At 40.3% G+C, this 109237-nt stretch overlaps 2 protein-coding genes and 1 long non-coding RNA gene across 7 annotated transcripts; 2 read left to right on the forward strand and 1 right to left on the reverse strand.

The window, feature by feature from the left end:
* The first annotated feature begins 956 nt into the window (after positions 1-956).
* TPR (translocated promoter region, nuclear basket protein) lies at positions 957-61371 on the forward strand. 5 transcript variants are annotated; one of them, XM_072998112.2, is made up of 51 exons: positions 957-1143; positions 4460-4564; positions 5961-6034; positions 8094-8190; positions 9786-9889; positions 10452-10616; positions 11862-11954; positions 12223-12303; positions 12872-12959; positions 14067-14207; positions 15187-15278; positions 17754-17951; positions 19404-19511; positions 21853-22079; positions 23306-23469; positions 25331-25473; positions 25581-25729; positions 26427-26589; positions 27524-27658; positions 27884-28024; positions 30274-30442; positions 31295-31461; positions 33017-33169; positions 35998-36114; positions 37018-37221; positions 37315-37499; positions 38123-38270; positions 39211-39348; positions 39634-39765; positions 40465-40595; positions 41840-42050; positions 42690-42833; positions 43277-43475; positions 44064-44269; positions 44636-44697; positions 45259-45467; positions 46696-46968; positions 47231-47379; positions 48447-48530; positions 49040-49240; positions 49791-49925; positions 50265-50355; positions 51367-51545; positions 52255-52323; positions 52848-52942; positions 53645-53748; positions 56546-56641; positions 57979-58135; positions 59545-59663; positions 60256-60354; positions 61153-61371. In XM_072998112.2, exons 1-51 carry the CDS (start codon positions 993-995, stop codon positions 61206-61208), a joined length of 7101 nt encoding a protein of 2366 aa, XP_072854213.2. In that variant the 5' UTR covers positions 957-992; the 3' UTR covers positions 61209-61371. The 5 variants fall into 5 exon arrangements, with proteins under 5 accessions (XP_072854213.2, XP_072854214.2, XP_072854215.2 ...); XM_072998113.2 differs by having other exon boundaries at positions 52851-52942; XM_072998114.2 differs by having other exon boundaries at positions 47237-47379.
* On the reverse strand, positions 60775-102298 carry PRG4 (proteoglycan 4). The gene is made up of 12 exons (XM_072998116.2): positions 102233-102298; positions 98398-98539; positions 95440-95559; positions 83667-83924; positions 81302-81499; positions 75314-80527; positions 72343-72429; positions 70937-71076; positions 65900-66056; positions 64999-65208; positions 64579-64704; positions 60775-61512 (listed from the first exon to the last, which is right to left on the reverse strand). Exons 1-12 carry the CDS (start codon positions 102296-102298, stop codon positions 61409-61411), a joined length of 6822 nt encoding a protein of 2273 aa, XP_072854217.2. The 3' UTR covers positions 60775-61408.
* Positions 102299-103158: 860 nt separating this feature from the next.
* Positions 103159-108853, forward strand: LOC110079772 (uncharacterized). The gene is made up of 3 exons (XR_002300671.3): positions 103159-103229; positions 103996-104096; positions 107311-108853. It is a non-coding gene; the product is annotated as an uncharacterized LOC110079772 (long non-coding RNA).
* Positions 108854-109237: the final 384 nt, after the last annotated feature.

Here is a 109237-nt window from a genome sequence, read left to right on the forward strand (position 1 = left end):
GTTTTTTAGGTTTCTTCTAGAGCATGTTTTTAGGTTTCTTCTAAAGATGCAAAGAGCAAGCAAGGCAAAATACTGTATGTATGTATGAAATCCAGCTGTAAATGCAGAACTGCCTCCCTCCTGGACGAACTTTTTCTTATCAATGGAAAGAGAAGTCATTTTTGATTCTAGGAGGTAAATGAAGTATATACGGGCCATAGTTTTTCCAACTGATTGAATGAATATTGAAAGAAAAATCCCGGCTTCAGATGATGTACAGCGCTCTTCCTGCAGTTTGGGATTGTGAGGCGGAGTGCCATGCTTACTATTCTTGAGCAAGTGAAACTTAACTGTACTCAGAAGCAGCGATTTGGCTTAGTTGTGAGTAAGTATTTTAAAGTCCATCCGAAAGCTGGTGTTTTAAACCAAGGCTTTACTTTGGATGGGAAAAAAAAAGATTTTTAAATACCCTCTACCCTGTTAACACTGCTGGATATGCTCAAATGTGGCATTGTGCTGTGTAACTGAAAGAAGGTGACTTATGAGAGACCGACAAGTCCGATTCATTACGTATCTGTTGCTAAAGGACCTCCATCTTTTCGTAGGCCAGAGATGTTAAAGAGCATTTTACACGAGCAATGTACAGTACTGTAGTTTCGCAAACAATAGATATCGGTCACAAGCTCCTGTTGGTTAAATCCCTGTCTTGCGAAAACTAGGTTTCCACGCTTTTCAGGGACAGACGTTCTCCATACAAGACCGGTCACTTTCCGTGTCTCATAAAGCCATCACATCACTCGGGTAACTGTGTTCGGTGTCTTCAGACAGGCAAGAGCACTCTACTTTTTTTTAAAAGCCTTCTAGCTCTGCGTTTCAACAAGGCCGCCGTCATTGGCCCGCGCGTCCGAGCAGCCCTATCGCTCCCGCTTTCCTGCGGCCCTTCGCAGGCGGGCTTTGGGCGAAGCGGGCGGGACGCGGCTCCTCCCCCCTCCCCCTCCGGCGGCCTGTCCAAAATGGCGGCGGTGCTGCAGCAGGTCTTGGAGCGGGCCGAATTAGCCAAGTTGCCCAAAGCCGTGCAGGGGAAGCTGGAGCGCTTTCTGGCCGATCAGCAGAGCGAGATTGACGGCCTTCGCACCAGGCACGAGCGCTATAAAGTGGACAGCGGTGAGTGAAGGCCAAAAGGGTGGGCGGGGAACGGGACTGACCCTGGCTGGCTGGATCCAGCGACGCAGCAATGCCCGTGCCTGTGTAGACAGTCCCGGCCGGGGCCGGTCAGGGAAGGAGGACGAGGAGGGCGCGTAAGATTTAGTCCGCCAAGAGATCCCTTCATCCAGAAAAAAAAACCCTTTTTCGCTGACGAGGTGTATGGACCTTCCCTTCCAGCCGTTTGCCTAACAAAGCAAAAAAGGGGCGAAGGGGAACTTTGGGCGCCCGATTATAACACCGTGAAAAGTTTATGCCCTAGTATCTCTCGCTTTTCCAATCTGTGGTTTTGTTTTGTTTTGCTTGTGAGCTTGAAGTGGCGCCCCAAGATTCACCACCCAGAAGCCGAGGCAAAAGGTTGTGTAACCCTTAGAATTAAGGATGAGGGCGCCGCTCAATACATTCTCAGCCTGGAAACTATTTTCTGTACTGTAGCTGTACAGACCTCACAGAGGACCTCACGCTTTCTCATTTGATCAGGGTTATTTAAGTAGAGAAGATCGTGTTATTGCTATAATAAAGTAATTTCAAGTTTCATGATCTGCTGCCAATCACCCAGATCTGTTCCATCCTGATCTGCCTTCTGCCCACTCTTAATCAAATAGTATAGATAAGTATACACATGCATATACATATACAGACGTACATATACAGTATAGATAAGTATATGGTAGGTGACAGTACAGTCCACTAGTATATTATATGAACAATTGTGGCAGTTATGTAAGTGGAAATAGACTGATCAGTAATTCTGGGATGACAAAGCATGGCCATACACATTTTACAGCTGTAATCGTTGTTTTTCCTTTGCAATGTTTATATACAGCCTAATGGTTAAGGTTGTACTTAATATTAAAATGTTAAACTATAAAAATGCTGAAATACGAACATGAATGCACAATGTTTAAAAAATAACAGAAGATACAGTAACCCCAGATTTTTAAAAGCATTGCAAGAGTTTAATTTTGAAAGTGTAATAAGTTCCTTACCAGATGTTTGTCTGGTAGACACCAGGGAACACCTCTCTGTTGGTATCCCTACTATTTAGTACGCAAGAAGAATATCATAATTGAGGTCCAGATATACAACCGTTACATTCTTTCTAAGTTAGGGTGGGTGACTAATTTTTGCCCCTCCAACGCCTGGAGCTATGGCAGTCCTGAAAATGATTTTTAAAAACTATGAAAAAATTTAAAAAAATCAATGTTTCTGGAAGTATTTTTGTTTTTGTGTGGCTGGAGAAACTATCCCATTTTTTGCAAGTCTAGCATTCCTGGATGCTTCAAGCAGCAGAAAATAACTCCTTTCAGCAGAATATTTTTTTTGAATCCAGGAACGTTACTCTGCCGTGGGGCTTTTATTGCCTCTACTTTAAGCCAGTTGTAACAAAAATTCAATAATAATGCTTTTAGAGCTTATACAGATTGGTTATTCAGTGACTGATCAAATAGCATTTTAGCTTTTGTATGATTGTCCTATCACACTCAGTTCATAGATAGATATGCATTCTGCCCGTACACACAGTTTTCACCTTAAGGGGTTTGTGGACTGTCCTTGAAACTGACGTCTGTCTTCTCAACCCTATACTTTCCCTTGAAGTGTAGTTTTGACTTTTGTCTGGAGACTTTTTTCCCACTTCTTGTTTGCAGTCCAGGCTTCGGTGTCAGGATTGCAATGTGGAATGAGAAACTGGAGGAATTATGTAGTACGTCCCTGTGGCATCCACATATTGCCAGCAACTGCATTTTACAAAAAGCCTTCTAGAGTAGCATTTTCCTAAGAGTAATGTTTCACAGGTGGAGTGTTCAGAGAACACAGTATTTGTGCACAAGAATATTGAAGAAGAAAATCCCTGGATCAAGTGTAGTAAATAAGAAACAAGTGGATGCCTTTCCACTGTTATATAGTCAGTTGTTGTCGTATTTAGAACTTGAAATACACAAAAGTAATAAATCTATACACAGATACATTGGTAAGTAAACTTTCAGTGCTTATAGAAAGATCAGTCATGATGATTGTGTAATGTTTCCTCAATGTGTCATAGCTATAGGCAGTAAGACACCCGTATCTGCAGGATCAGTCTGCATTTTCACTTATCTGCTGCCTGAAAGTATTAAATAAGAAGCCAAGAAATAGGTATTTATTTACGTTTCCAAGATATATTACCAAAACTGGCCACTAGAGGAAACCAGGGACAATGCACTCTGTGAAAGGTGAGGGGAAATGATTTTTTAAAAATATGTGCTAATTTATCACTGATGCAATGAATCACTTTGTTTAAATTTCAAAAATTCTTTTCTTTGCCTCTCTGTGTATTGCCGACTGATAAACTGCTGGTGGTCATGGTTTTAATTGGCAATACACAGCCAGGCAAATAATTATTTTAATAAATTTAAATGAAGTCATTCATTGCATAAGCAATTATCTAGCAGACGTTTCAAACAAAATCATTTCACTTTCCTTGAACCTCCACAGAAAATCAGGGAAAGGCTTAACTTTCTGATAGCATTAAGTGGCTCATAAGCCAGAATACCAGAATTTGACATGGGAAGGAGCTACAAGGCTCTAGTTTAGTCTGTTCCAAGTAACCACACTTACTGGGAGCAGACTAAACATCAGCCCTCCAACTCCCACCAAAATAGTAGAACCCCCGACAGCGGTCAAAAAAGTGCAGGTTGGGGCAAATTGGTCCACTCCTGTGACGTCCACATGTGGACACTAGAAAAAAAGATCGGACCAACCTGACCCATGAGCACATCAGACAGCAAGACAAATGTACGTAGATAGCCTCTAAGGAAATTAATAAGCCAGAGTGTATCTTAGTAAAATAAAATCAGCTGTGCCTTTTCCTTCACTGCTGTTGCAATGGTGTGCTCTTGTCCTTTCCCCCAATGGTGCATTCTCTGTTTGTTACTTCTGAGTATATGACATTCAGTATTTGTCAGTCTTTTGTCTTATTTAATGTAATTTCTTTAAGGGGAGAAGGAGAATGGGTGAGCTGCTTTTAGTTAGAGAGGGGTAAATGACGTCAAAAATAACTCCTTCTGAAACCTTTGATGAACTCTTATTATGCTTTTCCAGTATGCTCACTCTTCCCCAATTTCTGAGAAATCTTGGAAGCCTCCAGCTGTTAATTCAAGAAACAAAATAGTTGGGTTCATACTGGTGCTGTCCTTTTCAAAAGATGTACACATCCTTTGAAAGATGCTTGTGGGTGATAAGTCTGATTTGTGCAGCATGTTGAAAGAACAGATTTTGAATAGTGTTTTTTTCCCAGAGCAACAATACTTTGAAGTAGAGAAACGACTGGCTCAGAGTCAAGAGAGGCTTGTGACCGAGACACAAGAATGTCAAAATCTCCAACAGGAGCTGAACAAACTTAGTAAGTATATTATTTAAGACTGTAATCGGAGTTGCTGGATATTATTGATTGTGCACATTTTGGGATCATTGAGGCAGTCTGCTGGCAGATCTCAGTCTGAACTAGCCAAGACTGACAGGTGACCCTTGACAAATCTGCCACTGCTGCCAATGTCTATTTATATGCATTTCCAAGATATACAGTGGTGCCCCGCATGACGACGACCCCATTAAATGACTAAAACGCAGGACGATGACTTTTTGCGATTGCTATAGCGAATCGCAAAACAGGCATTTCAATGGCATTCTGCTTCACGACGATTTGGTCCATGCTTCGCGGACCGTTTATTTGCACGACAATGATCTTTATAGCTGATTGTCGGCTTTGCAAAATGGCTTCCCCCTGTTTTCCGGACCCATGCTTTGGAAGATAGCGATTAAAAACAGCTGATCGGAGCTCGCAAAATGGCTGCCTTATGGAGGATCTTTGCTGGACGACAAGGTATTTTCCCTATAGGAACACATTAACCGGTTTTCAATGCATTCCAGTGGGGAAACTGTTTTCGCATGATGATGATTTCGCTGTACAGCGATTTCAGGGGAATGAATTATCGTCGTCATGCAGGGCACCACTGTATTACCAAAACTGACCACTTTAGGAAACCAGAGACAATGCACCCTGTGAAGGGTGAGGGGAAATGATTTTTTAAAATGTCTGCTAAATTATCACTGATGCAGTTAATCACTTCATTGCGACATTGGGATTTATTTAGAAAGATTGTTGCCCTGTTTAATTGTATGCTGACATTGTGGCTGAGCCAGAGAAGTTTGGCTGTGGCATTAATTGGCTTCTCCTTTGCCCTGCTCAAACTCTACCTTTTTCTTAGCTTTTCTATTGGCAGAGCAGTTCTGCTGGCAGAGTGCTCTGTGACACTATTCTGAGATCAGCTAGCAGAAGGGATTTCTGCCTGCAGAAAACACTTGAGGCAAATCCTAGTTCCCAACAGCTGGTGCATCTGGATCTCACTATTATTGTAACTGTGTTAAATTGTCATGATTTGTTTCATTGTGCCTGCTTCCAAACCTCAAAATCCAGAACTGAAAATCCAAATACAGAAAATTGAAAGTCAGCCTATGACTTGAATGTAACTCCCAGATGGTGCTAGCTAAGATTTGCACGTAAAGAAACATACAAGGGGACACAGCAGATGGAAACTTTTTGATAGTTCTACTTGTCCGTACAGTCTGCACTTGAGACTCATTTGGAGTAGGCAGGCAGCTGTTAGATCCTGGCATTATTTCTGGATTAAGCTTTTAAATCTGGATGGAGAAGGTGGATTCTTTGCTAAATTTCCTTGATACTCTTGAATTTCTTTTCATAAAAAGTTGAAAAAGGACCTTTATTTTGACCTTTCTAGATGAGCAGTTGAAGTCACTGACTGAGAGAAACAAAGAACTAGAAGCTGCTCAGGAACAGAATGCAGCCATACAGGTATAGCCACTTAATTGTATCAGGGAAGGGAGTACTTTGAAATTCAGCAACATGGAATGACAATAGTGTTTGTAGTGAAAATGAGGTGGATTTGCTTCCTTACAGTTAAATATTGAGAATATTGCTTGGGAGAGACTTCTATGGCAATTAAATAGCTTTTCATTGTATATAGAATAATACAGTGTGTTTATGCTGTAAAAAGCAAAATCTTTTTTGTTGTTTTTTGTTTTTGGCTCTTGCTAGATTCCCTTGGGATGCTTGCATCCTGCTTGTTGACATTTACTGCATGCAGTTTTTGAGGTGACCTACAGGAGTAGTACCTTATTAGATAAATTCACTCTAGTCTAGGAGAAACGTATGAGCAACTTGAGCCATCTTAAGGTTGACATTTTTAGTCCATCGTGTCTGACTCTAGGGGGCAGTGCTCATCCCGTTTTCAAGCTGTAGAGCTAGCGCTTGTCCGAAGACAATCTTCCGTGGTCACATGGCCAGTGTGACTTAGACACAGAACGCTGTTACCTTCCCACCGAGGTGGTTCCTATTTATCTACTCGCATTTACATGCTTTAGAACTGCTAGGTTGGCGAGGAGCTGGGACAAAGCAATGGGAGCTCACTCTGTCACGTGGATTCGATCTTACGACTGCTGGTCTTCTGACCCTGCAGCACAAGCTTCTGCGTTTTAGCCCAGAGCGCCACCACATCCCTTTGAGCCATCTTAATCAATATATTTTTAATACAGTGGTGCCTCGCTTAATGAGCGCGCCATTTAACGACGAATCCGCATAGCGACGTCACAATTGTAATTGCAAAAGTGATCGCATTGCGATGTTTAGATAGGGAAAATCGCTTTGCGATGATCGTTAAGCGTTTCGCTTACCGATTTTCGCATAACGATTTTTTTAAACAGCTGATCGGCGGTTCCAAAATGCCTGCCGGATGCCCAAAATGGCCACGCGCAGCGTTTTCGCGCCCTGCCCTCGCTTACCGAGGGCACGAAAATGGCGGTGCTATGGGGAAACTTCGCACAACGGTGAGTTTAGGAGCCATAGGAACACATTAAACTAAGTTTAATGTGTTTCTATGGCGTTTTTGGTTCCGTATAGCGATGTTTCCCCATAGCGACGGTTAATCCAGAACGGATTAACCTCGCTATGCAGGGCACCACTGTACTTATTTTTAAAGAAGGGAACTAGGCATACCTCTCTGAGAGGAACATTTTGCAAGGCCAAGCTATGGCAAAGGCCCTGTTGCTTGTGCCTGCCAAGTTGATGGACCTGAGAACAGACTTTTTGAACAAGGCTTCAGCGATCAGTCCTAGGGCCTGGTCAGGGCACTTTGTACAATAAGTGCAGTACATTGAATTGGCAACAGTACTTAATCAAGTATTCAAGTTGTCTGGATTTTTCTAACACTGAGCAATTGTATATCTGAAATAGAAAATAGCTCCAGATTATGAAAGCCTTGACCAAGTTTGGGTGTGTGTGTTAGTTAACTGTGCTCATAGGACTTCATTTACTGAATTTGCTTGTTCTTATTTTGTTAAAATAGTTCTGATTGATGAGTTATGGTATAACAACTGAAATCCTGATACATACCTTAGAGCTGTGAAAGACCAATGTAAACACCTGCAGGAGGGTGATGATGTCATCAGTGAGGCCAGTTTTCAATAATTTAAAACTTTCTACTTCTGCCCCATGGCTTTTCTCACTCCTGTGCAATCCATTTCATCATGTGGAAGCCATAGGAGCCTGGGGATGGAAGAAGAAAGCTCTTACCAAAAATCTGCTAGTAACCTAACACAGCATGATTTGGTAATTAAAGACTACTTCATTTGTCCTGTGGCTACTATGCAATGAGTAAGAAAAGCAATGGAACAGAAATAGGAAGTTCTTAAGTACTAAAAACTGCCCACTCTTGGTGACATCATCACTCTTTTGCAGGCGTTAAAGTTGCGTAACAATTTCAGCCACTATTTTCACTGCATTATAACACATTGTATGGCATAATTTATGAGAGCTTTAGCAGTCTGGGGCATTCATTTTTGATTTTTCTTTTAAGAATCAGCTTACGAGAGCAAAAGAAGAATTGGAAGCAGAGAAGAAGGATCTCTTCCGAACAAACGAAAGAAGAGCTCAAGAGCTGGAATACTTAAATGGTAATATTATGTGAATGGAAGGGCCTTGTACATAGACTTCCTTAATACTTTAGTGGTTCTTGTTAAGAAACATGTGGTACTAGCAATGGGAACTCTTTAAGATATGCACCTTCAGGCTGAACATCTGAAAAGGAATTCAGTTTCTGTATAGGTTGACCCTTTAATGTCTTGAGAATTCTAAGTAGGGTAGTGAAAACCAGAAAGGTTGCACGCAGAACCTGAAAGATCTGATTGTGGCCAGTTTGTTTTAATGTCTGTGTAGTTGATATTAATTTCACTCATTTCACACGCTAGCAAGGTTGTGATCAAAATCCTCCAAGGTAGGCTTCAGCAATATGTGGACCGAGAACTCCCAGAAACACAAGCTGGATTTTGAAGGGGCAGAGGAACTAGAGACCAAATTGCTAGCATGCTCTGGATTACGGAGAAAGCCAGAGAGTTTCAGAAAAACATCTAATTCTGCTTCATTGACTATGCAAACGCCTTTGACTGTGTGGACCACAGCAAACTATGGCAAGTCCTTAAAGAAATGGGAGTCCCTGACCACCTTATCTATCTCCTGAGAAATCTATACCTGGGACAGGAAGCAACAGAACTGGATATGGAACAACTGATTGGTTCAAAATTGGGAAAGGAGTACGACAAGGCTTTATATTGTCTCCCTGCTAATTTAACATATGCAGAATACATCATGCGAAGGCTGTATAGGAGGAATCCCAAGCCAGAATTAAGATTGCCGGAAGAAATAACAACAACCTCCTATATGCAGATGATACCACTCTGATGGCAGAAAGTGAGGAGGAATTAAGGAACCTCTTAATGAGGGTGAAAGAGGAGAGTGCTAAAAATGGTCTGAAGCTCAACATGAAAAAAATTAAGATCATCTTCATTAGTCCCTTTACCCCCTGGCAAATAGAAGGGGAAGATATGGAGGCAGTGACAGATTTGACTTTCTTGGGCTCCATGATCACTGCAGATGGAGACAGCAGCCCCGAAATTAAAAGATGCCTGCTTCTTGGGAGGAAAGTGATGACAAACCTAGACAGCATCTTGAAAAGCAGAGACATCACCTTGCTGACAATGGTCCGCATAGTCAAAGCTATGTTTTTTCCTGTCGTGATGTATGGAAGTGAGAGCTGGACCATAAAGAAGGCTGACCGCTGAAGAATTGATGCTTTTGAATTGTGGTGCTGGAGGAGACTCTTGAGAGTCCCCTGGACTGCAGAGAGAACAAACCTATCCATTCCGAAGGAAATCAACCCTGAGTGCTCACTGGAAGGACGGATCCTAAAAATGAGGCTGCAGTACTTTGGCCATCTCATGAGAAGAGAAGATTCCCTGGAAAAGTCCCTGAAGTTGGGAAAGTGTGAAGGCAAGAGGAGAAAGGGACAACAGAGTACGAGATGGCTGGACAGTGTCACTGAAGCTACCAACATGAATTTGACCCAACTCCGGAAGGCAGTGAAAGACAGGAGGGCCTGGTGTGCTCTGGTCCATGGGGTCACAAAGAGTCAGACACGACTTAACGACTAAACAACAACAATTTATTATTAAACATTTTACAAGTGTCTCAACTTTTTGTGTTTGTTTTGTAGAGGAAGTTAAACGTTTGAATGAGAAACTCACAGCGGCAAATACTGCAAAAGTAGAGCTACAGTTACAACTTGATGAACTTCAGACATCAGCCTTTTCTGTAAAGGTGAGTGTTAGAAAGCTTTCCAGCAACAAGAACTTAGAAAGGAGTTACGGATTACGATCATTTATGTTTCTGCCTTAATTTAATACGTTTTCAAAGGTCATTTATAGAACAGTCATATTTTTTCTCACATTGCATGGTATAATTTATGAGCATTCAAGCAGTCTAGGTTATTTCACAGCATACTGGTAATGGTTAGATGGCTAAATAATTGGTTTACCAAAATGGTGGAGAGCCATGAATGGATTTCTTTGAGGAGGTTTATTCTGCTTAAACAGCAGTCCTGTTTGTCAGAGTAAGCCTCACTCAGTTCAGTAGAATTTACTTTTGAATAAAATACATAACTTGCCATTCTGACTGAACCCCACATTGAGTCTTAGGTCTCAATCTGAAGGGGATTTGAGAGCCTGCATGGCTGGGAAAATTGCCTAAGCACTTATCTCAACAAGCGTTGCGAGTAGTAGTGTGTTAGTGTGTTTCTTCCCTTCAACTCCTCTCTCTTTCTCTCTCTGTGTGTGTCTGAGTGAGTGAAATCTGAATTTACATAATGAAATCTTACTTCTAGCATCGTGAGCAAAGATGGGAACAAGAAAAGGAATTGTTACAGAACCAGAACACTTGGCTGAATGCAGAACTAAAGGCAAAAACAGATGAACTCCTGGCTGTTGCTCGAGAAAAAGGAAGTGAAATCTTAGAGCTTAAGTGTAACCTGGAGAACAAGAAAGAGGAGGTAAAACAAATCAATTTCTTATTTTAATTAAAAAAATTAGAAGGCTCCAGTGAAGGTAGTAGTAGATGCCTGTACATATTATCTGTCTGATTAGGAATCTGTTCCCAAATTGAAGTGTTTTTTATAAATTCAGTTTCTGCTTTTGCCTTCTGGGTTACAAATAATTGAACAGACAGAATAAGGAGGTGAATAGTTTGACTCATTGTGTGATACTAAAGTGATAATTCTGATAGCATCCAATCCTAAAATACATTTCACCACTGAAAAATTATACACATGGTTTCTCCCTGCCTCCACCCTTCAATTTAAATTTCAACCTCTGAGTCTCTGAAGAGGCAAACAAAATAAAAAATATTTTGGGAAAATACCAGATTTGTTTTTAAGACATTGTTATATTGCTATTACGTGGCTATGTATCTATGTCTGTAAATACCAGGAGGGCTTTCTGCAATTGTGGGTAGCTAGTGAGAAGGAAAAAGTGGATGGAGAGGCTGCCAAGAATAAAGGATGAGGTGCTTTTTTAGTTCAAACGGAAAAGAACAATACAGAGTGATAAAATAGAGGCTGCTAAAATTCTCTATGGCTTGTAGAGATCGACTAGAATAGGCTTTCCCTTTTTTTTTTTTTTTTTTAAGTGCCTGGACAGGAATGACATTGAAATTGTAGTAGTAAACCTACTGAATCAGCCCAAATGCCTGTATAGTCCAGTATTCTATTTATACATTGGCAAAACATATACCTGTGTAAATCTCATAAGCTGGACATGAAAATACTCTCCCACTCGTGTTCCTCAACTACTGGTGTACAGAGGAATACTCTTTTTAATGCTGGAGGTAATATAGAACCATCATATCTAGTAGACATCAAAAACTTTATTCCCCATGCTTTTGACTAATTTCCTTTCTTTTGGTGGCAGTTTCCATAGTTTAACTATGTGATGTGTGAAGTCCTTCCTCTTGGAAGCATTTCCTTTAACCAGAAGTAGATTTCAGAAAGGTGCTATGTAATCATTAAATCTGATATGGTAATGAACGAATAAAGATAAGAATAATAAATCTGTTAGTTTTAAAAGTTTGCATCACTATTTTTTTTCAGTGCAACAGCCTTAACGTAATGTACAGCTTTAAAAATTACAGACACAGTATTTCATTTTTTCAGAAGAGTAATCCGTACCAAGTCTTAATACTTCAAAAATTGGTGCTGTTAAGTGTGATGAAGCATATATGTGTTGCATCATTCACATAGGTTTCCAGGCTGGAAGAGCAAGTCAGCGGATTGAAACAATCAAATGAAAATCTGCAGAAACATGTGGAAGATCTTTTAGTGAAACTGAAGGAGGTAAACATGCTTTGCTTTGCTTTTCACTTTACAGCATTGTAGCAATGCTTGATGTAGTTTCTGTCTTATTTATTTCACGTATAAGGCTGTACTTATTGCAATTTTGCAAATAGTTTCAATGTAATACTAATAAGGAATGGATTTAAATTATATTGGGCTTCATTATATATGGTTTTTTATTGATACTGAATTATTAGTGCCAGTTTCTCAGTTAATGGAAGTGTAATTGTTTGTAGATTAACTGCACAAAATATATTTATTTTACCAGGCAAAAGAACAGCAAGCCAGCATGGAAGAGAGGTTCCACAATGAACTAAATGCCCACATCAAGTTATCTAATTTATACAAGGTAGAATTTGAAAAGTTATAATTAAATGTGCTACTTTGAGAACTTAAATTTAAAGGCCAATGCATTTAGCAGTGTGATCCCATACATGCTATCCAGAAGCTCTCTTGGTTTCAGTTAGTCCAACTACCATATAAATTAGTTTAAGATTGCAACCAAGCCTAGAATGTTCTGTTGATTTAAATGTTGTTTACTGGCAAAAGTTGTTCCTCAACTCTTAACCATGATTTAAAAACTAGGAAACATGTAGAGGGTACGGACTGGGCCTGCCTCTTTTGGGTTTTTTAAACCATTATCCGTGGCTACAGTTGGCTGAATAATAGATTTGTCATGATTAGCAACATTTCCAAATATGAGACACAACTAGGCATGGCTTTTTCTCCACATCCTGAGACCTCAGAAAGCACTGAAATGTTTTTATTTCTCAGAGCTATTTTTCTTAGATATAATTATTTATTAGAGATACATAAACTATTTCAGATTTCCTATCCATTTGGGCTTCTTGTCTGTCATGTGTTCTTGCTAATCTGTTTGAATAAATAGAGCTTTAATTAAAATACATTTTACTTAGAGTGCTGCTGATGATTTGGAGGCAAAAAGCAATGAGTTGACTCAAGCTGTAGAGGAGCTCCACAAACTTCTGAAGGAAGCAGGTGAAGGTAAGGAACAGACTGTTTTACAAAATTTAAAATATTTGTTTCTGTTATTAGTAATTTGTTCACCTATCTTCTGTAACTATTGTACCGAGGGAGAAACAACAATGGCTGAGTATCTTTGAAATTTATATCCTATAGAAATATAGCTTCATAGAGTTTCAGAAATTGGTGATTCTATGCAAAATAGCAATAAAAAGTATTTAAAAGAATACATAAAAGCAAAAAACAACAAATGATATAAAAAGATGTCTGACCCATCAACACTACTGCCCATTTCATCAATCACCTTACATTTCATACAGCACCAGTTTCAAAAAAAAAAAAAAAAAAGCTTGCTATGCATGGGCAGGGGAGGAATTAACACTTTGGATCTAGCTGATTAGATCCAAGCATATATCTTCACATCATTCCATATATCAGTAATAACATGGTCAGAAGTGTGATAGCTACATCCACCATTTTGAAGACAAATGGCCTCATGTTAAGAAATCACCATAGACAATGGCCAAAATCTTGTTGCTTAGCTTGCTTAGCATACTAAGTTGGACTAGAGTAGGCCTACTGAATCAATGAGGATTTTGTGAATCACCTGCACAAATTCCATTGATTCAGATGGAACTGCAACTTACCAAATACCTATTGATTCAATCACTATAACAAGCAGCAGGATTTTGGCTATTATCTGTTGTGTCCTGATTCACACAGCTCTGCACAACATCATATATACAGTAAGCTTTTAATTTGAGGCAATTAACCTCACTGTTTATGTTATGCCAGTATAAAATTCCAATAGGACTTTGGCTTTGGTTATTGTAGCGGAACCCCCACGTCATGCCTGTCCATCATTGGAAGTTCAACGGGAAGAGCCAATGATAATACAAGAGGGGCGGAAACAAGAGGAGCGTTGAATAGACAGTTAGAGAGATAGTTGGGGATGTGGAATAGCAGTTAGGGTTTAGGAGAGAGAAGAGGGAGTGTGGCTGCTATCTCCTGGATTTAGCTGAAATAATAGCTAGGTTGTCTTGCAGTGGTGTGCAGTAGTGGTAGAATGTGTTGACTGATTCTGAGCTTCCAAATTTGTCAGCAGTGTTTCTTTCCTCTCATTCTCAGCAAACAAAGCAGCACAGGAACGTTTGGCAGAGATGGAACAAACAAAGGTAGCAATTGAGAAAGAACTAAAGGAAAAGATCAGCAAGCTGGAGAAAGAGTTGGAAAATGCAAACGATTTACTTTCAGCCACCAAGCGTAAAGGTATGATAGCACCTAGGAAATAAGCTTATAAAAATGTGAAGCTTTCCCATTGCAAGTGCTCCTACTACTCTGTAGTTTATACTGTTCTTACATTTGGAGAGCCTTGGATACTACTTACCTTTGTATCTTTCCGGGCATGAAACATAGAATAGGGTAATTTTTATCATCTGACCTATTTGCCACGCATGATTGTAACTTTCTTTCACAATATGCTTTTCTGCCTTGTTTGGGGTCTTTTTTTTTTTGTTTTTTTTTTGTTTTTGTTTTTTTTTGTTTGAAGGCTAAGAGCACTAATAAAGTCAGCATGAAGATTACCTGAAGTCTTAAGAAACCTTAAAAACTCTGAGAAAACTCGGAAGCAAGTGCAGAAATTGGATGTTGGATAGGATCAGTTTTCTCAGTGACTGCACTAAATTCTGATAAGTGGGGTACAAAGAAGCCTAGCTTGATTCTGGGCTTGTGTGCTTCCCACCCTGGCATGACTGGCAGCAGCAGTTCAGAAATGCTTGCCTCTGCTTTTGAATTAACCACAGTTCGTAGTGTCATCTGGGTTCCCAACCTTGGGTCCCCAGATGTTCTTGGACTGCAACTCCCAGAAGCCCTTGTCAGCACAGCGAGTCTGGAGACCTAAGGATGGGAACCTCTGATCAAGTCCAACCAACAGTGACTAATTTGAGACAAAAGTGGTTTCTGAAGTTGGCTTATTATGGTTAACATTAACCATAGTTCCAGGTTTGGGTAACTCATCAAGCTATGGTTCAAGCTTCTGAACCTCTCTGTGTGGTAATACGGAAGGAAGCTGAGCACATGCAGGCCTGACCTGAAGAAGCTAGTCTAGGTTAGGTTCTCTTTATAATGCAGCCTGTGTGTTAATTAAAATAAATGCATGTAGTTTGGAAATCTCAGTATTTTATTTCCTCACTGTACCAGTGATCAAGACTGATCTAAAAACATGAATTCTCGTATTTATATTTTTCAGGAGCCATCCTTTCAGAGGACGAGCTTGCAGCTATGTCTCCTACAGCTGCTGCAGTAGCAAAAGTAGTGAAGCCTGGCATGAAATTAACTGAGGTAGGAATTGATTGAATGTACTGCTTGCAGGTTCATGTTTCTCTTGGTCTTTGCTTGTAGCCACATTCACCTGGACAAGTTTTAAACTTCAAGGAGAAGTCTGGAGTATTATATGATTTTAGTAAGCATGATCCAGTTTCAGAAAGGAAGGGGAATACATTGTGGAGCATTCATATATTTGTTTTTAAGTCAACATAAAATTTGATTGTGGTCATTGTTTGCAAGGATTTAAGGCTTGTTTTATGGCCGCAGTTAGGAAGATGACTTGTGAAGAAAGAAGGTTGTGTTAGTTTCCCTATGTATACAATGTAGTGACTTCAGCAATTTTTTCTCATATGCATGAATTCATGTGCTGTGGAAGGAAGATGTTTAAGATTATTGGATTAACTGCCCTGTTAATCACAAAAAGTATACAGCGGGGTCTCGACTTACGAACGGCTCGACATACGAACGTTTCGACTTACGAACCGCTCTCATAGGAATATATGGACTCGACTTACGAACTTAGATTCGAGTTACGAACTCTTTTCCCCCTTTTTGTAAAGCTACGTCATCTTAGGTTAAAAGGAAAAAAGAAAAAATATCCCCCTCTATTGGCAGAAGGCGGAATAGCAGCTTCCCATTAGTTTCTATGGACGAAAAGAGCAGATACGGATTAAATGGTTTTCAATGCATTCCTATGGGAAATGCAGATTCGACTTAAGAACTTTTCGACCTGAGAACTGCCTTCCAATACGGATTAAGTTCGTAAGTCGAGACCCCACTGTATTTTGCTTTGCTAGATAATCTGCAAGTGATCTTCCAGGTTCGAATATTTTTCTGACCTTTGCTCTGTTTCTGCTCTCTATATGTCCAAATCATTGGTTCTTATTTTTAGCTTCCCCATGCAGCTGGGAAACCATATATAAAACAGCCCATCAGAAAGAGAGACTTAAGATTTGGGACATTGAAAAATGGTTATTATTTTTTTAAAAATGCTTGTCATGATTATTGTGTGGCTTTCTTTTAAGATCCAGCAAAAAAAGAATAAAAGGGGGACAAAAAAAGTGGCTGCAAAGGTGACACTTTTAGTTGAATAGGACCAAGATGCAGTCCTGAGAAGCTCCTTTTGTGGTTTTCAGTAAATTGGACAATTGGCCCTTGAATGCCAAATTGTATAATTAAAGTAGAATTAATCTAAAGGCCCATATTCAGCATATTTAATTTTCTCCATAGGCAGTACCTTAGGATGGTATCACAAACAGCTTTGAGATCAGCAAATGCAACATGTCTCTGCCCAGATAATCCCTTCAAGTATTTTTAATAAGACGTTCTAACACAAAATGATCCAATGTTGAGTCCCTTGTCCTAAATCTAATTTTTTCAGGAGCAAGTAAATTGTTTTCAGTCACCCATACCACCAACTTAAGGAGGAGGTGTCTCACATAGAGGTTTACTATGAGAGTAAGCAACCATATTGATCTATACATAAATGGCTGTTCTTCTTTCTCATAAATTAGAGCAGCAGTTGAAGAAGTCTGTTCCTGGGAAAACTTTCTAATTCAATCTGTGTGAACAAATAAAATGGCTATGGCTACAGGTGCCTACCAGTCCCGGAAAGCTGTATCAGAGGGAATAAAATTTTCCCATGCACCTTTAGGGTTCTTGCTAATACTAACAATTTTATTTCTGTAGCAGTGACAGGAGACTGCATGGGTGCAAGGTTAGATGGTACTTCCATAGGAAGCTCAGTCTTACCATCCACCAGAGTTAAGTCAGTGAAAAATCTTTAAAAATGTTTTTACTAATATCCCATGGATATACAGGAACCAACATCATAGGTCTCATTTTTTGAGGCCATAAGCAGGTGCCAGAACTTCACCATATGTTTCTGAGATAGACCCAAAACAAGTTTGTGTAATGATTCCCTGATTGAGGCAAGGTTCCTCTCACTCAGGAGATGTTTGTACTTATTGTAGAGTCTGAACAAGAACTTAGGTATGCCAGCGGATTGAACCACATAATAAAATGTCAGTCCCTTCTACAAAGTCTTATTTGCCTTTATTATCACTTTCAGAAATAACCCTGGCATCCTCATAGGAGATTTCCTCAGCCTACCTGACCAAATCTCTCTAAGGGAAGAGCAAACCAACATCTTCCCTAGCTAAGCCCCTTCTGGCAGTTAAAACTGTCAGAGACTCTATGTTCGGTCTCTGTCTTGCACCTGATTGACTGTGGCTTCTCCCTGCTGTTAATGGCTGAGAAACTATCAGACAGATGAACAGTTTGCCTGTCTAACATAGCTGGTTATAGGGATCTTTTCCATGAGGGCGGCCTCCTAAAAATGCACCGATAAGATAGTAATGCATATACTGGGAGTAGGATGCAACATGATTCCTAGTCTGGAGAATGTGTGCTAGCAGAATTTGGTGCCTTTTTAAAAGATAATGTGTTGGATATCTTTGTTCTTTATTTGGTTTTTGTCTTTTAATATAGCTGTACAATGCATATGTAGAAGCTCAAGATCAGTTGCTGCTGGAAAAATTAGAGAATAAAAGGATTAATAAGTACTTGGATGAAATAGTGCAGGAAGTAGAAGCCAAAGCACCTATTTTGAAGCGTCAACGTGAAGAATATGAACGCTCCCAAAAAGCTGTAGCAAGTCTTTCTGCCAAACTTGAGCAAGCTATGAAGGTTAGTATAAAATGTAACTGATTCGTATTGTCCTTATTCTTTATAAATATGAGATCTGTTTAGAGGAACAAAGGGTAACTCTCTATGAACACTGCTAGTTAAATAAATTTTCCAAATTATTCCATACAAGCATTTAACCCAAGGGATAATGATATCAAAAATATATTTAGACAAAGAGTACTAGATGTTGAGAGTACTAGATGTTGGAGCTCAAACTGATCTGTTTATTAGATTCCTGAAAATGTCAAATGGTTAGCGGGTACAAAACATCTGCATCAATTTGAAAAATATCTGTCATATCCTATGAAAATGGAACTCTGGAAAGCCTTTACCAGATTACGTTTTGAAGAAATGGAATCAATTATAAAACTGGAGAGATTCCATGGTATACCAGTTCAAGACAGATAATATGTGGGGCACCAGCTGTGGAAGATCTAACTAATATTCTTGACTGTCAATTAGAGAATGCTATCTTGATCCCTTGATAAAGAGAAGGAAGCTCTGTGATGTGAAAGATAAACTGGACTTCCTGCCTCAAGGGACAAACTAAGACACGACCCAAAACGTTGCCCTGTTCGTGATAAAGGCAGTTAGATGCAGGTACTCTGGGCTAAAACCAGTACTGCGCTCCAAAAATATAACAGCATGAACTTAATCTGATAAACTCACTAATCTTAGTGTATCTTAATAAAGTCACAGTAGAAAACCACCTGTAACTGAATGATCTATCTCATTAGTAAAGTATTGATTCAAAGGTATCTAAGGTACTGACATAAAGATACCTAACATGCACATATGTATCTCAACCTAATTTTAGCTGTTTTATTGTTATTTTATATCAGTCTGACTAACTGTTTTATATTGCCATGGTCTTTGACTGGTGCAATAAATATTTGTATTATTAATTTTGAATTGTTGCATTGTTTTTTATTCAGTTAAGTTCCTTTCATCATATTAATAATCTCATGTACTGCTTATTTCAAACCTAACTTTGGTGGACAATTTGTAGCTACATAATTCCAGCCTTCAGGTAATATTCAATTAGCCTGTTGTTTCTTTCTGATAAAACAATAGCAACCAGAATGTGTGTATTTTTGGCAGAGCTACAAAATTTGGGAGTATCATTGGGAACCTCTACTCAGTTGTTCCACTTCAGACTACAAGGGGGGATAATTATTCAAACATTTCTCATATATAAACATGATATACATAGCATGTCAGCATTCTGATGAGCTACTTTTTGTTCTCTTTTCAGACTTAAATGAAGTAGCATTGTTCCGTGAAACACTATTGAAATTGTTCTGTGAAACACTGGTGATGGATGAAAATAAATTATGATTGGTTCTAGAGGATATTGCTGAGACGGCAACATTGCCATAGCTGATTTTGATAAATTGGTTCAAAATGCCAAACTCCTTTCAGTTTTAAGAACTGTATGAATTTTGTTTTCAGGAAATTCAGCGCTTGCAAGATGATGCCGATAAAGCAAACAAGCGTGCTTCTGTGCTTGAAAGGGAGAACCAGAGGCTTGAGACCCAAGTCAAAGATCTTTCACAGCAGGTTAGTTTTTAGATGCCTGGTTCTTTTAGGCCTTTTCTTCCACCTGCAGTAATTTATCTAGGAAGATTCTCTGAAGACAAATGGCTTGAAATGGGGGGTGTGTGTGTAGAGTATAAGCAGCAGTAAAGAAAGGTGTTAATACAACCTTACACTCCCTGTAAAATTAGACCTGAGATCTGATTTGATGCCAGATCATTCTGATTTTCCAGGCAGTTAATTTCAAGGACAAATTCTTAAGAGTTCCAGCCTTTGTGCAACATTTATGTAGTCTTTACAGCTGTAGCCTTGTATTTTTCTTGATCCTATTTTAGAAATGTGTGATATGTAACCCCATGATTGTAGTTGTAAGGAATTCTGTTATAAGATTGAAATAATTTAAAATATAGCCAACAGGTGTAAATGGGATTGTTTGAACTCTTTAAAACAATTGTGTAGAAGAAGAATTTGTGTATGTGGAATGGAGGGAGGGGGGTTGTACTCTTTTCCCAGATGAATACTTCCAGTGTGTACTCCTCCAGGATGAGGATAACACCTTTCTTAAGGTCTTTCCAAGCAAGAAACGTATTTGTGGTGAAGTAATGTTTAGCAGATAGTGGCCAAAATCCTGTTGCTAGAGTAGTCCCAATGAATCAGTGGGGCTTTAGTAAGTCAGCTCATCTGTAAGTTCCTTTGATTCGGTGGGCTTACTCTAATGCGCTCTATGTGGGGCTACCTTTGAAGTTGATGTGGAAACTCTAAGTGGTGCAGAATGCGGCAGCCAGACTCCTTAATGGAGCGAGAAAATACCACCATGTTTCTCCTATTCTGGCCGCGTTGCATTGGCTGCCCATTCGGTTCTGCATTGACTTCAAAGTCTTGATATAAAGGCAAAGGTTCCCCTTGACAATTTTTGTCCAGTCGTGTTCGACTCTAGGGGGCGGTGCTCATCCCCGTTTCCAAGCCATAGAGCCAGCTTTTTTGTCCGAAGACAATCTTCCGTGGTCACGTGGCCAGTGCGACTTAGACACGGAACGCTGTTACCTTCCTACCGAGGTGGTTCCTATTTATCTACTCGCATTTGCATGCTTTCGAACCGCTAGGTTGGCGGGAGCTGGGACAAGCAACGGGCGCTCACTTTGTCGCGTGGATTCGATCTTACGACTGCTTGGTCTTCTGACCCTGCAGCACAGGCTTCTGCGGTTTAGCCCGCAGCACCACCACGTCCCTTCAAAGTCTTGATGCTTACGTATAAAGTCCTAAACGGTTTAGGGCCTCGATACTTTGCGGAACGCCTATTCCCACCAAGCTCTACCTGTGTCACTCGAGCGAGTAAGGAGGTGAGGTTGAGGAGCCTGACGCTGAGGGAGGCCTGGAAGGAAAAAACAAGAAACTGGGCCTTCTCGGCGGTGGCTCCTCGCCCCTGGAACAATCTGCCTCCGGAGATTCGCACGGCCCCTTTGCTGAGTATTTTTAAAAACCAATTAAAAACATGGATATTTAGGCAGGCCTTCCCTCCAGTTAATCTCTGATTCTTTCCCTTTCTCTTTTTCTTTTGTGGTTTATTTTTTCATATTATTATTATTTATTTATTGCCATCTTGAAGAATTGGCTATTTAGTGTAATAATTCTTTTTTATATTTATTGTTATATTATGTGTTTGTAAGCTGCCAAGAGTGGTCGCAGTGACCAGATAGGCGGGATGTAAATAGAATACATTATTATTATTATTATTATTATTATTATTATTATTATTATTATTATTATTATTATTATTATTATTATTATTATTATTATTATTGATGATGATTATGATGGTGGTGATGGTGATGATGATGATGATGTGATTTACTGCACTAAGCAATAGGATTTGGGTCATTCCCTGTTTATTTATAAAACCAAGGGAAAGTAAGTAAAAATGTAGTATTGAATATTAATCTGTTGGGAGAGTTGTTATAATACATAAGGAAATAAAAAATAGTCAGACAACACTGATTCTAATTTTTATATTTGTATAATTGGGGAATGGAACCAAACGTAATGAAGGTGTTGGTTAGGAACACATTGTGGTTGTGGTTCTCCTGAGAGAAGAAATCAATATCTTTGATTTTCTTTCTGTAGCCTACACATAGATATATCAGCTGTTTGAGAATAGAGCTCATGAGTTCCTTAAACATCTTCAGAAGTGTGATTCATTTGTTCTAAACTGGAATATAATCAGGAAATTATCTGTGTAGTAGCCAGTCATATATTGCAGGCATTGAAGAAGATGCATTTTTGTGTGTGTTGCATTTAAGAGTTTGGGATTTAGAAGTGCAGCATTTGAGGCTTCTGTGTTATTTACAATTTATTTTCACCTTTATAGATAAGAGTGCTTTTGATGGAACTTGAAGAAGCCAGAGGCAACCACGTCATTCGTGATGAAGAAGTGAGCTCGGCTGATATCAGCAGCTCTTCGGAGGTAATAAGCCAACATCTGGTCTCATACAGAAACATTGAGGAGCTTCAGCAACAGAATCAGCGCCTGTTAGTAGCTCTTCGAGAGCTGGGCGAAGCTAAAGAGAAAGAGGAGCAAGAAAACACATCATCAAAGTATGTTCCACTTCATCACTGTCTTTAGATGTTCAAACCACCTTGATGACTTTCTTCTATTATCAAAATAATAGTAATTACCATTTTCTAATGAGAGAACAGTGTTAGAAGTAATTCTTTCCCTCCCATTCAGTTAACTGTCCTTTATTCTCCAGGCTAACCTAGTGTTCTTTCTCCTCCATAGAGCTAAGTGTTCTCCGTATCCACCCTGGTGTTCTTTCACTCTCATTTTCCAATCAGATATTGTTTCTCTTTCTCTCTGCTGCTGCTTCTCTCTTTATCCTCCTTTCATTCTTCTCTTCCTTCCTTTCCACCCAAATGTTTGCCCAGTTTTGAAACTGATAAGGCAAGGCCCATTTGCAGTTTTCTTTTCTGCTTTTTGAAGAAGTCTGCCATCTATGAGTGAAGATGAAACTGCAAACAGATTTAAATTAACTAAGCTGAATTGTGGTTAAAAATAAAATAACCTTTATTTATTAGATTTTATTTATTTATTAGATTTTTATCCCACCCTTCTAGACATATGTCTACTCAGGGCGGATTGAGGTCAACCCTTCCCCTGGCCTTATCCCCTAAAGGTTAGGGGCCCCATGTTTCAGGTGTTTCCATGTCACAGTATGGGAACCATGGAGAAAACAGGCTTGGGCACATAATCATTTCTTAGTATAAATGCTTGAAATGCTGGTAGCAAAATGTGAAACCATGTCAAACATAATGTTATTTCTGCCATGTATTCTTTTGGATATTTCAAACAATATTGGTACTAAATGCTGTCTTGAGAGGTTGATTCATCTTTTAATCTGTGTGCTGGCTCCTTGCCTCTCCTTGTAGCAACCTTAAACATCAAGCCCTTATTTTAGAAGCTATCGTATCCTAACACTGCCAGCTTTCCTCACACATAGAACTGGCATAGCATTTCACTTCAAGTAAAATTTGAAATACTCTGGAGGGTGTTGTTTGAGAAGATAGTACAGAAAGAGTTCAAGAGAAACTAGAAGAGTATTTGGTGAAGTTTTTCAAGACATGGTGCCCTCTTCATAAGACTGTTCTGTACATGGTGAAAGAAAGGGACCTATCTCATCCCTGCCCTTAGAATGCTGGACTGAAATTCCTAGTTCAGTGTTCTATAAATTGTACCTTATGAGAACTTTTAGAAACAGTTTTTCTCCCTTTGTTACCCAGCCTAAATATTCTAGGGTTATTAAAATTATTTCTCACCATGACAGGATTTCTGAGCTACAAAGTCAACTTAATGAAGCTATCCAGGAACTAGAAAAATTGAGTGAGTCCCGCCAGCACCAGATGCAGCTTGTTGACTCCATTGTTCGTCAGCGTGACATGTATCGCATCTTGCTGGCACAAACCACTGGAGTTGCCATTCCATTGCAAGGTAAGGTCCTATTGGAAATCCAGGCTTTTCTCTATGAGTTACAGCTCAAATAGGCATTAGATGGTTGGTGTTCTGGGCACATTCAGTGAGTAACCTTATAAATGGGAATGCACCAGCAGCCCTCAAAGTTCCCTTAACAGTTTCACAAGCTAATGTTTTTTTATTGTATTGCATAATACAGTGGTGCGTCGCATAGCGATGTTAATTGGTTCCAAAAAAAACATTGCTATGTGAAACCATCGCTATGCGAAACACCATTTCCCATAGGAATGCATTGGAAACCGGTTAATCCGTTCCAATTGGAACGGATTGCCGTTGTTAAGTGAAAAAACCCATAGGAAACATCGCTAAGCGAAACAATGTTTCCTCCATTGGAATGTATTGAAGCTGACTCAATACATTTCAATGGCTTTGCGAAGTCAATTTTTGCAAAATTAAGTGTGTCATAAAAGGGTCAAAAATTGTTTTAAATGCTTGGATTAGCTTCTGCACCCTCTAAAACGGATGCAAAAGTTAATTTGGCTTTGATCTGACTTTTCGTTAATTTTTTCTGAATTTTTTCCCCCCAACTTTTGACAGCTGTCAAAATCTGACAGCTCCATTATTTCCTATGGGGGAAGAAAAAATTCACAAAAAATTAACGAAGACTCAGCAACTGTTCTAAATGCTTGGGTTCGTTAGAGGACCCCCTAAGTCGTGTGCAAACCTGATTTGGCTTTGATCTGAACTTTCGTTAATTTATGGTGAATTGTTTTCTCCCCCATAGGAAAGCATGGAGCTGTCAGATTTTGACAGGTCCATTGGTTCCTATGGGCCAAAAAAAAAATTCACAAAAAATTAACGAAAAGTCAGATCAAAGCCAAATCAGGTTTGCACATGACTTAAGGGGTCCTCTAACGAATCCAAGCATTTAGAACCGTTTTTGACCCTTCTAAGACACTTTTTAAATTGAAAAAAGAAACATTGTTAAGTGAAGCAGGGGACCTATAATCGCATTCGTTATGTGAAGCATGGTCCCAAACTTCGCTAAGCGAAAATCGCCCATAGGAAACATCGTTATACGATGCATATTATTTTCTAAAAAACACATTGTTATGCGAATTCATCGCTAAACGAGGCAATCGTTAAGCGAGGCACCACTGTATTCTGAATACAGATCTTAGGGGTTCTTTTTTTTTAGCTACCACTCATTACAAAAACAATTTTAAATGAATGTGATCAGCAATTTCCAAGACCCTCTAAGCCTAGCAAAGTTCATACTGTTGTTGAATCAATGGCAGAGAGCAGCATTTTAACTTGAAACCATGGGCTGTTAAATGTAAAGTGCATGCTCCCCCTGTGTTGGTCTGAGAGGACTTCTGAGCAGCTTCAGAACACAATGGGAAACTGCATACAACCAGCAGGTGATGTGTTGACCATTTGCAACCTAGGGCTAGTTGTTTTCATTCAGTCAAACTGATCCCAAGAATTGTTATGCAATAAAAGAGGGTGAAGTGGGGAGGAAATGTACTCTCCAAACTCATACGAGAAAGGATCGTGTATAGATATAATAAATATATACAGTGGTGCCTCTCTAGACAGTTACCCCACATGACAGTGTTTTCGCTAGACACCGACTTTTTGCGATCGCTATAGCGATTCGCAAAACAGTGATTCTTATGGGGGAATTTCGCTGGACAATGTTTGGTCCCTGCTTTGCAAACTGATTTTCACTAGATGACGATTTGCTTTTCGCTAGACAATGATTTCGCTAGACAGCGATTTCAGTGGAACGGATTATCATTGTCTAGCGAGGCACCACTGTACTGGGTGTTTTGCTTTCCTCTTTGACACGGAGATGTTGGTTTTGTATTTTATGTAGCTCCAAGCAGCTCACCAGAAGAAATGTCTCTGACATCAACCCCTAAGCGCCTGTCAGGTACGCCACAGGCTATGTCGACCCCAGCTGCCATACCAGCGACGGAGTCCACAGAAGCAGTGGAAGCAAAGGCTGCCCTTAAGCAGGTACCAACTGATCTTTGTCCAGTACACCTTTTCCATGTACACAAGATTAACTCTGGTTTGCACGCAACCCAATATTTACCTTGGTGTATGTTCCACACTTTTCACAGTTGCAGGAGTTTTTTGAGAGCTATAAGAAAGAAAAGGCAGAGAATGACAAATTGCTCAATGAGCAAAATGAGAAGCTCCAGGAACAGGTTACGGACCTGAGGTCTCAGAATACCAAGATTTCTACCCAGCTTGAATTTGCCTCCAAGCGGTAAGACAATGTTTATGAACGCAAATAAAAAGCTCCTGCACCGTGCTTTAAATACATGTTACTCTTTGTACGTTCTAACCCAAATTTTGACGTAACCTCTTGTAGGTGGGCAGGATACCTCAGAGGGTTATGCAGCACTAAGAGACAAACATATATAAAAAATTCAGAGTAAACTCTTTTACTATCTGAATAGTCCTGGCTTAAACTGAAATCTGGCATTTTTAAATGTCCCAAGATAAAGAAATAAGGGTTGTTCATAGAAATTAATAAAGAAGTTCAGAATTTTAATATAAGTGGCATTAGGCATGTGTTCACTTTCTGACAATGAAGCCCAACTGAAGGAGAAATGCTTAAAAAAATACCTCAATGAAGAGAGAAAATAGTTGGTGAGCATAAAATCCTGCCTAATACTTTGTGGGGAAGGGGAGACCACAGGAAATCCTGCAGACTGAAGCATTGAGCAGCAATTCTGCAATGCTTGGTTGCAAAATGTTGTTTGTTTTATCTAATCAAGATTTAGCAGAGGTATTTGGCAATTTCTGCAGCCCAAATTTTTGTCATGTAGCTTAATCACAGCAAAGCCCAGTGAATGCTCCCTTTGGATTCTTTTGGTCTCCGTGCACATATTTTTCCTTCTTTGATTTTGTTCTGCTGATTTAGTTGAAGCAAAAACTTACTTTTGCTATTCTTTGTTAAGCTATGCAATGCTGCAGGATAATGTTGAGGGATACCGGCGGGAGATAACATCATTGCATGAGAGAATCCAGAAGCTTACCGCAACTACTCAAAAACAAGAACAGATAATCAACACTATGACTCAAGAATTGAGAGGAGCCAATGAAAAACTAGCTGTGGCAGAGGTAATGTAGTAGCATTTGCTAGTTTATTCTAGTTTGTTTAATTGTTGCACAGAACTTTTCAGCAGTGTTTTTTAAACATCAGTTAGAACCAGTGTGGATAGAATGTTTACTTGGGAGACCAATGACCAAATCCCTTGTCAGTCCAGGAAGAATGCAGGGTGGAACTAGCACTGAACATCTTGGAGGAACGTGGGTTTGGAGGTTTGTGTTGGTTCATACATGTGGCACTTGCAGGACATTCCCTTACTCCATCTCCCCAGCTGGATCCACTTACCAGCCGGTGCACACTCCTCCTCCTTTTGGGCTGTTTGACCAGTCTCTGGCAGGAGCATGGGCTTCCCTGCCCCACCTCCGTGGCTGATCACCCACTCAGACAAGGAGGCAGGACAGGTAAACCCATGCTCCTGCCAGGGACTGGTCAAACAGCTGAAGAGAAGGAGGAGAGGAGCGCACGCTGACTGGTGAGTGAGTTATTGGGCAGAGAATCAGGGAAAGGGAATGCCCATCTTTAATAGGGTTCGTGCCTGTCTCTAGTAGAGTTAGAAATTCAGGAACATAGTGGTTGAAAGCCTGGTGCTTAACTTAATACGTTGCAGTCAGAGTAGGCCATTAAATCAGAGGGGATTTGATCTGTCAGCTTCTCTGTATTTTCCATTAATTCAAATAGGCCTGCTTGAATTGCAACTTACTTTAGTATTTGGCATTCTAGAATTTTAAACTCTTTTCTTTCACAAAATTGGTTCACAGATTACTGTTCCTAGAGAAAACATGGACACAGCTGATCATGCAGCATTTAATCTGCTTCACTCTCACATAATTAAGTAAATGAACACTGAGTTAAAAGAAGTAAACTGGGTTTTCTTAAATGGCAGCACTTTTCATTTAGTGTGATTGTTTTAAATTAATAAAGAATCAAGTGTAATCTCTTTCTAAGGTAAGAGCCGAGAATTTGAAAAAAGAAAAGGATATATTGAAAATGGCAGAGGTCCGTCTGACTCAGCAGAAAGAATCATTAATGGCAGAACAAAGGGGACAAAATCTGCTGCTTACGAATCTGCAGTCTATACAGGTATATGCAACTGTACTACCTCTTCCCCACCTTTGCTGTCTGGATGTCTGCTTTTAATTGTGGAGGACAGTCTGAAATGGGAGCAGCTGTTCTACAGATTCTCCATTGGTCAGTGTGCACTGGACACATAAAGAGGTTTGGGGGCTTGGCAGAAACTAGCAAATCAGGTCTTTTGATCATCATTTGACAGAGATGGTCCATGTTTGTTTATCTTGTTTTTTACAGGTGATATTGGAAAGGGCTGAGACAGAAGCTCAACAAAGGCTCAATAACCAAATTGAGAAGCTGGAGCGCGAAATAGCCCAGCTGAAGAAAAAACTGGAAAATGAGGCAGAGCAAAGGCATGTGCTTACGAAAAATCAGGATGTAAGTATAAGAATCATAAGGAAAAAATGATTCCGCATAACTATTTCATCCTGTCCTATTGACTTCTGAATAAAAGGACAGATGGCTCTGGGTTTATTCTAGTTCCAAGAAATCCAAAGAGTTCGGTGAGGTTATATTGTGTTTCTATAAATCCTAAATTTAGCTGCAAGTGTTTTCTGTACATGGTACTCATGCCTGTGCCTAGAGCGTACCTTGAGTGAAGCTAAATCCAGAGATAAATTTCTGTTTGCGCACCAAGAGAATGGCTATAGAACCATACCTTTTGTGGTACTTTCTGGACTCTTGTGCAAGGGTAACAGAAGAGGGTCCACAGTATCCTTAGACCCAACTCATAAAGTGAAAAATTATTTTTAAAGAGCTGTTTTCGTCATGGCAGGGACTTTAAATCCACCTTCCTACTATTTTGCCATATATGGTGGCTAAAAGCAGATCAGTCATTCTGTTGTGGGACTAATATCAGGCACTGCATCAGAGGACTATAACACAGTTGTAGAAAGGAATTGCTTCCAGGTTAGGTGTGACTGGGAAGAGGTGTAAGCAGCAAAGCGAGAGAGAGTTGGTGCACTTGGTTTCACATCCAAGGCAGAAAAAAAATGCATTCCTCTGGAGGTGTAGAGACAAGCTGGTGTACCTTAGATACTAAGCTGAATGTTGCCAACATTCCTAGACCACAGCAAGATTCTGTCCATGTGGTGTAAAGGCAGGCTGGATTGTTTTCTCTGCCTCTCCTTTGGTGCTGCCTGCTCTCTGGCTTTATAAAGTTTAAGCAAATCGAAATAGCATGTTGGACTACACCTGTACAGTGGTGCCTCGCTTAACAGGCGCCCCGTTTAACGACAAAACCGCATAGAGACGTGTTTTTTGTGATCGCTTTTGAGATTGCATTGCGATGTTCCCTATGGGGAAAAATCGCTTTGCAACGATCGGTACCCTGTTTCGCTTACCAATCATCGCAAAGCGATGATTTTTTAACAGCTGATCGGTGGTTCCAAAATGGCCGCCGGGTAAACAAAATGGCCACCTGCTGTGTTTTCACGCCGATTCCTCGCTTACCGGGCAGCGAAAATGGCGGCCATATGGAGGATTTTCGCATTAAGGTGAGTTTTAAGCCCATAGGAACGCATTGAAGGGGTTTTAATGCATTCCTCTATGGGCGTTTTAAACTCACATAGCGACGAAATCGCTTTGCAGCAATTTTTGCTGCACGGATTATTGTCGCTATGCGGGGCACCACTGTATATTGTTGCATTTAAAGTGGCACTTTGTAATACTGTGGGATTGTAGACAGTTTAGCACAAAGACTGATCAGTGTAAGGCTATGTCTCTGGGACTTTCAGGTATTTCATATAGTGTCATGGTCACTAGCTTTTTCTAGCTCTCCAGTCTATTGCATTCTAGTTGCATCCCCTTAAAAGGTCCTATATAGTTCTCTATGTCCCACAAAATGTTTAGCCTCCAAGATTACAGTAATAGGAGGCAAAACACTTCTGGGTAGTAACCTCGTACACTAGGACTCCCATATCTACTGGAAATTGTTTCCAAGTATGCCCTGTGGATACTGAAAACCACAGATAATAGCAAGCGCTATATATAGATATAGATATATAGATATAGATATAGATATAGATATAGATAGATATCGATATATAGATATAGATAGATATAGATATAGATATAGATATAGATATAGATAGATATAGATAGATATAGATAGATAGAAGGGGGGAAAAGAATATATATATATATTTTCACATGTATTACCAGAACTAGTTACTTGAGGGCACCAGAGACCATGCTATGTATTATTCACTAACAAGTATTCAGAGCATGGTATCTGGCTCCCTTTAGTGGCTGGTTCTTGTAATACATGTGAAAATAGTTTTGTTTTGTTTTTTGTTTGTTTGTTTTTTGGATTTTCTTTTCTTTTCATATTTTTAATGTTTTCAGACCGTGAATTAGTGGATACTGATCTCATGGATAAGGGGGAGCAGCTAACTCAGGCAAATGAAGCTTTCAATTGTTTTTTTCTATTTTTTTATTTTTGGCAATAAAAACAAAACTGACTTTCAGAAATATTTAATAACTATTAACTGGAGCTGATTTTTGAGATAGGAATGGTGTTGGGGCTTGTTTAAGGTTAAAGTTCATGTGGGAATTCTGCCCCAAATAGATTCTAGGTGTTAAATTTGTCTCTGGCTTTGAATTAAGGGTTGCATTCTCCCTTTCAGATTCATTTATTGGACACTAAAAGGCAGCTTGAGACAGAAATGAACCTTCATGTTCACACAAAAGAACTGCTGAAGAACGCCCAAAAGGAGATTGGGACATTAAAGCAGCAACTCCACAATATGGAAGCTCAGTTAGCCTCCCAGTCAGTGCAGCCGTCTGCTGGTCAAGGTGAGAAATAAGGGAATGTTTGTCCATCTAAAGCTGTGCCCAACACATACAGACATGAGAGAGTAACTCTATATTGTGGAAGCCAGGGCAGTAAAATTCATTGGTAAAACCAATGTAATATCCCTAGTGTCATCCGGTACGAATTAAAAGATCAGTTTTCTAAATATAGGGCTTGTGTATTCCCATTAGATACCATTTATTTAATATTGTGTGACTTTATCTTGGACTGCTTGCTCTTTCATGGTAGTCAGGATTGTTTGTTTTTTTAAGGCAAAGATTATAGACCATCGGAAACTCCATGGATTGGCTCTACGCTAAATCACACTAATTCCCACTATTTAACTCAACAGAACTAAAATTAGTCATAATTAGCTGTATGTTTTCATTAAATGGACCAGAGGCAGATGACCTGGACTTTACTGTATTTAGCTTATTAACAGTGATGAGAATACTCATGGCATGCAGAATCAAACACTTTATATATTTTGTTTTGTTCCTTATTTTAAAAATTCTATATTGAAAAGAGGAGATTTCCCTGAAACAATTAAATTTCAGATTGATTTATTCTTCAAGACAACAAACAGGTTTCTAGCATAAATTCATTTGACTGAGACTCAAGGGATGAGTTTAGAAGCGCACTTTTCTGTATAGACCCTTCCTGTCCTCTAGTCAGACATTTCATCTCTGTCTTTAGAGATTGAACTTTAACGCTTTAGTGTGGGTGGTGAGGGCAGAGAAGGAAATCGTTATGCTTCTTTTGTGAGTGTATATTCAAAGATATGTATTTCAAGAAATCGCATTAGAATTTTTGTACTGGAAGTTTAATTAATGCAGTGATTTTAATTTTTTTAGGTCACCCAGGTACAAATGAGGATGTGGATGATCTTGTAAGTCGATTAAGGCAGTCTGAAGAGCAAGTTAACGATTTGAAGGAAAGGCTTAAGACTGCTACAAGCAATGTGGAGCAGTACCGAGCTATGATGGCAAATCTTGAGGAATCGCTTAACAAAGAAAAGCAGGTACAGTGCCACTAATACTACCTGTTCTGCATATTTTAGTCATGGAACAATGCATTGGATCTAGATTTAGCTCTGCTTGCCGTAGAACAGTGATGGCGAACCAATGGCACACGCACCACAGCTGGCATGTGGAGCCCTTTCTTCTGTCACGCGAGCCATAGGTCACTACTTCCCCCACTGCCACCGCCCCCCCCCCCCGCACAACCAAACCTCATGAGGCGGCTGCAGCCGGGATTCTCCCTTCCACCGCCACTTCCGGGTCCGTCGCCTTAAACTGCCACTTCCGGTTCTGGGTCCATTGCCACCTGCTGTTTTCCACGCCCCCATTTTGGGCACGCGAGCCCAGAAAGGTTCGCCACCACTGCCCTAGACTAATGGATATCAGTGGGACAACCAAAGCCCTATTTATTTCCCCATGTAAACTCCAAGTGTGACCTAAGTCTGGATCTGTCCCAGTGTTTCCCTGATCTGTTCTTCCAGGTGGAATGAGGTATCATGCTTAGTGCATCCCATTTTGACATATGGAAGGAGCGAAAAAGAACTTGTCTTTGCCAAGGAGAAATAGTGGCTAGGAGTGCATTTCAGCTGCCATGTCAGGTTCTTGGAGAAAATATCATTGTCACATCCTCTTAGATCCCTGTAGACCAGTAGTTCCCAACCTTGGGTAACCCTCATGTTCTTGGACTGCAGCTCCCAGAAACCCTGGCCAGCACAGCTGGTGCTGAAGGCTTCTGGGAATTGCAGTCCAAGAACTCAAGGTTGGGAACCATTGTTGTAGACCACTGGTTCTTAACCTTTGTTACCCAGATGTTTTTGGACTGCAACTCCCAGAAGCCTTCACCATCAGCTCTGCTGGCTGAGGTTTCTGGGAGTTGCAGTTCAAAAACACCTGAGTAACAAATTTTAAGAACCACTGTTGTAGACTGTTGTGAGTTCTGTAGTATGAGGTTCTCTTTGAAAAGTATCAAGAACATAGCAGCCAGATGGGAAGAAGTCCTTCTCATCATGCCACTTGACCTTTTACGGTTTCACTGAATTCCAGACTCAGTTCAGAATTTTGCTCTAGATTTCCTTTGAGACAGTCCGAGGCACCTGCTTCCTTCTACCAGTGAGCCCCTCTTAATTGTTACCTTCACGTTCCACCCTGGTCTGGAACACATTGATTGAAAGTATCAGATAAGGACATGTTGACTACGTTGGCTAGATGGGAACATTCTCTGAAAGAAAGTTTTCTGAAGATACTGGTGTTGCTGTTTTTTAAATTAAACTAATTGTTCTGGCTGGTGTAATTTGCCCTGTATGCTTGCATTCCTTTGTCTCGTATAATCTGCAGTAGGCATTTAGAGGGCATATCATGGCGCGTGAACTGCTGCTATAGTGTGGCTAAATCCTAAAATTTGGTTATTGGAGCAATGCAATCAACTATATTGGAAATGCCCTTGCTGTCAAGGTCACAAATGAAAGCAGTGTGCATGGTCGTGGAGGGTGACAATGGCATATGTTCTGCATCACTACGTATCTTTCATTTCAAAGTGAGGCTAATCTTACTGTGCAGGTGACTGAGGAAGTTCGGGCAGCCATTGAAGCTCGCTTGAAGGAGTCCTCCGAATATCAATCCCAACTGGAAAAGAAATTGATGGAGGCAGAGAAGGAGAAACAGGAACTTCAGGATGAGAAACGGAAAGCAATAGAAAGCATGGAAGAGCAGGTATAATTGGCGAAACTTAGTGCACCATTCATGTTCATTTCTCTCTTGGTAGTTAGAAAATGTCTTCAGACATTTCTTCAAGCAACTTGGGGATAACGGAGGAAATGGATACTCCAGAAAATATTTCTAGATGTCATGCCCTTTGTTTTTTAATATAGACTGATGGCAAGGCATTCTGGGGCTTGCAGTTTGAGTTGAACTGATTTAGGTGTTTTCACAGGCTCTCCTCTCCATGCAGGCAGAAGGCTGGCTTGGATCTCTGTGGATAAAGGTCATAGGTTTGACTATGTGGTTCTTAGTTATTTATATTTTTACTTGGTAAACTGCAGGCTCCCTTGCAATATTACAGTTTACTTTTGTAAACCGTCTTCGTTTTAGACATTGTTTACCATGTGGCATGGAGAACAGACATGTTACTTTAGCTCACGAATGTCACGTTTTGTCCTTACGGCTCACTTTTTAGTTCCCTCTGCATATTGTACCTAAATCCTTATGGAGAACCCACTGCCCCATTGGGAATTAAGATGTGCACTGCGTCTGATTGATTGTTTTAATCTAATTAAGGTCAATGAATTTATGGGATGCTTTATGCATTTGGTATTGTGGATTATATCCAGTGCATCTCTTGCCATTCATTGATTTTGTATAGGTGCAAATAGTTGGAGACTTGCGGTGGAACTGCTGGAGGTTGTTTTTCTCCTTGTTCTGCTGATGGAAGCCCCTGTTGGGGCCAAAGAGTCTCTTGTTAGAGAAGAAACATCTGCAACAAGATTCCAGGCCTGGCAATAAAAAATTGAAAACATTGGACTTGTAGAATCTGATGTGCTTGCTGCATAGTATACAGTGGTGCCTCACTTAACGATTACCTCCTTAAATGACGAATCCGCTTTATGATGGGTTTTTTGCGATCACTATTGTGATCACAAAACGATGTTCCTATCGGGAAAATTCGCCTCACAACGATCGGTTCCCTGCTTCGGGAACCAATTCTTCATATTACGACAATCTAAAAACAGCTGATCGTTGGGTTCCAAAATGGCTCCCCACTGTGTTAAGGATGGATTCCTCGCTATACAGGCACCAGAAAATGGCCGCCCTATGGAGGATCTTCGCTGCACGATGAGGTATTTCGCCCATTGGAACGCATTGAACTGTTTTCAGTGCATTTCAATGGTTTTTTAAATTTCGCTTGGCGACGATTTCACTTAACAACGATTTTAATGGAACACATTATTGTTGTCAAGCGAGGCACCACTGTATTTACTTTTTAAAAAGCATCCTCATTCAGAGGCCAGTAATTATGGCTGGGCTGTGCTGTCAAGGCAGGACTGAAGGGGGAGAGACATTGCCCAAGAGGCTATCTGTTAAAAATGTTTTATGGGTTTGTTGTAAAAATTATTATGCATAATAATGTTTTTTAGCTGGCTGGATAGCTCAGTATGATAGGTATGTATTTGGCTGCAGAGCCGGAGGTTAGGAGTTCAGTCCCCCACTGTGCATCTCAGACAAGCCAGCCTGTGTGGCCTTGGGCCAGCTGCCCTTTTCCAGGCTATTCCCAGAAGAAGGGAATGGTAAACTACTTCTGAGTACTCTGTACCTAGGAAACCCTGAAAGCATTGCTGTAAGTCAGAAGTGACTCAGCAGCAGTTGTTACTCTATAAAAATTTTTACAGTGAGTTTTCATTCACTGAATTTGGGTATAACCAGTGTGGAAGCTCCCTCTCTTGTTGCTAAGTGTCATCAACTGTTCCTCATATATAGCAACCTTACAATTTAATGACTTGATCCTGCAATTAGCAGACCTGCTCAGGTGTTACAAACAAAAAGGTGTGCCTTTATTAATCCATCTCACTTTTTTTTCTTTTCCTAAGTTACTGTCTTTCTCAGTTATTCTCATCTTCAGTACAATCATCTCAACTGAGTAATTTTAATCTCTGTTTAGAGTTCAGGCTTCATTTTCTCTTGCTCTTGTTTGTATTTCTGGCTGCCCATAGTTTATGAAAAGAATGAAAGAATTGCAATGCTATGGATCTCACGGCCCTGATTTTGTCCAATCCTATATAGTAGCACCCACATATCCGCGGGGGGGGGGGGAGGATCAGTTCCAAGCCTTCTTTTCTACAGATGCTGAAAAATGTGGGTTATGGCAAATGCTATGGCTCTCTCTAATGGCCGATTCTGGTAAAGTCACCTTTAGAAATCTATATTTCTAGGACTTGTCTCTTCATATGTTTAATATTTTCAGACCATGAATAAGTGAATCATTAGATACTGATTTAGTGGATACAGGGGGTCCTACACAACCACTTATTTGAAACTTGGTACAGTGGTGCCTCGCTTAACGAGCACCCCGTTGAGCGATTAAATCGCTTAACGAGGGGCTCTGGGCCATCGCTGGAGCGTTCCCTCAGCGATGGCCCCTATGGCGTTTTTTCACTTTGCAATATTCGCAAAGCGATTCGCTTAGCGAATATCGCATAACGAAGCGGGGGAGAACAGCTCATCGGCGGTTCCAAAATGGCCGCCGGAAGGTCCGCGCCGCATTTTCGCGCCCTGCCCTCGCTTACCGAGGGCACGAAAATGGCGGCGCTATGGAGGAAGATTGCTTAACGGTGAGTTCTAAAGCCATAGGAACGCATTGAACAAAGTTCAATGCGTTTCTATGGCTTTTTTATTTCCGTTCAGCGATGTTTCGCTATAGCGAAGGTTAATCTGGAACGGATTAACCTCACTATGCGAGGCACCACTGTAGTTTCTTGCTGTTGTCAGTTGTAACTATATTTGTAATAAAAGGTTTCAATGACTGATACTTGATGTTTCACACGCAGCTTTCAGAGCTGAAGAAAAACCTTGCCAGTATGAAAACTGAAGTCCAGGAAGCTCTTCAGAGAGCAAGTGCAGCTCTTAATAATGAGCAACAAGCTAAACGGGACTGCCAGGAACAAGTAAGTTCCTGTCCATAATCAAAGGTGTCAGAATTTTACGTTTGCTTCGTTCTGTGTTGAGTGATTTCTAAATGTAAATATCTAGAATGATGTGCTCTAATATTCATTTTGTGTTACCGTGTAAGAGTAATTGGTTGATGGTTTTATTGGATCTTAATGATATAAAAACACCTAAAATACAACTCATTAGTACTCTATTCCGTTATGTTAGAAATTCATTGTAACATCATCTCATACATTATCTGAGAAGGCAAATTCTTCCCTTTTCCCTCTGTTACATTAATGCTGCATCATGGGTTTAAGTTGACTTTTTGGAGCAGCAAAAGGTTTTAGAATTTCATAAAGAATACAAAACACATTTCATGAGTACAGTATTATAATATGGACAACCCATGAAGTTGTCTTCTGTCCATTCCTGGAGCCTTGATTAAACATACTACTGTATATTAGTGGCAAAAGGCCATTGGTTATATGTTCCTCCATTTTCCTATTCTTAAACTGTTCACCTCCAGCAGACAAGGTGGTCACTCTTTCAGAGAGATAACATCATGGCCGTCGCCCTGCCCCAAGGTCTCACTTCCAATGTCATAAGAATTTCATTTGGGACAAACAAGTTTCTGGTGTTTACGTTTAGATATTTATCTTTTCCAACATAGTTCATTTCTGAGAATTTTAATCTCTAGACTGTTCTGCAACAAAAAACTTGTTATATCTCAGTTTTAGCAGAACCAGTAAGCCTACTGGGAACACAAAAGCTTTTGTTTTTTTTTTCCCCAACCATAACTGATACATATGGCTTTAGTCACCAAATGTGAACCTCTGATGTGATAAATGCATAGAATGAAATAAAGTTCTCAACTTTCTTAAAGGTACAGAGATTGAGGTATCTTTGGTTTCCTACAGGCCAAAATAGCTGCAGAAGCACAAAATAAATATGAACGGGAGCTCATGCTACATGCTTCTGATGTTGAAGCTTTACAAGCTGCCAAAGAACAAGTGGCTAAGAATTCTGCAATAAAGCAGCAGCTGGAAGATGCTGCCCAGAAAGCAGAGTCTGCATTGCGAGAGAACAGAGCCTCCTGGGAGGAGCGAGAGAGAACATTGAAGGTATTCTTTTCTGATAACCCTGACCCATGCTGTCTTTGCCCTCAAGTGTCTTTTTCAGTTTCTGAGATGAGCAGCTTTCATTTTTTCTGGTAGGATGAAGTTTCTAAGCTTGCATCTCGCTGTGAAGACTTGGAAAAACAAAACCAGCTCTTGCATGAGCAGCTGGAAACACTAAGCAACAAGATGGTGGCCTCAGTGAAGGAAGGCTCACCAGGTTCATTGAATGTATCTCTCAGCGAAGAAGGAAAATCACAAGAGCAGATAGTCGAAATTCTCAGGTATGCAGAATAGGACACGGTATACTCTTCTGATGTGTTTTTACATTTAGTTCTTATTTCCGTAGTCCAAGCATGCTTCCTGCTTCAGAGATATTGCAACCAAGAGCTGTTGTTATTTTACTTCCATTTCTAAGGGATATGAGATGCTCAGTATTGTAGAAGGGAGTTTTTTAAAAATTGCACCAGTCGTAGATCTGTGGAGTGAATAGCAGATTTGTAGATTCCTTCCTATCTTGTTCCTGAATTCCCATCCTGTTTCGCCTTTCCTGTGCTTTGACTACCATCCTTTATAGCTGTCACTGAAGATGACTTAAGTTGCAATTCAGAAGCCTAGTTTCAGTCTTAATAAAAGTTAGAACTGCCTCCTCCCCTTACAGGCATACAAGCATGTGCCATAAGATGGATAACTACCCCACTCTCATTCCTAAACTGTGGTTCTTGATTATAACTTTAATTTGACCTTTGACTACTGTAAGGCCATGGGCAAATGGCAACACCTTTCAGCCACATGAATGGTTTTCTAACTTTCCTTTAGGTTTCAGAAGATTATATTGATGTGTGAACTCAGAAAATGTTGGGGGGGGGAGGCTCTAAATCTCAAGCAGAACGTCTGTCTATTGCAGGTTTATCCGAAGAGAGAAAGAGATAGCAGAAACGAGATTTGAAGTAGCTCAAGTGGAGAGCTTACGTTACCGCCAGAGGGTTGAGCATTTGGAAAGAGAGCTTCAAGAGTTGCAGCAGAGCCTGAATGCAGAGAGAGAAAAGGTGCAGGTAGGTACATGTACACTTACCATCACCCATGTTAGAAGCTAACTGAAGTATTTTACTTCTATGGTAGCTCCAAGAAGCATCCCGTAAACATTGTGATACATTGAAAGTCATGCATTTTATTGAAAGGCAACTAATATTGATAGTAGCTGGGCAGCACCCCAGGCCTACCTTCTGAAACATGGTAGTACTGTAAAATATTAAAAGGTTCCCCTTGACAATTTGTCCAGTCATGTCCGACTCTAGGGGGCGGTGCTCATCTCCGTTTCCAACCCATAGAGCTAGCGTTTTGTCCACAGACAATCTTCCGTGGTCATGTGGCCAGCGTGACTAGACATGGAACGCCATTTACCTTCCCACCAAGGTGGTACCTATTTATCTACTCGCATTTTTGCATTTTGCATGCTTTCGAACTGCTAGGTTGGTAGGAGCTGGGACAAGCGATGGGGGCTCACTCGGTCGCGTGGATTCGATCTTACACCTGCAGGTCTTCTTACCTTGCAGCACAGAGGCTTCAGCGGTTTAACCCGCAGCACCACCATGTCCCTCTAAGGACTGCAAAGGTATAAATAATTTGAGAAGTGTTCCTGTGATCCAGCCTCCCAAGAAGACTGTTTGGCCACTGGTGCACAGCCACAAAAGCAGTGTTGCATCCATGCCACACTGTGCCCTCTGCTCACATGAGAGCATGATGAGGCCCTCTAGGCCTGGCTGGTGTTTCTTGTGAGCTCCCTATTCTCTCGATTGCACTGTGTGGCAGTGGGCCAAAGTCTTCAAGAAACGTCAGTGTGGAAAGAGTTGGAAGCAAAACATTTTTAAAATGCAAGGTTTTACTAATGGATACGCTAAAATCTCATAAAGAAATATGATAGCACTCCAGGCTGCATCTTTCCAGAGAGATTTGCACAAACATTTTGGACTGCAGTATTACTTTGAATTTTAGGTAACAGCAAAAACCATTGCCCAGCATGAAGAGCTTATGAAGAAGACTGAGACCATGAATGTTTTGATAGAAACCAACAAGATGCTGAGGGAAGAGAAGGAGAGATTGGAACAGGAGCTGCAGCAAATGCAAGCTAAAGTCAGTATGGGCTTTAACTATCATGTTCAGAATTCCCAAACAAACGTAGTCATGTCACTTGCTGTAGATATTCTGAAATAAAGCTGTAGCTTTCATTAAAAGTCCAAATTCCGGAACAGTAGTGCTCTAACAGTATTTCATAAAATTATTGGCTAATATTTTCCTTTGAGGAATTCATGGGATCTGTTCTTTTATTGAGAAAAAAATATATAAAAATGTGCAAAGAGAGGTTTTCATTTTACTGGATAGTAAAAGTGCCACATTAACATATAATTCTGCATGCAGGTGCGTAAGCTGGAAGCGGATATCATGCCTTTACAAGAGTCAAATGCCGAGCTGAGTGAGAAGAGTGGTATGCTCCAGGCAGAGAAGAAGCTCTTGGAGGAAGATGTCAAACGCTGGAAATCCCGGACCCAGGTGAGCTCCTGTCCATTTCTAACATAATCTCCTTTGCAAGACCTCGGTGCTTTTCTTCCAACTCAGATAAGCAGCTTTCTGTCTCAGAATGGCTGAAAATATAACTGAAATGACAGAAGGAGAGGGCTTAAAGAGAGGCAGAAGAAATCTGAGCTAGTTAGCAAATGCTTTTACACCCTTGGGTATTAAAGAGTTACCTGTAGGAAGGCACTGAAGATGTTGGAGTAAAGATCTGATGATAAGACAAGAGATGCTTTTGAATACTATCAGTGGAACTTGGCGAGGCTAAAGAAAAGTGTTTGAGAATATTGGAAGTCCAGGATGCTCATAGGAAGAGGAGCTGAATGTATATCTCTTCCCCCTTTTTTAGCAATATGCAGGGGGAACCGTTCAAATGAAAAACAGGGAAAGCTTTCATAAGGGAAATATTAATCTGTGATTGCCTAAGTTATCTTAGGATCCTTGTCCATGAACTCTGAAACATCACATGCTTGCTTTCTGGTGCTGATTTGCAGTATCTAAAAGGAAACTTTTAGTATTGAGATGTCATGGTTGAAACCAGTCTGGTTTGGCTAATAGGTGTTTGGAATTCCATGTTACAGTCTACTACAATCTGAAGCAAATTTTAAGCTTAAAAATGAAATCTGTTTTCCTGCCTTGTAAGAATCAAAACTAAAATGGCTGAACGCTCCCTTCTAGCACTTACTGAGCCAACAAAAAGATACAGATGTTGAAGAGTATCGGAAGTTGCTCTCTGAGAAAGAAGTGAACACCAAACGCATACAACAGATGAGTGAAGAAATAGGCAGACTTAAAGCAGAAATTGCAAGGTAAAAAAATTATGGAATGCCTCATAGGCTGGGAGAATGAATTTGATCATTTCCTTGCAGAGAGAAACAAGGGAGAGGAGTTTCACTTTGTTTTGCTTTGTCCTCTGTTTACTGTCCTGTTCAGTCACTTGTATATAGGATACAGTAGTGCAGGGATTTTACTGCTCATAAATTTGCAGTCTTTACCCATGCAATTTTGGCCCCATATTTAAACATTAAACGTGGCATTTTTTAGATCCTCTGATTATATGCTCTCAGGGAGCAGGGCAGGAAAGATCCCTACTGAAGATCCTAGAGAGTTTCAGACAGTTAAATAGTATCCAGTGGTTTCATATATATAAGCTTGAATCTATCTAGAAATGCACTTTTTTAGTAAGATGATCCATATGTTCCTTATTTCCTTGCCCTGCAAAACCTTCTGTGCCTTACCATGTTCTGAGCAAGTTCCCTCAACTCTTAGGAGTGACTTTGTCAGTGAAGTGAAACATAGCTTTGTATGGGAGGAACCAAGAGACCTCTGCCAAGCAAGCTACATTCAGCAGCTTCTCCATCTGGCTGTAACCTACAAACTTTCTCCAGTGTGGCTATAAAGCAGTGCTTCCCAACCTTGGGTCCCCAGATGTTCTTCGACTACAGTTCCCTGAAATCCTGGCCAGCATAGCTGGTGGTGAAGGCTTCTGGGCAACATAGCCTCTAATTTTCACTCTGCCTCTCGTGTGACTTTGCCCCTACATGTGTCGCGACTAGAACCAAAGGGGCGAAGACAGTTGTTGCATGGAGGAGGAGGAAAGCTGCACAGAGAGAGGTGACATTGTGTGCGCGCACATGTGCACAGCCACGCGCCTTAGAGGGAACATTGCTTCTGGGAGTTTTAGTCCCAAGAACATCTGGGGGGGGGGTCAAGGTTGGGAATCATTGCTGCAAGGCCTATCTGCAAGAAGAGGGCCATCATGTCTATTCTGGAGTCTTGTCTGTAACCACAGCTAAAGACCAGCTTGAGACCACTGGTGTAATAAATAAAAAATACCTTTAAAATAGGTGTATATTCATTTCTAGCCATACTGTAGCAAATGTATTATTTTGACTATTCTTACAGTTTTCTTTATAACCATTCAGTTCACATTTTCCTTAAACAAAAATATAGTAGTCCATAGAATCATACAACAGTTGAGTTGGAAGCAGCCTATGAAGGTGTCGAGTACACATGCTTGTGTAGTGTTAAGACTCTTTCGATGTATGTTCAGGTCAAATGCATCACTGACAACAAATCAGAACTTGGTCCAGTCCCTCCGTGAAGATTTAGCAAAAACAAAAACTGAAAAGGAAACCCTTCAGAGGGAGTTAGAAATGAAAGTGGCTGACATCCAAGAGAAAGTTAAGACCATAACTCAGGTCAAGAAAATTGGACGGAGATACAAGACACAGTATGAAGAGCTGAAAGCACAACATGACAAGGTAGGTTTCGGTGGCTGTAAATATTGAAGAGCGCTCTTCAGTCAGATTTTTAATATAGCTGCTTGTTTTCAGATTACTCTATTAAGAGTCGACAAATAGAATAAGTGAAACAGCTGTCATTTGGGTTTGATCATCATGACTACATGTAAAAAAGCTCATACTTCAGTCTATAGTTTTGAAGTACTTAACCCTACTCCAGTGATCTCTACAAAATGTATCATTATTCAACAAATAGTAATGTCTTTTCCAGTTCTGCAGGATGTTTTTGCATTGTAATTAATACTCAAAGACAGTATGCTTTTCTCTACGTGTGTTACTATTCTTTTTGAGGCCACAGTTCACAAGGAGCTTGATAGTGCTGACCACCTTAGGCCAAGGGGCAGACCAGCAAACTAATTAGCCACTCCATGTAGCTGATTCCTCCATCCACTGTATTTCGCCTGCATGCAGGACCTGTATAGGAGGAGCTGAGGTTCTTAAGGTTACTGTGCTTTTTGCCGGTGGCACTCCAGGGCACCTCTGCAGCCATAATCTGAGTGTGTGAATCTACAGAGCCCACGTTGGTTGAAGTTAGTGATATGCGTAATACTGATACTGGTCCCCAGCAGACATGTTTACATTATTCATCTGAAACTTCAGGTGATTGAAGCATCCACTCAGTCTTCTGCAGAACAGCAAGAGCAACAGGCTTCAGATAAGGAAGTTCAGGAGATGAAAGAAGCTCTGACCCAGGCTGAGGCCAAAATTAAAGCCCTGGAGGGACAGACTGAAAATTTACAGAAGGTAAGAGAGACTTATGTGATGTGCACATATGTGCATTCCTGGTATACAACTAGAGTAAAGGTTACTGGCAAGACAGAAGCAGGGTGCTGTGGCTTGTGTGTGTGTTTACTCACTTGCTCGTTCATTCATTTACCAGACTGAAAAGGTAGTTCTAAGGTAGTCCGTGCATGTACTACCCAAAGTTTCTTGTGGCAAATGCAGGGTGTGAATTTAGGGAATAGGGATAAGTTTTTATAAATCAAAATTCCATAATTGCCTTACCACAGGCAGAAATGCCTAGACTTACCGGTAAACGCCCTGATCAGTGACAGACATTTTGTATGTTTTTATAACCCTTGGATTCTATAGGATCTTCATCTTCAATGTTTGATTTAACCCACTGGCTGCTGGAAGTAATTACCCAGTCCTAAAAGCTCCATGAATTTTTCATTCTTTCTACACAGACTCTAGGAGAGAAAGACAATGAAGTAAAAAATCTGCAGGAACAGGTAGCCCAGCTGCAGTCGGATGTTTCCCGTCTTCATCAAGAATTACAAGAAAAAACAACCCAGGAAGAACAGCTCAGGCAACAGGTGGCTGAGAAGGAAGAAAAGACGAAGAAGACTCTTCTGGCTGCTAAGCAGAGGATTGCACAGTTAGCAGGTGGGTGGGTTGGGAACACTTCCTACTTTGCAGAGGCCTGTTGCGGCAGTAAGACAGAGGTGTGTGGAATCTTAAAAACTAAATCCTTTATCAAGGCACAGAGCAAAAGCCCACTTGATCAGATTCTGGGAACTGGCTGAGAAAGTAGTAAATATGGTCAGCATACGTATACATTTGCTCCCCCCCCCCCAATACAGTAATAGTCCACCCTTAGCTGTTCATATGGTAAACACATTCAGATTTTTGGGAACTAGAGATCAGATATGGTCAAGAGATCAGGAATCAATATTCATACATTCTGTGTCCCGTTCTTTCCAAATAAAACCAGAACTTGAAAACCCATCCTAGCGCCAGAGCTGGTGGACATGGTCTCTGAGGGGTCTCCTGAGACAAAGCTTCCCTTATCTCTCTGGCTTGAGTGGTGAAAAAAACAGGCAGAAAATCCTGTGTTAAAAATATCTTTGGATTGCTGTGGTACCTGTATCAAAATGAGTCTTCCAGGGAAAAATCTGTTCCCATACTTCCTTTGACGTGATTTGGTAAACAGAGTTCTGGAGAACAGACTGACTCTTCTGTTCCTCAATCAAGGGGCAAAAGAACAGCTGACAAAGGAAAATGAAGAATGGAAGCAAAAGAACAACACCCTGGAAGAGCAGAAGGCTGAGATGGAAGTCCGGATGAGTGCCCTGAAATCCCAGTACGAGGGCCGGGTTTGTCGCTTGGAGCGCGAGCTGCGAGAGCAGCAGGAGAGGCATCATGAGCAGCGGGATGAGCCTCCAGAGTCCACCAACAAGGTAGGTAGATGGTTTAGCTTTTCCCATCTGCTCCGCAAAGGTCCTGCTAGATTGGCAGTGGCCATTGAAATCCTATTGTAGTTCTTCATTCTCTTGCTGTAGGGTACCTCTGATAGGAGAGAGGGAAAGAGCTGCTGTTCTCAGTCAGCAGAAATGGTTAAGATGGCAAACTCACCTGGATGGTTTTCAGTGACAACATTTTGCTATATGTTGTTGTGATGTATGCACTTATGAATGTATAATAAGCACCTGAAAGTAAACAACCCCCCTGGTAATTCGGTAAAACACAAGACGAGAGTGATTTCTTAAGTACGTTTTTGTTGAACTTGTGGTTTCTGTGGTTTACCCATTCATTTTATTCATCAGGTTCCAGAACAGCAGAGACAGATTACTCTGAAGTCAACTCCTGCGGCAGGTGACAGAGGAATGTGAGTTCTGGCTTTCTTTTATCTGTACTTCTGTCAACTGTCTCCACCCCTACTTTGCTTGTTGTATCTATGCTGAGTGCAAGACTGCTAGATTTTATTTGGAAGAGTTTGATAACAGATGTAGTTCAAGCATTTTGAAAGATCAAGTATGCCATGACCACAGGTTTACCTTTACCTGTTTGCTTGTATACCTCTGAACACCATTCGTTGAGTAACACAAACACTGAGCTGTTGCACTCCTAACCTGTGTGTGACCTTCCCGTGGGCATTTGGTTGGCCATTGTAAGGATGCCAGTTTAAATTGACTGGTGGTCTGATGCGTTGCACCAGAGTCCTTTTTTAGATACTTCCACATGCATAAGATTCCAATGTATTTGTTCGTAGGAAAAAAGTGAAGGTTTAAGAGCTGTTCTAGATCATGCTTGGGAAAGTGGAGTGATCAAAATTAAGAGGTTTTGTATGGGTTGATGCCCTTTTAAAAACAAGTTGCATTGTAGTCTTGTTTATATGTTTAACTTAACATCAAACCAACATACATTTTCTTCTTTTTTTTTCCTCTAGTGCTAGTACTTCAGATCCACCAACAGCCAATATCAAACCAACTCCTGTTGTGTCTACCCCAAGCAAAGTGACAGCTGCTGCCATAGCTGGGAACAAATCAACTCCGAGGGCCAGTATCCGTCCTATGGTGACTCCAGCAACTGTGACAAATCCTACCACAACACCAACAGCCACTGTAATGCCAACCACACAAGTGGAGACTCAGGAAGGTAATTTCTGATTAGAAGATGCATCAGCTGAACATGTTAATACCTTATAATAAACAAATAGTTTAAAATAATTTAAAAGAGGTATAATGAGGGGAGAGCTATGTGAAACTGGGTTTAAATCAAAAATTCTAATGTACTATATAGCTTATGAAATATTAGTAAAAAGGAAAGCTTGACATTTTTAGCTGAGATTTTATATTTGAAACATATATATACTGCTGCCTTAGGATTTCTCTATGTTAAGGATTTTGTATAACATGAGTGTTCTCATGATAGCTGAAAATCTTCCTGTCATCATCTAGAGAAGCTGAAAACATCTAGCATAGTTTGCAAAAATTCATTTGAAAGCAATTCCTTAAAAATCAAAGGAGGAGAATTGTAAATGAAAGAGGAGTAAACTGAAATGGCTTGACCCATGGAAAATGTTTTTCTCCACCTGAGCATAGTTTTCAGTTTTCAAAATAATGGCTTGAAGAGAACAATGTTGTATTAGAAGGTAATATGTTGTTCAACTAAAGTTTAACAAGTTCATTCATCATTAAAATAATACTCATAATAATTTTGTGGTTAAAAAAAATCCCATGTGACTTTGAGTGCTGCATAGGTTTCTCCATTGTAAAGTCTAAATAAACGAGACACATATGAGGCCTCCTACCAGTTGTCCAGCATGTTGTATTAAACTTGATTAGTCACATCCAAATATGGCCTCTGTTTGAAGGAAAGGTACTGAAATAGATGGACCGTTAATCCCCATTTGCCACTTGATCGTGTCATGTTCGACTTCCTTTTTCACATACAGTGGTGCCTCGCAAGAAGAACGCCTCGCGGGATGAAAAACCCGCAAGACAAATCGTTTTTGCGATTGCTGTGATGCCTCGCAAGACAGCTTCTTCTATGTCTGTGCTTCGCAAGACTTTTTTTCCCCAAGACCAATGCCTCGCAAGACGAAAAAAAATTCATTCGTCTTGCAAGGTTCCCATAGGAATACATTACAATGCATTCCTATGGGAAACTGCTTTTCGCAAGATGAAAATTTTGCAAGACAGCGCTACTCACGGAACGAATTACATTCGTCTTGTGAGGCACCACTGTACTTTTTAAAAAGACGTGATACAGGATATATACATTAGAAGTTAGTATCTTGCACTCTGGGCCAAAGACATGGCTTTCAGTCAGAAATATTACAACCCATATTCTGTGACTCATTATCATAATACCTTCTTTTCAGCTATGCAGTCAGAAGGTCCCGTTGAACATGTTCCAGTCTTTGGAAGCACCAGTGGTTCTGTGCGCTCCACAAGCCCCAATGTGCAGACATCTCTGTCTCAGCCTATCTTGACAGTTCAGCAGCAGACTCAAGCTACAGCTTTTGTACAGCCCACTCAGCAGAGTCATCCCCCAATTGAGCCAGCCACTCAGGAACCCTCTCCAACGATTTTGGAGGTGGTACAAAGCTCCCAGATAGAACGGCCTTCTACATCAACAGCAGTGTTCGGCACAGGTTGGTTTAATTTCCTAGACAGGAATGTGAAGGGCATTGTCCTCTCAACTATGTTCCTGTATGCTTATTTTTAAAAAAACAAATTATTTAAATTCTAAAAAGCAATATTTTAAAATGAATAGCTTCTTTTCTAAATTGCTTCATATTCTGAATTATGTATTGCCAAGCGTTCCTCAAAATTAAAAATCCACAGTCACTGATTATGTTTAATTCCATCTGGCTAATGGAACGTTTGGAGCAAAAATAATATGTTTTCCTTAAGTTTCAGCGACACCAAGTTCTTCTTTACCCAAGCGGGCACGGGAAGAAGAAGAGGACAGCACCGTTGAGAATTCCGAACAGCTTTCTGAGGATATGGTTGATATGCCTCTTGCCAAAAAAATGAGAAGTGTCCAAAGAGTTGGGCCTGAGGTTTGTGCTAATAATTTGCTAGTCTTTCATATGGGTATCGCAGTTTGACTAATTGATAAATTAGAAAGCTGCCCCAGAAAGCTGGCTTTAAAATGTTCTTAAACAGTGAGAAGGGCATCAATCTGTTCCAGATTTGGTGGCCAATCAGTTGTGTCTGGATATACAGTGATGCCATTTCATAACTTTGGATCTCCCTGTATTGCTTAAAGTGTGTTACGTTTGGATTTGACAGCAGTCTCCTGCTTGTTCAGCATGCAGAGCCTGAGTAATTGGGTTGTTGCATACAAAAGCCATCTGCGTGTTGGAGCAGTCCGTAGTTAAGTCAGAAATAAGTCATATCCCTGTGACAAAGCAGTGCATTGGAAAAACAGTGGGAATTCCTCTGCTAAATGGCACTGGTTCTCTCTACCCCCCCCCCCCCTTTGGTTAGATCACATTTAAGGGACTGGCATTAAGCCAATCTCAGGGTAAGAGTAGAGTAAAAATGAACAGGTCAATGTTAACATAGCTCTTTAAAATTACATTTGTAAGGTTATAGATAAGGTTATATGTCATTTTCCTTTTTATGTTTAATAAACCCAGATACATAGGCATCCTTCAGTCTCGAGAGACTATGGTAACATGCTCTGAATCGAGGAGTGTCCTCTCCAGAGCATGAAGCCAGGGTAAGGTAATATGGAGGATAGGCTGTTACCCAAGCAGCAGATCCCCCCTCTCCACATTGCTGAAATGGTCCAATGGAAAGGCAAGAGCCAATACAATTGGTTCCAGCAATGTCGCAGGAGTTGGCAGAACGACACATGCTGCCTTCGGGACTCCAGCTCCGGATTTTGCCTCGAGGTTAACTCCTGAAGCCTTTTCCATGAGTGGATATAGCCACAAGGCAGTGGAGGTTTGAAATTGGAGTTTTCCTTCTCCTAGATGGGCTGCCTTCCATGGCTGACGAGCCCCACCTACCCGGCTAAACCCAGATACAACATTGTGTTCACGGTGAGATTGTAGGTGGCTTCCGTGTTTCCCGTAATCTCATACAGAAGTTAACATAAAGAATTACTATGGTATTTCAGGAAGAAGTCACTGCAGAAGAGAGTACAGATGGAGAAATAGAAGCTCAGGCCTTCAATCAGGATTCACAGGATTCTATTGGAGAGGTCAGCAGCCCTTCTCTTGATCAGTCCTGCGTTTCATCCGTACAGTGTGATGGAATCCAGAGAAGGCATTTTAATGTGATATGAATATATGGCAAAGGGAAGTAAGTCCAGTTCCTAGTATTTCTTAGGCTCCTGTCCCATGATCAGAGCTGTAGCAAACCCCCAGGCATAGCAGACACAGGCTGTGCTCTTTTTCAACTTGAGATCTCTCTCAGCTATTACTGGCAAGGACTTCAGGCCGTTAATGTCTTACTTGTCCTGGACAGGTGTGGCAACAAAAGCAGCACAGCCAGGGCCCCTTGTCTCTTGATACATTCTCTGTCAAGTGTGCTGGAGATGCAGACTCACCGATCTGCTCGAGGCACAAGGAACTTTCCTGTGTTATACCCACAATGTGTTCTTTAGAGAAATCTCTGGTGGGCGGAAGGATGATAATTGCTCTTAGTGGTGGTGTTAGCAGCATGTTGGCTTACTACGCTGATTTTGCCTATCTTTGCCTTGATTTGCAGGGTGTCACACAAGGAGAGTATACTCCCATGGAGGATAGTGAGGAAACTTCCCAGTCTCTCCCAATAGATCTTGGACCCCTTCAGTCAGATCAGCAGAATACAAGTTCATCCCAGGATGGCCAGGGCAAGAGAGATGATGTAATTGTCATTGACAGTGATGATGAAGAAGATGACGATGACGAAAATGATGGGGAAGCAGAGGTATATGGATTTTATTTTATATTTATTTTTATTTGTTTGTGCAAAAAAAGAGTTCTATATTGACTTTTTATGTTAAGTTTTTAAATATAGGTTAAACAAGTAACCACTTATTTAATATGCACAAATTATCAGGACTGTTATTTGTCAAAACTGATTTCTTATATTTAGGCAAATACAGAATATTATAAAAAAAATTTGTATGACTTCTTGACACTTCATCCCTAAATTAGGAAGTTGCCCCTCAGTTGTATCTGGAGGGCTGCATTTACCCAAGTGGGGAGAATGTGCAGCAACATCAGTGAGCATCATGTTCACTTTATTCTATGAACTAAGATGCAGAAAGAGGCTTCTGTGTTTCACTACTCCCTTTAAGGGACTATCTTCCTCTAACTGTGAAAGCAAAGCTATATGATTTCCAAGGATCTTGTTCATGAAAAATGCAAATGTTTCAGCTTGATTTTTTCCCATGTTGATCACTTGTATGAGCAAGTATTTCAGAGCTCAAACATGATTAGTTTCATCACAGTATTCTAAAATAATGCTGATGTAGGAATATGAGGATGAAGAAGAGGATGACGATGATGAGGATGATGAAGACACAGGAATGGGAGATGAAGGTGAAGACAGCAATGAGGGCACTGGGAGTGCTGATGGGACTGAGGGATATGAAGCAGATGGTGCTGAGGTAAGACTGGCTAAACAATTTCTGTGAATTGTGCTTAACTTGGTATTTTTCGTGCCCTGAGGGCTGCTTGGTGGGGATTTTATTGAAAATTCATGAAATTTGAAACAGTTGTCAAATTTTGTTTGATTAGTAAGAGATAATGAATCGGCTTTGATCTAGATAATAAAATATTCATCAAAGAGAGCACAAAATGAAGCATCTTAATATGAAGAGTGTAAATTAACAGCTGCTTAGTTGGCTTAAAGTACAAGAGAGATCATGAATTAAAAACATATCTTTAAAAACCTAGGAGAAATGTCCACTTTCAACCCCTCACAAGTTGTATTTTGACTTTTAAAGGGACCTGATGGAGTTGATCCCAGTACAGAAACAGAAGAGAGCATTGCTGGAGGTGAAAGTAGCCAGAGGGCAGCTGACTCTCAAAACTGTGGTATGGTGTAATTTGGTGTTTTTATGAAAATTTTGTATTTATGTAAGGAAAACAGACTGGGGGGGGGAGATCTAAGATGTGCGGCTGTGTGTGCACATTCAGCTCTGCCTCCCTCCATGCAGCTTTCCTCCTCCGCACAGCCCTTTTGGTTCTGGTAGTGAGGGAACCCTGTGCACACATACACACACACACAGAAAGAGAGAGAGAGAGAGATGGGGGGGAGAATGCACACACACACACACACACGAGAGAGAGGCCGAGTCCCACCCAGCAGGGCTGAAAATTAGAGGGTATGTTGATCATAAAGAACATGGCCTTTATTTTGATTTTAGGGAAAACAAAATAAATATTTTTAAAAACATGTCAAAACAGGGCTGTATGCCTTCCTTGGATATAGGGGCAATTTTTGTCCTTCACTGACCTGAAGGCCCCGGAGTCCCTCCAAAAATCCAAATCCTTCGCAAACTTTTCAAAGACCAGAACCGATGGGAGCATGATTTCCAGTTTGGTAGAAGCTCAAAAGATGTACATGTATAAGAGTGTGCATGCTCGCAAACACATTAGTTAGACTGTGTGCCATCTTAGAGAGAAGAAACGCTGCTCCTGAAACTTTTAATAAAAGCATTTTTAATACAAAATATGTTAAAGATCTTGGAGGCGGGCATAAAAATGGCTTTGGGGTAACACGCAGCCTGTGGGATGCTTTATTTTCACACCTGTATAAAAGTATCATTTCATTCAGTTCTGGGGGTGTTGTTGTTTAGGATCTGTAGCGTATGGCAGTTTTTGTCTTCCAGATCCTAGAAGGTATGCCCATCCTTCTCTTAATATTCATGGCGAAATGGAGATTCTTTACATGTCATAGTGGACACTTTGGTTGTTTCATTTTTTTGTCCTGTTCTTATTCTCATTAGGCAAAATATTCTCATTTTTCATCATATTTGGAAGTGGTTGATTACAGGTTTTTGTTCACATATATCCAGTTGTAAATACATATTTCTGTATTGTTAGGTGAAGGGAACTCAGGAGCGGCAGAGTCCACTTTTTCTCAGGAAAGTCCAAGAGAACAGCAGCCAACATCTGCTTCTGAGAGACAGGTGCCACGTCCTCCTCGGCCTCACCCCTTGCCCCCACGACTGACCATTCATGCTATTCCTGCTCCACCGCAGGAGCTGGGACCGCCAGTACAGGTACAGAACCAAGAGGAGATGGCTCCTCTGACAGGTTCTTATTCCTGTGCATTTGCCAGGCTATTTTTTGGGGTCATTCCTCCTTTAGAAAAAGAAAAAAAAATGGGAGTCTCAGAGTAAGTAGGAATGATTATACCTAGCTGGGTTTTACATTCTTCTCAAATTTGGCTTCAAGGAATTGCCATTATTATTTGTTCTAGAATTACTACAGGGTCTGGTACAGTGGTAAGGTGGTCCATATCACCTCTAGTGTGGGTGATTCCCACTACTCCCACCGTCTCCAAATTGACGGGTTGAGTAATGACATGCACTAAAGTGTTCATGCCAGAGCATCGCTTGATTACAACTTTTCTCCCTGTTTTTTGCATCACTATCTCCAAGGGAAAAATACTCTTTAGGGATGAAAAATAAAATCAGAACTTCATTGTTCGGCTCAAAACAATACACATTACAAACAGAACTGCAAAATTTGGGTTCCGTACAGTATGTGGAAATAAATGTATAGTGTATAATGTGTGTTAGAAGATCTTGTTTTGCAGGAAAAATAGATTCAGAAATTTGAATTAAAATGTGTCAGTTTCATTTAAAAATTGCAGATGAGGAAGTAGATAGAAAAATGACAGTGGAAATCGATCCATTCATCTTGTGCTGGGGGGCTCAAGTTAGATTTGGCCATGCATACTAAAGCATTTTACACTTTAATACATAGCGGATACCGATGACTCGGAGGCAGTCAGTGGGACGTGGACTTCAGTTAACCCCCGGCATCGGAGGCATGGTAAGTAGCATAATTTCCTTAAATACAGAACTTTTCCTCTATTAAAGTTGTGTTATCTCAGGCCTCTGATCCATTTAGAGACTGCTGTCTCCCATTGTTTCTAAAATGAATTGAGTAGTTGTAATTTTCCATCTTGACAGAACAGCTGTGCCCCTTGTGACTTCAATGATCATATTTTCCTCCTGTTGCAATAGATGCAGAATTTTTTAACCAGTTCCAAAGCACAAGATCAGGGTGATGTTTTGGGCTCTGGTGTAGAAAGTTAGGTATAAAGACTAACAAAATGGAGAAACCAACAAAAAAAATCATTGTATCTTTCTACTGAGGTTGGGTTCTTTGAATTGCTCTTCTGCTCTTTTGTCCATCACGGACATGCCTTCAAGTACAGAATGAGTAAAACTGACTATAAATAGGACTGCTCTTTATCTCTTTGAAAGAGCAAATGGTTATAAATTGCGGTTGATTAAAAAGGAACATTGACAGAAAAATCTTTGTGTTTCTTGTCCTAATGATGTTTTCTTCAGCAGCAGCACTTTTTTGATGATGAGGACAGGACCGTTCCAAGCACTCCAACCTTGGTTGTTCCACATCGTACAGATGGATTTGCAGAAGCCATTCAGTAAGTGGATTTTCAGCTGAGACACCAAAATGTTGCCTCTCCCATGACATTGGAATGTTAGGATCATGAAATGACATTTAAAAGAATAGCAAGTGAACTATTTTCCTGTCAGTTCATCCTTTTAAAGCCATTGTAGCACTTCAGGTCAAATGGCAGGAAGCCACAGAGAAAACAGAAAACCATCAAGCTATTATATTACCTTTCAGGTATTTTAGGCTACAGTTCCTCCATCACAGACTATTTGCTGTCCTGGCTGGTACCTAGTAGTCTAAAATGTCTCAGCAGAACAAAAGCCCGTGCTATAAAGAAAGATATTTCATGTGAAATGATTTCTGAGAACTTCCACATGCAATTGTTCTATTCCCAACCCGCTTCTGCAACAACATATTGTGCTTTCCTGAAATTGGTGGTTCTTGGACACTTTTTGTATCACCCTTTAGTATTCTTCAAATAATGTAAAATTGCCAGAATAGTTCCTGTCTTGTAGAATACAGACTTTGTTTTTTCGGCCACTGTACTTTTTTTTACCATGTGCAGTGGGAGAATTCCTCTACCAAACACATTGCTGGAATAAATTCCCTATCACAGAAAGTTATTGCTATGCTCTTACCTTGTTTAATCATTATTTTCTTCTTCTCTGTCCATCATAAAGACAAAGAGTTAGCCACCAACACATAAAACTGAACTCATTCTCTCTTCCAGCTCCCCTCAGGTTGCTGGAGTTCCCAGGTTTAGGTTTGGCCCTCCTGAAGATATGCCACAGACTTCTGGTCAGTCAGATCTTGGGCAACTCGCATCACAAGGAGGTAAAGCTGTCCTATGTTGCCCTTTTGTTTTCTGTTCAGTGAGATTTGCAAAGATAATGTTGTTTAGTCGTTTAGTTATGTCCGACTCTTCGTGACCCCATGGACCAGAGCACGCCAGGCCCTCCTGTCTTCCACTGCCTCCTGGAGTTGGGTCAAATTCATGTTGGTAGCTTTGATAACACTGTCCAACCATCTCATCCTCTGCCGTCCCCTTCTCCTCTTGCCCTCACACTTTCCCAACATTAGGGAAAGATAATAGAAATTGCAAAACAGCTCAGATAAGATAATCTCATCCTGTTCTAGGCAAAACTAACTGGTCAGTCTTAAAAAAAACATACATGGTAAAGAGTCTCTGAAATGATTTGTGCAACATCATTAAGTGCCTTTTTAAAAGCTTGCAAAGGTGTGTTACCCTCCAGGTGCTAAATGTGTCCACTGTTAGAGGACTTGGTATTTGGACATAGAATGTAACAGTTTCTGTATCTTACCTTTCATTTGTGCAGACAAAAGCAGTGAAGATGTTCATCTTCATCGCTTTTGAGAGAAATATGAGCATCCACGGAGACCATAGGAAAACTGGCTTATATGACAAACAGCTTGCATTTCCAACGTCTTTTCTCCCTTGAATTTTTTTTTTTTTGCTTGAATTTCCTTGCTCTGTAATCCACTATTTCTGCTGTTTCTCTGTTACGTTGTTCCCTTATGCCTTCCCAGTCTCTTTGACAGATGTCTGTATTGCTTCAAATCCAGGAGGTGGTTTTCCAGTGGTGCTGTTCCACCAGTAGAAGAGACCTCTGGGAAATCAACCCCACCCCACCCCCACCCTTGCCCAACGCAGCCTCCTGTTTGCCCTTCAGGTCTTCTTCTTTAGAATTAGGAAAGCCTATGGAGTAAATGTGAGGTGTATTTGGAATTGGAGTACTATAGGGATGAGTAGAGGATGGGAAAATTCAGTTGTGCAAATGGACATCCATTTGGATATAGTCCACAATCTTGCAAACAAAGTAAAATATGCTTAGATTTATCAAAATTCACCTGTGAAGGGTTTTCTTGTATAAAGATGTATATATGATGGATAGCTTTACCATCAGCCCACAAAAAAATCATTGTGACCTGGTGTTTGCTCGGTAGTTCAACACTTACTGAAGTACATATGTGGAACATAACTTTTTCATTGTAACATACTAAAGAGTTTGGCCAGTATAGCTTTCCAGAGAACGTGCAGAGTTTCCCCCAATTAACAAAGCTCATTCTGGTGCAAGTGCTCTTTCATACAATATGGCTACTTTTGCATGCAGCCTTCTCCAAAGTGAGGCATTTCCTGTATACCATCTTGCTACAGTATGTGGCCCATAGCCCTCTTAGTATGCTTCTTATGATGGAGCAGAGCCTGATCTTGGAGCAAGAGCAGTTTCTTCTGATAAGTTAGTGCATAGGAGATGAATTCCTGAGTAGAAAGGGAAAACTCAGAACTCTTCCACACAACTACATGAAGTGAAACTGCTGCTCAAAAAACCATTTAACAACATCTTATGATCTTTTAACATTCTGTGATGGAAAGATACCACTATTTACATATCTCTCTAAATTCCCACAAACTGTACACCATTTCCATAAGCCATATGTTCTAGAAACATAGATTTATTTATTTATTTATTTATTTGTCTGTTTGTTTGTCTGCTTGTTTGTTTTTATTTTTGGCCTGGGAAGTATGTTTTTTTGATTGGAAAGTGAGGTAAAATACTCTTCCACCAGAGGGTCGTTTATTTTAAATCACTTGTGAAACCAATTGGTTTCAATTGTTTTGGCACCTCTTTTGGTGCATATTGTGTCTTTGCCAGCAAGAGGTGTGGACAGGGCTGGAGAGGCAATTGATGAGCACTGGCAAAGGCAGAAGGAGGAGAATGTGGAGACCGGAAGCTGTCAGAGAGGTGGGAACAACAACAACAGCCACATCTGCCCCGTGGCACCAGGAGCCAGCCCATTGCTGAGCTTCCCTGCCTGGTTCAGCTGTCACATGCCACCCAACTGATGGGTTGGTGAAGCCGGACTGCTGCATCTTGGGATGTGATGCTGCTCCTCTCTGCTGGCTTCTAGCGTCATACCACAGCTTCTGGGCAGTGAAGCTGACCATTGCGTCCTAGATCCCAGTAAAGCTGTGTGGCTGCAGTAACCCAGCTTCACCGCCCATCAGCCAGGCAGCTGAAACAAAAGGAAACAGCAATTTATAATCATGCGACAGTCACATGGTTATAAATCACATTAAATAACACTAAAGCATATTGTTTGTTATATCCAGGCCCTTGGTTTACTGTTTGCATCCATTTCTCCAACTGTAGTGTGTTTTTCCGTGAAGATTTTCCATCATCCGAGTGACGTTATCTGGAAGTTGAGTCATGGCAACCAGACTTCTTTCTTACTAGGTTGAAATGTTTCACTACTCATGTTTCAGCCTAATAAGAAAGAAGTCCAGTTGCCATGACTCAACTTCCAGATGTAATATGTTTGGTTCATTATTTTTCCTGAATTTTGATTTCTATATGGAGAATCCACATTCTCAGCTATGTACTTGTTTTTTGTCTAGTCAGTTAAAGGGAAGGCAGCACTACCTGACTAGCATCTGACCAAGAACCGCACAGCAGAGTTTAGTATGCTCAGTTAGTCTCTTCACTTTCTGAACCATTTCCTACTACCATAAACAGCTCCATTTCATAAACAGCTACAATTTTCCTAATTTTAGAGCAAAAAGAACCTGTTTGTTTCCCTATAACCAAAAATGCTTCCAAATTGCTTGTAGGGTTAGGAATGTATGAAACCCCTCTCTTCCTTGCCCATGAAGAAGAATCAGGAGGTCGTAGTGTCCCAACAACTCCACTTCAGGTTGCAGCACCAGGTGAGTACTGGATGTCTCCCTAGAACCATTTTGGTTCTGTGGATAGTGAGTCCATCACGGTTCCACTTGTGCTAGCCTCCTGTGGCATCTGAATGATTTGCAAGAATTTACAGATGATCTGACACCCCATTCCCAAGGCACCTCTTCATATAAAATGAAGATAGTTTATTGAAAATGCATGTACAAGTGTAATAAAAATGTGTGTTCATGGAAAAAAACCAAAAATGCACTTCCAACAAACTATGTTAACTTAGATGTCAAAAAGTATATGGTTTCCATCGTTGAATGACTGTCAGTCACTAAGCATAGGGGTCTCCTGTCCTTTCTGAAACTAGTTTGTCTGTACGTCACCTAATATTATTTCTATTTTTGTCTCTCCCATGTGAGAAATAGGAAGGTGTGATTGGGTGCATTTAATTCAGAGATAAACTTGGATAAATGGATGGCACATCTGTTTCTCATACATTGATTAGAACAGCTGAAAAATTGTGCTGGTGTAACTCCATTAGTATAAATTTCTCTTCAAATTGCCATACATTAAGAAATTAATGTATTTGCTGTTGCACACCAAGTCACACAATTAGTGTGCAGCAACAAATGCCTGCACTAGCTGCTTAATGTGCACCAATTCACAGCTGTGATTTACCCCAACAGATTTACCATCAATGGTGTTAGTAGGATTCTGGCCACTGCCCTGCAAATTCCAAAGCGCTTTTGCTTGCATTCTGATCCACAAATATTTTCAAAACCATGCCTACACAACTCGTGGCTTCCAAAGCACAGCACTGCCGACTGAGTATTTAACAAATGCTGTACAGCACCGCCTCCCCAGCTTTATTGTATTGGGTAGACAGATGGATAACTGTGAAGACATGCAAATAATTCAGATTTTGTATTATGAAATACTGTATGTGTTCCACTTTGTAATCAATTCAGTTGAAATTATCTCTTTTTATTTAAGGGTGGACAAGTGGACTAAATATCCCCCGGCCCATTTTTTTGCAAGTCCTCTTCACTGAATTTTGAAAAAGATTGTTATTATTTCTGAAAACAGTGTACAAAGGTGCACATGTTTTCTATAGGCTTCTTTTAAGCAAGAAGTGTAATTTAGAAACATGCTACCAAATTCCAGAGCTATATGGAACTGGAAGGCAGTCATCTTTCCTGGGTAGGAAAGGGAGAGATTGATCCATTGACCCACCAAAAATTGTCCACCACTTACGTATTTCAGTGTTCAGTATCTTCGATTTCCTGATTGCGAGATGCAGTGGGAGCAGATGGTATAAAGTTCATGAGCAGCTGTAACATAGTTTCTTTCCTTTTGCCATTCTTTCTAGTTTCTGTGTTTACTGAAAGTAGCACTGCTGATGCTTCAGAACATGCCTCCCAGTCTGTCCCGATGGTTACAACATCTACTGGTAACTTATCAACCACTTCAGAATCTGGGACAGGTGACGATGGTGATGAAGTTTTTGTGGAGGCAGAATCAGAAGGGTAAGCTCAGCCATGCAGTTGGTTGTCACTACATTCTCCCTTGGTAGAGGACTGGTGTGTATGTGATTTTACTGGACTCACAGAATAACTGAGTTGGAAGGGAATTGGCAATTGAGTCCAACCCCCTGGTCATTGCAGGAACCCAAATCAAAGCAGATTTGACAGATGATTGTCCAGTTTTCTCTTGAATCCCTCCAGCGCTAGACCACTCACCTGCCATTGTTTGTATTAACTAATGAGCTGTCAAAAACTCAAATCAAGTTTCTTTTGTCCAAGAATATACCCGTGTTACTGATTTGATGTCTAGCAGAAGGTGCAAAGGTCACAACCATTCAGATGCCCCCAACTTCCCATTTCACTCTTGATGCCAGTACTGTTGCAGCAGTGCCATTATCCCTATCAGAGTAGCACTTTGCAGTATGTGTACTTCAGTAAAGCCCTGCCTTGTATTGTTAGCATGTGCTGCATCCACAGGACCAGCATAGTCCCTAGCAGTAACTAAACTCAAAACAATTGCTGCTATTGGTTGTAACGGGAACAGTGCTCAAGGGATTTACAAATGACCCCATAAAATCCAGCATGAGGAATGCTGCCTTTGTTTCCATTTCAAAAATATGATCCTATTTATCCTGCTGTGAAGATAGACATGAAGAGCATTCCACAACTCCAGTGGAACACCATGCTCCACAATACACTAGGGCTGCGGATAAGACCATTTGTTTTAATAGGAAGCAGTACTGCAGTTGAGAAATTGAGCTGTGAATCACAACATTTTTAGAAAAGCAAGCATCTGGTATCAGTTGGAGTGTCAGACTGGGACTAAAGAGATTCAAGGAATTGCCATTATTATATGTTCTTATGAACTGATGTTCTTGTTTCCTCTAGAAAGAGGAAAGAGTGTCTGTTCCAAGTGTTATATGTTTTAACTAACTTGAGGCTGCAATCTTGAAACAGAATTTTCAAATGGCTGCAGGGTGTGATTTATGTGCACTGAAAAATGGCATTCAAATTAGACAAGTAATATATTCCATTATCCTCTGAAGCTGGCTGTAGTAAAACTCTGAGGCTCCTCAAACTGGACTGTCAGACTGCTCGGCAGCAATTGCCAACAGCAGGGAAAGAGGTTTTAATCAAGACTTGCATTCCTCTAGGCATGCCTAGCAGTTGCAACACTATGTTGTATTTCATTGATAATGTATGGTCTGCAGAGATTAGGTATAATGCATACACTCAGTAATTTTATTGCCGTGTGTTTTATGCTCAGAGATCAACCCAGGTATCCTGCCAGGCAGTGTGTGTTTGTACAGAATTCAGACGTGCTGCTGTGTCAGCTGTCCACACATTAGAGGGGAAGCTTTCTTGCAATATATACATGTATTTCACCACACTGCTATGTGTATCCCCTTCAGAATTACTTCAGAGGTTGGTCTAGAAATTGATAGCCAGCAAGAAGAAGAATCATCTCAAGCTCCTGATGAGTCAGACCTCCCTTCTACCAGTCAGGATCCTCCTTCTAGTTCCTCTGCAGGTACAGTTCACTCCCATTCAGTCTTAATGATCTGTATAGCCAGTTTGAGGCACTACTCTTTTGCATTGATAAAGGGTTGCCAAATTAGTATAATTAGGTACTAAGATCTCCATCCAACTGGAGCATTGAATCACTGAATCAGTGGAGGTTATGGGGTTTGTACCACCTCATCTTGGTACTTCTGGAGCGGGCCAGGTTAGATGCTTACAGCTTCCAGAGTCTCTCATCCAGCCTACACACTGATTGTCATGTTTTAATCAAAAATCTTGCTCAAAGTATTAAAAATAACTTTTGCTTTCCATTACTAATGACTACATTTCTAAGTATTGGAATTTGTGTGTTACTCCCATTTACTATTGAAGCAGAGTGAGAAAATGCTTGTGATAACTGAATAGCAGCATGCAGAAGAGATGAGAGACAGTTATTTTTTCCATAGAGATTTTATTTGTTGCACCTCCACCTCCACAAGTCGGAAGTACAAAAATTAAGAGCACAGCTTGTATATTGAAAATTGGCAATTTGCTATACTTCTTAGCAACACAAATCACAATACAGTCACAGCATTTTCTATCTCATGCCATTTCCTTTTCAGACACAAGCAGTAATCATCCCAAGCCTTTCCGACGGGTTAGGCTCCAACCACCCACATTAAGAACAGGAGTTCGTGGTCGTCAGTTTAACAGACAGAGGGGTAGGTACCCTTCAGTGTTACCACTAACATGCCAGATGTCTAATGGTTTCCCTATATGTTGTTTAGACAAACAGTATATGGATTGGATAGTACTGTGGCCACCAACATCATGCATTGGGTTTAAAGACATCAGATAATCTAAAGATTAGTCTAAAAATTCTACAGTTTACGCCGGGTTGTTCTTTTGAAATAAGAGGAAAATAACAAATTTAAGGATGATCTGGAACAGTGTATAGCTGTTATAAAGGGATTTGATGTGCAGTAATAGCAAAAAAACCCAAACAAAACAAAACACACATACAACCTTACCACTAGAATTTTAAAAAGAATTAGGAATTCCCATTTTTTAAATGTCTGAAGCAATGGTATCTTCAATTACCTACAGAAGAGGTTGCTCTTTAAAGATGCAAATCATTTTCATTTTCTTTTAAATTACAATTGAATAATTTTTAACTTTAGTGTATCAAGTGTTCTCCAAAGTGAATTCTTTTGTAGCCTCTAGGGAGTCAATCTAACTATCAATAACATGTTTGAATGAGTTGAAATGTATTTCTCAGTCTATCCTGTTGTTTTTAACTTGCTTATAAATGGGTGAAGTTAACAATTAGGTGCCTGTTACAGTTCTGAGTCTGTCCTCTTTAAAGTAGCAGAACTGGTTGGTGTCCCAAAAGGGGTAGCTTTGGCATTGGCCGTGCGGAGTTGTGGCTCAATAAATCCTCTAACATTGACATTTAAGGTAGCAAAAGACAAAAAGTTAATTAGAACAAAAATATATGTGTATTTTGCTTTATCTTGCAGGTGTAACCCATGCGATGGGCGGCAGAGGAGGCCTGAACAGAGGCAATATTAATTAAGTTCTGTACAAATTTTGGAAATGGTGTATACTGTCTAATCTGTCTTTTATTCTGTATTAGTGTAATGGCTGCTAAGTTTAAATCAGTTTTTTTATTTTGAATTTGGATCAATGTATGAACATTTCATTGTCTTTTATTAATAAAAACTTAGAGAAATTGTCAATGCAACAGCTTTTCTTTCAACCACTTGAATTTTCTCATCACTCTGAAGGACACTTGTACCAGGCGCCGGAAACAGTCTGCCCAGTCTGCAGAGTGACTGGTCTTGCGATTCTGCTGCCCACGTCCACACTGTAATATTGATCTGAAAGAGATAGGAAAAATACTGGTTTCTAGATGCAATCTTATGAAAGACCCCAAAGACTCCAAAGCAGAAAAACAAGTACTGTATGAATCCTTCTTTCCACTGACTTGGAACAGAAGGCATTTCTATCCAGATGAACTTGTTCACATTGAGAGGGAGCAGCACAGTTCAGGTTCAGCTTTCACGGCCAGCCCCTCCCAGATAAATATTTCTATGTTTATGGAAAGTTTAAAGCACGGGAGGCCAGAGTCTAGAGAGGCTGCACACAGCTGTCCATAGACTTTGCTGGTGGTATGACCTCACCCCCCCCCCCAATTGTATCAAAAATGGGAATGGGAGTACTAAAAAACTTGCACCCTTTAGTGGCCAAAATAACAGCAACCCGGAGGTGGGGGGGAAGGGTGATGGCACAATTGCCTCCCCATATCAAGGGGAAGGAAAAAGGGACTTTTTGATTCCAAATAGCTTTTCTAAAATATTGAGGATGTGGGAATGACAGGGAGCCATATTTTGCGCTTCCAAAAGGCTGCATGCAGCCAGCAGGTCACATGTTGCCCACCAGTGGCCTAAGGAAGCGGAATATTTGTCAATCTATTTGTAAGTTTAGTCCTGAGATTTAGACTCACTGGATGGCATAGTGAGCTTGGAATACTTAGCTGCAGAGCCAGGATTTGGAAGTTTGATTTGGAACTGTTATTATCATGGAATGTTCCAGCACATAGGGAAACCTAGAGGTGTTCATACCTTTCCGTATAATGCCTGGATAATAAGGGTTGAAGGTAGGGCTGCTTTCTTGCATGCACACATGCACGCACGCACACACAAAGGTTGCTGAATCTTGTGCGATGCAGTGTAATGTTAATGTATTTATTAACAATTTGTAGACTGGTTGTAGGTTTTTCAGGCTGTTTGGCCATGATCCAAAGGTTTTTCTTCCTAACATTTTGCAGTCTCTGTGGCCAGCATCTTCAGAGGACAGGAGTTAGAACTCTGTGTTCTGGTGTACTGTGTGGAATAGTTGAGTATTTATAGTTGTTGGATCAGCTTTTTGTCCTTTTCAGTGCACACAAAAGACTAGCTAACAACACCCTTCAATCACAGTGACAGACCATCTCCCCCTTATCACAACAACACACTCATAACAAAAAACACCCTGATCACCATAATCACCCAATCTCCTGAAAAGGACAAAAGCTGACCCCACAGCTACAAATAATTAACTGTCCCACACACTACACCAGAACACAGACAGAGTTCTAAATCCTGTCCTCTGAAGAGACTGGCAAAACATTAGGAAGAAAAACCTTTCGAATACGGCCAAACAGCTCCAAAAGCCTACAACAACCATTGGATACTGGCCGTGAAAGCCTTCTAAAATACAATTTGAAGACTGTTATCTACATTAGACTACAAGAAACATTCTCACACAACCCAAAGCCTGCCAAAATCCTCTTTCATAAAGTTATGCCCATGCAAGCTGATGATACTATCTGCTGCAGGCTTTTGTTGCTTATTAAAAGTTTCCTATTCCAAACCACCACCACCACAAGTTCTGAGGCTCCCTTGAGATCTCTTTTGACCTGAGGGAGACTTTGGAAACCTCTGGCGTTTTTTAAGGAGGCCTTTAATGCCTGAAAAATTGTTGATGATGGATGATCCTGCCACTGGGGGATGGGGAATGGAATAAAAACTTCTAATGAGCAGAAATAGCTGCTAAAATTTGGCACAAATTATTTCCCTGGAAGCAGTGAGGAAAAGCCCCTTCAAAAGAGGTGTTTGGTCGGTGTAAAGAATTTGTAATGGCAGCTAAGTGGAGTAATACTATAAAAAACTAAAATACTTGCTTCAAATAGAACTTTTCAAGTTTGCCACTATGGTGATATATTTTGGCAGTGAATTCCAACAGTGGAACAATGTCAGCTGAGTTATAGCCCATGGAGTTGACCCCTTCAATGCCGTTGGATGCCAAAATTGGCCAGCGTGTGGTGTGCTATCATAAATGCTACCCTGTTTCCCCAAAAATAAGACCTAACCTGAAAATAAGCCCTAGTATGATTTTTCGGGATGCTCATAATATAAGCCCTATCCCAAAAATAAGCCCAAGTTAAATGAAACCCCATCCTCCACCACTGTGCCGCAACCAGAATAAGATGACATGACTGTATTTGAATAAACGTAGATTGTTGTATATGAAAAAAAATAAAACATCCCCTGAAAATAAGCCCTAATGCGTTTCTTGGAGCAAAAATTAATATAATATGGGCCCAATTTGGACATTGACACTTAGGGGTGTACTCACTTTTGTTGCCAGCTGTTTAGTCATTAATGGCTGTGTGCTGCGTTATTTTGAGGGGACTGCACATTTACACTGTTATACAAGCTGTATATTCACTGCTTTACATTTTAGCCAAGTGCCATTTCTTCAGTGTTGTCACATGAAAAGATATACTAAAATACTTATGAAATGTGAGGGGGTGTACTCACTTCTGTGATACACTGTATATATAGCTCAATGTATTGATACATAAAGCACCTAACTTTTATAGTACACCCATATCCATGGGGGAAATGGGGTTGGAACTGAACCCAATCCCCCATGGATGCTGAAAACTCTGGATAATAGTGAATACTATTCCTAATGTGGTAAAAGAAAGTCTCAAAAAATATTTTCATGATGTATTACCAGAACTGGCCATTGCAGGGAGCCGGAAACCATGCTATGTATTCTTAAGAATACATAGCACAGTATCTGGCTCCCTGTAGCAGCTGATTCTGGTAAATACATTGTGAAAATACATATTTCTAATTTTTAATACAGTATTTTTAATATTTTTCAGAACGCAGATATGTGAAACAGCAGATACTGATCTGTCGGTTATGGGGATTCTACTGTGTATGCTGAATAGATGCAGTTTCAATTACTTGAGTTTTAGTACCTTTGGATCATGTCCTCTTTAGTGTGTTCATATCATTTAAAAGGATAAGACAAGTGTGGTGTATATTTAATTCTAACCATCATTTGCCATCACTGGAAGGGGTGGTTGTGATTTGGTAGCAAGAACATACCCTTAGAAAAAGCATAGTAATCATAGCCGTCTGATTTCTCATTATTAGGAATAGAGATAACAGAATTAACTTCCTTTGGAAATCCTCTCCAGTATGATGAGACTTTGACCTCCGGCTGCAGTACACCTGGAAAGGCAAAATAATCCCTCTTGAAATAAGTGAGGATATGATATAAAAGTGTTTTAAAGCTACAGTCTGTTGGCCCACGATCCATGAAACAAATATTTAAGTAAATATTATTCAATATTTAATATTTAAGTAAGTAATTTAATTATAAAGTAAATATTTCCTTTAAAAATTGTTGACAGAACTGAATTTATAGGCCCTTGGTTAATCTGCTCACTTTAAAATTCAGTGAGATGTCAGCAGCCCAGATTTATAGGATAGTAATTTACAGACAGTAAGACTTGGTGATTCTACCTATTGGCTGATGTCTGATCTGAATTACTGGGTAACGTTGGACTCTGACACTGCGGAAAACCTGATGAGGTCTTACGGCACGTTCAAAACGCCTCCTTTTCCTCCTGATGATAGCTTTTGGTTTATAAGCTGGATATTTCACAGTTACAACCTTCTTCCTACATTTCTTTGGTCCTTCTTGTTTGTAAGTATATTGCTGGAGATTACCACCTGGAGCAGAAGAATCATAATAGCAAAAAGCAGGAATAAACGCTTCACTGTTAATTTCAACCTCACAAACATAAGAGCTATTTTGATGCTAGTGTTTTACTAATGATAATTGCCATTATCATCTGTGCAAATGATATCTTAATCTACCATTTGCACTGCCATAATAATTGGGATGTCTTTATTTCATAAGTTTTAAAATTCTTATGAAGTGAAAACAATAAGAAATTCAGCTGGGGCTTTATCTTATTCAGATGCTTTGGATTCATGGGGCAAAATATTATTTTGACAAAAGATTAATGTTTAAATAAGCAAACACTACAGATGGTATACTTTACCTTAGAAACAGTATTATTACACATGATGGAATGTACAGTTATGATATGTGTCATAAATCATGATTGTGTGTCCTCTGAAAATAGTATGGCTTGTGTTCCATCAAAGCTCCAATTTCCACTGATTCAAAGGTATTTAATTTATTTATATGCTTGACAATGGATAAAGATTGTCGCAATTCCTCTGACAGTACTAAATACCATGTGATATCAAAAAGTGACACAAGGCCTACCAAATAGAACACATCATTTATTTTTGTCTGAGTCTTCTCAACATCATTTTCTAATAGCCAACCCAAATATCCAAGCCCCCAGTGTTTCTAACATGCATAACAGCTGCCCCAAACCATGAACCCTACCTTTTTTGAAGAAGTACACAGATTCTGGCCTGTTCCTGTGCCTAGCCACAGAGAGAGCTCCCGTGATTTTCCCATTTAATCCCCCAAATCCTTTTACAATTAGTTTGGGATAGCCAGGATCCATTATATCATCGGTAAAGCGCCAGTACTGAGAATCCTGAGAATTAAAATGGATCATGACAGAAAGACAAACATATGTTGGATTAGATAGATTAATGCAAATCAATCCATTCCATTCACATTAAACAGAAAATTAGGCTCTGTAGAGAACTACAGTGGTGCCCCACTAGACGATGACCTCACAAAACGGCAAATCCGCATGATGATGATTTTTTGTGATCGCTATAGCACTTCGTAAAACAGTGTTTCCTTTGGGAGATTTTCGCTGGACGATGTTTTGGTCCGTGCTTCGCAAGACAGTTTTTTTCCCCAGGACCGATGCCTCGCAAGACAGCGGTTTTAACAGCTGATCGGCATTTCGCAAAATGGCTTCCCTATGGGCGATTTTCACAAGACAACAACTATTTTTCCCATTGGAACGCATTTTACGGATTTCAATGGATTCCAATGGGAAAACACTTTTTGCAAGACGATGTTTTCACAAGACAGCGATTTCAATGGAGCGGATTAACATCGCCTTGTGGGGCACCACTGTACACAACACAAAATTACACGATTAAAGCAGATCCATTAGATGAGGGACATCTTACAAACTACTAGAAGATTCCTCCAGAAAGTGGAAATTCTGGGAGTTGCAGAATTATCTCTTCCAAGCCCTATTATGACCAAGCAGTGTCAAAATATATTCTTGAAGGCTTTCACGGCCGGGATCAAAATACCCTGTTTCCCCGAAAATAAGCCCCAACCTGAAAATTAGCTCTAATATGATTTTTCGGGATACTTGTAATATAAGCCCTACTCCAAAAATAAGCCCCGGTTAAGTGAAACCCTGCCCTTCACCATTGTGCAGCACCCAGAAGAAGATTACATGACTGTATTTGAATGAGTGTAGGTTGTTGTACATGAAAAAAATAAAACATCCCCTGAAAATAAGCCCTAATGTCTTTTTTGGAGCAAAAATTAATATAAGACCCTGTCTTATTTTCAGGGAAATACAGTATGTTATGTGCCATCAAGTCGGAACTGACTTACAGCAACTCTGATAGGTTTTTCAAAGAAACATAGATATTTAAAGAGTGGCTTTAAATATTAAAGAGTTCTACATCCCCGGTGAGTTTCCTCAGCTGAGCAGGGATTTAAAGCCAGGCCTTCTGAGCACTAGTCTGTCACTCTATCCACGACACCACATTGGGTATCTCTGATAATATATACTACTTAATTAATCCTGTTTCGTTCAGCCATGTGAAAGAAAGACAGTGGAGTTGTGTGTGATATTCAAACCATGGTTTCTGGCATGTTGATCCAAAACAAGCAGGATTCATAAGCTAACAACAAATCTAGGTGTGAAGAGAAGATTGCCAGCAATTTTGTGTTAGTGTTACATATGAGTGCAGTCATTTGTGTTTGTCCTGGCATCTGCAGTATTGAGAGAGAAGACAAACAAGTGCCTTGAGTGCAGAGCTAATTTAAACAGTTTGTCTCCCCAACATGCCCTCCAGCTTCACTAGTTTGGACATGGCTTGAGTTGGTGGAAATTGAGCTCTAGTATAAAACCTTAAGCTTTTATTTGATTAATTGATTGATATACTGCCCCATTACTACTCTGGGTAGTTTACAAGTTAAAACTTAAAATTCCCACAGACTCCACATAACAATGCTCCACATAACAGTGCTATGTTTTCAATATGGTGATTGTAAACCTAATTTAAAAGTTTTTTTAAAGAACAAGAAAATAAATAATATTAACATTGACAGCATCCAGGAGACTCCATTGATGAAGGCAGCTTTGAATAGTTTTTCAACAATTTCCTAAAGATAAAGAGGGAAGGAGCTTGTTGTATCTCCTTCGGTAACCTATTCTAGAGACTGGGGACCATAATTTTAAAAAGCCTGATTCTTTGACTTCGCTTTTCTGACTTCCCTTGGTGTGGCCACTTTTAGCAACATGGATTGAGAGGAGCAGATGAAATGGGAAACTAGATGATTTCTGTGTAGTTGATTCTGCAAGCCATGTTAACATTTATTGTTATTCCTGTGCCTCCTTTTCTTCCCATGAACTCAAAGGACAACTACATAGTCATCCCACCCATCCCTTTTATCTTCACCTCAAATCTCTCTGAGAAATTGTGAGTGACCCAAAATCACTTCCATCACTAAGGGGGTGGGTAGGGTTGAATCTCTCTAATTCTGGTCTTATAGCACAGGACATGTAGCCCTCAGATTTTGCTGGACTGTGACTCCCATCATCCCATCATCCCTCATCTCTTGTACTTCCCTTCTGTAACACATAAACCATGTTAGCCCTCACGTTTAGCTTGAGGAAAAGCCTCTCACTTGCTTACCATATTTTTCTGTGTATAAGACTATACTTTTGTCTAAAATCTTTAGACTAAAAATTGAGGGTTGTCTTATACATGGAAGTAAGCTGAGGAGAGAACAAAAATAAGTGGGGGAAAAGCAGGGATCAAAGTGATCCTGCAGGGCTTTGATCCCTGCTTTCCCCTCCACTTGCTAAGCCCGACTTAGATTTCTTAATTTTGGGTTAGAAAAGTGGGGGATGTCTTATACACGGAAATATATGGCACATTATACAAATAAAAGTTAACTGCAGATGACTTTAACATTTGACCCTGTTGTTCCTCCCGACACAGAATCGGGTCCTTTGTATAAGACATCACCAAAAGCCACCTGGCAGAGAAGGTCTGAAACATGCTCCCAGCATCCTTTTGCCCGCTGCAAAATATCCTAAGTGCCTTTTGCATTGTCTGCTGCAGCAAAACAAACTGGGCTAGTTCTGTTTGTGCTTAAGCACTTCTTTGTTCTGTTGTTTGTTGTTTAGTCGTTAAGTCGTGTCCGACTCTTCCGTGACCCCATGGACCAGAGCACGCCAGGTCCTCCTGTCTTTCACTGCCTCCCAGAGTGCTATGTAAAATGAACAGAGGTTGCCACCCGGCACTTCAAGAGTCACTTTTGCTTTTAATAGTGTTTAAAATTCCAGCTGAGGAATAGGAAATATTTAATATAAGGTGTGGTGCAGAGTTCTGGTGGTTTCTGGAAACTACTCAATTTCTTCAAACTGTTTCCATATTAATTTTCAAGGCAGATGTTTTTACCAGGTGCCTAAACTTTGTAGGGGTTTAGAAAATTAACAGTGTGTATGGAAAAGACTTTTTCATTCCAGCTAAGAGCTGTGTTTGTAAGTGAAGCTTGCAAGATCAAAGTTGCAATATATAGTCAGCGCATGGGGGTTAAATAATATCCTTTTGATTATAACTAGAAAAAGCTTTATTCATACATGAATATCAATATATAAATAAAGGTAATTGCAAATTATTATGTGAAAATATGGATGTCTTTAACTGGTTACCATTCTGTTTCTACTCCTTAACTTTCCCATGTTGTACTTGAAATGTGAAGGCAGAAAATATTCAAACCCTTTATTGTATTCTAATATAATGCTGCAGTCTATATCAAAATTACAACAGAATTATGCCCATTTATTCTGTGCCTGTTTCATTATTGTGCCTATCTATTAACACTGTCTGCTTATGAAGAAGGAAGACTTGCTACATTTGCTAGGAGTTACTTTCAGGTAAGTGTGCTTAAGAGTATAACAAGTTCTCTACTTAACAATCAGGGACCTGAACTAGTACTCCATGCACTTTGGAAAAACTAGGAACAAAAAGTAAGTATAGGACTGTTGACAAGCCTACAATCCAGCATAAAGTGGACTACGTTCTAAAGGTGACAACCCTGGTCAAGTTACTGTAGTAGGATCACGGGCAAGAGAGCTGTCATGCTTCTACCTGCTCTGCATGGTCTCTACGTTATCATTTTCTCCCTTTACTTGGGATGGAGAACTTTCAAAAGCCTGAGGCAGCAAGAGGGCGAGGAAGAGAGGAAGAGGCTGAGTGGGCGGCGGCAGGAGGAGGAAGAGGAGGAAGAGGAAAAGGGAAACGGGTGGGTGGCGGGCGAGCGAGCGCGTGGCTGGCTCAGCGGTTCGGGGCAGCGGGCAGCCCTGCAGTGGCTCAGGCATGGCAGCAAGAGGGCGAGGAAGAGCAGAAGAGGCTGAGTGGGCGGCGGCAGGAGGAGGAGGAAGAGGAAAAGGGAAATGGGCGGGTGGTGGGCGAGTGAGCGAGTGCACGGCTGATTCAGCGGCGCGGGGCGGCGGGCAGCCCGGCGGCAGGCTTTGGCCGCTCAGGCATGGCAGGCTGTGCTTCCCTCCATCCATCCAGACTGACTGACTGCCTGCCTGCCCGCCTGCCTTCCTCCCTGGCCAGCGCAGCCCCACGTCATTCAGTGCACCTAGCATACAAGACGACCCCCCCCCACTTGAGGCATGTTTTTTGGGCCCAAAAAGTCATCTTGTACGCCGGCAAATGTGGCAAATAAACAAACAAACAAACAAACAAACAAACAAACCTTTCCAAATACATTTACCCAAAAGGGCAACCAGGGCTTACAGCAAATCAGTCATTATAAAGTATGCAAATAAAACAAAACATGTTTGTCTAATTTGTTGTTGTTGTTTAGTCGTTTAGTCGTGTCCAACTCTTCATGACCCCATGGACCAGAGCATGCCAGGCCCTCCTATCGTCCACTGCCTCCCGGAGTTGGGTTAAAATTTGCATATGGATAAACAGTGCACAAAAATGATTTTTTTAGCCACGGTATGTGGCAGATATGTGGCTTGCTTAGTGCAGTCTCCCAGATTCCCCAACCACATCTTTCTCCAGCATGGTACCTGCTAAATGTTTTCAACAGCAAAACATAACCATTGGCTGTGCTGGCTTGATATGACAGAGATTGTAGTCTCAGATATTTCGGAAGGCTGGCTGCCATACTACAGTCAGCATCTGGAAATACTTACCTGTGTATTTGCTAATATCCACATAATATGGAAGACAAATTACCCACCTTGAAAAAAAAGGTTTTACCATCACAGTTGCAGCGAGAAAAGACGGTGTCAATAGGGGAGGGGATACCCCACACCTCGACAATCTTACGAGGGCAAGGTGAGGGTGAGTGTGTTCCATTCAGGAGCCAGTAGTAATGACCTGCAAAACACAATCAGAGACTAAAGATGTGAAGAAAGTAGAATGCATTGGCCTGGTGGAGTCAGTCTCTCTTCTCAACAGAAACATGCTTGCTAAAGAGGGCTGCAATCCATTCAGATGTGTTGGCATATTGATCTGTAAAATCCTGCACATTTGATTTCAGCAGCAAATAAGTTCTTCAAAATACAGTGGTGCCTCGCTTAACGAGCGCACCGTATAACGATTAAATCGCATAGCGATCCGTTTTTTCGGATCGCTAATGCGATCGCACAACGTTTTTCCCATAGGGAAAAATTCGCTTTGCGAAGACCGGTAAGCGTTTCGCTTACCGATCTTCGCAAAACGCCCCCCGCCGATCAGCTGTTCGGCGGCCAAAATGGCCGCCGGAAGCCGGGAAATGGCCTAAAATGGCAGCCCGCAGCGTTTTCGCGCCCTCGTTAAGCAAGGCGAGGGCGCGAAAATGGCTGCCGGCCATTACGAAGCTTCGTTAAACGGTGAGTATTTGGCCCATTTGGAACGCATTAAACCATGTTTAATGCGTTCTAATGGGCTTTTCTGTACCGTTTAACGATGCTTCAGCATAGCGAAGGTTAATCCGGAACGGATTAACCTCGCTATGCGAGGCACCACTGTACCTTGCTTTGCTTCTTGGTAAGGCAAAGGGAAAGATGGCGTCTCCCTCCTTCGCATGCATAATCGGACCTAAATGCCCACTGGATCTTTATTTAATGTTGACAATGGGGTAGCCTTCCTCACCTGACATAAGGGGAGCTGAAGAGAAGTTTAGGAGATGAGGACAGAGCGCATGGCTAACTCAGCTCTTCCCTCCAAAAAGGGGAAATAGCCAGGAGGGCAATCAAGAAAATGAACCTGCTGTCTCTCAGCATCTCCCAGCAGAGGACTCTCTATATCTCAGTTGAACTGGCGCTAGTTTTTCAAAGCAATGGCTGAAATCCTGTTGCTTGGCATAGTAAGTCACACAAGAGCAGAACCACAGAATCAGTGTGGATTTGTTGAGTCACCTCCTCTCTACATTCCATTGATACTCTAATTGCAACTTACTATGCTGAAGTAAGTTACAACTAGGGTAGGCCCATTTGAATGAATAGAACTCATGGAGAAGTTGACTCACCAAATCCTTATTGATCCAATGGGTCTATGCTAATGCAACAATGAATAATAAGATTTCAGCCAATATGGTGGTGTTGTCGTTGCTACCGCTAAATATTCTGACCAAAACTCTTTGCCTTTAGCCTACTAACTCACCTCTGAATACAGCCAGAGAGCCATTTCGTAAAGGGACAATCCCATCTGCAGGCTTCCGATTACATAAATTCATCTCATCAGGTGTATCTGATATAAAATAATCAGCCATTTTATTTTATTTTTATTAAATATAAATCATATATCAAGAAAGTTTCCATTTAGCAACATTTTAAATAAGATGAATATTGCAAATACCTTCTGATAATAAAAATTCATTATCAATTGTAAAACTTGGTCCCCCCAACATAATTTTCTCAGGGAAACGCACAGTGGCCTAGCAAGTTGGTATCATATACTCTTATCTCAAATAGTACCACTACCCATTTCCATATGGTTTTTGATGACCCACTTGCTCTACATTCAGTTCACATTCCTTGTATATGATCTTTAAAATTTTACTCCTAACATTTGTATGATCTGTAAGGACACCATTTGGTACACCATTTCTCATAAAATTATGTAGTGCCTTTGGTTGAAAGGCAGGTATAACTTAACAAATGAGTAAATAAATCTTACTCTACTGATATTGCTTAATATTTATTACCTTTTTAATGTTAAGAATGAGTAATTTTGAAGTGGATTTAATATGCTTACCAGTTTCTAGCTGCAGTCAAATGTATTTCTCTGGATTTGAAAAATTTGCGAAGAACCTACCTCAGAAAAGGTTTGAGCCAAAAGAGAATTATGGCACCAGGGTACTTCTTTATCAGAGTGAGGATTTCACATCCAAGTCCACAACCACAATGCTAATTGTTCATACAATCTAAGTCATTAGGCTGTTTATAAAAGACATATGGTTGTCAAATATGCTGCTCAAAATCAATACTGCCTGGGGTGGACTGGACCTCTCATCTTCAGAATAGCCAATGTGGTATGTCATTGATAAAAGTCCTACATTTGAATCAGTTTCTCTCTGATTCCCTAGTAAGTTATAAAGATCACTGAATGACTTGGGCTTTTCGCTTCCACCCCCCTTTAATTTCTGTCACATAATTATTGTAATAATAAAAACATAGGGACAGCACTTTGATCCCTTTCCCCTCCACCCTTGTTAATCCCCACTTAGATTTCTTAATTTTGGATTAGAAAAGTGGGGGGGTGTCTTATAAATGGGGGCATCTTATACACAGAAAAATATGGTACTTTTTCAGAAAACCCAGAAACTCCATTTTTTCTGAGAAGGACATTTATATATTCATAGGTGTTCTGTTTTTATATTGATCATGGGCAGAGGGCACAATATATAGGAGAAATATTCATCATCCATTGTTACTACCAACCTACTAGAAAGACATACATGGGCAATCCATAGCCGAAATGGTTAGTAAGAGATAGTATATCTCAGTTGCAGGAAGACATAAGATGTGAGGGAACAGGAAATTATTAGAAATTGTTTTGATAATGTTGAATCCCACCCAAATTACTTCGTCCCAATTGCTATGAAGAAAATTAAGAAGTTGCTTCCTATTGATTTGTTTTTAGAAAAAAAGCATATGGGTTCTTTCAAAATGAAAACTCCACTCCACAAAATAAAAACTAGCCTTCTTTCCATATTTATTCTTTAAGACTAGAACTTCCAAATTAGTATTTTAAGCACAGCACTTATCAGAGGCAGCTAACAGTCCAAGCAGGGGGAGAACTCGACTCCCTCTTTGTGAGGTGCTCCTGCTGCTCAAATCAGTTTAGCTATGGGGTTTATGAACCAGAGGCTTTCCAGCTGGTGATTCCATGCCCCATCTAAGATCAAGCCAAAGTACGGTGATATTTCACGGGTCAGAATTGGAATGAGAAGAGCAAGATTCAACTTTTCACCCATCCATGAAACTCACTAGGTAATCTTTGATCAGCCACTATCTTTCAGCTTCACCTCTCTCGTGGTGTTTTGTGGAAAACAGAAGTATGGGTGTGAGAGAAAATAAAAAGTAAGCTTCTTAGAGAAAAGACAGGATACAAAGCAATAAATAAATTAAAATTAACCCTACAAGCCTTGCATTCAACAAATTCTATCAGAGGGAATGTCCTACAAGCCTTGCATTCAACAAATTCTGTCTATCAGGGGAAATGTCTATTCAGTCTGCAGCAGGAGCATCATTTCAGGTTTCAATTGGAGGCAGAGGTGAGGTACACAGACTTACTGTTAAGTATATTCAAGGCTGAAAGAAGAGGAAGTGGTTGTTTTAAAATAATTAGTTGCACTTCAGATTTAGAAGTGCTCCTGAGGAATTATAATTTCTATTCTCAAATGCAGTAGGGTACATCTCTTCTCCCATACTCACTAAATAGCAGTATCAACTGGGTTGAGACCACACACCAGAATGTGGGGAACATTTAGTCCTCCAGATTTTTAACAACTCTCAGAACCCCTTACAGTTTGCCCTGCTGGATGAAGCTGGTGAGAATCATAGGCCCACATAGCTGGAGAACCAAAGATTCCTCACTCTTGTTATACACCCTCCCCATCCATCCACACACATTCAACCCTCACTCCCTCTAGGTACATAACTACACTGACAATCACCCATATTGCAAATAAACTGTTGGTATTGGGTTTCTAAAGGTAAAGGCTCCCCCTTGACAATTTTTGTTCAGTCGTGTTTGACTCTAGGGGGCAGTGCTCATTCCCGTTTCCAAGCCATAGAGCCAGCGTTTTGTCCGAAGACAATCTTCCGTGGTCACATGGCCAGTGCATCTTAGACACGGAACGCTGTTACCTTCCCACCGACGTGGTCCCTATTTATCTACTCACATTTGCATGCTTTCGAACCGCTAGGTTGGCGGGAGTTGGGACAAGAGATGGGCGCTCACTCCATCACATGGATTCGATCTTACAGCTCTACAGACCTTACAGCACACAGGCTTCTGCAGTTTAACCCGCAGCACCACCACGTCCCATTGGGTTTCTATGTGATCGTAAACCACTCTGAAATTAGTTGATCTAAGGTAGTATACATAGTAGGAAAGAGTACAATACCTTTATACAATAGAGATGTAACAATGTTTTCTGGTCGAACATACTCTGTGGTTTTGTTGGTAATCTTCTCTGGAAGTCTAGTTGTGGAAATTGTAGAATATTTTGTAGTGGGGTAATAGGTCACCACTTGTCTTCTTTTTGTTGGTACACGTGTAATTGATGAAGTAGTTGTATGCTGTGTAGTCTTGTCTCCTATAGAAGGTGGGTTGCTGGGAGATGTTGATGATATTGAAGAAGTTGTAGTCACCTGTGTTACTGTAGTATTTGTATTCTTGTTAGTTGGACTTTCCTTGGTGGGTTCTCTATCTGAAACAAGACCAATTTTTGTATTAGTTGTAACATCACGTGTGGTGGTTTCTGGATATTCAGTTGTATTGGATTGGGTGGTGGTTGTAGTAGTTGTAGTAGTTATTATCCGTGTAATTTTAGTGATGACTTCTGACTTGGGATTTTTATTACTGTCACTTGGGTTAGGATTTGATTCTGTTGTGGTAGTTTGAGTTGTTTTTGTGACTGTAGTGACACTACCACTTTCATCAGGATTAGGAGAATCACTTAGTGGTTTAGATTCTGTTGTGATGGTCGTGGTTGTCTGGGTGACTTTGTCACTTTGGTCAGGACTTGGTGTATAATCGTTTGGTGAGCTAGGCTGTGTGATTATCGTTGTTGTCTCTATGACTTTTGTAGTTTCATTTGGCTTGTCACCATTGCCATCATCGCTGGGATTTGGCTCATCACTTGCTGGCTCAGGCTGAGGTGTTGTTTTTGCTGGGATCTCTGGGTTATTTTCTGAAGGAACGTTCTTGTCAGGACCAACAGAACCAACCTCTGTTATAACTGTCTCTGTGACCGTGGTCACTTCTGGCATCCCATTTTTGTCATCAACCCCAGGGCTGTGTTCATCACCTTTTGGATTAGTCTCTGTTGTTACTGTCTCTGTGACTGTTGTCATCACCTCTGGCCTAGGAGTGCCACTAGCTGGATCAGTCTGTGATGTGGTTGTCTCTATGATTGTAGTAGTCTTTTCTGGTTCACTATTTTTATCATCATCAGGAGCAGGGGAATCAGGTCTGTCATCAACACTGGGGCTGGGTGTTGTACTTTGGGGGTAAGTCTCTGTTATTATTGTCTCTGTAATTGTTGTGATAACTTCTGACCTCTCGTTGCTACCCTCACCAAAAGGACTGGGTGTCATACCATTTGGATCAGTCTGTGTTGTTGTTGTTTCTGTAACTTTAACAGTCTCTTCTGATTTATTATTTTTATCATTATCAGGAGTAGGTGAATCACGCATGGGTTCAGTCTCTGTTATTATGGTTTCTGTGACTGTAGTTGTCTGTTCTGTCTTATCATTTGTATCATCATCACGAGGACTGGGTGTGACTCCTCTTGGATCAATTTGTATTGGTGTTGTCTCTGTGGTTGTAATAGTTTGGTCTGGTTTGTCACCTTTATCAATGCCATTGGAACTAGTTACATCATCCACAACAGGCTCTGTTACTGTAATCTCAGTGACAGTAATTGTCTCTTTTGGTTTGTCACTTTCATCAGGATTGGTTGTATCACCTGGATCTGTCATTGTTGCTGTAGTCTCAGTGACAGTAGTTGTCTCTTTTGGTTTGTCATTTTCATCAGGATTAGTCGTATCACCTAGATCTGTCACCGTTGTTGTAGTCTCAGTGACAGTAGTTGTGTCTTTTGGTTTGTCAGTTTCATCAGGATTGGTCATATCACCTGGATCAGTCACCATTGTTGCAGTCTCAGTGACAGTAGTTGTTTCTTTTGGTTTGTCAGTTTCATCAAGATTGCTCGTATCACCTGGATCAGTCACCGTTGTTGTAGTCTCAGTGACAGTAGTTATGTGTTTTGGTTTGTCAGTTTCATCAGGATTGGTCGTATCACCTGGATCAGTCACCGTTGTTGTAGTCTCAGTGACAGTAGTTGTGTCTTTTGGTTTGTCAGTTTCATCAGGATTGGTCGTATCACCTGGATCAGTCACCGTTGTTGTAGTCTCAGTGACAGTAGTTGTGTCTTTTGGTTTGTCAGTTTCATCAGGATTGGTCGTATCACCTGGATCAGTCACCGTTGTTGTAGTCTCAATGACAGTAGTTGTGTCTTTTGGTTTGTCAGTTTCATCAGGATTGGTCATATCACCTGAATCAGTCACCGTTGTTGTAGTCTCAGTGACAGTAGTTGTGTCTTTTGGTTTGTCAGTTTCATCAGGATTGGTCATATCACCTGGATCAGTCACCATTGTTGTAGTCTCAGTGACAGTAGTTGTTTCTTTTGGTTTGTCAGTTTCATCAAGATTGCTCGTATCACCTGGATCAGTCACCGTTGTTGTAGTCTCAGTGACAGTAGTTATGTGTTTTGGTTTGTCAGTTTCATCAGGATTGGTCGTATCACCTGGATCAGTCACCGTTGTTGTAGTCTCAGTGACAGTAGTTGTGTCTTTTGGTTTGTCAGTTTCATCAGGATTGGTCGTATCACCTGGATCAGTCACCGTTGTTGTAGTCTCAGTGACAGTAGTCGTTTCTTTTAGTTTGTCAGTTTCATCAGGATTGGTCGTATCACCTGGATCAGTCACCGTTGTTGTAGTCTCAGTGACAGTAGTTGTCTCTTTTGGTTTGTCTCTTTCATCAATACCATTAGGACTGGTTGTATCACCTGGACCAGTCTGTGTTGTTGATGTCTCAGTGACTGTAGTAGTTCCTTCTATTTCATCACTTTTGTCAATGGCAGCAGGATTGTTTGCGTCAGTAATTGGCACAGTCCTGTCTGGTTTGCTGCTCATATCAACACCACCAGAAGTGGTTGTAACTTGTGGATCAGTCTGTGTTGTTGTCTCAGTTACTGGAATAGTTCTATCTGGGTTGTCTTGTTTATCAGTGCCACTGAGACTAGTTGTGTCACCTGGATTGATCTGAGGTTTTGTTGTGTCAATAATTTCACTTGTCCCTATTGGTGTATTGGGATTGGTGGTTGTTTTCTCAGTAATTGGAATAGTCTCCTTTGGGTTTTTACTTCCATTGACACCATTGGGACTGGTCGAATCACCTGGGTTGGTTTGTGCAATTGTTGTTCCAGTTACTGTAGTAGTCTGTTCTGGTTTGTCATTTTTATCAACACCGCCAAGACTGGAGGTATCACCTGAGTCAACCTGTGTTGTCTGTGTAACTGGAGTAGTCCTGTCTGGGTTGTTGCTTTCATCAAAACTATCAAGAGTGGTTGCATCTCCTGGACCAGTTTGTGGTGTTATTCCCTCAGTGCCTGGAGTTGTCTTCTCCAGGTTGTCCTGTTTATCAACCCCACTGGGACTGGCTTGATCACCTGGACTGGTCTGCATTATTGGTGTGCCAGCACTTGTAACAGCCCTGTCTGGTTTGTCATAGGTATCAACATGACTGGAATTGGGAGTGCCACTTGTATCAGTTTGTGTTACTGATGTCTCAGCAACTTCAGTAATCACATCTGGTCTGCCATTTTTACCAACTCCATCTGGGTTGGTTGTAGTCCCTAATTCAGTCTCTACCATTGTTGTCTCTGTAGATGTAGCATCCTTTTCTAGTTTCCTTTCATCAGAACTCAGACTTGTTGTGTCACTTGAGAGATCAGGTTGTGTCATTTGTGTATCTGCCACTGGAGTGATCTCTGCTGGTTTCTCAGTTTTACCAGAACTAGATGTTTCACTGGTCGAATCCCTCTGTAGTGGTGTGGTGGAACTTGTTCCTTCTGGTCTGGCAACTGTATCATCAACTCCACTGGTGGGGGGATAATTTGCAGGGTTCTTCTGTGTTACAGTTGTGTCTGTGAGTGTTGTAGCTCTTTCTGGTTTGTTATTTTTATCATCACGGTCAGAACTGCCAATGTCACTTGGCGGTTCAGTCTGTGTTTTTATTGTTTCGGTAACTGTAGTACTCCTTTCTGTTCTGACATGTTTATAATCTGCTTCAGGGTGAAGTGTGTCTGTGAACAGAGTTACAGGGGTTGTTTGTTGGTTTTGAGGGCTGTCTAGTTTGGGAGACTGAACATTTGGGATAGGTCCTTTATTTTCTATGGTTTCGCTGTCCACAGTTTTTATAGTTTTTTCTGTCGTTACAGTCTCTCCAATTGCAGAAGAAGTGTCTGTTTTGTCTGCCGTTGTGTCTTTAGTTTCTGCAATACCAGTGATAGTGTTGCTTTCTTCGGATTTATTGGTTGTTGGACTCTTTGCAGATGTACTGTCCGCAGTCGCAGTAGTTTCTGCGTCTGCATTTATTGTTGTTTCTTTAATATCTATTACTATAGATTGTTTTTCAGCTACAGTTGTATCTCTTTGGTAAGTTTCATTTGTTGTTTCACTCTTTTCTTCTGTTACAATCCAGCTATGTGCATTTGTTGTGTCACTATTGGCCCTTGGTGTTTCTACCATAGTCATCTCTCTTTTGGATATGATTGTTGTGTCTTTAGCTGGAGCGACTGTGGTTTTCAGTGCAGCAGTGCTCATTTCCTTATTTGTACTAATACTAGTCTCAGTGGACAATGGCAGTCCCTTATTGGTATTAAAAGTAGTGCTAGTTGGCAACCTTAATGGTTTTGTGGTAGTAATTCTGAAGAATGTGGTGACTTTCTCGGGTTGGGGAGAAGGGGTTTGGCTAACATGATTTTCAGGAGTTGCTGCAATACCTTTGTCTCCTTGGGTTGTATGCTCTGTGTCAGGCTGTTTTGTTGTCGTAGATGGTAGCTTGGTTGTGGTTGCAGTTGTAGTAGTCTCCAGCAACTTGGTTGTGCTTATGGCTGTAGTAGTCACTGGTACCTTGGTTGTGGTGGTGGTTGTAGGAGTCACTGGTACCTTGGTTGTGGTGGTGGTTGTAGGAGTTTCTGGCACCTTGGTTGTGGTGGTGGTTGTAGGAGTCACTGGTACCTTGGTTGTGGTGGTGGTTATAGGAGTTTCTGGCACCTTGGTTGTGGTGGTGGTTGTAGGAGTTTCTGGCACCTTGGTTGTGGTGGTGGTTGTAGGAGTCACCGGTACCTTAGTTGTGGTGGCGGCGGCTGTAGTACTCACTGGTACCTTGGTTGTGGTGGTGGTGGGAGACTGCCTTGATGTGGTCGTAAGTGTAGTAGTTGTAGTACCTAAAGTTGTTACTGCATTCTCTACCCCACTGCCATCCTCTTCTGAAACCACTCTCACTGCTTTGGATTTTGAAGATTTTAATTTTGACCTTGATTCACGAGCTAAAACAAAAAACAGCATGGTAAATATCTGATTGACTACTACTTTTGAGAACAACAAGCACTATGGTTAATATGTCATTCCATATATATTTTTTGAAATGTTTCTGAACATCTGCCTCTGATTCTGGGGGGTTTAAACGTTGCTTAACAGAAGCTCTCAGAACTATTATAGACTCAGCCACATACCTACTTCTGGGAGGTGATCTACTGTAATGTTGCACAGCATGTTGTAATGCTGTCCAAAGTAATATTAATTGACATACAACCAACCTGCTGCTTGTGTTGTGCAACAAAGCTGTCTCTGTAGTTCAGGAGGGAAAAAAAAGATATGAATTTAACAGGTTTACAGCAACATAATCTTACTCATTGTGTGGTGGCATGGCTCGACTTTCTCCCCAGGACACATCAAAATACCACAGGGCATTTGTTTCCCCACAGCTCTTTGCATTCCCTTCAGAGCAATGATCCCTGTGCTGCACCTTGAAATATCAACATTCAGGTTCTCCCCTGCCACAAAATGCAATTTTTGAACTATAACAGAGCACTTTTTATTAGAAGCTGCTTTGAGTCTCATTCTCACCCCCCTCAAAACTCAGCAGTGCCCACCTTGATGAAGAGTCCTGTGGGACTCAAAAGAGCACCTTTTTTTGAGATTTTAGAGCCCTAATGAAAGCATTACCACCTATTTTAGGATTGTGTCCATGTGCCACACTTTTTTGTATAATGTGATTTGTTTCACTTCTTTCTCCATTTAAAAAGGAATACAATGCATACCTCTCCTTTTCTCCTCTTCCTCTTCCTCCTCTTCCTCTTCCTCCTCCTCCTCTTCCTCCTCCTCCTTCTCTTCTTCCAGTTCTTTAGGTTTTTTACCATTTTTCTTCTTGCGCTTTTCCCCAGCCTTTCTTATGGAAGCCATAGTTCTCCGAATTTTGGTGGTGGAGGCGGAGGATGAGGATGACTGCTCAGAGTGTTCTGCGGTGGAGCACATACAGTTAGCATAAAAAAAGAGATGGTACAGCTTCTCACTCTCAGACAACTTCTTTTCAGATGTTGTCCCCAATAGAGCTGACTATCCACTTAGGCAACACTTTGACATTTTATTAATGCAAAGTTATTCTAATTCTGAACAGAAAGAACCTGAAACATAGTTTTGACCATTTAGGTGCACCTCTTAGCCTTAAAAAATGTTCTGCTCCCAACTTAGAAAACTCTTGTTTATTGATACAGATATGGACCATATGTGGCCTTAGTCACTAAAATCACTGTTGGAACATTTAGTTTTGTACCACCAAGTCACAACTGACTTGTAGCAACCATTATATATGCTTGTGACAGGCAGCCTCAAGGAGAAGCTGATTGCCCGGGGCTGAACCAATCACGACTCATCAAGGAAAGGGAAAGAGAGTCTGAGAGAAAGAGTTTTCAGGAGAGAGAGTGAGAGAGTGAGTTAGTCAGTCAGAGAGGGCTGGTGGGAGGTTGATATAGTACATAGTTTACCAGCATAGTAGTGTGAGTTTCCAAAAGAATATTGTCTATCTAAGTTACACGGTTAATAAAGAACTTGTTATAGTGACAGTAGAAAGTTGGTTCTTTAAGACACAAGAAACTGCATGACTAAGAATTGTGCCATGTAACCACTACACTTCATAAAATAAAATACATTATTGCTTCTTTTATAATTTAATCAGCTTGACTCATATGTTTTGGTCCTAAGAATAACCCAGGAAAAGGGATTAAAGAGTTGAAAAAGTGATTAGCCGGGTGGGCTGGTCACATTGCTCTTCAGTGGAAATTAATAACACTTCAGATCAAAAAGCAATACAATTAAAGTAAAGAAGCAAAACAAAACACTTCCCCATCTGCACATAACGGTGAACTATCTTTTTTTTAAACCAAAGGACTTCCAGAAACAAATGGTGGTGTGATTTGGAGAACAGATGTTCAAAGTGTGGTTGTGGCTTGTGGAGAAGAGTTTTGTTACAACCTGGATGTGACTAATGAAGAGTTAAGATTTGCAGATGGAGACATGTGCCTCTCAAAGGCAACTTGGTGGGAAAAGCCCCTGGTGGTTTGTTGTTATCATTAAGATGGTTGGTTGACATTAGAGGCATATTTTTTTAGTTGTGTTCCATACTGAAAGAAACAATTTAATTGACTTCCTAAGAGGCTGAGTATGTTAACCATGGAAGCCACAGAACACCAGTGAATCTCTGTTATGACAGGGGAAAGCCCATTGATAAGCTCATTTTCTTGTATACACCTAAAGGAAAATTTTGGATTCTTACTATATGACAACAAGTGCACAAAAATCAATCAGGATGTGTTCTACATTAATTTAATGAATGATTCCTTCTATAGAAAATAAATATCTGATTCCACTCCTACCATTTAGTTTTAATTTGCAAGAACAAGCATTCGCATTTCAAAACCAGCCTGCCTTTTCAAGACCAGGAGTAATGTATTATTTTATAGTAAGACAATCTTTTACTGTCGTGATAAAGGAACCACCTTTGTATTCTGAACTGCAAGGAATTGCTCAAGGCTTCCAAAACTGGAGGGGGGCTGGTTGATTCCAAGGAGGAATGAAGAAATGCAAGGATGGCTGCTAGACAGTTGGATTTTCACAAAGGAAACAATTCTTTTGTCAATTTAAACAAATTTGTGAGATACTTCCCATTCCTAAATTTTAGATTCCTCAAGAAAAACTATAAATGCTTGTGATTAATTTAAAATATTTAAATGAAGTTGTTATGTCTCTTTTTAATTTTAAATTGGGAGTTGATTTCAGGAGCCGGATAATGTTAAATAAGGAGTGGAGAGGTTTGACAATAAAAGTTTTTTTTTAAATGGAGAAATGATACCAGAAAATATGGGATTCACTGCTATAGGGAAAGGCATCACTTTAGCAAAGGTTCAACATGATATTCTATTTAAAATTATTGTAAATTGGGTCTTCTGGAAGTCAATAAAAGGAGTAATCAACATAACTGGGGGGAGAAAAGTATTATCAGATCTGCTCCACCACAGAACTGCCACCAGTCTCAAAGTCACATAGTTAAGTGTGAAAACAGCCAAATGCATTTTAAACAATACTAGTCACATATTCCACAATTCCACAATCATGCAATTTCCCCCCTACCTTCCATGATTTCATGAGACACTTTCTTTTGTTTCTTTTTCTTTATACTCTTGGGTTTGGGTTTGACCTTGGGTTTGGCCTTAGGCTTGGGTTTGGCCTTGGGTTTTGGTTTCAGTTTAGGTGAACGTTTCGTTGTTGATTTGGGTTTGGGTGTTGAGGTTGGTGGTTTGATTCTGCTGGTGGTCGTAATAAGAGTAGTAGTTGTGGTTTTCTGTGGAGCCTTAGTCGTGGTGGTGGTTGTCGGTGGCTTAGTTGTAGCTGTAACCAGACATAAAACTCATAACTCTGTTCTTCATACAGTGCAAACAATATTAGACTTAACAGTATTGTGTACAATTTGAATCAAAACATTTTCTTTTTAACAAAAACAATAGAAAACTTCAAAGTTAAAGGAAAAATACTTCTTAAAAAGTGTTAGTTTTGCTGAAACTGGTTTCCATGTTTGCGTAATGCACTGTGTTGGATTTCCCAGGCCCCACCGAACTCTATTCTATTTTGTGAAATTTTGCAATAGCTCTGCTCCTGTGTTTCACTCAAACGCTCAATAATTTAGAAATTAAAAGGTGACAGCTGAGGGTTGTTATTGTTGTTATTAATTAAATGTTGATCTGCCTTTATAATGCTCGGCTATGTTTATTTATTTTATTTATTTATTCTATTTCTACCCCGCCTATCTGGTCATTGCAACCACTCTAGGCGGCTTATGTTACTTGTGCCAGTATCATATCATTCCAGGTAACAGCAGGATTAGAACAATCAAGGCAGCAGGAGGTGAGCATGAGGATGTCCACATTCTACTGATGAGTACTGAACATGCACACCAGAATCTAGGGAATCTTTCTTAGATATCTCTAGAGACTGGGATCTGGAATATGTGACAAAGACATCCAAAGCAAAAGGAAATGTAAGACATAAATACTACAGGGATACCTATATGATCAAAATAGACAGAGTGCTGAGCAGAGAGTTGGAGAAAGTGAAGTCATTTTAAGAGTATTGATCTAACGGTGGAAATAACAGATTAGACAAGACAAAGGTGTCTGTACTGCTGTTCACATTGGACTCAGGCATAATACTCATATTTTGACACATGATATATCTACCCTGCCCAATTGAATGCCTGGTTCTCAGCCAGTCAACCAACACTGAAAATAGTATTTGACCCAAGAATATTTGCCCATCCTTCTGCTACAGACTGCTGTTCGGTTCTGTGTCATTATCAGACAGGCTCAACAGGCTGGGCCGGTATCCGACAAGAACTGGGAATGCTCCCTGCAAATCTATGTGATGTACACAGATGCCACATAGTAACATTTGATCTCTGATTGTGTCAAATAAAACAATAAAGAATATCAGTAATTACAAAATCAATAGAAAACAATGGAAATATGTACTTAATTTAACATAATATATGATAGGTCAAAAGGTTGGATATGATGTTGACATTGTTTTTATTCACTGGTAGAAACATTTAATCTCATTAATGCTAGCAATAGCTAGAATGGCTATACAATAGCATAAAACTGAAAACACCAAAGAAGATTAGCTACAGAGCTAATGAATTGGTTGGGCTAAACCCGAAAGGACGCTCAGCTGTGGACGTGCCTGGAAGTGAAAGGAAAGTCCAATGCTGCAAAGAAAAATACTGCATAGGAACCTGGAATGTAAGATCTATGAACCTTGGGAAGCTGGAGGTGGTCAAACAGGAGATGACAAGAATAAACATCGACATCCTGGGCATCAGTGAACTAAAATGGACAGGAATGGGCGAATTCAGCTCAGATGATTATCATATCTACTATTGTGGGCAAGAATCCCATAGAAGGAATGGAGTAGCCTTCATAGTCAACAAAAGAGTGGGGAAAGCTGTAATGGGATACAATCTCAAAAATGATAGAATGATGTCAATACGAATCCAAGGCAGACCTTTCAACATCACAATAATCCAAGTTTATGCACCAACCACCATTGCTGAGGAGACTGAAATTGAACAATTTTATGAAGATTTACAACAACTTCTAGAACTGACACCAAAGAAAGATGTTCTTCTCATTCTAGAGGACTGGAATGCTAAAGTAGGGAGCCAAGAGATACAGTAAAAGGAACAACAGGGAAGTTTGGCCTTGGAGTTCAGAACGAAGCAGGACAAAGGCTAATAGAGTTTTGTGAAGAGAATGAGCTGGTCATCACAAACACTCTTTTCCAACAACACAAGAGGCGACTCTATACATAGAAATCACCAGATGGGCAATATCGAAATCAGATTGATTATATTCTCTGCAGCCAAAGATGGAGAAGCTCTATACAGTCAGCAAAAAAAAAGACCAGGAGCTGACTGCAGCTCTGATCATCAGCTTCTCATAGCAAAATTCAAGCTTAAACTGAAGAGAGTAGGAAAAACCACTGGGCTACTCAGGTATAATCTAAACTAAATCCCTTATAAATACACAGTGGAAGTAAAGAACAGATTTAAGGAACTCGATTTGGCGGACAGAGTGCCTGAAGAACTTTGGATAGAGGCTCGTAACATTATACAGGAGGCAGCAACAAAAACCATCCCAAAGAAAAGGAAATGCAAGAAAGGAAAGTGGCTGTCCAACAAGGCCTTAGAAACACCAGAGAGGAGAAGGGAAACAAAATGCAAAGGTGATAGGGAAGGCTAAAGAAAATTGAATGCAGACTTCCAAAGAATAGCAAGGAGAGACAAGAGGGCCTTCTTAAATGACCAATGCAAAGAAATAGAGGAAAATAACAGAAAAGGAAAAACTAGAGATCTGTTCAGGAAAATTGGAGATATTAGAGGAATATTTTGTGCAAAGATGAACATGATAAAGGACAAAAATGGGAGGGACCTAACAGAAGCAGAAGACATCAAGAAGAGGTGGCAAAAATACACAGAGGAATTATATCAGAAAGATTTGGATATCCTGGACAACCCAGACAATGTAGTTGCCGACCTAGAGCCAGACATCCTGGAGAGTGAAGTCAAGTGGGCCTTAGAAAACCTGGCTAACAACAAGGCCAGTGGAGGTGATGACATTCCAGTTGAACTATTTAAAATCTTAAAAGATGATGCAATTAAAGTGCTACATTCAATATGCCAGCAAGTTGGAAGTGCCAAGGAATGCTCCAACTACCGTACAATTGCACTCATTTCACACGCTAGCAAGGTTATGCTCAAAATCCTACAAGGTAGGCTTCAGCAGTATGTGGACTGAGAACTCACAGAAGTACAAACTGGATTCCGAAGGGGCAGAGGAACTCGAGACCAAATTGCCAACATGCGCTGGATTATAGAGAAAGCCAGAGAGTTCCAGAAAAATATCTACTTCTGCTTCATTGATTATGCAAAAGCCTTTGATTGTGTGGACCACAGCAAACTATGGCAAGTCCTTAAAGAAATGGGAGTGCCTGACCACCTTGTCTATCTCCTGAGAAACCTATATGTGGGACAGGAAGCAACAGTTAGAACTGGATATGGAACAACTGATTGGTTCAAAATTGGGAAAGGAGTATGACAAGGCTGTATATTGTCCCCCGGCTTATTTAACTTATATGCAGAATACATCATGCGGAAGGCTGGACTGGAGGAATCCCCAGCTGGAATCAAGATTGCCGGAAGAAATATCAACAACCTCCGATATGCAGATGATACCACTCTGATGGCAGAAAGTGAGGAGGAATTAAAGAACCCTGTAATGAGGGTGAAAGAGGAGAGTGCAAAAAACGGTCTGAAACTCAACATCAAAAAAAACTAAGATCATGGCCACTGGTCCCATCACCTCCTGGCAAATTGAAGGGGAAGATATGGAGGCAGTGACAGATTTTACTTTCTTGGGCTCCATGATCACTGCAGATGGAGACAGCAGCCACGAAATTAAAAGACGCCTGCTTCTTGGGAGGAAAGCGATTACAAACCTTGACAGCATCTTAAAAAGCAGAGACACCACCTTGCCAATGAATGTCCGCATAGTCAAAGCTATGGTTTTTCCTGTCGTGATGTATGGAAGTGAGAGCTGGACCATAAAGAAATCAGACCACCGAAAAATTGATGCCTTTGAATTGTGGTGTTGGAGGAGGCTCTTGAGAGTCCCCTGGACTGCAAGGAGAACAAACCTATCAATTCTAAAGGAAATCAACCCTGAGTGCTCACTGGAAGGACAGATCCTGAAGCTGAGGCTCCAGTACTTTGTCCATCTCATGAGAAGAGAAGACTCCTTGGAAAAGACCTTGATGTTAGGAAAGTTTGATGGCAAGAGGAGAAGGGGACGACAGAGGATGAGATGGCTGGACAGTGCGAAACAACCAACATGAAATTGACACAACTACAGGAAGCAGTGGAAGATAGGAGGGCCTGGCATGCTCTGGTCCATGGGGTCACGAAGAGTTGGACACGACTAAACGACGACGATGATTTGTATTTCTATTTAACATTATTTTGAATGTTATATTTACAAGTACAGAAAAAGAAAACAGTGTACCCATGTATGTAGACCAAGCTGTGAACAGATTTTCACACTGGGTTTTGAATAATGACACTTCAACCCCCACTGAATTGCGGTCAAATAAATGAACTTCCAGTTAGCTTTCTGCTTTAATTCTTCCACAGCTTCTGACAAGAATTTTTTTTTTCATAGCAGTTATGGAACAGAGAGAGTGACAGAGAGGAAACTTAAAACAGCAGGGAAGTGGAGATTTTTCTGAGTTTAGTGAATTTAAGGAAATGTACCAATGACTGGCAGCTTTAGATCTTAAAAATTGCTTCCTGTTTACTTCGTTTTGATGTTTCAGAAGCCTATGAAAATGTTTTCACAGTCAGTCCAAATGCTACAAACAGCCTAGTTTCTGTGCAGGTGAGCCCTATTTTAAGGATGAAATCCTGTTGCTTAGCATAGAGTATGCCCATTTGAATGAATGAAACTTATCAAGGAGTTGACTCATGAAATTCTCACAGATACAATGGTCTCCTCTTATGTGACATATTATGCTAAGTAACAGGATTTCAGCCTTAAAATAGGTTGGAATTTTTGCACCTTGCTTGCTGCTTCTAGTAGATGTGGTGAGGGAACCATTCTGGGCTGGGGTGACCATCAATCTATTCAGCAATATCCAATAGTTTCCTCCTGCCTCCAAATTTAAAGAGCGCCTCACATCTCTGTTCAGGCTTCTTTCCCTCTCTGTAGTCTGTTGCAAGCAGCCATGTTTGTAGGTTTGCTTTCTGATCAGTTTACAATTCTGAGTAAAGAAAATTGCTTTTGTTCTTTCTACTATATAACAGAATGATATGTAACTACTATTTCTACTATATAACTCAGAGTGAGTTATTGAGACTGTAAGTGCCAATTGATGAGAAAAGAGGGTGGACTAATCTGGGGAACTTGAAGCAATTCTGCTTTGGGTATCCCTTGTGCTGTGCAGCTAGAGGAATGGAACCAACACTCAAAAATCTACAACAAAATACATAGATATATTAATGCATTTTAAAGATGAAACATTGACACCAGTATCCTACTGCAAATCCAGCTGTTGATTCAAGTGTTGACTTGCCATTCAGCAATTGATTCAAGGAATTTAGTCTGTAATTGAATCGGCTAAGGGCAGGCCTCTATGACAGTGCACCCCACAAGTCCCTGGAGTACCATCAGTGGCCAGATAATGCTGATGGCAGAACTACAGTATATCCCCACTCAAAACACACACACAGCAGTTGCCTAGCTTGCTGAAGTCTATAGCAAATGCAGTTTTATTCACATAACAACTTTACTTAGGGTGAGTCCTGCTCAAATGAAAATAAGTTTCAGACATCCTTGCAGGCAGATTTTCTTCCATTTACTCTAATAATTCAAAGCCTGTTCTTGTAGACACTGGTTCACAGGCCATTTCTAAGCAACTAGATGCACATTGTGTTATTCTTAGAGCACAACCCTGGTGACGACACCAAGAAGAGCAGAACAGAAAGAAGGGCCATGGGTTCGGGATGGCCCACCCCTGCTAACCCCCCTCTCTTTTGTGGCTCAGAAAGCCAAAGAAAACCACAAGGCAAAAGAGCTGATGCAACTGCTGTCTTAATTCTCCTATAAATGTTGCTAGGCTGGAGTCTGCTCCTCGCCACCCATCCCTGCTATTTCCATTGCTCCCCAGATAAGCTCACAAGAGGAGAACTCAGGCAGAGCTGTAGGACTTAGAAGGGAAGTTTGGGCCCCTTCAAATCTGGCACTAGTTGGCATATGAAAAGGAAGAAAATGGGTTGTCGAAGGCTTTCTCAGCCAGGATCTGATGGTTGTTGTGGGTTTTCCAGGCTGTTTGGCCATGTTCTTAAGCATTTTCTTACTAACATTTTGCCAGTCTCTGTGGCCAGCACCTGGCTTTGGCTCCCTTTGCACCCACAGTCTGGTTCCAATACATGGATGACACCTTCGCAATTTGGAACCACAGTGAAGAAAAACTGGAAGAATTTCTAATCCATCTTAACAGCATCCACCCAAATATACAATTCACCATGGAAAAACAAATAGAGGGCCAACTCCCTTTCTTAGATGTCATGGTCATACACAAAACTGACCTCCTATTGGGACAGAAGGTCTACAGAAAACCCACCCACACAGACCAGTACCTACACAAAAACTCCAACCACCACCCATGACAAAAAAGAGGCATAATCAAAACGCTGGTAGACCGTGCAAATCGGAACTGTGAAGCTCAGTTTCTCAGCACCAAACGCAAACATCTGAATTGGGCCCTACAGACAAAGGGCTATTCCAAGAATGAAATCACAAGAGCCATCAAACCAAGAAAACAACACTAAACTGAAGAGGAAAAAACAGCCACCCACAAATAAAGTATTTCTGCCATGCATCAAGTGGGTCATGGACCACATGGGGAAACTTTGAAAAAACACAACCCACAAACAGTATTCAAGCCCACCACAAAAATACAACAAGACCAGCTAACAAAACCCATCAATCACAGTGACAGATCATCTCTCCCTCTTATCACAACAATACACCCACAACAAAAACATACTGATCACCATAATCCCGATCTCCTGAAAAGGACAAAAGCTGACCCTACACCTATAAATACTCAACTATCCAACAAACTGCAACAGAGCATGGGCAGAGTTCTGACTCCTGTTTTCTGAAGACGCCAGCCACAGAGACTGGTGAAACGCCAGGAAGAAAAACCTTAAGAACATGGCCAAACAGCCCGAACAAAATGGGGATCCTATATTTTGTACAGATCTGTATTCCTTACTGTTGTCGGTGCCAAAATTTCCTTTTTAATGCAGCCCTTAGAGGTGCAGGTATATCGTCTGACGTAACAGCAACTGCATATTCTAGTTTGCATTGAACCTGATATAGGAGCCCCAAGCCAGCATCAGACATCAGCACTTAACACCACAGGCAAAACTTTGATTTGGTTGCATTTGGGTCATTCCACATTTTTAGTAGCAGGTGCCGATCTATCAAAACTCTACTGAACAGCTGCAAAAAAAACATCAGGTGTTTCTTCGACCTTGTCCAGTATTGTCTCTGCCAGCTGACTCCAGCCTTCCGGGGTTTCAGACAGGAGCCTTACACAGCCCTACTTGCAGGTCCTTTTGGGAGATGGAGCATTAACACATGGTGATTTGAACCGGGGGGGGGGGGGTGAGGACAAGAGTCAGACAATCCAAGTATATTTTCCCCTGTTGCCTTTTTAAGATCAGTATTTAGAGTATTTCTCTTGGCTTGATTTCCTCCACACTCATTTCAGATTACTTTCTGCTTCTTCCTCCTCCTAGCTAGAGAGATTCAGACTCACATGACCTCTTCATAACGGCTGAACAAATACATGTACATAGCTTTGTAACTAAGATTAGTGCTTTTTGTCTTTCAATTTTCCTCTATGGATTCCCTGAAACAATAAACATAAGACTTCCAGTTGTATCGAATTTCTGGAGTAGGTACTCCTCTTTAATAGCCATAAACTCAGCACTAGCCCCTGCAGCCATTTAGCATTCTTGCACTTCCTGGGATTGAACCTGGGACATTTTGCATGTAAAACACACCACCCCTTTCTCTGAAAGCAATGTGAGGAAAATGATTTTATCTCTGACAAGTGGTGTTTGATAGGGAGGATCCTAAAACAATTTTCCCCCATGGCGTTATCCAGGACTTTGGGCAGGGAAAGGGCAGAAGGCAGAATGCATAAGAAACCAGCAAGTGAGAGAAGCATACTGGCCAGCCTGCCAGTTCTCAGGTCCAAGCTACCCTTGTTTGCCCCAAGCCCGGTTACTTCGCACCTTCCCAGCAGAATGATATGGGTTCCTAAAATAGAATCTGCCTGCAAGACTAGGTTTCAGGCTTTCTAGACTTTATTTTAGAAAAAGGAGGCTGTGATTTGTTAAATGGAAACTCCCAGAGCATTTGTTCCCTCCGTGCTATCTTGGGGGTGAACAAGGCATATTTTCCGTAGCATTCTGCCATGGCACCTCTACTACCCCTTTATTACTACCAGATCTGAACCTGGCCCATGTCCACTGAAGTCAAATGAAGTTATGTCTGCTGAAATCCAGACTCGACTTAACACCATAACGAAGCAGGAGGCAGTAAATGTGGGTGTGGATGGCATATATAACAGAGAAAAATAATTTTTAAATGAATAAATTGTTCCCTACAAATTTGGACTTGCTTCTGATTTTTATTTTTACATTCCCCCCCCAATAATAAAACAAGTTAAATATGCCTACCAATATAATATGTGTGTAAGGGGGAACTGTGTATTATAATGACTAAAATCCTGTTTGCACAAGTTTAAGCAGCCAAAACTGATGATGTCATCTGCTTACACTGCTAAAATGTATTTTAAATTCATAAAATGCTTCCTATTCCCCCCCTTTATTTTTTAGTTTTAAGTTCCAAGGCTCCCTGGGGCTGCCCTGGGGAAGCATTTGGGAGCCTCAGGATGGTAGGGAGGGTAGATACATTAAACCAGTGCCACTTGTTAATTAAAATCTCCCAAAAGCTTCCCCAGTACCAAAAGGGAACCCTGGGGAGGTTCAGAATCTAAAATTTGGGAATAAGAAGCTTTTAATTAATTCAAAATCAATTTTAATGGTGCAAGTTGATTACGTCATCAGTTTCCATCACTTAAAATTACATGAACAGGATTTGGGCCAAAACCTCCTGTATGGAGTAGTGTGTCTCTGTAAATTTGACTTACAATACAGGTAAGTCAAGTTTATCCTGCTCTGTGTTAGTAGTGGTGAATGCATTTTGTCTTCATTGCAACAATATTTGTAAGAGCAGCCATTTATGTTTCCTCATGGGCAGTGGCAGCTATTCACTGAAGGGAAAGGTTGAGGAGCAGTAGAACACATTTTTCATGCCAAAGATGCCTAGATAAATTCTTAGCACTTCTTGACAGGGCCTGAAAGTGTCTGCTACCGGTCAGCATCAACAGTGCCAAGGTGTTGAAACACCAATCTGTGTAAGACTAATCAGTGAGCCGAACTGTATGATACAAACAGCCAGTCATTAAAAGAGGAAGTGCTGGAGACAGGGCGTCATTTCAGCAAGACTGGTCGGATTTCAGGAGGGCTCCTGAAACTGACTGAGACCACTCGGTTTCAAACCCCCCCAACTTTGGCGGGGAAAGGACTTTTACTAGGAGAAGTGAAAGTCTGAGGTAACAGAATCTGGCTGAGAAGGGAGGAGGACCAGCGGATGCCTATATTTGCCTCTCTTTGAAATCATATCTGGAAGCAGAAATCGAGTCAGAGCCATCTTGGCACAAAGCTGTGAATGCCGCATGGCAGCGAGTGGAAAAATACAGAAGGATTTTGGAAATAATCTTGACCAGAATTTGAAGTAAGTGGCTTGTTTTACACATGGAACTCTTAAAGACCTAAACAATGAAGAGAGTGAGGCTTGACTGGGAGAAAGACAATGAAAGAAGAAAGGGAGTGGAGGGGGGAGGAAAGAAAACAACTTTGCTTGTATTGTGGCAATAGAACTCACTTCTGCAGGACAATATAACTATAAACTACTGATGGATTTAAATCTGTGAAACAGCCAGAAAACAGTCTTGGGAAAAGATTTGAAAAGGAGGGAAAGCCCATTGCTGACTATGAAGCCTGGAGAGAGAGATTGATTTGTAAATGTTTTCTGCCCCGCCCCAAGACATGTGACCATTGTGAACAACTACTGTGTTTCCTACCTGCTGGAAAGAAATCCAGATAATACCTCCAATCATGGAACAAGACTTTTTCAAGACTATTCAAAACATTATACAGTATTTAATGGACTACACCAGATAAAAACAGGGATCAGCTATTTGAACAAATTAAAGACATAGGGACACAAACAGAAATTTGGCAGAATAAGAAAAAGACAAAATGATCTATAGATGATCAAAAGATGGAAATGTTAAATTTAAGAGGTTATTTTGTGGTGAAGGAATATATGATAAAATAGGCACAAACTAATGGTTATAACATTGATTTAGAGCAATATATATAAACTTGGGAGAATAATATCAAACCTATAAAATTAGTGAGTCTAAAGATAAAACGAAAGAGAAGGTCCAAGAAAAAGGAAGATTAGTAATTATAAATATCTTGGAAAATTGCTGTAATGTTTTTTTTTCTTTGCATAATTTCCCTTTTTAATATAATTGTATAAGTGGATGTAAGAATACTTTTTGTTCTCTGGAATTTTACCCTTTCCCACCCTCAGCCTCCCTCCTTTACCTGGTTCCCCTATTTGTACCATAACCCCTATACCTATGAAAATTAATAAAAACCATTGAAAAAGAGGAAGTGCTGAGAACATCTGATTGCCTCACAGCAGGACCTTTTCACACCTTATTCAGCTTGTAAATTAGATTGCTTTGTTTTCTGATTGGCCAATGAGAATAAGTTCAGGCTTCATTTGCATGTCGGTTTTTAAAGTGAGCCTGAATCACATCATCAGCACAGCTGAGAATTTTGGCTTCTAATGACATGTTACCAGTATCATAGAGTTTGGTTCTACATATGGGTGAAAGGAATAAGCTTCATTCGTTTGCACAGTGAGGATTAATCAGTTCCAGAGTTCAAGTGACGCATATGACTAGGTCTTACTCAGGGTTTGGAAGCTTTATTGTTTTGGGATACAACTTGCACATATTGTAAGGCATTGTAGACCCCTCCCCCCCAAAAGAGGAGCTTTTTAATTGTTCCAGCTGAATTCCATGTACTTCATCACCTAATAGGAGCTACAGGCATCTCCTTAAGATGCATAGCCCAATTGTGTGTTCTGTTATTTTCTTGGCACGCCATTGGTCAGGATCCAGGCAGCTGGCAGCAAACTATTAATGCTAGGAGTAGCACTCTTCCCAGATGACTCTCTTTGTCAATTAAAGAATTCAGCCCCTTCTCAACTTCAGTTCCGCAGCTTGCATAGGCCTTTATCATGTTTCTAATGTGACACTACTAACACTTGTTATTGGGTTTAATGACATCGTAGATTAAAAGGTAGGTATAATCCATACTGAAGTAGCCACCTGCACTTGGGCTATGGTCCATCCAGCGAGGGCAACTCCATAAAAAATAATTTCTACATCATAAGAAACTATCCTAATAAGGAGAACAGATGTACGTCAGGTTTTTTTATGCTGACAAGTTAGCATTGCTGCAGAAAGGAGACTGGATTTCAATCTTGCCATTAGAAAGAAGTCCTGAGTTTCATGGGATTCTCTCGAGTTACATCGTAGCTGTGTGGAAACAGAAGGGCAATGAAGTGGCACTCACCTACTGGACATGCCTCTCGAAAGTCTTGACAGCACTTGCCAAACTTATCACAATCTGGATCACAGTCACAAGGTCTCCCTCTTACAAACTTGTCAGTGCAACGCCCTTTACACGACAATTCTACATAAGATGATGGATGGAAGAAAGTTAGCACTCTTTTCTTGGCATTCAAAAATGGGATCTCTTCTAATTAAGATACTACACAACTCCTATAGTGATGATGTGTATGGGTCAATGAATGAATGGATGGATGGATGGATGAATAAATGAATGAATGATCTAATGTGGAGGGACTACTGGAGGCATGCATCAAAGCCCATGACATTTAATCTCTCGGATTTAATTCTGCAAACTGAAACACATGTGGCTTTCTGGATATAATTTAGAAACCATATCATAGTTTTTATTCAATCACCCCTATGTCACTATATTAATGAAAACCTATCATTTAACATTACTTGGCTATCAACAATGTATTCTACTAGTACAGTGCTGTGTATGCATACATGAGGGAAACAACTATGTTCATAGCCTCCACTTTTTGATACATCAAGTATAATTTCAGAAATTAACTATTTTATTTGCTAAACTTTGTTTGTATTCTTTGGTTTTCATGCCATGCATTTGCAGATTAATCACCAAGTAAAACAGGACATATTCTGTACATCTTTGTAGCCTTGAATGCGGAACATTTGGCGAACATATGGGTAGTGGCTCTAAATCAGGCTGTTAACAAAGCCCTCTGTCACTAAATATACGAACATAGGCATCCACATGAATATTTCCAAGGGGTGTTCAATGTCACTTAATGGTATGTTAGCTTAATTCGCATATGCAGCATTAACAATGCTGTGTCTCTGACTATGTACATAAAAATAATAATAAAATTTAGGATTTGGGGTGGGTCGAGTGCCTTCTCCAACCCACAGACACCTGTGAGTAGAACATTCACTAATTAAGATTGTTTTGCTTGCAATATGGTGAACAAGGAAGTTGAGAAATCAGAGGGCTTGCTTGTATTGACTTCCTTCAGAAAACTCGGCCAAATGTGTCTCTTGGCATTGGAATCTAGACAATATTGGATAACAATACAAGACATTTGAAAAATTATGCCTAAATCTTCCTGCACGAAAGAGTCCATATTTGCACAATGTGATTTTCAGAATCTGGAAAATTCTTACTGGGTTTCCATCCTGAACCATATTTCATCAATAGCATATTTCGTTGTGTTTGTTCCCTAGTGAAACTGTGAACTGCATTCGTGATATCTGAGGACCGGTACATGCATGTTAACATATTGTACGCAGAAGCCATTCACTTCACTTGGTTTGACACTACATGACATATTTTCACCACTGCTCACAGAAATTACTCATCAATGTCTGGAAGTCCTTGCAAGAGAAATGGCATTGAGTTTGCACAGATCAATTCAACACAAATATGCAAAAATAAGAATCACACACAGGACACAAAAGGAAAACGATGAACAAACACTGAGACACAAATAACGAGTGCCAAAGGGAAGGATCCTAAGGAAGGCAGTATGGATTTTCCTCAAACTTCCTACCATCACAAAATCCTTCCAACAGCTTCCAAATCAGCTGGATTGTGTTGTGAGGAGCCACAGAATGTCTATTACGGAATCCATGTACACCACAGATATTTGCAAAGTAGATGGCTAGTGTCCCTGGGGCACCAGGCACCACCCTGTTGAGCCTACCCGGTTAAGCCAAACAAAACCTGAATGCAGCCTGTAGCAGAAGGATGGGCAACTTCTTATGGGTCAAGGACCATTTTCAACATTGCCTGAGTGGCCGAAAGCCAACTGGGCTACATCCAAAGACAGCAGATCCAGACCAGTAGCATCAGTAGCAACAACAACAGCAATACACATTTCATTTTGATTTTCTTGTCCCTCTTAGATGTAATGCTAAATTGATATGCTACAATATATTCCTCCTGATGTTACAGTACCACCCGTCCCACCATCCTCCCCTGAATATTCTTGCTAGTTTCTGTCAGTCAGAAGCAACACTTATAACAGGTTGCCTAAGAAGGCCTAACTGTACATTACAAATGACTGATCATTAGAGCTGAAATCATGTTCGCATTCCATACATGTGTTTTGGGTAAGCCTTCAGAGCTTGTACTTGGCTGTCAAACATCATCCCAATTTGCAGGATATGACAGATGCAAAGAACCCTCTTGCTGTGACAGCTATACATTCTCTAGGTCAGGAGATCTCTATTCCAACCATGGCTTCTCTGTGATGTATAGTTCAGCCCACAGTGGCAGAGCATCTCTGGCATTTGCAGGGAGAATGCATGAATCATACTGCACAGACCACCATGTCTGCCATCTCTCCTCCAAAAGAAAAAAAAAAGGAGAGGAGGGAGGGATAAGTGGTAGGAAAGAAAAATGATTGCTCTTGGGGGTTGGGGAGAGAGGCAGAGCATCAGGGCTGCCGTAGTGGTGGCAGCAAAGCAATGTTGCTTTTGTTGGGGAGAGTAGAAAAGGAGTGAAGAAAGACCTGAGGCCATAAGCTGGAGGAAGAGGGCACCTGCTGTGGGTTTTTGTTTTTTTTTGATAGATAAAGGGAGGTAGAAATTTTCCTGCCACCTCAGCAGTAAGTGGAAAGCAACACACACATTGCTGTCTCCCACTGTAGTGCATCCAACCCGCCCATGCACCTGAGCACAGCAGAACAAAACAAATACAGTAATGTCAAATCTGCTGACTGTCAGGGAAATACAGCCACTGTTCTTGATGATCCCGTTAAGGTGTCACTGCTAAGCTTCCCAGGAATCCAAAGGTTCCTGATATACAGTCTGGCAACCACTTTTTAAATGTGAAACAGAGCAGAGCTTATTTATCTTCTAAAGACCAGAAAACAAAAGCAACCACCATCATCCAAACAAACAAAAAACTCAAAAAACAAAATGGCCGCTAAGGTCTTACCTGCAGTGCAGACTTGGTTGTAATCTGGGCAGCACTCCGCGTAGGCAAGGCAGTTTTTATCACACTGGCAGGCCTGCTTCCTATCATACCCTTCCCCACATCTCCCTGCACAGCTTGATAAATCTAAAATCATACAATACTGCTGTAAATATTGCCAAAACAGAACAAGAAGTCAAGAACGAATGGATGGTAAAGCCAGGGAAGGGCGGTACTTGTTCCCCCAGGCCCTAAAAATAACAATGTACGTACTGTACATTTGCTTTACTGGAGCCTCAGCCTAGCTCTTATCACAATCTCCAAGCCTTTTTGAGGAGCAGGGGTGGTCTATGAAGGCAAACACGAGTAGGCATTTATCCTGTGCAACCCTCAGGATAGGATGGGTCTACTTAGGAGCACTGGTCATTTTCTACAGCTTGTTAAGAGGTGAGGAGGTTCTATGGGACCATCTAGACCAGTGGTTCTTAACCTTTGTTACTCGGATGTTTTTGAACTGCAACTCCCAGAAACCCCAGCCAGCACAGTTGGTGGTGAAGGCTTCTGGGAGTTGCAGTCCAAAAACACCTGAGTAACCCAAGGTTAAGAACCAGTGACTAGACAATCGACATTGATTATGCTATTGTTTTCTTTTCCTTCTCTGTTGTTCCACAGTTTGGGATAACTTGTTATAAATAATGACTGTTAATGTAAACATAATACTCTGCCAGTAATGCTTAATTTAAATTAATTGACTGCTTCTTGCACTACCCTTTCCCCTTTCAGCTTCTGAGGTTCCCTAGAATTCCCTTTTGCCTCTGGGGACGCCTCTGGGTGCCTTGGGATGGGGAAGGGGGGGCTTTAGTATTCAAGAACTGGTGGCAGATCACCAGAGGCAATCCCAGTCCTGGCAGCCCCCCCAGCAACAGATAATGGTACGAATATGTTATATCACAATTGTAATTTAACAAGGGGTATATTGCAATTGTAATTTTTATACAGGAGTGTGACACCTCAGGCTGCTGCTGTGTGCTCTCTTGTGGCTGCTGAGGTAAAAGGAAGGCAGGCAAGCGGAAAGTGTTTTTTGCACCCCTGGTTGGCAGCCTGTAGCATTCAGATTTTTGAAAAAGTAATGAAATGTAACTATTTGAGTTACTTTTGAGAAATTAAAAGTAAAGATTTACTTCCATAACTGCTACTTATTAACAGTATTTAACTGTTTGGTCTTGGAACTATAAATGCAAACAGGCCCTGACCAGAATTCTGTTAGTGACCACATGAGGTTTATGTAACTTGTGGTGGTTAATGGAAGCTCACTGACAAAATATCAGGGTACGCTTATACTGCACAAATGGGCAAGTGACCCTGGCACTTTGTCACTTAGCTGCGGCCAAGTTAAAACAAACTTTAAGCAAACACCAGAAGGATTCTGTCCGCCTTTTAATTGTTGAAGATCTGGCTTCTTTTGGTCTTCTCTTCTCTCCCAGCCCCCCCCTTTTTTTCTTGAAGCATTTCACGCCTTGTAATAAATGCATTTGGGAGAACTAAAATGGGGCATGCTTTTAATATCTATATTAATGATATAATTGATAATCAGTACAACTAACAGTTAACTAGTCATAAACATTATGGTCTAAGAAGGCTTTGGACTTTTGGGGAGGCATCTCAGTCTCTGTTGTGGCCCGTAGTGCTCCCTAGAAATCTTCTGCTAAAAGATGGGAGACTGAAGCAGCATTAAAAAGCAGGGTATGGAGTAGGGTGAGGAGAAGCTTGGGAGGGGGAAAAAAACTCCTCAGCAGCCTGGAGACTTACGGGGGGAATAGAGCACTTTAATCTCGCCTTTTTATTCCACATATATAGTGTTTATATTTAATGAGGAGTATATATATTTAAAAGTGCTTGAACATAAACTGGAAGTGTGAACGAATCCACCATAGCTAAATACTGGTGTAGGGAGAGAGACTGTTTTCATTTTGAACTGTGCTGCTAAAGCAACCTTCCAAGTTGACCTCAGAAGATAGGAGATTGCACAGAGTCTTTAGAAATAATGTTATTCAAATAACAGTGTATATTTCCTGGCAGTGGGAAGTGCTCATTTTGTACCTTGCCTGAGGACTGGGAAAGGTTCCATAAACAAAAATGAGATAAGAAGTTGTTTCCATCCCATGCTCTCTATCACAAACAACAATACAAGCTTTTGACTCATGTAATTCCCCACCCCAGTGATGGACACTAGATGTATGCCACACTTATCTCATAGAAAAGCCTCATCATCACCACAAGAACATTTCAGCTAACCCTGGAGCTTGGAAAACACAAAAAAACTTTGCTGGGCTGGTTCCTGGGGTAAACTGGCTATATTTGCAATCTCTGGACATGTTTATATATGTTTGCCTCCACATACTTCAGGTTAAAGCATGGAGTAGTGTGTGAGGGTATAGATTCTAACCCCATCATCCCCATGTAAGCAGCTGTTGCTTAGATTTCATATGTTGAGTGCAAAAGCCAAAAGGGCCCCCATAAATACAGTGGACCCTTGACTTACAGACGGCTTGACTTACAGACTTTTTGAGTTACAGACTTCTCTGGCCGCAAAATTTAGGTTTGACTTGCAGACTGAGATTTGACTTACAGACCAGAAAAAAACCAAAATGGAACAAAAACGGCCTGTTACGGGATTAATCGGTTTTCAATGCACTGTAGGTCAATGGAGACTTGACCTACAGACTTTTTGACTTGAGAACTGCCTTCCAATACGGATTAAGTTCTCAAGACAAGACCCCACTGTAGGTTTGGTGGATCATGCTTACAACACTCCCCAGATTGGAGAATCTGCCTTAACCTTCCCATTTTATTATCTCCCTTTGTGAGGCATTGAACAATGAAATGTTTCAACTGAGACATGCAGAAATAAATCCTGAAAGGGTCACAATAATAGCCTTATTGTGAGTACAAAGAAGACATAAAACTACAGCAGTTGGAGGGTTTAGAAGTTTAGCCAACTAAATTGAAGGGGACAAAATTATTGATCTCAATACATCAAGGCATCCTTCCCTTTGAACAAGGAAAACCAAACATTGAAAGGACAAGCCAAAGGAAATATTGCAACACAACAAGAAAAAACAGATATAACATACACACAACATGGGAGTCAAAAATATTTTAAACATAGTGGACACACATATAACCATCACATTATACAAAATATAAATGGAAACACAGAGTTATCTTGCAAAATACCGTTGTTTCTTTGTATAAGCATTGAGCAGACATTTATTTTCTGCAGAGAAGCCATGAAAATTTTGTGACATCTTGTAGGTCACTCAAAAATCATAAACAATATGACATGCAAGATGCAATTCATAATTTCCATCTGCATGGCATGTACCATTCCCCATTTGTCACATCTTTTTCACTAGAGACAAAAAGAGAGCCTTTTTCATTTGAATGCAGGCACAGTAAAATGATATTCTCTAAGTATAGGGAGGCTCCCAAAGTGAAGCATTTCCACTATCAAAATGCTTCTTTCCTTCCTAAATCATTTTTCTATTCATTTTCCTTTAATATTAGGGGCCTGAAACCCTGCTCATGCTAATTAATTTTTAAAGATTAATTATGTTGTTGTTTTAATTATGTTACCTGCTCTTTATTATTTATGTTACTTGTTTGTTTAATTGTTCATTATGTTACCTATTATTTATTACTTTTATCAATAATGGTTTTAATGTACTTGATTTTTATTACAGACTGCCTTGGGATTTTTTAAAATAAAAAGTTGTGCATGAATGTTCTGAAAGAAAAAAACAGAATACCCTATGGCTGGAGGAGATCAGGTTTTTAAAGAAATTAATAAACTACATACACAAATCATTAGAAACTGCTGAATACTTTCAGAACCTTTGATTTCAGTGAATGCAGTTAAGGCCATTCTCGACTCACTCCTTAAACTCAACAGTACTTCAAAGTAATTAACATCAACTTCATCATGCTCTCATTTTTTGTATTACATATGTGTGTGAGTCTACTATAACGAATATTAGACAAACTAGGAATTAGGTGAGTAATTTTAAAATCACAGCAAAAAGTTAATATGTGCCTAATTTAACAATTTATAATTTAGCAATTATTTTGGGATGTTTATCACACTGGATCCATATAAGCTACTGTACTGCTCATTTTTACTCTAGACTGTCATCATCATCAAGAGTGTTTGATGTTGTAGAAGTCCCATCTCCTCTCCTTCCCAGGGAGAACAGGCAACGGCCATGGCAGATGTAATTAAGCAAATCTGGCAGATCAGGCAAAGGCTCCCTACTGCTAGAGGGGTTTCAGGGATTGTCTCAGATTTAATGAACTTTAGGTGAAATGGAAAATATTGAGGGTTATGTGGTCTGTTATTTTGTTTTGCTTTCACCTACATATCTATGTTGAAAAAGTGTGGGAATGCTTGACACTAACAAAATGCATCTAGAATTATTACCATTCTTACATATATGTGAACATCGAACAAATTTTAGAACTTCACATAGATATTCCATAATTAGATGAGAAATAACTTTGAAGCCTGGTTTTGGATCAGTGTGACACCAGGAGCTTTTCCTGCCTCCCAGTCTGTGCACCAGCTTGCTTTGTGTTGTGGTCTATCTTCAATACTAAAAGGTGGAATTCTTCTGAAGTATGAGTTCTCTGACACAAAAGCAGCCTCAGCAACATTTCTCCAACACTAATGTGCTTCAGCTCTAGTGATTACAATGACTGTTTCTCTCCCAGGGTATCATGCAGGATGCACAGAGTAATGGTTTCTGCTGGGAGGAAAAACTCCTCAAATTCAAAGCAAGAAGGACAGGCATCTGCCAGAGGTAGGGGAACCATAAAATATTATTTACATTTCTGTTTCCAGAAGGCTCTTCTGGACCAAAAGTCTGTTTGCTTTGAAAGCAAGGACATATTTATCATTTAACATACATTACTGGGGAGGTATTTTTATTTAAATCTTATTTCTCTTACCTCTGTTACCACAGCATACAGCTCATATAGGTTATGGAGGTCATTCATGCCTAGTGTTTAAGACAAGAGTGAAGAAAGATGTACCTCTAGATGCTGGAGTGCAACTCCCAGCAGCCCCAAGCAGATAGCTAATTGAGAAGAATGCTGGGAGGTGTAGTATAATGTAGTTTAAAGTAATGGAGTGGTTTACAGGGCATGAAAACCATCCTAGGGAAAAGACCAAGTAGTATAAGTAGGGTATCAGATCCCTGATATTGAAGCACCTAGAAATAGCCTTCTAGTGGCAACTGATCTTCATGCCATCACATTTGGAAGTACATGAAGCAGGGGAAGGACCATTATGTTATTGTTTTCCATGCAGTCCTCCCCTCTCTCCCGAATGATTCAGAATGTGATGGCCTCAATGTAACGCGTAGTTATACTCAGAAGGCAGAAGAACCGCAAGAAGCATTGTCTTCTTGAATAAATCACCGTGCAAACCAAAAATGCAAGCTAGAGCTGGCTAGGTGTAGTTTTATTTAACTTAAATCAAAAGACTTCACTTGAACTATGCTATGAACTTAACTGCCGTTGTATGGATCCAGATAATATATTTTTATGGTTTTGTTTTTTCAACAGTTTGTTCATTTTGAAAATTTACAGTACCTTGTGAAGAAACTTGCTGCGCCAGAAAAACTGAAAGCAAAAGTAGGGAGGTCCAATATATATTCCATGCCATGGTGAGTTGTTGGGATTGTGTCTTTCCTTAAACAAAATAAAAATATTTTTTTTCATTACAGGGTTCATTATATTTTGGGATCATTATTTTGGAATCCAAACATATTTCAGCAAAATATTCATGTGTATATTATGTAGAATTTAATTTTGTACCGTTAAAGTATCGTTCACAGACAGACAGACAGACAGATCATATTCAACTACAAAGAATATGTAGGACAAGTGCACAGAAAATCATAAATAATAATTTGCACACATATAATTAAAGACTTTCAATTCTATAAAATGAAAAATATCTAAAATTCATAGCATTTGTTCACCCACTTCTAACAATTTTTAAAGATATTAATGGATACATACAGACATAACCCCAACACACACACATACACAAACTCTTAAATGAATTCTAAAATCTATTTAGCCTCTTATTACCTTCAATTATTTTTATATTTCACAATTCAGATACTCATATTAAAAAATAAAACTCATATATTACTCACAATAACATATAATATAGTGTTTACAATATGGAGCAATTTAAAGGCTTCCTGTGTGTATTCAACACCGCCCCCAAAAGCATATATTAATTATTTTTATTAAATTTTATCTTCCCTGTTATTTTTTTAAAGCCAGCTCTTTTACAAAAGGAAACCACCGTTACATTTTTCCAGAAATATCTATTCCAAAAATAGATAAACAATCTACAACTAATAGTTATTTAGCCTTTTTAAAAAAATTAAGAGTCTTGCTCTGTTTCATATATCTATTTTGCAGACTCTTGAATTAAATGTTATTCTAGACTATCATTACAAGATGGAAATCCTTTGAACAAAGTTCTCTGCACTCACGCAAGTATTGCACTTACCCTCCAATGGTTATTTCTGGTAGCAGTGATTCTCCACATCCTTATATATTGGTGAGAATATATTGAGATGAACTAATTAGGCAGCATGTTAGACAAAACTAGCTGTGACAACCCATGACAGCAAATTTTCCACATCTTTTGGACATCATCCCAGAAGACTAGACAGCAACATCTGGAAAACACTCCCATTAAGAAAAATGACTATGAAAAAAAAAATACTTTTAGAATTATTAGTCAACACATTTCTAATAGTTTAGTGAACAAACTGTCCTAAGAGAATGTATATTTCTGGCAAGCGTGGTTATTCACTGGCCATAGAGATTGTTCACAATGAGTGGTTGTGGAATATATGCCACTTGCTATCCAATATAGTCCAAATATGGGACATTTTGAAATATGAAATGTAAAGTTTTAGAATAAGAAATGTGAGTGAGAACTCTCCAAAACTTTAAGGAAATATTCTGGAGAAAGTTTGAAGGAATCTGGTAAGATTTCATCAGTGGGCAACACTCATACGAGGACACTGGTTAAACTACTTCCCTTTTAATATCCTAGAGTAGGAGCCAGTCCCCCAAATGTAAATTCACCTGTAGAATTTTCTAGATGTGGAGTAACCTTTGTATTCTTTCCGATGTTATTAAGACTAGCACAATGTCCCTAATTTTTTAAAGCTTGTGGGCATGTTTACTATTTTTTTAATCAGTGCTATGGAGACACCCACAAAATGAGGTTGTCAGAAAATGGCCCCCTAGCTTTATGTGTCATTCCTGCCTTTTCTCACACAACCTGAGCTACACATCAGCATGACCTTGAGAATGCAGTGGTATTCATGGGACAATCTCAGGAAAGTGCAAGGACTTGAGGAATATGTTAAAAACATGACTATATCATTTTTGTAAGCTATGAGGGGATGGGGAGCAATCACATATAGACCTCACATATAGATCAAGTAGATAGGTATATGAATCTGGGCATTCACTTAACAACCACATACAGTCATGTGAAAAAGAAAGTATACATTCTTTGAATTCTATGGTTTTACGAATAAAAATCACCTGGTGCTTAGTAGGTCTGAAAATTAGTTAAATACAATCTCTGTTGAACAACAGCACATGACATATTACACCATAGCATGATTCATTTTACAAGAATACAGTAAAGTCAAAATGGAGAAGTCATGTGTGAAAAACTAAGTATACCTTATGATTCAATAACTTGTAGAGCCACCTTTAGCAGCAATAACTTAAAATAATTGTTTTCTATATATCTTTATGAGTCTCTCACATCATTATGGAGGAGCTTTGGTCCACTCTTCTTTACAACACTGCTTCAGCAGTGATAGCATCCAAACCTGAGCTTTAGTAGATTGACCAAAAAACCAAAAGGAAAACAAGACTTTGGTCTGCTGACTAGCCAGGACTATCAAACAGGTGGATATGCTAACTGCCTTCTAAACAAGGTGTACTCTTCATACTTGGTTTCAACATGGAAATTAAAAGATTTCTTAAAAGATTTAAATAGCCTTTCCCCCCACTGCTGCCTGCTAAATTTTGGCACTGCGGCAACAGTCATGGCAGTGTAGCTCCTAACAGGTTGATCTTGGGGCATCTTGACCTTTGCTGGTTTCCACCAGACATATACCTTGTGGAGAAATGAAACTGGAGATCCACACCCATGGAGCATGTACCCCAACTTCTCAATACCCTTATCCCAGTGATTTCCCCCCCTCCTCCGTGAAATTTCTCACAAGCTGAGAGTCTGCAACCAGACAATTGTGTCTGTAGGAATGTTGATAAGGGAGTGGAGGGGTTCAACTCTCCCACAGACACAACTGTTTGGGCTTTTTCACAATAGTTCTGTTGCATTCTAATGCAGATGAGGAAATTCCATAAGGGGGGAGGGAAGGAAAACCAGTCATTTTCTTCCTCCACCAACAAATGCTCAGGGCCAAGATCTCCTACAACAGGTGTGTGTGTACATACACATGCACACTCTCCTGTCTGACTGATGCAAGAGTTATAAAGAAAACTGAAATTTGGACTAGATATCTGACAGTATACACAGTAAAAAAATTCATTTGCTTGAAAATTCACTTCATTGGATTTAGTTTTCCATCTTTATCATGGAACACAACATTTTAGGGAAACAGTAGTAAAGAGCTCTACTGTCTTCTTACACAGTTATTGTTTGTAAAAGATATTTGGTGGATTTCTTGTACAGTACGTTTATATTTTGCAAAGTTATGCATTTCTTCTTCTTCTTCTTCTTCTTCTTCTTCTTCTTCTTCTTCTTCTTCTTCTTCTTCTTCTTCTTCTTCTTCTTCTTCTTCTTCTAATCTGTGCCCCTATCAGGATCAGCTGAAGACACTGTAGTGGCTGACACACAGCAGAACATCCCTCCCTGCCCTGCAGGGAGTAATCAAGACCAGTCAAATTATTTTGGCACCTGATAAAGAAAACTCTAAAATTACCACTCCTCTTTCCTTACAAAAAAAGTATGACATAGATCAATTTGCCCCCTAACCATCTGTCTGTGGCAACCAGTTGATTCTACTTAATGGTAAAACAAATCCTGAAATATCTGGTTGTGAGGGTGTGTTTTTCTGAGTTTTGTCACTTTGTCTTCTATGAAATGAGTTTCCAAGCAATGATTTCAAAAGAATGATCTTCACTTTAGGAATTCATAGACTCTGTCTTTGTCTTGTATGTAGCTGCTTGGGCAGGTTACTTTTTAAAACAACTGGTCATCCATGACAGACATTTTATGAATTGGCACAGTCCTCAGTTCTTGACATTTAAGGCAGCCATTTTTGTGGGAGCACCATGACATATTCTCATAATTTAGCCAAAACAATTTGAGGAATCCTTATATTATACTATCTAGGAGTAGTATTCTTCATGGTCAAGATACTTCTATAACATTTGTTTGCTTATAATTCACTGGATCAAAGTTTATGTATAATTTTAAATGATAAATTCGAAGCCTGATGCTACTTATTAACTTCTACCATTTTGTATTGCTTCCTGTTCATTGTAGCTGATTGATTTGATAACTGCCTCTTTCATTAATCCATAAGAATAGCACTCCTGAATGGTGCCCTACTTCACAGGCAATCTCATTTGGAAAGACTTTTTGTTGATTTGGGGAGGTGGGAGCAAAGGTTTTGTAGTAAAATGAAGCATCCACACCAGAATCAAAGAACATGAGAGACACTGCAGACTAAAACAGCCAGAAAAATCTGCAGTAGCTGAACATGCCCTGAAACAAACTAGGCATGAAATTCTATTCCAAAATACTGAAATACTGGACAACACCAGCAATCATTACGTCAGACTGCACAGGGAAGCCATTGAAATCCACAAGCACCAGCAAAACTTCAACAGAAAAGAGGAAAGTGTGAAGCTCAACAAAACTTGGCTCCCAGCTCTCAAAAATACAGTGTGCAAAAGGTCAACGAACTCTGCCCAGCCATAAGGAAAAAAGACAAAAGCCTATCTCACAGCCATAAATACTGCACTCCCAAAGCCAACTACACCAGAGCACAGAGTGCTGTCCTCTGAAGATGCCGGCCACAGAGACTGGTGAAACGTTAGGAAGAACAACCTTCAGAACACAGCCAAAGAGCCTGAAAACCCCACAACAACCAGTACTGTTACCAATAGTTACAAGCTAGTTAACAGTTTTCCTTTCTGTCAGTTAGTGTTCACCAATGGTACTGTCAGTAACTACAAAATAGATGAGGGTAAACATAAAATGGCAGCAAAAATGGGACCAGTTTCCTCCTTCACTCATAGAGTCCACAAAATATACAGCTAAAAACTACTTGAAATTTCCTGGTCAGATCTATTAAGAGCCATTATGTTAAAAAAAACCCTATGAAATAAACGTTGTGGAGAAGAGACACTAAATGATTCATGAATCATTAAGGAAGAATTCACTACTTCTGCTGGTGCTAATTTGATTTTATTGTGTCCCACTTTGTTTTTGACCCTCGCTGTTGATTTTGTTATGATTGTTTTGTTTATTTGTTTGTATGTTTATACCATTCATCCACTGGAACCATTACTCTGAGCAATTGATAAGAGTAGACAAAAATATATTAAATTAGAATCATAAAAACTATAACTGAAACAATGTAACCGTCAATAACTACAGCTACAATGCATCAGGATGAGCAGAAGTAAAATTAACAATAACATTAAGGTGTTCCGTTTTTTTCTTACCTTTTCTTCTTTCCTCCTCTTTCCTTTAACTAAAGAAGGCGACCCAAAAAGCTTC

The sequence above is a fragment of the Pogona vitticeps genome, chromosome 4, assembly GCF_051106095.1.
Source record: "Pogona vitticeps strain Pit_001003342236 chromosome 4, PviZW2.1, whole genome shotgun sequence".
Classification (NCBI taxonomy): Eukaryota; Metazoa; Chordata; class Lepidosauria; order Squamata; family Agamidae; genus Pogona; species Pogona vitticeps.

What these genes read in the sequence shown, in the direction of transcription:
- TPR (XM_072998112.2), top strand. Translation starts at nt 993, where the DNA reads ATGGCGGCGGTGCTGCAGCAGGTCTTGGAGCGGGCCGAATTAGCCAAG. An exon ending in TGCAGCAAATGCAAGCTAAA is followed by an intron (nt 39,349 to 39,633) that starts GTCAGTATGGGC and finishes TTCTGCATGCAG; the next exon opens with GTGCGTAAGCTGGAAGCGGA. An exon ending in CTTAAAGCAGAAATTGCAAG is followed by an intron (nt 40,596 to 41,839) that starts GTAAAAAAATTA and finishes ATGTATGTTCAG; the next exon opens with GTCAAATGCATCACTGACAA.
- PRG4 (XM_072998116.2), bottom strand. Translation starts at nt 102,298, where the DNA reads ATGGCCTTAACTGCATTCACTGAAATCAAAGGTTCTGAAAGTATTCAG. An exon ending in AGCAGTTTCTAATGATTTGT is followed by an intron (nt 98,540 to 102,232) that starts GTATGTAGTTTA and finishes CAATATTTACAG; the next exon opens with CAGTATTGTATGATTTTAGA. An exon ending in TTACTATGCTTTTTCTAAGG is followed by an intron (nt 61,513 to 64,578) that starts GTATGTTCTTGC and finishes TATCTCTTTCAG; the next exon opens with ATCAATATTACAGTGTGGAC.